This window comes from Corvus moneduloides, chromosome 5, assembly GCF_009650955.1.
Source record: "Corvus moneduloides isolate bCorMon1 chromosome 5, bCorMon1.pri, whole genome shotgun sequence".
Lineage (NCBI taxonomy): Eukaryota > Metazoa > Chordata > Aves > Passeriformes > Corvidae > Corvus > Corvus moneduloides.
In genome coordinates, this window is record NC_045480.1 from 13224045 (window position 1) to 13368223 (window position 144179).

The 144179-nt window shown below is 39.5% G+C and overlaps 2 protein-coding genes across 3 annotated transcripts; one reads left to right on the forward strand and one right to left on the reverse strand.

The window, feature by feature from the left end:
* Nucleotides 1-693: 693 nt before the first annotated feature.
* On the forward strand, nt 694-2773 carry DRD5 (dopamine receptor D5). Its single transcript, XM_032109932.1, has one exon. It carries the CDS (start codon nt 709-711, stop codon nt 2164-2166), a length of 1458 nt encoding a protein of 485 aa, XP_031965823.1. The 5' UTR covers nt 694-708; the 3' UTR covers nt 2167-2773.
* Nucleotides 2774-36163: 33390 nt separating this feature from the next.
* SLC2A9 (solute carrier family 2 member 9) lies at nt 36164-121209 on the reverse strand. 2 transcript variants are annotated; one of them, XM_032109689.1, is made up of 12 exons: nt 121132-121209; nt 115838-115936; nt 110749-110909; nt 106884-107008; nt 105645-105790; nt 90399-90531; nt 82211-82398; nt 77000-77110; nt 68744-68845; nt 66674-66749; nt 50103-50230; nt 36164-39848 (listed from the first exon to the last, which is right to left on the reverse strand). In XM_032109689.1, the coding sequence occupies exons 1-12, from the start codon at nt 121192-121194 to the stop codon at nt 39591-39593; spliced, it is 1590 nt and encodes a 529-aa protein (XP_031965580.1). In that variant the 5' UTR covers nt 121195-121209; the 3' UTR covers nt 36164-39590. The 2 variants fall into 2 exon arrangements, with proteins under 2 accessions (XP_031965580.1, XP_031965579.1); XM_032109688.1 differs by lacking the exon at nt 121132-121209 and adding an exon at nt 119617-119745.
* Between the last annotated feature and the right edge of the window lie 22970 nt (nt 121210-144179).

The following is a 144179-nucleotide window of genomic DNA, read 5'->3' on the forward strand; positions in this document are numbered from 1 at the left end:
GACGGCGGAGCATGCTCACAGGGCGGCGGGGGCGGGCGGGCCGGCCCGGGCAGCGGGGAACGGGCGGGCAGCGCCGGCTGGAGCGCAGCTCCGCCGCGCTGGGAGCCCGGGCGGGCACGGGGCGAGCGGAGCCGCCAGCCCGGGCGGGAGCCAGCGGGAGTCGCGGGGGCGCGGAGCGTGTGCCCCGGGCAGGACACGCGCTGAGCCGCGGAGCGGGGAGCCTGAGGAAGAGAGGAGCGCGCTGAGCTGCGGATCGGGGAGCGCAAGCGAAAGGACGCGAGGCGGGTACTCAAACCGGGTCCGCGGGACAGAGACCCCGACCAGGGGGACGCGCCGAACTGCGGAGCGGGAACCCCTGGAAGGAGCTGCGGGGCGGAGACCTCGAGCGGGGGATCCGCACTGAGCCTCGGGGCGGGGATCCCGAGCAGGGGTACTTGCACTGAGCGGCGGGGCGGAGACTCCAGGCGGGGCCCCGGAACGCGGGACAGGGACCCCGGCAGGGCTGGCGCGGCGGTAGTGGCGAGGCGCGGAGCCCGGAGCGCGCTGAGCAGCGGAGCGGGGCCGCCGGGGCGGCGGCGCGGGGCCATCCGGCAGGGGGGGCGGCGGGGCGGGGGGGCAGCGGCCCCATGGGGCCGGGCGGCGGGGCGGCGCTGGCAGCTCGGCGCATCCCGGCCGGAGCCGCCCCGCCGCCGGCGGGAGCCGCCAGCGATGCTGCGGGGCGGCCGGAGCCCACTGCCGCCGGTGACGGGGCCCCCCGACGAGCCGCGGGGGCCGGCGGGCTCCCCCGGCGCGGCGCAGGTGGCGGCGGGCAGCCTGCTAGCGCTGCTCATCCTCTGGACGCTCTTTGGGAACGTGCTGGTGTGCGCGGCCATCGTCCGCTACCGGCACCTGCGGAGCAAGGTTACCAACATCTTCATCGTGTCCCTGGCTGTCTCGGACCTGCTGGTTGCCCTGCTGGTCATGCCCTGGAAAGCGGTGGCAGAGGTAGCTGGGTACTGGCCCTTTGGGGCTTTCTGCAACGTCTGGGTAGCCTTTGATATCATGTGCTCCACGGCCTCCATCCTCAACCTGTGCGTGATCAGTGTGGACAGGTATTGGGCAATCTCCAGCCCTTTCCGCTACGAGAGGAAGATGACCCAGCGGCTGGCTCTGGTGATGATCAGCGTGGCATGGGCGCTGTCTGTGCTTATCTCCTTCATCCCTGTCCAGCTCAACTGGCACAAAGGTGGGGATGTTGTTGCTGCTGCTGATATTGGAGATGGATTTGGCAGTGACTGGGCAGCAGCAGGTGCTGTCACCACCTGGGCAGAAGATATGAGTACCACATGGGTGGCATTATCAGCAGTGAGACCCTCTGATGGGACCTCTGGCAGCAATGATACCCTCACTGGACCATCAGAGAGCTGTGACTCCAGCCTCAACAGGACTTATGCTATTTCCTCCTCCTTGATCAGTTTTTATATCCCGGTGGCTATCATGATAGTTACCTACACTCGAATCTACCGCATTGCTCAGGTGCAGATTCGTCGTATTTCTTCCTTGGAGAGGGCAGCCGAGCATGCACAGAGCTGCCGGAGCAGCCACATTGACTGCCACCATCACACAAGCCTCAAGTCCTCCATCAGGAAAGAAACTAAGGTGTTGAAGACTCTTTCTGTCATCATGGGTGTCTTTGTCTGCTGCTGGTTGCCGTTCTTCATCCTGAACTGCATGGTTCCCTTCTGCGAGAGCCCACCCAGTGACCCCCACGCTGGCCTCCCCTGCGTCAGTGAGACCACCTTTAATATCTTTGTCTGGTTTGGTTGGGCCAACTCTTCTCTTAACCCCATCATCTATGCCTTCAATGCTGACTTTAGAAAGGTTTTCTCCAGCCTCCTGGGATGCGGTCACTTTTGCTCTGGTACTCCAGTGGAGACTGTTAATATAAGCAATGAGCTTATCTCTTACAACCAGGACACCCTTTACCATAAGGAGATAGTGACTGCTTATGTTAACATGATCCCAAATGTGGTTGACTGTGAGGAAAATCGCGAGGACCCTTTTGATAGGATGTCCCAGATCTCCCCTGACCATGAAGTTGCCACTGACTCTGCCTGTGAGCTGGACTGTGAGGGGGAGATTTCGCTAGGCAAGATAACACCTTTCACTCCAAATGGTTTACATTAATTTGCATCCTGGTCTAGTCAGTTCTTCTTGGATTATAAAAGAAAATATTATCACTGAGTGGAGAAACGTGCTTGATGGTGTGCTGTAGTTTGGTCAGTCAGTTTATGCTAAATTCACTTCTGTGGGTAGTACTTTGCAGGGTGTAGACACTGTCATACAGGGGGCTGGCAGCACAAACTTAAATCAGCACTTCCCCAGGCTGAGGGCAGACCAGGCAGTCATGTTGATTAGCTGTGGTGAGGTATTGTGGTATAATTGCAGTCAGTTCATGTTTATAACGTGTTTGCAAATGAAAGGTGCCATTTTCACTGCTAAGTATTATGACTTCTAAAGTCAGGGACAGATGTGGCTGGCACAGACACTAAATAAAAAAAATCTGGGCTGTTTGTTCGTTCAGATCTTATGTTTTTCTCTATTTTTTGTTTGTTTGTTTTGTTTGGATTTTTTGTTAAGATAGAGATAGTGAGGTGGTGATTTGGATGATTATTTAAATGCGTGTTTCTGCCAAAACAGTTTATGTGAAATCCTTGTTCTCCTAGGCGGCGTTGTTGCCTATGATATCCTCTGTTCCCAGATGAATAAATAAAGGTTATCTTGATCAAGGGTTTATTATCTTTATTTGTCACCCTGAAAGGTTTACAACAAGTATTCAAATTAACATTTCTATATGAATGGTTAGAATGACTAACAGCTGAACCCTATTATTTTAAAAGTAAATAGTCTGTATAGAAAATACAGTTTTTGAATAAAAGTGAGGCTCATAGGAATTCTTGACTTAGATGAACTTGTTTATGTGGCTCTTACAGCTAGAATTATACCTGTTTTTCTTTAATATTATGGTTCTATCCCTTTCTGCAGCCAAGAATATCAAGGATACATATGGATAAGCTATTAAAATTTTCCATTTAATTCTGTGCTTGAACTTACTTTTTAGAAATGTTAGTAAAGAGTTTGGTGATAGAATTAGGAGCTGGGTGTGTCTAAAAACAATAATTGTATTTGAAAATGATATTAATAATCATCATGTCCAAGAGTAGACACTAGAGAACTCATTCACACTGAGAGCAGAAAAGAATTCTGTTAATGTATTTTTTTAGTTACTTATTAACTGGAATTTAAGGGTGCTGTAAGTACTTCAACTATATACGAAATATTTTAAAGTAATCTTTAGAACTGAAAAGAGTATTTTTGGTTCTGTTTCTATTGAATCATTTACATCAATATTAGAAACAGTTGTAAGCTTTCATCTCAGGAATCAAAAGTGATGCCGTTTCCAAAATAAATGATCAAAGGTAGTAAAAGCAATACCAATATTTATTTCAAGTTTTGGCTCACAAGGTGAACAACACTTGAATTAATTTACCCTTGAGAAATACCTGTGCCATCAGCTGAGCAGATTTAAATTGAATTGTAGGTGTGGATTCTGCAGCCCTCCGTCCTAATGGCCGTGACCTGGGGCCTCCCCATCCTGCCTAACTGGGAGAGGAAGGCTCCTGTAAAAGGGGGAAAGTGGGATCTGCAGTAGACAGCATGGTTCAGGGAAAATAATTTAACCAGATGCTGGAATTTGCAAATATTATGGGCTTAGTATTGAGCCTGCTTGGAAGTCAAATCCTTAATACTGGTTTGGGGGTTGTCTGCCTTCCCCTTGGGATATGGGGTGGGAGAAGTGCAGGAGGCATGTGATTGAAATCTCTCTGTGGTGGCCTCTGCTGCAATCTGGTCTGCAAGCAATGTTTTATGTATTTAGTCTTTGACACTAATTAGTTATATCATCTTGGATTACCTTTTCAACTGCTTGTCACTGAAGATTGACATCTACCTGAGCATTTTCTTTGCTGTTGGTATGAAATCTCAGTGGAATATCCCTTTACAGCTGTCTTTAGGAAAGGGTATTGTGTCTGTGGCTAAGGGAAGCTTGAAAAACAAATCTCATGCCCATAACCATCACCAGGTTCAACCTACTAATGACTTGACATCAAGGGTGATATATGTTACTGTTCCTATGCTAAAGCACTCATATGTTGTTAGAGTTAAAGACAGTTCTAGCCCTGCTGGTTAGATAAACTTGCCCAGAATAAAATAATTTTCTCAAATAAAAACGAAGGAAACTGTTTCTGATGGTGCAGAAATGAATTATCCCAACCTGAACTTAGACTTCTTGCACTTTCTAGTTACAACTCTAATGTTGAGGCTAGTACAGCAGGTTAAGCTGGATTTGTGCAAAAAGCCAGATGCAAGAGGTGCAGGCATCTGGTGCTGGTTCCAGCTCCCAGGGCAATGCCTGTATTTTATCCCGTTTTGCCTGCATTAAATCAGAAGCAGCCTGGGGAGATGGGGAAGGGAAATCATGATCTCTTCCTGAGCACCTGCCTGCCAGCAGGCTGTGCAGTGTGGTGCTGCATGGTTATCCTGCTCCAGCAGCAGTACAGAGCAGCAGAACAGAAGGTGTCCCCCCCACCTCCCCGTGTGGCCTTTCTGCTTCACAGTGATCGCTGTGCTGGGGTGTGACAGCTCCCTTGGATCCAGCTCACTGCAGGTGTGGCAGAGGGGTAGATGTGTACAAGATGTTAGTGCATCACCTTGGTCAGTGTTCTCCTCATTGAGGCTTTACCTGCCTGGGTTTATGGGATAAGTGAGTGGGCTGGCTCTGGGATGCAAGAAACCATCTCCGTTGGTGGGTTTATAGAACAGCTATTAGAAACAGTCTTTTTCTTAGATCTGAAGGAAGGTGTTTTTTAGCCAGCCTTTAGATTTTGTGAGCATGATTAGGGCAGTACAGAAAACTTGCCAAATTTTCACTTTCCATTAGTAGTTTTCATTTCATGACTTCATTTGGTAAATGATTTCTGATGGTGGCTCTATGATGTAATCTCTCATCTTGAAATATGTGTCTGTCAGGGGGCTTCCTCTTTCAGAGCCTAGGAGCATCAGAAAGGGAACATTTCTGCTTCAAAAGACAGACAGAAGGTATTTTTTTTTTTGCTGGAAGCAGAGCTTGACCTTATGGATCTGAAAGAAAATCTTTTCTTAACTCATAGGGACAATTTGTTGCATTTTAATATGTCTTAATTACTTACCACTGACAAAGCTAGAGTATTTGGAATTAGTAAAATAAACTTTAAAAAGAAATGTGTATCTTGCCTTGAACTATAAAAAGGGGAAGCCTGTTTTAATGAAAACATCCCCAAAAGGATTGTTCTAACTTGTTTCTCTTGGGTGAAACTGCTGCCCTACTTTTTAAATGGTTTCCCTCTTAAGGACTAATGCATCTGCCTTTACATAGAGCAGAGTTCACTGGAAGTGCAAGTGGGTTTTTATAATCCTCATATCCTCATGGTGTCTCTCTTGAACTCATCTGTGCCCGTGGTTCTGTGCCTCTCATCTGCATTTTTCTTTTTGTACCTAAATGGTTTGAATGTATGATACAGTTTGACTTTAACTTAATCTAGTCCTGAGTGATGGCTGATCTTCAAGGTCCCAGACTGTTTTCAGTTTCTGTTTTGTATTAATTTTAGAAATCCTACCTTGCAATTTGTTTCACTTTTAAATTACCTCTTAGCCAGCTGGATCTGTTAGTCCTGGATAGCACCATACCTAAGGAGGGTTGGTGTATTTGTAATCTTAGTATCTTTGTGTGTAATTACAGATAAGTAATTTTAAGTCTTCTGTGGAAGAACAGAACATGTGAAGGTATCATAATTTTTAAGAAGCTGGGACACCATAAAGGAGAACACCATAAAGACTCTTTCACTCTTCAAACCCTTAAAAAGATTTTAGCAGCTCTGCTTTAACAATGGATCTTGGTTTTTGTTTTTGGTTTGGTTTTTTTGTTTGTTTGTTTTTTTCCCTAAGCTAAAGAAATGTAGGTGTCTTTCTGAGAGGTGAACACAAGTAAAACACTTTCCAAATGGAGAAAAATTACTGCAGTAATTTTTGGTGAGTCTGATACTTTATTGCTTTGCTTTCATTGTATTTTTCACTTTTGCCAGCCACATCTGATGTGTGTCTGCAGGGAGGCTCCCTACCGAGAACTCCTGCATTTTTGTAACATGTAACAAAAAAGGCTTTAAAATTAGAAGGGCTTATTGTAGCAATGTCACTAAGCACAATCTTACACCATTTAGGAGTCAATCATGTATAAACTCAACATTCAAGACTGACAGGACTGGAGGCAGTGTTCAGAACATGTATCATACTGGAGGTTTGAGAGGTCACAAGTTCCTCAGCTGTTTCTATGTGCTGAAATTGCCACTCTTAATAAGGAGGGCATTTTTATCACTGTCACACAGAAGGCAGGGTACACACCTATGTCGGTGTTAATAATTATGCAGAGATTTTTCTTTTCTCTGAGGCCATCTTCACTACTGTTTAATTGAATTCATAAGTTCTTTAAAATATTCAGTAGTTCAGCAGAAGATCTCAGGGTTGAATGTGTGCTTGTGTTACAGAGGAACGAATTTATTTCTTCTGGCTTCTTACGAATATTGCCATTGGTATTCTCCGATAGTGGAGATAGCCATGTTAAGTTGGCACACTGAACAAAATATTTCACCTGCTGCACTGCAGAAGTATTTTTTTTTACTCAGATGTATTTGTTTTCAAACTTTGTAAGACTTTTCAAACTTCTCAGAAGCTTCATGAAGTCCACACAGAGAATCTCCACTTTGATCATAGATCAGCAACCACTACTGCATTTAGAGTGCCTTGTTAACTACATAGTGCACTATGTGTTTATTGACAGAATTTTACCCCTCCAAGTTTAAACTGTTTTCAAAGGTAAGGGTATACTTATGGTTTAAAAGCAATGATGTACACAAAATAAACTATAAATGAGGATATTCCTGTTAATGGGGCATCAAAGATGTGTCTCTTCAGCCTTTTGTTTATTGTTGCAGTGGTATTGTTGCAGTTGATGGTAGTGAACAGTTAATACATTAGATGTGTCAAGAGTGGAAATACAAATAATATCATCTGAAGCAGATAATGAATGGTTTTTCTCAGAGGACCTGCTATCTCTCCCTAACTAACTAAGGATAGTTTAGCTTAATAGAAAATTTGCAAGATGATTTTGTATTGTTTTGTGTCTAATCAGTTCTTGTAAGTGGAGATAACAGTCAGTAATATTTATAGTGGACAGATAGTTATTTAAGGAGGATAAATACTTTTATGGACTTAATCTTTATATCATAGCCATCACAGTCACATTTATGAGATTTGCCAAATACTATGCAGTAATCATAAAAAATTAATAAAAATTTCCAGTCTGTGAAAAAAATTTCTTCCTGTGAATTATTCCCTGCAGTTAACAGCAGATACTTGTTTGTATTGAGTACTGCACTCTCATTGCTAGCAAAAGAAGCTGGAAAGCTCTGAACCTTCTACTATTAATCTGCTGATTCACAGTATGAGGGAGGTCTGAAACAAGGAAAGAAGTGGCAAAAGCACATACAGATGGGTTCAGTTTGCATGAAATCGGTCTGGTGTCAGCCAGCTGGTGCAGGGGACTGCAGGGCAGGGGGCCACTCCTGACACACAAGAACCTCACCCTCCACAAATGCCTGCTCTTCGGTAGACCCCTTGCTCCCAAGATAGATGCTGCAAATCTGAATGTGATGCATAGGAAATCTGAACTTTTTAAACAGCGGATGTTTTTAGGTTGCTACATAAAAGGGAAACCACATTTTCTTTTCTGGGGTTATGCTCTGAAAAAAGTGGTTTCAAATGAGATCTGCTTGGCTTGGCCTCTCCAGGGTAGCTGGGGCCTGGCTGTGGCTTGAACGGATGTGGCTGCGAGAGCTGCTCGGGGCTTTGGTGTCTGAGCTGCACGTAGGTCATAGTTTAGGGGCCCAATATTGAATTGAAGAGATCCAATCCTAATCTCGTATGGTTTTTCCAGAGGCCCTGGTAATCGCATAGCTGAGATGAGCCTTGACTACAGCCTGAGCTTGGTTTCTTCTGAGGAATTGGGGAAGTCTGGTCTGCAGCTCACCTGATGCAGTTTTGAAAATGTCCCATGAATAAAATATTAACCAGGAAGTTCAGTGTGCTTGCTTTTAACCTCTGACCTAATTTTTCCAATCTGAAAGATCTTCAGTAAAATTAAAAAACTAAGTTTCTATCCTTTGGCCTTGACATTTTGCTTTCTCTGTTGACCTGATATAATTAGTCTCCTTTGATGAACAGAAGCTCCTGGCATGGAGTTTGCTCCTTGGTACCTTGTTACCAAATCTGGAACTACCTCAAGCTACACTTAAACTACATTATTTCTCTGCCCAAAGGGAATCTTATCAGTCTTTTTGTTGCTGTTGTTAGTTGTGGTTTTCTTCCTGAGCAACATTTCCATTCTCAAAACAAGATTATTCACCAAACCCATAATTTAGAGGGAAATAGTAAATAGATTTTTTTAAAAGCTCTTGGGGATTTTGCTTGCGAATACAAAGTGAGAATGGGTCAGTATTAGACATAGAGGTAATGGAATTTTTTCTACAAGAGGTTTAATTTTTTGGCTTTTATAGAAATAAAGGCTGAATATTTTCATTGTGAAAAGTATATACATTTGATTTTTATATGCTTGCATATATAGGTTCTTTTATTTATATTAAAAAAGCTATTCAATCATATTTATAGGGTAATTAAATATAATTTTCTCTCTATAAATGCAAAATGTACAAATTCGCCCAGAAGAAACAAATTGGGTCTTAAAATTTTATTATCTTTCATTAATAAATAAGAATAAAATACTAGTACATAGTGTTCCCAGATGAAACTTACCAGTGCAAATTTCTTTCAACTATTTTATATTCAAAGCAGCTTTATAATGATTTGCTAATCAATCTTTATCTATAAGCATTCTGAGACAGCAAGAAAAGGAGGTTATTTATAAGTATTTCTGAAAGTCTCTCAACAATGTATATTAACACTTTTGTCTTTCTGGTTCAGTAAAACAAAGATGCAAACTTCTTCACAGTCTGCAAAGAATTTCTGCTTCATCAGAAGATAAAATGTTTTGCGTAATCTCCAAACATTCAACTGAGGTAAGATGGTATCTGAATGTTAAATGGTTTCTTAGGTAGAAGTATTTTCTGTATTAAACAATTTGATAATTCAAATAATCTCTCTCTCTTAAAAAATAATATTTCTAGATAGTCAGGGTTTCATAGGTCAAATGAGATATAAAAGTGCAAATTTCAGGACCAGCTCAGCAGCACTGGATGAAGTGGCAGGACTGAAAATCCTGGCAATAGCACAGCTCTGTCTGAGCATGGGAAAGAAAACAGGTGGGTAGAAGGGAGGGAGAGAATTTAAGAAGGAATTAGAAACCAGCTGAGAGTCCATCAATCCACAAATGTGGTGGTAATTGAAGAGAGCAAGGGACCAGGAAGAACTGATAGGGTGCCCAGTGGCTGAGGCAGGGATGAAAATAGAGGTGAGTAGGTTTTGGAGCAAGTAGCTGAAAGGGGACTGTAAGGGGTCAGGATGGGGCCAGGGCAGGGACTATTCCTAAGGGCTTGTGGGCCTCAGGGAGGCTGTACAGAGATGAGGAAGCCGATGGAGAAGGGCTGAGAGTCCTGTCCACCTCCCAGGATCCACAGACTCTCCTGCTCTGTGCAATCCCCTCCTGCCACTTCTGAATAACTTCAGTAGTGCTACTGCATTTTATCATTAAACAGGTGCAACTCAAGTGTCTGTCTACTGTGTGCAGCAGATGAAGAGCTGTCACATTTATTCCATTGTGGTACAATGGAAAATAACTTCCTCAGCAACACCCTACATTATCCTGCAAGGAATACTTTCTCAAGGAGAGGAGAGCAGAGAGGGCTGTGCTGCACTGTATGGTGCTGTTTTCTCTGTATGATGGTAGAGCATTTTAGAGGTTTATTCTGCTGGATTGCTGGAAGCAAGTCTGTCTTCCAGAAAATTTCTGAAGGTGCCTATTTGAAATCTCAGGTAGAATGGCCCTCAGTATGTCAGTACTGTGATTTCTTTAATCTGTGCAATTAAAGTGTATAAGGAACATAGTCAAAATCTGGTGTTGTGTATTAAATGCATATATTTATTGTGAAAAGCTGATCTGTGATGACTTGTAACATGATGATATGGAGGTGATGCTTAGTGATTCAAGCCTAAATCTGCCAACGTGTAAGTACAAAGCATGTGGGGGCTCTGCTTTCTGCTAAATGGAAGTATTAGCAATATTATTTTTCAAATATAGAGATACCAAGTTCTACTATTTTTTGCTTGTTGAATAAAGATAGTTTTGTACAGTGATGGAAATGGGCCTAAGAGATAGAAAGCTTAACTTCATACATAAATATGTATATATCATTTACATGATATATTTAAATCATGTAAATACGTATATATCACCTAATAGGAAAATTTTAGTGTATAATTTAGTAATGCTCATGATGTTTTACATCTTTGCAGAATGTGTCTTTTTTTTGAGTCTTCTAGTAGCTTCTTTCAGAATATCCAGGTGATGGTAAGAACTGCAGAGGTCTGCAGAGCAGACTCCAAAGTTTAAATGTTTTGCTTATATGCTGTTTGAAAGTGAGGTGATGATACCTCTGCTTGAATATATTCTTGTGCTATCGTGAAGACCTGCACTAGGTAAAGCTCAATAACTCAAACCTGCACTCCTGGATCGGTGCACACCCCAGTAGTGCCCCAGGTTTGAGAAGGGGAGACAGTGCCCCTGCTCACCCTGCTGCTCAGCAGCTCTCCTTGGAGGTTGCAGCAGCTTGATCTGTTTTCAGCAGAATCTCTTAACCACTAGAGTGTGATACACATTGCAAAAAAACTGTCCTAACTGGATGTTTCTGAGTCAAGCTACATGTCAGGTTCTGAGTGTGCTCAGTAAATCAAGGGGGAGCAGTGCAGGAACACCTGGTCTGCAGGTGCCAGAGCTGGTGGGAAGATGTCTCAACAAAAATGAAGACCAATGGGGCGTATGTGATGGCCCAGCTTAATGCATATGGAGACAATATTGCCTTAAAAATCATCTGGGTGTGGAAGTGAGATTTTTTCAAGACTGTTGTCCTGATCTTAGGCACCTAAATTCCATGTAAATTGAAATGCAAGCACTTTAATACCTTCTAGGTTATAGATGTATTTACCCAAGCACACTTGTAGATGTTGCAGATGAATCTGGATCCCAGCTGGATGAGATTTTAAGTGCAGCCTAAGTGTGTATGTACAAAGTGGAAGACTTTGTAAATTCAGATGGGGCAGGACCATTCCTTCTCACTTGTGAGCATCACCTGGTTCAGCATCTGCTTTATCTTCTCCCACAGTAAGCTGAAGCAAACCACTGCCTCCCACATACTGCTGCAATGATTCATGTTATTAAAACACCCTGGAGTAGGATTTTGCAGCACTGGGACAAATGGATGTAAAAAGAGGACCATCCTATGTGATGTGCTCCCCAGCCTGAGCTGGCCAAAGAACAGATTGTGTTACATCAATGCCTCTTTGCACAGCATTCAGGCAGCCTTGGGGAACCTAAAAGATGCCCTTAACTTCACATTTCTGGGCTGAGAGGTTTATTTTGTGACTCAAAGAGGCACAGCTGACTTTCAGTTGCTTTTTTAAAAGATAGTATGCTTCAGTGCCTTGTGTATAAAAGCAAATGGAATGAACACAGTGATGGCAGCAATACAAACTTTATAACTTTAATCTACTAGGACAGATCATTCAGTGGTGAAGCTGATTTAAAAGGAATGACTGCCATTCTAAAATTGTCTCTCCTCTTCCTCTCCCTTTCCCTCTCACTCCTCCTCTCCTTTCTTTCTAAGCATATTAGCTGGAGCACTAGAGACATTTGTTTGGTACAGGAGGAAATGTTTTTTTCCTACTTCATTAGATAGGGTAAACTTTCCTGAAAGTGACAAATAATCTCCTTAGGGAGTTGCTAATCAGTAGCTGGAAGAAACATACTTTCCAGATTTTTCCTCTAGCCAAGACCTCAGCTTTCTTCTCTCTGGGATCCCTTCGTCTTTCCAAGATGACTTCATTTTGGGAACCCTACTTTTCTGCATCACCTCTGCTTTCCAGGACCCCAAACACCATGGTTTATGTGCAGAAGCACATTACATGATCAGCCAATTGGTGACTGGTTTGCACTTCTTTATTACTGGAGGATTTGGGATGTGGCACTTTAGTTCAGTCCAGGTGTTATCAAAATTTCTCTGTCTGCATTGGTTGCAGTGGCAGACTTCTGTTTGAGAGTCAAAAGTTCAGATTCAGACACTGGTTCTCCATACCAGTTTTCTGTAGCCTGTCAGTGTTCAAATTGAATTTTCTTCTTTCACCTACAACAGCTAGAAAGGATTCTCTGCTGGGAATTTTCCTTCACAAATTACTTTTCCCTGGGGTGGAACTCCAGATTCAGAGGAGACTTATTTCTGCATGTCTCATTCTGTGTTCAAATCAATAGCTTCCAGGTCATATGAAAACCCCTCTTTGTGCATTCTTTCTAGTTGGCACGCAGTGATGATCTCAGGCCAGACTGGAATTGGTTTTCTGGCTTACCTGCAACTGACCTGTGACTGATGTGAGGATGGAACATTCAAGGTCCATCAGGGTTGTTCTGTCCAGTACTGGAGCCAGACTATATCCCTTTAAGAATCTGTTCTGTGAGAAAAGAGGAGCACACTTTCCTGAGCCCTTGGAGATCTCATGTGTTGCTGGTGTCAGGTTATGAAGTTCCTGCTGCTCTCATCTATTCAGTGAAGTCTCTGACTCTGTTGGAGGTGATGGGACCTGCAATACCTGCCTGCACTGTGGACTCAAATTGTATCTACGAAGGCTCTGAACAGTGGAAATGTCTTCTCATGTGACCCCTTTTTGCCTTCTCTACAGGATGAGCAACATATTATGGCCAGTCTCCATCTTTGTAAGTTAGAATATACATACACAAAAAGATAATACAGGAAAGAAGGATGAAATATAAGACAAAGTGTATAGCTACACAAAGACTTAACAATTTGTGGTCCCAGCACCCTATGCAAGACTGGCTTTTCTTGAACTGGCTACAGCTGTGTATCTCCTTCCTCCAAGGACAGGCTTGGGGGCAGTTCATACCCAGACTAACTTTGGCAGCAATTCTCACTCCAGCTCTCCTCCACCAGTGGGCAGAGCTCAGAGGGTCCTGGTGAGCTTTGAAAAGCTTAGCCCAGACACGGTTCCCACCTGCTCAAAGGCCCAGTCCAGATCTAAAGTCCTTGATATAAATAGTTGTCTGGTATTCCCATGCCATAACTTCCACTCATTTTTGGTTTTCCAAAACTGACGCCTAAATGGAAATTGTAATGCTTTTGTACCCTTGACTACTTTGCTGTGCAGCCCATGTTGTGCACACCACTGGCCTAATTTCCTTCCAACTGTTAAACCTCTGAATTTGATTAGAAGGAAAGATGAGATGTCCAGGCTGACAAACCTACACTTAAAAAATTAAAGGGAAAAAGAAAAGCCCAACAAAAAATATTCTAGGCTTAGCAAGCAGTAATTGGATTGCTTTCTGGCTTCATTTCAGCCTCAGCTGCTTCCTCCCACTCCCACCTCTCAGCCAATATTTCATACAGTAACACAAAATACCTAAGAAGGTGGATTATACAAAATATCTCTGTGTTTGGTCTCTGGTTGAAATCCAGACATGGTTAGTGATTAGAGGATCAATGAAGTCCATTGAGTGACCTGTGTAAGATAAATCATTGTACTCCCACAGCGTGAAGTTCTTCCTACAGGGAGAAGTGGAGGAAAAGCACCAAAAAGTGACTTAAATGTCACTTGTCAAACTTTTAATAAGCCCTAACGTGGGTGTGGTGAAGTGTTAAGTTTTTTCCAGAGTTAGGGAAGTTTATGTCCTGTCTGCCAGTCTGGTATTGAAGATATTTTGGAAATGAACTGATAATTCTTTCCTGGACTGGGGAGGGAGATTGCTGATGTCTTCAGGAAGATTTTGCACTGAAATCCCAGACAAAAGGAATTGTTACCCTTGGTAAGTTGTGTGCACAATTTTTCTAACCCTTTCAAATATTGTAGCTCAAAATGAAGGCATTTCCTTTTCTATAGCTACTCCTTGTTAAATTCTGTTTAAAATACTGGTGTCTGAGGCATGATGTTTTGTACTCCATCCCTGATTTTTGTTGTCACTGGGTATTATAAATCCCCAAAAAGCTACTATATGTTCCATCTAACTGATACAATAACAGTCAAACTTCTGGGAATAAAAACCCTACTTCAAGTCTGAAGTATTTTGCCTCTGTATCCAGTGAAGCAATGTGTGAACGCTTGAAAGTCTCTGTCACTGAGGATAAAAGATATCACCACCTGCTACAAATAGTGCTGTGCTGGTAGCCCTGGTGAGCAGTGATTCCTCTACAGCTGTAACTAACTTTAGATATCGCTGCAGATTTTGTAAATATACGACTTGGTCTTAGAATTTCACTACAATTTCCCTTTCAAATATGAGGATGCCAAACTGTTTGAAGAATTAGTTCCTGTCATCAGCTTTTGCTTTACTGCCTTTCTGTTTCACCTTATGCTTCCCTATTTCCTATGTCACACCACGAAGAGACCAAAACCTCTCAGTCTAGTGTATTTGTGAGCTCCTGTGCTTTTAAAGGAAATGGTTCCAAATTTTCAGTTACACTTTACCGTGGAGTTGTTTATGGCTGTCATAGTTCTTGTGCAGAACCTGTGCTCTACCACAGTTCTGCCTCCCTAGTTTATGTAAAGTATCTTGGGCCCACTGCAGGCCTGATTCAGAGGTGAATTATGGCACTTTTACACCATCTTAATGTACTGTCTCAGTAAAAGCACAGGTGTAAATTGCAATAGATTATTAGGAATCATTAGTTGATAACAAAGCAGCAGGAAGAGACAGAAAACAAAAAAAAAAACCCAAAGTGAAGCAGGGAACGTAGTTCAGACAGTTTGACTCACTGATTCAACTCAGAGAGGTTGAACAGAGCATTGTCTTCTTTTTCCAGGTATTTTCAATCTTATGGAAAAGTTTTGAGAGTAACTACATTGTCCTACGCAGATCTGGGAAAACATTGAAGTTATTTTTTAAATTATACATCTAGGGGGTGAAAGGCTGGTTAAAAGAGAATGGCAAGTTTTATTTAATGCCCCCATACATCATTAACTATTTGAGCCAGTGCTGTGCAAATAACATGCCATTAAAAAATCTTCTTCAGCCAGCGTTCTTTCCTTGCCTGGAGGTTTATAGCTGCAGGGTTTAGCAGGGAAAAAAGGAAGTATTAGGCTGACGAAGCAAATCGATGCTGTTAAATGGCAGGACGTGCTGCGGACGGCGCTGCATGGGAACACCGTCCGGCTCCGGTGGGTGTGTGAGGGGCAGCAGCCCCGGCCGGCTCCGGTGGGTGTGTGAGGGGCAGGAATCCCGTCCGGCTCCGGTGGGTGTGTGAGGGGCAGCAGCCCCGTCCGGCTCCGGTGGGTGTGTGAGGGGCAGCAGCCCCGTCCGGCTCCGGTGGGTGTGTGAGGGGCAGGAATCCCGTCCGGCTCCGGTGGGTGTGTGAGGGGCAGCAGCCCCGTCCGGCTCCGGTGGGTGTGTGAGGGGCAGGAGCCCCGTCCGGCTCCGGTGGGTGTGTGAGGGGCAGCAGCCCCGTCCGGCTCCGGTGGGTGTGTGAGGGGCAGCAGCCCCGTCCAGCAGCCGTATGTGTGCGGCAGCAGCGAGGAGTGCGGCTCCTCGCAAAGGGCAACTTTTGTTTGCCTTCCCACAATTAAAGTGTGGAAGACTATTTATTTCAGTGTTGAAATTTGGAGGTAACTACAACAACGAAAGAGTAACTGCAGCATCCTGCTCTAGTAGGAGTAACTCACTAGTTTTGTAACTGAGTGGGGTTTTAATTTCCATACCCTTCTTAGGACAAATCCGTGGTGATGTATGACAAAAGTGAACTTGTCATGTATCCACAGATTTGGGGGTGCAGCTGACAGCTGAGATCTGATGAGTCTAGAAGCTCTCCTCTCCTCTCCTCTCCTCTCCTCTCCTCTCCTCTCCTCTCCTCTCCTCTCCTCTCCTCTCCTCTCCTCTCCTCTCCTCTCCTCTCCTCTCCTCTCCTCTCCTCTCCTCTCCTCTCCTCTCCTCTCCTCTCCTCTCCTCTCCTCTCCTCTCCTCTCCTCTCCTCTCCTCTCCTCTCCTCTCCTCTCCTCTCCTCTCCTCTCCTCTCCTCTCCTCATAACCCAAATCATAATTACTCGGACTCCAAACAAGACATTGAAATGTGTGGATTCAAGTATAAATATTTCACTCAGATACAACTAAAGTAATTTGTATTTTTGCAGTCAATTGCCAAATAGTTAGGAAATTCCATCAGCAGCATATTATTTCCCCTAGCTCTTTTCCTTCCCCACAAAAAAAGTAGGTGCAATTGCAGCTTGCGATGGTCCCAAGCCCAGGGAGCTGTATGACATCAGCTTGCATCCCCATCCCCCCATCCTCAGGCACAGGCAGCTGTGACTGGGGTGGGCAGGGCACAGCGTCTCTCACCATGAGCTTCTGGGACCTGCTCCCTGCCGGTTCTTTGTGGACAATAATGGCCCTGCCACTTTCCTGCTTGTACCACAGTGTATCTAATCTTAGCTCAGTGGCTTGCCAGAACTGGAAACTTGCCTTAAAAAGAAAAAGAAACTGAGAAAGGGAAGAGCTGATGACTAGTGTCTTTTGTAGGTGGAAATAGCAAGATGAAGGTAGGCTGATTTGAAAAATTTGCTGTTTGCATGGATGTTCTGATGAAATTCAAGTTTTTGAATATGCCCCAAATTTATGGGTCATTATTATGTCTTTAGTGATGTCATTTGTCTGAGTATTGCCTTCAATCATGCATTGAGAGATACATAATGGCAGTGGAATTATCATTGTAACAAAAAGAAATCTCTATTTCTTTCAGCGATTTGATTCACCACTCTATTAAGCTACATTTGTTCTTACTTAGAAGCTATTTTTTCAGATATCCATTTCAAACCCAAGTGAAAAATAATTTTCAAAATTTTCTTTCATATTCAGGTAAAAATGACACAGGATGAATACAATTGTTTTCCCCTTACCTGTTGGTCACTCTGTAGCTGTCACTGTGGGTGAGTTTACTGAACAGTAGAGGAGGTAAATCACGTGTTTTAGTGCAGTACCAGGGGCAGAGGAGACCAGGTGAGAGCAGGGTCAGACATCCTATGCAATCATGCAGCTTCACAGTGAAGTGCAAACAAGGAGTGGACTACACACCTCACATATATATATATCTGGTAAATCCCACACTGGTTCTAAAAAAAAAAAAGAAGCAGCAGCCAGGATAGAAAAACTCATAAATCTTTAATTCATGTCTATTTTTTCAGGTTTCTACTGAAAAAAAAAAAAAAAAAAAGCCATGTTCCATGGCAGGAAGTTCTGAAAAATGGAAGCAATTGCAGGATGTTACCCTAAAGGTGAGGCTTGCAAACATTCCCAAACCTTGGTCATTTTACATGAGTGCCATCACCCTGACCTTGGTCCTGTGGCTGCAGGCATGGCTGCTGTTTGGGACAACACAGGACTGGCTGTGGCTTTGAGATCAGTGTGATTCTTTTTCCTAAAGTATCTTCAGTGTAAAATAAGGATATGCCCTTGGCCAGCGAGGAGGTGAAGGAGGTTGGAGGAAGGAGGGAGGAATGGGAGAGAGGGGAGCCTGGCCCTCAGTCAAAGGACTCGCTGTTGGATTGGCATTGCCAGGGGGCTCACTTGCAGGCAAGGAAGAGTGTGGAGGAAGACAGGGGGATATTGGAGAGGATGTTCATGCACAGGAGGTAAGAAACTAAGAAGGAAACTTATCAAGTGAGTAATTGAAAATTACTATAATTTTCTTTTTACAAGAATAAAAGTAAACTCACCCTTCTGGGCAATTAGCAAGGAAATATGTTAGCAGTTATCACAGCTATGTGGGAAAGGGAGGTGAAATAGAAAGGTAGAGAGACTAGTGATGAAATTTGATTTTTTTTTTCACCATCCCAGCTTCCCCTAGACTAGAAGGTGATTTTTCTCTCTCATGATTGTCAGGTTTGAGTAATGATCTCAACTACAGAGCTGGCAACACACCAATTCCTAGTTAGGACTAGAAAGACACATTTTTTCCTTTAATTTGGAGAGGTAGAGATCAAAAAGACACCTGGGGTATGTCCCCAGAAGCCTTAGCAATGTTGAAGAAAGGCTTAGCAACTTTGTCTAAATTTGTTCTGGGAAGTTGAAATTTAAACATCCCATCTCACACAAAAGTAAAGCAATAAATCCAGGTCTGCTTTATGTGCTTTAACCAGGTTTCTCTATGACAGGTGAGCGGGAGAGAAGGGAATGAACTTGGAGGAGCTCTTTGCCACATTCCCAGCAGACTCAGTCTCTGGACCCCAAAGCTTGAAAGCACATCACCCATCTTACAGTCCAGAGTTGAGGTCTGTGCTTCAATACAAGAACATGTGCTTGGCACCAGCTCTGGACAGCTCTCTTCCATGTGCTGGGGGCTTTTTGTGTATCCCTTTTGGGGAGTCCTCCCAGAGCATGGAAGCCAGACACCTGTTTCTTGGTATTTCAGCCTGGAGGCCAGGCTGTGTTCCCTCACATGGGGGCCCTGAAGTTCATCAGTGGCCTTAGACCACAGCAGCTCAGGTGTGGCTTTCCTGCTTGGATGCTGGCTTCTGGCTGGCCTGAATGTTTTATATTCAGCTGCTGGCCATTAGTAAATCCTTATATGATTCAAATTTTTGCAGCTGTGGTTGGAATTTTTGATCTTCAGAATGTTTCAAGCCATGGCTAAGCGGTATGGAATTGTTTCTGAATTTATTCCTAATATCTAGTCCAAACCTACTCTCTTTTAGTTTAAAGCTGTTAAGCTGACCCTGCTGTAGATGCTGCTCTGCCAAGGATGGAGAAAACATAAGTTCATGACTTACCTTCCCAGATAGGTCTGCTCCATAGCAGGCAATTGACAGAAGACATACACCTCGTAAAAAGGTTTTCTTTCTCCACCCTGTTTTACAAAATACCACTTGGCTGTGTACAACTGCATGAATTTTCAGCCTGGGATTGTGGAGAGGCTAAAAGAAGAGCTCACTAGATTCCTGTTTGTGCACATTTTGCTGTCCTTCCCCATATCACAGGGTTTCATGATATTTGGGAAAAAAATACATCTGTGTATCTAGTTGTCATCATGTCATTCACTCACTTGCTCTGGAGCTGTTCTCATCCATGCAAAACTTTCCTTAACAAAGCTTTCTGCAAATTCTTTGTCCTTGGTCCCTTGTTCACTGCTATGCCTGCAACAAGCAGGGCCATCCCTCAGCTTGACTTCTCTAGCTTGGGCAGCTGTCCTTAACCTGCAGTGAGCCTTCATGGGATGGTTCCTCTAATTTAAGATAAAATAAAATTGTGCTAGCTCACAGTTCCTCCACCTCATCACCATGAGGCATCAACTACTGCAACAGCTGTGCATTACTAATGAACTTTGGGAAAGATGTTTTTTTTAAGCTACTCATTTTGAAAGACACAATGGTTCTTTGAAAGCTGCTGACATTTCGAAATGTTAACGATGGTCGCATTGGAAGATAGATTAGTAAGTGAAGACAAAAATGCCCAGAGGGCCAGTAAACTATATTTATTACATAATTCTACTTACAGCTTTTTACCTGTTAGATTGTTTTAGGATATTTCAGATAACTTCCTATGTTCTTCCACATCTCATCCTTTTGGGCGTCTTGTGGAACCAAAAGTGCATGCCCACTGTACACAGCCAAACTGATTGATGCTGGGTTGCATTCCTGCTTTAAAGCTGTGCTTGTTTCTGCCCAAAATGTGTATGCTTTATTTTGCTACACCTGAGCACTAATGTAACATCCCTCTAGGAGTGTAAACTCACCTTTCTAGAAAAGTTGTTTTTTCTTTACCAGGGTGTTGAAATCAAACACGGAAATGTTCTTGGAAAGGTGATCCTTCCACATCATGGCTTTCAGAAATATAGGAATGTAATAATTTGATTAAGGGCTTGAGAGGATACCACATCTTACAAGCTGTAGAAAACTTCACTGTAGCCAGACAGTACCTTTAACTGGTGATAGGTTACTTAGAAGTCTGTTTCCTCAGAATACCTTCTCCAGGAATGTAACTGGTTACTCTGTGTTGCTGTCAGCAAGACAGATGCCCATCTGAGAGATGAATCATCTCATTTTGCTTTCAGGATTTTGATTTATGCACCATTGGAGATACTCTGGAGAATGACAGCAGCTTTGCTCCTAAGGAGCAGACTGAATGGTGTACTACCCCTCTTTTATTCCTGTTGAAAAGAAAATGCTCATCTGGTTTTTTAGATTTATGTCAGAATGATTCCTCTCCTTTTCTTCTGTGAAGGCAAATGCCTTGTCAGTTCTCTGTTTTGCTCTCCATTGCGTATTTCACTGGCCTGACCTGTGCTTTGCTGCTCCTGAGCTAAGCAGAGCTGCAGTTCAAAGTCTGGTGAAGAGCTATTCCACTGATGCTTGTCAAATTGAAAGTAATTTTTGGAATGCTGAACTTGGGAACTTTGGCATTTTTCTTTCTTGTTTTTTTTGCTAGTTCAAAATGAGTCATCTCCTGCCATTTAACGATCACGAAGAATTAAGGCAGTTGTCTTTTAGGGAACTTGAGTACAGTACGAAAAATGTGTGAACTGAAGGGTGGCTCTCCTCACACTCAAACTGTGGTACTGTGCTTGGACAACTGGCTTTATCCTGTCTCTGGTCACTGGGGCATCAGCTGTTATTTCAGAAGGTGCATGGAAGTGTCTAAGAAAAGCAGTTTTACTGTCAACAAGCTTTGTGTCCTATAGGAATCTGTACTCAGTGGAAAATTTTTAAGGACAAGAGAATAGGAAAATATTGATGATTGTGAACCTGGAATTTTTTTCTATTTTCCTAATCCATGTTAAAAAAACCCGAAAAAAACCAAACAAAAAACTGCATAAAGTTGTTGCAGTGGAGATTTCTGCAACATGTATAGGACAGCACCCAGAACCCCAACAGAAAGTTTTGCATAACATTTTGCTGAGATACGATGATGTAACACAGAAACATTTTCTCCAAAAAGTGGGGAAATTTGACCTATTACCTAGATGCACGAACTCATCACATTGCTCTTCTGTAGGAAATTACAGACAAATGAGAAACCATTCATCAGGAATGGTCCTTGGCTGTTCCCAACTCCCAGACTCTGCCTGGGAAGTTTTTGGGAGGATACTGGTCAGCATGGGCCAAAACTGAGCCAGGACCTCTGTAGTGATTCAGTGCTAGACAACTGTAAGGTTAGAATGTCTGGGCATGTTCCCTTTTGATTTATAGGCTCAACTGCTGGAGAACATAAGGAATATTATTATTTTTTGGACTGTCTCACTGACATGGGTGCCATTCCTCTGTGCACCCCTGTTGCCACCTGATCCACTGGGATTTGCAGGAAGATGTGTGCTTGGAAGCTGTGCAGCCAGGAGGATTCCCTGCTGTGGACCAGGAGCAGAGGCAGCAGTGGCAGAGGGTCCCACCAGCAGCTTTGCTGGAAGACTGTGTGGAGGAGCAGTCAGTGTGCACTGATGTACGGCAGGAGGCTTCCACTAGAGACTAGGCAGCTGCTATGAATATCACCTGTTAGAATTAGAATTTCTGTTGAAACACAAATCCTGTCTCTGCAAGAAAAGGGAAAATTAAGAGTTATACAGTACTTGTGTGCAGACCTTCATTTAATGTCAGGCTTTGGACAACACCTGATAAATACTGACTAGTTTAAGAACAAATTTAGTGGCTAATATCTTTACCAACAAGAGGGCAAATGTGATGGTGTCCTCTAGAGCTCAAATATAACCTGCTGCTCTGCTGGAGTGAAGAGAGAGATATACATTAAGGGAGACATTTATCTCCTTTTCTGGCACAACAGAATGTCCTCTCTGAAGTGATCTGAAAAGTAGTTTCCAATGCACAATAAATTTTGCCTTTGTTTATTATTTTAGGAATGGATTTGGGCCAAGCTGCAGCATTTACCATCTTTTACACAGTTTTTGTTTTGAAGCATATGAGGAATTTACTAACATTGAATTTAATCCTAAAGGACAGGAGAATAATTCCAGAAATTACTTGTGTCATATTGTGTAGTAACAGGGTGTGCTTTGGGAGTTAAATTCAAGACTTTGTAGGTAATAAATTGTAGACCATAGTGCGCATTGATTACATTCTATAAGATGGTGTATGAAATGATAGAAAAATATGGGTTTTTTTCTGGCAGCTGTAATTCTACAATGAAATCAGTTCCAGATACCTGGCTGTTACATCTGAAGTAGCTTGGAAATGCTGGGATGTCAGTTTATTCCAGGTGTTTCAAGGCCTGTGTGTACATTAATCCAATGCATACCCTAATTTTTAAACAGTCTCTAGCTCTCAAATATTTGAATGTTGGTTTTCCAGGAACATGGGACCAGGATATAGGACCAGAGTCCCAGAGTTTGGAATAGTGCTGTGTGGATGTAAATAGGTGTCAGATTTAGGTTGACTTACTCCCAGGAACACTTTAAAATAGATTAAAGATACAGTGATAGGACAAGGGGAAATGATTTTAAGCTGAAAGAGGGCATGTTTACATTAGATATTAGGAAGAAATTCATGTGAGGGCGGTGAGGCACTGGGACAGGTTGCCCAGAAAAGCTGTGGATGCCTCATCCCTGGAAGAGTTCAAGGCCAGGCTGCATGGGGCTTTGAGTAAACCTGGACTAGTGAAAGGTGTCCCTGCACATGGCAGGTGGTTGGAACAAGATGATCTTGAAGGTCCTGTCCAACCCAAACCATTCTATGATTCTATGATTTTTTTCAACTTTAAAAAGATCGGAAAAAATTTACATGTCCTGTGATGTTAGAAGAGGGAAGGAAAAGGGACCAAGCAAACACAGGTTCATAGGGCCTGATCCCAAAAATTTCAACTCTGTTAACAGGGCATGTCCACATATTCTAACATACCTCACTCAAATATTCACTTATTTCATCCTTGCTTATTTATTGATGTTCACCGAAAATCACATTATAGTAGAAAAGGGATTTTGATAGTTGTGGAAAAAATACTAATTATTCCTTTGCCAAATTGTTTTAAAATCACATTTAGATAAATTCCATAAGTAGATGGAGATGGTTTTTCCTGAAAACCAGAAAACTTGTGCACTGAATAGTTTGATCATCTTGCAATAATAACCATTACACTTTAGTGTCTGCTTTTGACAGAATCAACAGAGCTTGATTAAGATTAAGAATCAACTAAAAGATCCAGGAAGAAAAAAAATGACATCCGGATAAAGTCTGTATTAATTCGAAGAACACAGTACATGGGAAAAACAGAATCATAGAAAGGCTTGAATTGGAAGGAACCTCAAAGATCATCTAGTTCCAACCCCACTCCTGTGGGCAGGGCTTCCACTAGACCAGGTTGCTCAGGAGCATGGGAGGAGATGCTGGAGTTGGGATTCTCTCTCCCAGCTCATCTCACTGTGGCTGGGCTGAAGTGTCAGGCCATGAATAAAGCTCCTGCTCAAATCGGGATGGGACAGGGTTTCCTACAGGTCTGTTCAAACATGGGCATGGCTGCTACCCATGCAAGACTGAGTGCTCATTAATCAGCTGGTCCGTGTAGGTTTGATCTTTTGACACCAATTTCAGTAGAAGTTGCTGAGGAGAGGCTGTACCTCTTTGCTTTGTGGTGGACTACACTTACCACACAATGTGTATCCCTTTGTGAGGCAGTTTTAATAAAAAAAAGGGCTCACTTTTACCTGGTGGAGCTCATGTTCTTGGCTGCTCTATAGCCGAGGGAGGGAAAGACTTCCTAGGACACAATCTGAGTAGCAGGCAGGAGGCAGGCTGCCCCAGCAATAAGGGCAGCCTTTGTGGATGTCTCTCAGTGCCTTGGAAAGCCTGTAAGTCTTTTCCCCCTATAAAAACCCTCTGTTATCAGGAGAGTTTCAGTTTTTTACATCTCACCTTAGCATAAAATTTACATTTCTTCTTGGGGATGTAAAAGACCAGGACTTTATCACCATTATAGTGATATCATCCAGGGCCAATATATGCAAACTTACATAGGCACAAGAGCAGTTAGAGTCTCAGAAGAATTTAGAGGATTGTTTTTACTTCAGGAAAATACTATTTTTTTCTTCTTTTCTTTTTGTTTTTTAAATTATTGATCTAAAATTTAATTATGTGACTGGAAACAAAGGCCTGCATGCAGCCCTGGTTGCAGCTGGGGCAATATTTTGGTGGGAAGAAATGTAATACAATCATTCACTTATCACCATGGCATCCAGGTAGTACTTATTTTTCGCAATCTTTCTGCAAGCTCCACACACTTATCAGCTATCCAGCCTGATATTCCTGGCACAAAGTGATTAAATGTGTTACTCCAGCAACCCTGGTATCTCTGAAATGCCAGGCAATGTCAAGATAGACAGGGAAAGAATAATTTAGATAATTCTCAGGTTCATTTCTCTCCCTGTCTGTCATATCTTCCTATTTTAAAGTAATTTGTGTAACCTGTAAAATTGGAAGGTGATTATTAGATTACTGAGCAGTTGGACAGAAATTTGAATGAGGCAGATTTGATAGCTGCCAGAACTTTGCTGCAAAAAGCTGGCACTTGTGTTTACTTCCTTAAAGATCAACTCAAACCATAAAATCAAAAAACTATTTTGAGTAATTTAGAAGAGACAGATTTCAAACTCTTCATGCTTGCAGACCTTTTCCCAGTGCTCAGGTGCTGACAGAGTAACCCTTTTTAAAGATGTTCATGGCCCAACTTGCCATACTCATTTCGTGTCAAAATCTAGCCACTTCTGTTATTGCTCACGTGCATTTCAAGGTGTCTTGAAAATTCTGTCCTTTATCACTAGTATTTTATAAAAGAAAAAGTCCAACTAATTAAACATTGCCAGTCACTAGTGTCGTTCTGTGAGGAGTGGATGAAGTGAGCACAAGAAGTGTGAGTCCAATGGTGGAATTTGGGCTCTGGATGGGAGGGAACAATTTTAAAACTAGCCCTTATTTTTCTTATACTGGTAGATAAGTGCTTTTAGATTTCATGAGCAGTAAAACTCAGGCCACTGCCCTGATTTTAGGTGTCCTCTGTTTTCTTTATACAGTCAAAGTTGTTTCAGTTGGTTTTTTGTTTTTTTTCTGTAGTTCTTCAGTCGTTCAGAGGTTTTAGATAAGTTGTAACTGCCCAGGATGAGACACGGGCCATAAAGTGTGGATTTACCACTGTAGCACTTCAAAATGCCTTTTATAGCTGTAATAGTGGAAAGACATGGCAGTACAGAGATAGAAGGCCCCTTCTCCCCCAAGGGTCACTGGCACTGAGGGGGGTTCTGGCTTTGAATGTCATCTACAATTGAGCATGTAATAATATGCCTGCATGAGTGACTTATAGAGCCTGAGAGAGCATTATGGTGAAATTTACATGGAAAAAAGTAAGTTGGTGACGTTAGAGGTCTCCTCTCTCCCTGCTTGTGTGTCCTGGTGGGGTGCTGTGCTCCTGGTTAAGAGTGGGACCAGAGCCATGCGGAGTCCTTTCTACCTCAAGCTGCTGCTGCCACTGCAGTCTGTGCTGCATTTGGTTTTATTCTGCTCCTCAGAAGCACTGTGGCTGTGATAGGCATGGCCAGTTTTTTCCTGCCTCCTGTCAGCCTCATCTGTCCATCTCTGTAAGGGGAAGACCCGTCAGATCTCCCAATGACTCCAAATGCCCTCTCTGATGGGACAAAACGACCTTGAGCAGACAATGAGTGGAGATGAAGCAGCTCCTCGGGAGTCCCATAGCTCTGCTCTCAGAGGAGAACGAGCAGCATCTGCAAGATGGGTCCCTGAGTTTTCCCAACCTCCCTGCAGGCATGTTTCACCCTTTACTGTTGCAGTAGATCTTGCAGCACTACAAGTCCATTGCTTGCTGTGTGAGGTTAGCCACTGCCACAGTGACACCTGAGGTGCTGAGAGAGGTCACAGAGCACAGCTCACCCCGAGACAGACATTATAACCATGACCACGATGACGTCAGTTGATGCTGTTGAAAGGTGATCTTTAAAATGTACTGCACAGGGTGTCTCTCTTCCAAGAGAGCTATTTAAGGTAAAATATTATGTAAGTACTGGAAGTAGATAGTCAGCTATTCAAAGGTGATTTCTCTGCTTATGAAAAGACTACTACTCAGCAACTGAGCAGTCTACATTTATTGTGGAGCAGGTGTTGGGAGTTGGAGTATATACTGAAGAGACTCCATTTTCTGTTTACTTTCAACATGGTATTGTGTGAGTGTATATTCTTGTGACTCATTTGGGAAGATTAACTTGTGCCTAATAAGTTCCAGTGCCCAGTAAGGCGCCTGGAAAATTCTCGATGGGTTATGGTAGAGCTTATTCCTTCATTTAACCATGCTGCCTTGATGAGAAGCATATTTACACCACCCACTGGTTCCGTCCAGACTACACAAACTGGAATCTCCTGCTCCAGAATATCAACACAAATCACTGCTTCCACTGAAGTTGAGCCAAGAGAATGAAATTGTTTAGCAGCAACTTTATTTTTTTTTTGCCACATGACTTTAAAACACAGTGTAACTGAGTGTTGTGGCATTTCTATATTGTGATGCTCAGGTGTAATTACTAGAGACTTTCCAGATGGATACATGTAGCATTTTGAATTTTAGATGCTAATTAAAACTTTTTCTGATGTCTATTGATTTCCTTTTTTGGACTTTTTCCATCAGCCAGGGGGAGCACAGTTAAATCCTGGCTCTGTGGATAATGTGGATAATGGATATGGACAAGAGAAGGTAGACACATTTTGCAGCGCTATTATCTAGAAGTGATACACTCAGTATGGCTATGGCTTTTTCTCTGCTGCACTGTAAAACAATTTCAGGGTAAAGTAAGTTCTGAGCAAATAAAAAGCCTCTCATCTATACAGCATCCTTCTGCTGGAGACAGAAATATATGGATTAACAGGAGATAGGCTTTTCTGGGTGAAGTCACTCAAAGATTCAACAATTATCTCTTGTATTCTGTCAGTTAATAAAATTGCACTGAAAGGCTTTGATTATAGTGTGGAAAAAGAGAAAAGTATGAAGGGAGCTGAGGCACAGATTATTCCATGTGGAGTTAGAAACACCTGTGTGTGCATTGTTATTATGTTAGTGCTCACTATGTTGTTTCTGGCTGTTCATAGTCTTGTTGTGATAAAGGTTTTATCCTGTGCTGTATCACATCGCCAATGATTTAGTCCAGAAGCTGGAACCTGGGAGCACCAAAATACTATTGCAAAAGGCCATGGGAGGACCATGGAAGTAGCCTAGTGCCTTGTTAGAGAGGGATTAATTGCATTTAAGCCACCATTCTATAATTTATTCCTTAGCACAACCAGAGAAAAACCTGCCCCAGCTCCCACAGACAGCTTCTCTATGGTCATTCTGACCTTACTGGTATAAAAATAAAAAGAATTGCTATTGAACCCCACTAGTTCTTGTTGAATCCAGCAAGAACACAGTTTATGTCTTCCATTTCTGCAGAAATCTCTTATATATGTGGCTTTTCTCTGTATGGTGGATTTCTTTATGCTGAGCCCTGGTTCTTTCAGCCTTCAGAGGCTGATTCCTGCCAGCACCAAAAAACTTTCTTCCTCAAAACCTGTGAGATGAGACTCAGCTGCTTCCCTGGGCAGCCTGTTCCAAAGGGTTGTCAGGGAAGCGGTAGAGTCATCATCCTTGGAGGTATTTAATGTAATCACCTTGGAGGTAATGTAAATGTGCCAAGTTTAGTGTTGGACCTTGCAGTGCTGGGTTAAGGGTGGCACTTTGTGGTCTTAGAGGTGTTTTCCAACATAAAAGATTCCATAATTGTTGGGTTCTGTGGATTGGTTTCATTTTGCATCAGTGCAGCTTTGGTTTGGGACCTGCAGGTCTGAACTGCACCTCCCTATGAACCCTGAGCAGTGGCTCAAACACACACCTATGGTGGGCTTGAAGACTGAGTGAAAATCACCATTTTCATCAAAAGCCTGCAGGACCACAGATCTGAAAAACGCTGTTTGCACCAGTGATGTATAAGCCTATAAAAGAAAACAATGGAACTGATGTGTAGTATGAGGAGTGGGCTGGAACTATGGGGGGAGCGAAGGTGCCATGAGAATTGTGCTTAAAAGAAGACTAAGAGAAAGTATGTTCTCAATGGCTTGGTGTCATTTTGAGGTGGAGTCAATTTGTAGGCCGAATAATGTGGTTTTTCCCCTCCATACCTTTAGCAGTTCCCCTGAAAACACTCATCAGGAGCCAGGATTTTGACCTGGTCAGGCAGGCTGAGAGCACCTACTGAGCAGCTGTAAAGCTGACTGGCAAATTCAAACTAGGAGAAAAGTTCCAGTTTGTTCAAAAACAGTGGGTTTTGCTTTGAAGACTAAATTTAAAAATGTTTTACTGTACCTGAGCCCTCTTGTCATGTATAAAACCAGGCTTTAGCTGCCAAGCCCCAAAGACTCTGAATCTATGTTATCACACAAGTTATTTTCTATGCACATTTTGCTAGAGCACATAAAAAGTTACAGGCATCAATAGATTAATATAAGTCCCCATTCTACTGCCAATATAAACTAAGCAATATAGAAAGGACTCCACTACTTCAGTATTAACAAGATCATAAAAATTCATGAGGCATTCAAAGCTGCTAGTTAAGCTGTGTGAGAATAATTGAACATGCTCTGTGTAGGACTTGACTGAAAATAACTCACAAAGACTTAGTTTCAGTGGCTTTTTAAGCCGCTCTAAGTTCTGCAAGAGCTATTATTTGTCCATTGTTATTTGTTATTGTTTTTTAGCCCTGGATTTGCACAGACAGCTCACACAGAAGTACACAGATATTACAAACTTTGCATCAATAACTGGGAGTGAATGTAGAAAAAGCCAAACCAGCAGGGACTTGGAATCCCTCTTCACTAATTGTACACAGTTGCATTTTTATTTGAAGGACTAGAATTATTCCAGTGATGATTTATATAACTTCTCCTTTCTAACTAAGGAAAGCAAATCACTAAACTCTTGACAGATACATAAATAATTTATAAATCTGTGAACTGGTTTGGAGAAGTGCTTTAGTTTGTGCAATTTTAAAAAGACATACATGATCCACATGTGCAGGAGATACAGCTTACTGAATTACTGCTATCAGAAATAGAAAAAATTTTAGTGTTGTACAGCACATAAAGTTGTATTATATACATGTCTGTGTATATATACATATATATATATATAAAAGCATCTAAGTTTAAAGAACTCTGCATGCAAATATGTGTATAATTATTCCTCTATGCTGCATATGATTTCCATTATTCTGGGAATGGATTTAGTACCTGAATACAATTATTAAAATGAAAGGACATTTTTGTATATATTCCCCCTTTTGAATAAAAAGATCTCAGCACATGTAATTTTGGGAATGAATCACATAGCTGCACTATTGACCCCTAGGCAAGATTTTCCTTGGGTCTGAGGTGCTTTTTTCTCTGCACATAACTATTACTTGAATTTATTGCAGAAGAAACATTTGGAAAGAGCAATTATCTGAAAATCATTATTTCAAAAAATCAACTACCATCATAACAGCAGAAGATACTTAAAGTCTGTGAGCAGTCTTCATACTCTTGAATGTATACAAGGAATAGCTGACTAATATCTAGCTATCTACTATATGTTTTTCCTTCTGTTTTGCACCAGGATACGTCTGATGCAGTCATTAGTCACCACAGTGACAGAACTCTACTTGCTCCACCAAATAACAGTGAGGTCTAACCAAAGTGGCATATAATTGCAGTGTCATTGTCAGTGGGCTGTCATACCTGAAGAAAACCCAACTTTTGAGCATTTCCCATATTTTTTTCCAAGTAGTGATTTTTCTTTGGGCTGGAAATGTTTGTAGGCGTCTGTGCTGTGTGTTAAATCTAATGTGCTAAGGATGCACCTTAGGTTGAAGGGTCAGCTGGCAGAGCCTGGGCAGAGCCTGGCATTTAGCTGCTATTTCTTCTTCTCACATCCCCTTCACAGTTTGCTTTTTTTCTGAGAAGCTGTTGGAAACATAAACAGAATACCGAGAGGAAGAGTGGTGCTGTTCCTTCTCCTGCTGTTGTAGGAGCCTTGCAGCCCCCAGAGATGTCCAGCAGGAGAGCTGGATCCTTCCAGGACAGTGGCAGCTGGACGAAAAGGAACTCTTCCAGCTTCAACACCTTTGTGAACTTTTATGACATTTGTTCTTGTGCTGATTCATCTTTTTTGTCTGATAACCCCCTAGCTATTGTCCTGCTGACAAAAGCATAGACTTTGAAGGGAGTTGTGAAAATATTATTTGATGATTATTAAATAAATACCATGCAGATTATTTTTTTGTTTTATAATGCAAGGTTTCTAAAGCTCGGGAAGTAGCAAGGGCTGGAGTTCTTTTGCTGTGAAGGACACATATACAAATGAAGAGAACACCAAAAATTACAGAATAAAGCAACTATTAAGTTCCATAAATATGAAGCACAAAATGTCATAGAGCAGATTAGGCATTTGTCATGTATCATCTCAATAAATTGTAAGAATTTTGTCCTTTAAATAACTGTGAAAGGACTAAATCAAGCACTTCTGCCAGGCTGAAGGAGAGGGAATGGATCTGTGACCTGCTGCCAGCAGTGACACTGTGTAGGAGCTCGGTCCAACCCAATCAGCTCTAAGGAGGGCAGATCACAGGCTTGTTGAGTTGTGCATGTAGGTCAGATAAAATATTGCAGATAAACACCCAGGGCAAATTTGGTCATTGTACTAATTCCTGCTGAGCAGATTCTCAAATCAGAAAGCAACTTGTAGAGATGGTTTTAATTTCACTTTTCTTGGGTGTCAGCAGTAGTATCCTGCTCTACGATAGTATTATTAGCTCCATGATAAATCTATAGGACCACACACTGGGGAGATTGGTAGTATCTGCTATTTCCTGAACAAGCACCCAGTCCTGCTAATTTTTAATCTTATCACTAGCTTTCATTTGTGTTGCTTACCAATAATTTTCTCACCACTGAAAGCATTTAAGTGAATATTCAGTGCTGTGTAAAGGTTTTTGAGTGAAATCCTGGCCTGTGATGGAAGGGTAAAATGCCAAGCATTACCTACCTCAGATCCCACCTGCAATATTTAATGGTAAAACCTCTCCAGGAACTATGGTCTGGAGCTCCAGAACTGAATGGCTTTAATATTTGACTATTTTGGCATTTTTCTTTTGATTCTGAAATATGAGCAATTTAAGACATCACATTGTCAAGTGGAGCTGGAAAGAGCTTTTTACTGTTTGCCTGGTGAAGCTGTTCATGGTATAACTGAACAAAGGTGGCCATAAAACAGGTGTCCATGATCTAATATTATATACAGAAGAAAAGATTGTCAATGTTTTTCATTTCAAATATAAAAGAAATGTCTTTGCCTTCAAAATCTGATTTTTAAGTAGTATTGAGTAACTTAATGTCAGTGAAAGCATGTATGATGTGTTACAATTTTCTGTCATTTCTAAATTTAAACCAAAAATTGCCTTAGAGCTGGGAACAATTTTGAATTCCAGAGTGATCATCTCTTCAACACCACCTACATTCCCAGTGCTGACGTCACCTACTCCGTTTGGACTCCAGCTCTTCAAGTCAGTACTTTGGAGTACAAAGCTGACCCCATTCAGTGAATAGTCTGAGAATATTTAGAAAACCTACTGATTACGTTTTTAGGATTTTAAATAATCAGAGCCAGCTGTCCTGGTTCATAGCAAGCACATAAGCTTGCCAGAATGCTCCTACTATTGTTGAATTGTTACAGGTTTTTTTCTGTTTTACTAACATTCATTTCTCATTCTTATTAACCAAGGCTGTGAACAATGAGAAGAGGCTGAAACTTCTACCAAGTAACAGCTGTGAAAAACTGAGTTAATAAAATGTAGCAAAGCTTTTAAAAGAACTAAAACATTCAGCACACAATTTCCTAATGGTTATTGCTAGGCACAATGTTTCAAATTTAATCTGAAAACTCCCTTGTATGGAAACAATTTAGAGTTTGGGGTTTGGGGTTTTTTTTTTTTGAAACAATGTGAGACTGCTCTGCTAATTTGCTTAAATTTATTTTGAGGCATCAAAGGAGAACATCAAAACTCTTTTCATCCAACTAGAGAACAATTTGTTTTGAAGACCCCCAAGAAGCAGATGTATTAGCATAGTGCTCAGGCTGGGCCAAGCTAAATATACTCTGCCAGGATCTAGTGATGCATTTTGTACACCAGAATCTCTCAGCCTTTCAGTGGGGAGGTCTCATTGCCATCCCTCCTGTCTTTTCCCTCCTGTGTCCCCGCCTTCCTCAAGTCTTATTTATTTATGTATTTATTTATGTATTTATTTATTGGATAGTGCTGGAGTTTCCCCACTTCTATTTGACTCTGGGTCAGGACATAGCGCTCACTGCAACTTGTAAGAATTGTGAGAGCACGTCTGAGCAATGATCCAGAAAAACATCAGCTTGTGTCCACAATTTATCTGTACATCTCAAAAGAAGGTGAAAGTGTGATCTAATGGCCAGCTCCTTAGAGAAATTTCTTAGCTCTTATTAGCTATAGCTTTTATTTCTGGTGCCTAACTTAAATATGAAAGTTATCACAAATTTAAATATCTATTCCTATAAAAATTAATTAATTTTAATTTGTGCTAATGAAATATACAGCTTTGGTTATACATTTCTGAACTTTTCTATTACCTTTAAATTAATTTTTAATTGCTGATTGAATAGGTGTCATGTACTGAAAAATAAGCCATCTGTCTTGCATCCTGTTTTTCTTGGCCATGTTTAAGTTTTCTAATGGAATATCAGTTAAGAATAATTTGTAATATTAGATTTTTTTTGTGATGTCCACTGTTATCTCTTTGGCCTTTTGTTTTCTTTGATTATTATTGCAAAATGGGCAGTGCTTTTACTGTTGTCTCAGAGTGACACCTCAGATGCCTGCCTATGTTTTAGACTAATTAAATCAACAGCAGCAATGTCTAAACGACTCGGATGATTTCTCAGACACAGATTTCATCTGTCAGCAGCTGCTCAGTCACAAACTCTGAGTTTCTTCCACCTTCCTTGTGGTTTCATTGCTCATGGCCTCTCTAAAGCCTATAAAAGAAGTTTAAAAGTGCAGCTGTACCAGTCTGCACGAGAGCCGTGGTTGGATAGTGCCACACTTTCATCCCACTGAGAGGTGACCCCCCCCTCCTTTCTGCCTCTTGAGACTCTTTCACTTCTCAGTCGATGAAAATGCTGTTTCTAAAGATGTGCTGGCACACCTCATCCTGGAGCATGCCAGCACAAGAGGCAAAGCACAGTCCATGTCAGGGGAAGGTGGGGATAGACAAGGGAAGAGAAGACAATGAGGCCTCCCCACTGAAAGGCTGAGAGATTCTGGTGTACAAAATGCACCACTAGATCCTGGCAGAGTATATTTAGCTTGGCCCAGCCTGAGCACTATGCTAATACATCCTGCTTCTTGGGGGTCTTCAAAACAAATTGTTCTCTAGTTGGATGAAAAGAGTTTTGATGTTCTCCTTTGATGCCTCAAAATAAATTTAAGCAAATTAGCAGAGCAGTCTCTACCTAGCGGTTTAGAAAAGTGGAAAATGAAAAATCTAAGGCCAAAGGAGACAGCCTTGCAAGACAACTTTTCCAAACCTAAAATGATGCAAACTTTAGCTAAGTTTGTTAATGCAGGTGTTTGAATCCCAGTGTGTCTGACCTGTCCAATTCACAACTTGATATAATACCCAAATGGTCCAATTTATTTTATGTATAAGAATTAAAGGTGCTGAACTTTTTCCATGGGATAGCATAAAAGTCACTTTATATATACACATATGCATATACGTAGACAGTAGAGTTTAATTCAAAGAGATGAAATTATATGAAATTTGGGTTTAAGGGATTAACTCTTGAATTCATCTTTGAAAATGTCAGTCTGTAGAGAAAATTGTATTTATCACTTATGTAATCTTTGGCATGTTTGCTTTTCCTAAGTGACTATTGCTTTCTGATTTTCAAATGTGAACTGTAAAAACTTTTATGTAATTGGGTAGAACAAATCAGAAAAAAAGATGGAACAAATGTAGAGGTGAGCATTGTATTTAGCTTTACTGACTTTTTTAACTGAGAGGACCAAGAGAAAATGAAACAAAAATCAATGTCTCTGAATGGAGCTTACACAGCAGCAGACAAATTATCTCCTATATTTGCAAGATCATGCTCCTAATGGATTGTGTTTCAAGGGTCTGACAGAGTTGTATTTGGGTTTTTACATTTGGGAAAAATCTTAACACAACCAACAACTCCAGCAGTCTCATTCTTGGTACTCTGCTTTGGTGTATGAGCCAGACTACTAATGTTCTCTTAAAAAAAACTCCGACAAATCTTCAGCCAACCAACCAGCCCACGCCCTGCTCCCAAACTCAGAAGAAAAGCATCAGATCAGTGCTTTTGCAGCATCTGAATAATACCATTATTTTCCTAGACTGATAAAATAAGCCACTGGTTTACTATCTAAAGAAGATAAAAATGTGCTGGGTTTCCCGAGCTTAGAATTCCTGTGTGCATACCATGTCTTCTTGGGTACATTTACACCACTGGAGAAGATTCGTGTTGAATTCACTACTCCTGTGTAAATGTCTCCTGAAAGCTCTTCTTCTGTACCTTTTTTTTTTTAAACTCGAAATGTAAACTTAAAAGAGTTTAACTGTAGTGAAGCTTTAGGAGGAACATCTCAAGAAACAGCTCGATTATCCACTGCCTGTGTTTCTCTTAGGTCATGGAAAAAGCAGAGTTAATGCAGCTTAGCCTGCAAGGAAGAGGGCTCTAGTGACTCAGGTTATGCATGATTGCTTACTGAGCTGTGATAACTTGATTAGGAGTCCAAGTACCAAGTGTTTGCCATGAAATTCACCTTTCCACAGAGCTCACTTTCAATTAAAATCACTTGCAAAGAGAATTAAGTATGGACTCAAACCTGAATGTTTCAACTGCTTGAATATTTACATTAACAAACCTGCTGCAGTTTGGGTCTATGTATTTCAGGCTTTTAGATCTGAACTCTGTTTACTTAAGTTAGACTGAAAGAAAATGTCCACAGGCGTTTCCTAAGAATGCTTTTCTTGGATTTGTTCTTCCTGCTGTGTGAGGTGATCTGAGCTCCAATAGTTTATATGGTGATGTCTGTAAGGAAAAGCACATAAAAATAGTCAAATGAAAGAAAGCAAATTTCAGCATTGGTATTGGAGTGGATATTCTTTACTTTTTAAAAACAACTTTACTCTGAAGATGAAAATTATCCCATATGGATTATTACTCATATCTTCCCCCACTAGAAAGCAGATACTCGTGGAGTGAAAATTGGCTTCAAAACCTGAAGTAGGAAATTCAACATTTTTGCATATCCTTGTAGCAGAAATAATCACTTGACTGAATTTCTCATCAGAAAGTAGAACTGTAGCAACTCAAACTCATCCTTTTCAAATGACAATTTTCTGCAAAAAACCTCACCAGTTTCAACAATTCTCATTAACAGTTATTACTACCACTATCCAGTTTTAATAATTTTCCTCACACCGTTAGCTGTGTTTTTATTTCTAAAGCCCAGTATAAACATATAAAAGCATGAAGTGTGGAATCTAATTTGAGAATCAAAATATAAATAATGCTTAAAAATGTATACAATTTCAGGCACCATTTTCTTCCCATAACTCCCTACCACCCAACTGCGGAGTTCACAATGACTTGGGCCATCCAGATGTAGGATTGAACAGTCTTGTGCTGGGATATACAAAACCCCAGGGAACTGAAACATGCAGGTGTGGAGGTTCAGATTTACCCAAAACAAAACCCACATCATTTAAATTTTATTCCAAAGGTTTATTCTGCAATCACTGTGCACAGACATAGTTGATCACACAGACTTGTGGTACCTGTACAAACACCACCTCACAGTACCTCACCCCCATGTCAGACGGGAAAAGGGAATGTGGCACCACACAACACTTGCTGACAAACACACAAGCTATAGACAATTTGATACATTCAAAAAGAAAAACAAAATGACAAATTTGGGATATCTTCCATTTTGTCCTCTCATGGCTGGAGAAACTATAGCAGCGTAACAATGGAAAAAACTTTATGGAACAACTTCAAGAACAACACAAAACTCTCATTAGGGTCAGAGATGACAAAGTTAATGAAGTACTGGCACGTCTGAAACTCCCACAGCCCAAGGCAGAGGACACTTCCCTGGCCAGTGAACAAAGCACTAGCTTGGCCTGGAATTGCTTTTAACATGGATGGCAACAAAAATCTGGTGAGATGTGGAACCCCTGTCCCACAACATACCCAGTCTGTAGCAGCTCTTGGCAGCCACACAGAAAGTGTGTGCCCATCTCAGGTAGGACAAGAGGTGGGAAATGAGATTGCAGAAGTGAAAACATGGCCCCTTGCTGTTAATGCTGTACAAGCCCCCTGAGCTGTGATAGGAAATTCTATCAAGACACCTTTACCTATGCATTCAGAGCCCGGCTCCAAATGCAACTGTAGGCAGCTGTAAGATGATTTTATTTTGTTGCAGAAGTCCTAACTTCTGATACAAATGCTTTATTAGGTCAGCATGATGTTTAATCGAAGTTATTCAATGGTAACATTTTCAACACTGTCAATAATGTACATTAATGAAAAGCACTAAATGCTGAATTCTTCTCATTCTAATAATATTGGTTTCCAATCTTGTCACCTTGGCTCAAAGCAGATCTCATCATACCATGTTAGTAGCCCTGAATACAAAGTAAGGTAATTCCCAGTCTGAATGAAGGGGTCTGAATTTGCCAGTCTTGCCCCACAGGCAAAAAAGAAGAAATTTTTCTTAAAATTGTCTGGAGGGCTGGCATTCACACTCGTGGTTTACATAGCCAATCACTCAGCAAGCCTCATGTAACACATGGAGTAGGGAACTAAAGGCACTGAAAGGTAATATTTTCATTTACTACATATATAATTTTACAAGTAATCACTTATTAAAATAGCATTTTTCTTTAGTTTTCTCCACAGTATTTGATTAGCTTCCATTTATGACTGGCAGTTGGTGCAATCCTGCTTCACTCTCTTTCTTAATAGTAGCACCAAACCCATAAATTTTAATTTTTCATTCTTAATTCTCTTTCTCATATATATTTCATTTTCCTACTGCTGTACTCTATCTCAGTAAAAAAAGCATAAATTCTAGCATAAAAGCACCCATCAATTTTTTGTCTATTACCTAGTAGTGAAATTGCTCTATTAGGTCAGCTTACAATAGCTGCAGTAAATATGCCACATACAAATAAATCACAGTATAAAACCATATACATAAATTAGTAGTAACAGCTGAATATTAGGATCTCTGATTTTAATTTACAGTGTAATTTACAGTGTAGAACAAAACAAAAACCAGCTTATCACTTGGAGAAATACAAACACCCCCCCCACCCAGATACTGGAAAATAATTATCCATTGTGTGTGTTTATATATGAATACAAATCACAGAATTAAGGATAGCCTGGATTGGAAGGCACCTTAAAGTTCATCTTATTCCAATCCCCTACCATAGGCAAGGACACCTTCCAGTAGACCAGGTTGCTCAAAGTCCTATACAATCTGGACTTGAACAATTCCAGGGATGGGGCAGCCACAGCTTCTCTGGGCAACCTGTTTCTGTGCCTCAGCACCCTCACAGTAAAAAATTTCTTCCTAATATCCAATCTCTATCTACCCTCTTTCACCTTAAAGCCACTAATATTAAGCCATTGAATATTAATATATATCTATCCTTGGAATAGATATATTCACATATGCATACATATATGAATATGTATGTAAATTTTCTCACAAGAAATGCTCCAAATGCATGAATTTCTAGATCAGTAAACATAACTTGTGGAAGCAGTTGACTCTACCTACATGCTGCACTTTCTTCTTGTGTCTTTCTCCTAACTGAGAGCAGCTCTAAGCTTACTGATTTTCTTATAAAACAGATATTTAACTTAAAAGTTCTTATTACCCCTCAGCATCCAGGTACCTAGAGGGATCAAGAAAAACTGTTATCAAAATTACAAACTGTAAAGATGATGTTCATTAAGAAAAAAAATCCCATGAATTGTTCGCTGAACCACTGAGAGCCTGCTGAGTCTTCCTCTCAAGAAATCAAACAGTTTTATAAAGCTTTGGACAGCTTAGAAACTTATTAATGTGAACTAGGCCTGGTGCTTCAGAATCTAATGCCAAAATAAAAATTAATGTTTAAGCAAGAAATAGGCACCCAAATTCCTATGCAGAGATCTGAGAGTTAAGAACTAACAGTTATCAGGTCTCGGGGAAATTTGGGCTCTTAAGACTTGTTTTAAAAGGAATTTGAAAAGAAAAGCAATAAACAAACAAACAAACAAATTTAAAAAATCCCAGCCCTTGGAACACTTAATTGTTTGAATTTTTATTTTAATAGTATACCCTACATATACCATCAGAGTTCTCTCATTTCAACATGAGGTTTAGTTTTCTTTTCATATGAAAGCTTCTAAGTTCATTCTTAAAAAATAAAATTATATTAATATATATCTCCAGAGAAACGCAGTGCCAGCAAACCCAGAAGCTAGAGACAGCTCTATTACTAGTGAGTCAGGATTTGCAAGTGAGACAAGGAAACTCATCAGGACCCAGAGCTGCCCGTTTGTGGGAAGATGGGAGATATCCAAACAGTGCAACTGAAAGCCAGAATAGCTGGAAAGGGAATCGGAGGTCAGGGGAGAGTCATCTCAGTTCTCATGGGCAGCTTAAAGGACATCTTGGGAAATGTGGAGAAATACATTCTGGTGCCATTTGAGGTTTGCTTCTCAGCACACCCCCACTGTGATCTCTTCCCTTTTCCCTGCCTCCTCCTCCTCATGGAGAGAGGATGGACACCTCCCTGTGAGCACATAGGGGTGCTTAGCCAGCTGCTACTCACAACCACGGCTCCTCACTGCCACTTCACTTCTCTAAGTCTATATTCCCCACCCCATTCACCACAGCACATGCTTCACAGGTGCCAAGGAAACTCCATCTCATCTATTTTAGCAGTTGCCACTCCTCCCGCCCCTCATTGTCTCAACCATTACCCCAGTTGCTCATGAGTTCACCCATACTCACTTAGAACATTTTCAAGAGGGAAGCAGTTCATGATGTCATAAAATATACATGTTGTGAGCTGCTATAAATGAAAAGAGCACGTTTTCCCCCATCCCCTGAAAGAGCATCCTGGGTTTACACAAACCCTTTTTTGGTTTCCCCATTGTCGACTGAAGAGGATAAGTTTGAGTCTTGCTCTTCACTTGATTTCTTCTCCCCCGGGTAGTGCTTCATCTCTTGCATTTCTAAAGTTACTTTATTCCTTTTGGCAAATGCTTGGCTGATCTCATGAAATGTCTTATTTTTTGTTTCAGGCAGGACAAAAAACAGGTAGGTTGCTCCTGCAAAGCAGATGCCAGCAAACACTAGGAAGCAGTAGGTCTGTAAACCAGCCTGTGAATAGAAAACAGAGGAGATGGTCATTTATAAAAGAGAAAAAAATCAGAAGAAAGGCAGGAATTGTTTGAAAGAAAAAACAGAGTGTATGGAGCAATTTTTAACCAAGTACAGTACATGCTGGCACTCATTGCTAGTCAGAGTGATGAGAAGTTCATAAAAATGCATGAATTTTGGTTCTTCCAACACTGCCTGTGGCCTGTCGACAGCAAAGCAGGTTCCTGGCAAAGGTGCAGAGCTGCAGTCTGGGCAGTGCTGGAGACACCAGACTGAGCTGAGGCAGCTCGGGGAGAGCAGGGGGCAGCAGGGCTCCTGCACTGTGCTGACTGAGCCTGGCACTGCCCGGGGTTTCTGGAAACCAGGCAGATGTTTCACTGGGCTGTTCTACCCACCAGCTCCCAGCTCCAAGGTACAGAAACTGAGGCATGGTTTAGCAGTGCTGTACACCTCTACACAACCCATGGAAAAACTGCCATAGCCAGGGGTGCCTTCATCACAGCAGTTAGAGTCTTTGAGATTTGCAAAATAAATGAGGAAAAAACCCAAATGGCACACATTTGTTATCACTCATATGGTTATGGGAGTTCACAGCAGGAGAAAAAAATCCATAATATGCATTTCTTTTCATGCTAGAAAATGTAAGAGTTAGTTAAGGGAATGCAAAGTACAGACCATACTTGAATGTTATGGATTTTACTTCACTGCAAATATAAAGAGAGTATATTTAAAGAAGTTTGTTTATAAATTGATTAAAAAGGCTCCAGCCAGCCAGCAGGAGCTGTACTTCACTGAAACGTAAGTATTTCTTGCCTGGTGATTGTTAGATAATTTTACAGCTATTGGTTACCTTTCAACAGTACAGTTGTGAAAAACCATTTGATAATTACAATATTGCCATCTGTGCTTTTATAGAACTTTGAAGAGCTTTGACATTATGGCTCCAGGCAAGCCACTTGGAACCTTTGAGGAAACCTCCCTTCTTCCTCTATTGATTTACACTCTCAAACATCCAATGAACCCAAATTTTTGGACTTTCTTTTATTAAAAAGGCTAAATTAAACCAGAAAGTGTATTTCCAACTCCAAAAATAAGGCGACCTTTCTGTGGTGCCTTGTGTGAAGTCATGAACAGCAAACCCAAGGAGAGCCAGACTCCTCACACACCACCTTAGGTGCTGCAAGGCTGAGGTTACCCCTGGGAAAACCACTCAGGGCACAGGAAGCAGACCTGCCTTCCTAAACATACATCTTTATAGATGCCATTAAGGGTATGTAACTGAAGTAAGACAGAACCAGACAATGCTGCAACCCTGATTTTGCACATTTTTGTAGTACACTCTCATCATTGCTAGTCACACCAGTCCTACACTGCAGGCTGGTTTAAGTCCCTGCTTTGAGTGCTCAAGGTGTATGCAATTCCTAGAACTATTTTTATGTTTCACTTGGTCATTATACATCATGCATGGTGTACAAGAAGAACATCAATTCCTGTGTGGAACAAGAAAGAAAAAATGGAAAAAACTTTTTCCTGCAGCTGCTTTTTAATACCATGGCTGACTGCCAGCCTGCCTATTTACAATGTTCTCTGTTTCTGAGGATAATTCATTACCTAGTTCAGTGCTTCAAATCCTGCCTGTAATAGGAAAAGCTGGCAAGTGCATTCTCTAATATTGTTGATGGACTCCAGAGATCACCAATGTTTTTTCATTAAATCCTAGAAGCATGAAGTCCTGAGCAACCTGACAATCATAAGTCAAACAGCATGGGTGATGCGGGGGGGAAATATTCCGGTGTGGAACAGATAGAACTTCCAAGCTTATACAGAGGCAGAAACCAGCAGATATAGTAGACAGGAGAATATAATGTTGCAATGCCTCATAAATCATCCTGTCATGCTAAGAATTTAAATTTTACATCTGGATCTTCTGCATTTGTAATTGTTGTTCAGCTGAATGGCAGAGTTTCAATCCAGAATAATGTTTTTAATTTTTTTTTTAAATTTTACTGAATTAAATACTCTCCAGGATGAAAAAGAACCATTAATGCTTCATATGAATAAACCTGGCAACCAAATGTAGTATGTTACCTGCATTTCTTGGTGGTGCAGCCACAACTTTGTCCCACCTTTCTTATTCCTCTTTATTTCTTTGCTATCCATGAGCTAAATAAATTAGTGCTTATTATCTTTGACTCTGTAAACCTGTTCTAATTGAACTAAACACTCATGAGTGCATGTTTTATTTGCAATTATTTTACATAATGTTTTTTATATTTATTGTTAATAATCGTACTCTTCTTAATTTCTGCAATCCCTTAAGAAGTAGCCCTCAAGGACCTTCAACTGAAGTTTCAGAGAGAATAAACTAAAAATTAAATTTTTTTATAAATCCTACAAGTGGGTTTTGTAGGGCTTATACAAGGCTGCACTTGTGTCCTGCAGGATTTGTCCCACAGGCCCATAATTCCCCGATAGGAACACTTCAGGGTGACCACAAAAAGCCCTTTTGTCTCCAGCCATTCTTCAGTCATAATATTTCCTTAAAGCTGTTTATTATTTTACACTCACGGGGAAGAAAACCACTCATTCATAAACCTTTTGTAACTCATCCAGAGCTCAATTCATATCACCCAAACTTGCATTCGGCACTGAAGAACATCACGTTAATTAAATTACTCATTATAAGCATGAAACCTTCTACCTGCACTGTACACTGATAAAGGATGTAGGACAGAAATACAGGATAAAGGGGGAGGAAAATGTTAAGTCACAAATCCCAACTCAATAAAAACCTTTAGTGGGACATGGGTGGGGTACAGTTCAGCCTAGATGTTTAAATAATTTTTATCTGTTTCTGATGTCTTTTGAGTTGCCTGGTGCTGGAGGAAAGATCTGAGAGGTGGAACAAGCAATAGATTGGCCAAAATGTATCTAACGTGCCCATCAGGGGATCTAGAAGGTGAGATAATGTGATGGAAAACCAGGAAAGGCTGAGCTATTGAACAATGGCTGCTACAGAAAAGGTACTGACAGATCTGTCAGGAAACTGGATCTGTCTTTTTTCCACAAGATTATTGTACTTTCTTTTCTTTATATTGGGTAGTTTTTATATTATGTCCATGAAACTTGTATCCCTCACTTACTATCTGTAACCACCATAGTCTCCTAGCTAATCCCTAGCTAATTGTTCTTTGCTGTTTTATTCTTTCCAACTTGCTAGAGATGAGCCTGCTGCTGCTAACTCTAGAAGTAAAACCCCAGAGTATTGCTTCTCTTAGGCTGGGGTGGGAGTAAAAACCTGAGGAATAACTTCAAATAAAGTCTTTGCTGACAGAGCACAGATTCTCTGCAACTCTGGGTATTTGGGCCAACAGACATGGATGGCCTCAAGATTGTTCAGGGTTATGTGCATTGTCAATGATACAAGAATAATAACAACATATATTATAAAATTGAAAAGGCAAATATTTTTTATATTCTTTGTGAGCTACTACATGGGAAAGAAGCCCGTGTTCAAAAACTTGAATACTTGTATCCACTGGAAGAGTAGCTTGACTCCTTATCAAAATACACCACCTCTGAACAGCTAGAAGGGGCAGCTAAAAGAGGAAGGGAACATCAGGAGAAGAAGTAAAAGCAAGTCAATTCTGAATGGAATTTCTAAGTAAATAGAGAAAAAATTCAAGGAGAGTATGTGGTTTCTGTAGTTCTTTGTTTTCTCACGTAAGGACAGGTTACTGACTCACACTCTGCTTCAAGCAGCAGCAGCAGCAGCAGCAATCCTGGCCATGCAGGAAGCACCAAGCCAGCCCCATCCACATCCCACTGACACATCCACTGATGCTGGCCTCTTCACACTGCCTGCACATACTGCTCAGGTTCAGAACACACTGCCACCTTCACAAAGCTGCTTCCCCACCCCCAACACCAGTCAGGCTTGCCAGAGCTAGGAAAAGGTTCCCTTAGCAATACCTGAAGCCAGGCTTTTACGTGCACAGTTAGAAACCCAAAGGTCAGCAGGAAGTCAGAACAAAGCACTACAACAGCCTGTGCTTCGCAGATGTTTTCCCTTAGCATTTCCTTAAGCATAGCCTCCTGCAGGAACATCCAAGGTTCAAAGCTGAGCAGAGTTTTGGGTGGTTTCCTAAATAATAACAGTGCTGCCTCTTGATAGATATCCATTCAGAGCCAAGGGCAGAGACACAGGTGAGGATCCTTGAAGGGCCAGACCTTCTGGGGGTTACTGAAGGTCACCTGCCCTCGTTAGTGTACAGGGGAGGGTAAAAGAACGGCAGACACACTTATTGATGCAATCTCCTGAGGGAAGCACCTGCTTAGTCAGCAGACTAATAAAACCTCTTCAAGCAGGATTTACTTTGGATTTTTCAGGGCTGGTGAGGACTATTTTTATACAGGATATTTAATAGTTAAGCATAAACCTTTAAGTGCATCACCTTCTATTTTCATACCACTTTCTAATGAGGCTATTTGAAAAACAACATTTCTGCAAATTCTGGCCAGCTGAATCCTGAATTACTCATTTTTGTCTTCTCTTTTCTGCAGATGATCAAGGGTTTGTATTTGTGGGAAAAAAAATGGAAAACCAAGAGGTGATTTACCTAAGACGCGCATGCAATTCTCTCAAAAAAGAATCAAAGTTGAAGTACTCAGGCAATTCCCCCCAAACAGATCCCAGGCATGGCAAGCAATTAGGCCTGACTTTGAGCATGAGATAGAGCTGCATAAGTGAGCTGTATGAATAAGTAGGTGCAGCTTTGTCACATTTTCTTAAGCAAAGAGGTGAACAAACATATCCCCAGCTTTAGTGAGGGGCAGGTATACACATTAGAGAGAATGTACAGGCATTTCCTCCCCCGTCCCCACCTTTAAATAAAATACTAAAGAATACTTAATTTTTAGCACTATGAACTTTGTGTGCCCAAAATGAATGAGCAAAAGAGCTCATTTCTTTGAAGCTAAAAAGTAAACTGAAAAAAATAAAAAACCTACCATTGTAATTATCAGAATTCTGTTTTAAATTAAAAAACCTGTACAATTTGCCACTTTTGAAGTAGTCTAGCTGAGAACAGTCTTCCTGTTAATAGCTTACATGCTGTGAACACCATAGTCTGGACGAATCTAAAAGTAGTTGAGAGGAACATCATCATTACATGTTATTTAATGATGGTTGCTTACTTACTTAAAACGCTCTGTTGCAAAGGTTAAACTCTAAGCAGGACTGTGATACTGGAAACAGGAAACTAGATATTCTAGGGCAGATACAGCAAGATGAATGAGCAAATGAACAAATTCTGAATCAATTTAACAAACTTAACACATTAATGTTTGTAAAATAGAACTTCTGGCTCTTTCCAGCAAATGCCAAATGTGATTCTAAATTCTCAACTTGCAGAGTCACAGCCCTTGACACTAGCAGTGGGTTCTTGCATTTGGAAATTGACATGAAGATTAGCATCATGAGATGTGGGTCAAACTGGCTTTTTGAGTGGTGAGGTCAAATGATAATGGTTCTATGTCTTACAAAATTGATCAGCAGAAAAACTGTTATTCATGTAGACATTTGACTTCACTTTGCTTCAAACTGATATAACCCAGTGAAACGAATGGATAAGAGCTTGTGTCCTTTACCCTTTACCCTTCTGTTCCAGACATAATTTAAAGTTCTGCTGAAAGTGCAGGACAATGAAGAAGGACAGAGCACTAAAGTATAATGTATGAAACAGAATTCCTAAGTAAAAAATGGAGACATTTTTAGACATGAGCTGCAATTTCAGCCATGACCCTCACACACTCACTATTTCCTCATAAAAATTTAACAGATCCTTATATTGTATCCCTGAAGTGGGTTGCTTCTAATTAAGATAAGCACATCTAACCCTCAGATAGCCCACATTTCATTTCTCATCTTTGAGGGGAACTTTAGCCATTTCCCTTAATACAGCGACACTGTCATTACATGAAACATCCAATTTATTTCAAGAAGCTTAAAATAGTTTGGCTGAGGGAAAGTATGAATAACTTTCTGTGCACACCTATGTCATTGAAATCCTTGTGCTGAGTAATAGAAAAAGTCAAGGGATACTATTACACAGTAAGGAAATAATGAGGACAACCAAGACAATCTTGCTGAGAAATGAATCTTGAGGCATGAGAAAGAAAATCTCTAGTGTAAATATAAGGAAGAAATAGAGTAGAAGTAAAACAGACCCTCCAGAAGCAATTATAATGACCCAGAAGTATTACTTCACAGGCACAAATACATTAGTTTCTAAAGGGAGAAAAATAAACACACATACAAGTCTTGGCATTGTACTAGTAAGCAATCTAAACTAAAGCTTCAAGGCTTGTAGCACCTTTATCCCATATGATACGGAGCTTCATCTGGATCACAGATCCAACCAGATTATTGTGGTCAAACCCCAGTTAAGAGTAAAATCAGTTTTTCCTTTGAAATCCCTGCCTGTTGGAAACATTTGCATAAGGAGGAAAGTCTGAAGATGAGCTGCTCTTGAAAATTAAAAATATAAAATACATAGCAATTTAAATATTTCTTGAATATATACTGAATATACAATGTGACTTTGACATCAAAAAAAGACTTTGCACAGTCTTCTAGAAAGAGAAATTGTTATGACAGAAAACTTCTGGAGAAATCTGTTATGTTGTCCTACAGTATAATGCTAATTTACCATATAGACTTTAAGTGCCTCATAGCAATCTAATAGAACAACTTGAAACATGACATAAAAATGCATCAGGATATAATGAAAATAGCATGTTGTGAAATTATTTGCTAATTATTAATGTTTAATAATTATTTTTATTTACACAATGCATTACAAAAAGTAAACAGAAACTTTTCCTAGATAACATGTAATTTAAGGTCCTGCTACACCAGTTGATTACTGAAGTCTATCCGTGCAAACTTACTGCTAATGAAGAGTATTATGTTAACACAAGCCTATTCTAAAGCACCAGAAGTTTTCTAGCCTTTTAGACTATACTTTTATTATTATTTTATACATTATTTAGATTATACTTTAGATAATATACTTTTTTTTAGATAATATACTTTTCTGCTGGTTTATTGTTCCCTGTGCCTGCTTCAGCTCATTGCACCCATTTCCACATATATATACATTCTAATTTCTGATTTACTGGGTCACTGTTCACATTTCATCACCTCAAATAGGTATGAGTAATGAGGTGGAAGAGAAGCCACATTCAATTTTTTTTTTTTAATTTGTCAAGAATTGATTTTTATACTAGCTTTTCAATCTCATCCATACATTTTAATGTATGACTCATGCCACTCTTTGATTATATTTATCTACAGATGGTTGAAGGGCAAAAATCTAGTCATTCAAGTTAGTTAATTAGTGACATTTGGAAAACTGGTTGATATTTTTACTAACTCTAAAGTTACCAGATTTATTTCCCAAATGTTTGGGATAATTTTGTAGAAGCACACCAAGGCTAAAAAGTGGCTGCTGTTTCTCAAGCAATCAGGTTAGTATTTAAATACACAGACAGGATGATGCATTCATCCTGTGAAGATATTTTAAAGATATTTTTTCCTAGTTTAGGTTTATAAAATGAGCTAAGAAGAGGATATTGTCTTTCTGTGAAGAAAGAGGTGACTCATAAACTGAATTTTGAGAATAAGGTTGACCGAAATAGGAAAAAAGTTAAAGCTTGGGAAAGAGGAGATGTTCTAGTTTGATCTTGTGAAAAAGCTTTAAAAATCAAAGTCTGAGTAACACTGCTTTCATCTTTAGATGCAAATTCTAAGCTTTTTCTCTTTTTTATTTCTCTTTTCTTTGAAAGAAGAAAAAACCCAATAACCCCATTAAGATGGAAATATAACTTATCTTCATTAAAACGAAACTGGATAATTTTGTAATCACACAACAGGATACTTTTATGACATGTAATGATAAATTCTCCAAGGCTACAGCAAATTTATATGGACGCATACTAAATCACTTAAAAAGCTTTAATATGCACATGGAAAATTAGAGAATGTAGCTTGACTTTTGATTTGAATTTACTGAGGGTCCTTTTAAACAGTTTTCAGCAGGTGATCTCTCAGGTAGGATTAGGAAAACAAGTAGGGAGTGTCCTGGGTTGCGTGAATTCAGATCTGACAGCTGACCAGAGCTCAGGGTAATCCCCAGTTTTGTGCAGGAGGTAGAAACTGCAATTTTGGAGAAATGGGATTATTCTCTAAATGTCTCTGGATAATTAAAAAAAACCAAACCACAACAAATAAAAATATTCTGATTAAATGCCCCTAGGTTTGAGATCTTTTTTTCTGTCCCTGCCCAGCTGCCATGGAGGCAGGAGGTGGAACCAGAAGTGCCTGGCCAGCTGGGCTGGAAGGGAGGATCTAATGCAACTTAAACAGTCACTTCCCATCTTCTGGAAGAAAAAGCTATTAAACCACACAGAAGTATCCATTTGCTGGATGAGTTGGGGCTGCCTCCTGGACCAGGTTTGGTTTTCAAAAGGGAATTGTCCAATTCCTTCTATCATTCAGTAAATGTTCTAACAACCTCAGTGGAAAAGGAATTATGTCCCTACATCCTTTTAAAAATCTCACCTGAGAGTGTCTAAGCTGTAAAGGCCTTCACCATGAAACTGGTGGAAAATACTCATCAATTTCAGTAAGCATGAAAAGAAGACCAAGTAGTGTAATTGCAGTTAATGTTAGTAAATGTACAGAGTTTGGAAAGATCAGACTTTATAATCATCCTGACTTTTGAAGCTGATCCAAGTAATCAAAATGACTAAAGATTTGTCCCTGTTAGAAGAAATTTTAAATTAAGTATCAAACTTAGATCATGGGTCAGACTTTATAAGGCTTTCAAGTTCTCCCATAAACTGCCTCATATAGATAATTTAAAAGAGTACTATATAGTAAAAGCAGTTATACTTGTCAAATGAAAAAGAAATGTATAAAGTCTTAGAGTATGATAATTTTACTGTATCTCCAAATGCTGTTAGGCATGTGGTATTGCAGAATCAAATAATTTTCTGTTGCAAGAAGGCACAAACAGCAGCAGGGATTGTTACTCAAATGTCTTCCTCAGCAATGATTTGAAGACCAATCCAAAATCTCTCTCCTGGGTGTGAGGACCTCCAAGTGGCCTAGAGGTTTTACTCTCCCTGTACCTTTCCTCTGCCCCTATTATTTTTCTCTGTGTGTTTAAAAAATGAAAACCTAAGACTTCTCTATTTTGCCTTGTAGTTGTGAGCTTCAGTCTTAAACTATTTTCTGTGGAGCAGGATGGCTCTTTTAAGAGGCTGGACATGGCCAGTCAGGGGACTGATCAGCTGTGTTTCAACTCCTGAGATGAAGAATCAGCTTCAGTGTGAGCTCCAGAGAGTGCAGACCATCCCTGGGGGAGGTTCATGATCAAGAAAAGAACCTCAGCTTGTTTTTTAATTAGAAGATGCTTGAAGCCTTTTTGCCATACAACAACACATAAATAGTGTTGAAGTTGTCTTAGGAATCAGAGCAGGAGAGTGTTGTTCTATGTTGAACTTTTAATTTTCTTTTTACAATTTTTTTTTTGAAAATAAACTTATCTTGTTTAAGTATAAACCCCAGTTTTCAGACAGCTCTTGATCAAACTGTCCTCCATGTGACTAGTGCAGCCAAGCAATCCATAAAAACAAAGCTTATGGGAGTCTGGGGAAGCTGGGACAGGAACAGATTAATCCATGTAGTAATTAAGCTGCAGCAAGAAGGAACCAGCTAAAGAAGACAAAAACCTGACAGAAGTTGAAAGAAAAAGAGCCATTAAGCCAAGCTTATGGAGGGAGGTGCATCTATTCCCCCATGAGATTAATATGGATTTTCAAAGCATAGGGTAAACCAGATGATGGGTATCCTAACGCCTGAAGAAAGAGGCAGGGACAATCTCCATCAGTGACTGTGAACCCAGACAAAACCATCAGCCTGCATAGCTGAAACACTCCTGGGGGGAACTTGCCATTGAGGGTTGTCCATGGTTACAGTACTTTTTCTATTGCAGGCCAGTTTTTTCCAACACATTCCAGCCAGGAGACAGGTGGGTTTCACAACTGATCTGTATCACAAACATGGTAGGAATGTCACTGGCTTCAATAATAGGACGTTTATTATTACCTGAAATTTCTTCTCAAATGTCATATGTCCTTCTATACCAACAATATCACAGCATATCAATTATCAAGGGTGTTGAGTACCTGGATGAAAGGGAAGAGCAGTCCCACTGCGAAGTTGGAGAGCCAGTTGACTGTCCCAGCTATCATGAATGCGGCTGGCCTCTGTGATTGCTGGAAGAGCTCTCCAGTGAGGACAAAGGGAATCCCACCTGAAACGGGGTCCAACAAGGCAGTGGTTTTAGTTAAGTCCCTCTCCCATCAGCAGAGATGAGCGAGCCACACACCTCCATGACTAGCACTGCTCTGCAGCTCTCTGCAGGGCCTCCTGAGACAGATTTGTCAAAATCGTATTTTAGAGAAGCTACACTTCTTTCTTTCATGCCATCACATCTCCTGTTTTACATTCTTTTTCAGGGTGGCAAGCAGGTAACAGAGCAGGAAATCCACATGACAGCTTGCAGAGTACCATGTGACAGGCTGTTTATTAAAAATAAGAATGATTGTTTCTACTAAAATGCTTGACATTCTGAAAATTCAGATATACTCCAAAATACATTTACACCTTAATAGTTGAATGATGGCTCCAAAGAGACGAACACCTATTTTTTTTATAATTATTACCCACTTTATTTCAGCAATAAAAAATACAAAAAATTTGCTTCCCTAAGAGTATACTTGCCATTGATGCTTATTTAATACATTCTCTTACCAGATATTGCCAACACTTCTGGCAAGGTCTGTTTCTCCCATCAGCCAAGGACTCTGACCTCCATAAGAACAAGCTCAGTTGAATACCACATTTGTCACTCAGGTTTCCTTCCACCTAGGCAGTAGACTATTTTGTACAGCACTGGCATATTGCTGGCCTGACAGTAACCCCCCGGGAAGTAGCTGTCTAGTAGTTGAAAGTCTCAGTTTATGATCTTTGGCTTCCTTCATTCTCATTGGATATTTCAATAGAAATACTTTAATTTCTAGAGAATAAAATATGGATTTTATTTGCTGCTCAGCTACTAATTCAGTTAATGTTACACATTAGACATGTATCTAATTGCAGAATTATTTCATTACAGTTTGAAGAACTGTAAAATCATCAACATCAGTATTTTGCTCCTACCAGTTTCTAGGTCCTCATGTGTGCTGGTGTTACCTGTCTCACCATTTAGATTTGTAGTCAAGACTCATATACGCACATACTGTATGTAAGTCTGTCCTCTGTTTTAAGCATTTTAACAAGCTAGTGTAAACAACCAAAATCATATTTATACATATATTTACTTTCAAAAACCTCTATATCAAAACTGACTTCTAAAATATATATAAATTAATAAGAAAACACCACCAAAGGCTTGTCCATCCACTGGGTCGTCTCCTTGCACATCTTTCCTTGATCTATGTGCTAATCTTTCACACTACCTTTACCCCTGGACACTTATGAATATATCTCTAAGTGCATTATAGGGATGCATCCTTATGTAGCCCCTCATGCTCAATGGCCCTGAGCTGAAACACACACACACCAGGAGCTCCTGTGAGCAGCGTGAGGTAGGGACTTGCAAACACATAACATGACGTGCAGATGACGTGTGTTGTCAGGCACTCTTCCAGATGCAAGAAACCATGAATATGTGCATAAAAGAAAGACAGTGTGATGCAGCAAACAGCTACTTTCCATCATGAGCTAGCGTGACTTTTTGTGAGAACATATCTAAAGTGGTAGCAAAGCCTTCAACTGAACTTTCTGTGCCAAAGACTGCCAGTATAAATTACACCAAAAAAGCAGAGAGCAAATAAATTTATTTACTCCTAATTTATACATAGTAAACTGACATATGGAGAGTTTAAGCCGTCAAAACTGCAGCTTTGTATCTCTCTACAAGACATATGTAGTAGAATTCTGTGACTAAAAAAAGTAACCTCTCCCAGCAGCAGTTTGAACATGAAGAAGTATCCAAACATGCATAACTTTACAAAATTCAAGCAATATGGGGTCTATCAATGCTTGATGGCTTTCAGTGGCCATTCTATCATACCCTTGAGATTTGGGTTCAAATGGCAGCAATAACACCTGTTCTGTCAGCACCTGGTTTGGGTCTCAAATGCCATACGAGGCAGTAGTTTGTCGGGACACTTACCCCTTGGAGAGAGGAACTGAAGGACTGGAAATAAAAAAATCATGTAAGATGACTTATTTATGATCATTTATTCTGTCATGCCTTTGCTGTAGGACAATCTACAGAGGTGTTGCTGTTCTCATCAGTATAATAAAACATGCTGCTGGAAACAGCATTTGGAAAAACACACATTGTACAAGAGAGGAAAAAAGCCAGAGGAAAAAAAAGTACAAAAGGACAGAAACCTATCAGAAAGCATAAGTGTTATGGAAATAAAAATGTGTGGGCACTATCTTGGAAAAGGTTGCTTGAAATTCCAATGTAATTTCTAAGAACATATTGATTATCACTAACTTTCAAGAATTCTGTGGAGGAACGGGAAGGGTGGCACTGACAGACTTCCCAGCTTTCTCATGATGTACAGAAGCATATCCACAGCATCACAAAACAGAGAAAGTCAGCTTCCATAGAGGGATGACTTAAAAGATTCAGGGAGGAACCAAGGGGCCTGAAAAGTGGTACGTGAGTTATGTGAAAGACAGGTCAAGCACAAGAAGTGCAATGAAGTCAGGTCACTGCTGTCTATTGCCACATGCTTGGAAGAGCACAGACTTGACCTTACGAGGATGAAGAGGAGGACATGTGAATGCCTGCCAAGGGCCACACCACTGTGAAGGACACACTCTACAACTGAGTGAAGTGAAAAAGAATTCTGGGAGAGCTGAAGGAAAACTGTAAAGCCTTAAATTCACAGCGAGTGAAGGCACCTGAGATCAGCTGAGCCTATAGCCCCAGGATTCCATCCTCAGCCACTTCAAGGTGTCAGAGATGTGCTCAAGGACTCCCTTTCTCCTGGAACTCACTGTTCTTTGAGATACAAATCTGAGTGCCTGGGGCTGAAGGAAGCTGTATTATGCTTTGGCTACTCTAAGTTGGATCTGAGCAGAGATCACAACACTGTGGCATTTTACCAACCACTTCTCAGAGTCAGTCTCTGCAGGGTACCCTCTATAATCACTAGGCCAGATGGGTGTGTACTAGCCTGTGTTCAAACATGGAAGCTTGGAAACCACTGCGAAAAGCAATCCAACAAAACCACTGTATTTTTGGAATAGTCTTTAAATACTTTGTTTTGCAACTTTAACACATATCTGAATGTGGGTGAAATAATTCACAAGAAACCTTCCTGATGATCTTTCTGATGGAGGATGAACCTGGCATTGTCTTTTTCCCTGGAAGGCTTTCCAAACAATTTTCAGTGAAACAGCTTTATTTTAGTTCTGATCATAAAACAAAAAAATGTATATTAGGATTTCCTGTAGGAGTTTTTCAGCAAGGTATCTTCCAGACATGAATTTTAATAGGTAATGCATTGACCACATAATTACAGTGTTATGGAAATTTCTAATTTCCATAATATTTCTAATTTCTAATACTTTTTTCTTTTCACCATTGCAGTGAACATAATGGAAGAACTCTTAACATACTGCAGTCCTAGTAAAGACAGATTGTTATAGGTGTTAGGATCCTACATCTGTTGGAAACTACATACGTCTTACTGCAGGACTTGTATATCAATAAACTGTTTAATGAAACTAGACTAAACCCACATGACACAATTAGACATGCATAAATACTTCTGTATCTGTGTTCTTTATTCATTTATCTCTGTAATTAGTCAAGTTATACATAGAATCAATGTCATGTGCTGGTAAAAATCCAGACTCTCAACCCAGTACTCTTTTATGCATGAAATTGGAACATTAGAACAGAAAAAATATTCTTGGTATCCGTGCTATAGATTTTCAAATATATATTTAAATTTGCACAAGTATCAATGCATTTTCTTAGGAAAAATTAAGTGCACATATTTGCTGCTTTGTTCAGTGAGCAGTTATGAATAAATACTGCTTAGCAGAAATTACAGGAGTCAGTGCAAAAATCTGAATACAGAAAACATGAGAAAGAAAGGAAAATGCTGAACTTCACATTCTGCTTTTATCGAGTACCTAACTGGGAATTCATGTTATGGCTACATATATAATTTATGAAATAAGACTGTTACCAGAATAAATGCTTAATACAAATCAGGAGATTTATTACAGTGGTAAATCACCTCTAAAGGTGACAGAAATTTTGTGCCCTAAGAACCACTAAAAGAAAGGAACTCTCTCCCTGAGCTAGAAGCTCATCTTTCAATACCCACCCAAGCCAAACCCTTGTGTGTTCAGGCAGTGGCCCCATGGCAACCAGAGGGTTTCCAGCCCCACCAGGAGGACCATCCATGGCCACCCAGCCTCCTGCATGACTCAGCACTCCAAATTCTGGGGGAGTCTGGGAATTCTGAGAGCGTGATTAGGGCAAGAGCTCCCAGACTTTCCAACTCCATGCTTTGAGACAATGAATCTTCAAAGGGAGGTGTTCTGAGAAAACAGAAAACTACCTTGTAACAATATTCTTTTTTTTGGGGAAAAAGGAGTCTGTGCAGCTCTAGAGATGATCAATGAAAATGGCTTTTATCTGCAAGGCAAGGCATGCGGGAACTGCAGGGAAGACTGATATATTCTAATAGGGTTGGGGGACAAAATACTGCCTCAATGAAAGGTTTTGCTATTTGCAATTCAAGGGCTCGAGAGAGAGAGTAACTGTGGGACAGAAGCAATGGACGTGAGGTAAAAATCCTGGAAGGTAAGTGCTGGAAAAAAACCCTAAAATTCTTCAGTGAGAGAGCAAAAGGCTGTTAGTTTCTACACAGACCTTAGTTGTTAAAAAACACCGAATAAACAAAGAAATAAACAAAAAAACCCAACCTAACCAATGAGCAAAACCCCCTCAAAATGTGCAACAAAACCCATGCGAAAGTATATTTCAGGAATACTGCTAGTGAGCGATGCAATGCAGCTACTGAGTTTCTTCCATTTCTGTAGGCCTACAGATAGAATAAGAATTTTGCAAAATACATAGCTCAATTTTTATAGAGGTGTTCTGTCACCTGTTAGATTATTTTAACTTGTACTTTGTATTTGATTGAATAATACCCCACCAAATATGACATTACAGTCAGATATGACAGCTATATTCCCAGCTAATCCTGATGAGAGAACTGGGAACAGAAAGTGTGACAGAGGTGTTCTGAGTCACAGTTTCATGCTACAGACTTTTCTAGCTGTCTGCAGCTCTTCTCCACAGGATAACTAAGTAAAACAGGTTCTTTGTTTGTAGAAGAGGGTATAGTTCATTAACCACATTAATTTGCACCATTTGAATCTTTTCTGCCTTAGATTAAACACCACTTGAGTAAAAAAACATTTAAAGCTATCAGTCTATGGCAAAGCAAAAGTGCAAACTATAAAACCAAACTAAAACACACAAATAATACAAAACCTTGCAAACTCCAGTATTATAAAATTAGTATTTATAATTATTAAAGGACTAGTTTTTAATGCAATATTGTGTGAAAGACTTTTTGCATTGATTAACTGGTCTTTGATTTAACATCTATATAAAACCTGCTATTCCAAAAGCATTTAGAAAGCCAGTTCTGGAGGTATTCTGAACTTTGTTGGTGCAAGGCAACCCATATCATTCAGGGTAAATAAAACAAACTAAGAACCAGTGCAGAACAAAAATATTGATTCACTCGGTTCTAACACCAGTTGTTGAAATGTTATTTCTTGGTTCTCAGGTAATTTACACGAAAATGATTGACATACAACAACAAGGCTATTACATAAAATATAATAGATCACACAAAATGCTTTCTAGTTCTACTTAGGTAACTAGTTCTACAGCAGATATTCCCTGCAAAAAAGACACAAGAGTATCCTTATTTGAACTATCTGATAATTTCCTCTTCAGTGAAATTCTCCCCCTCTTAAATATTAGTTAGTGCATTTTCCTATAATTTTTACTTCCATAAGTCAGTGCACACAAGCAGAATTTTATGAGCAATCTGTTACTGACTGAATAATTTTTTCTCTGAAGATTTGTTCGATGAAGGTAAAATACTTACCATGTAACTGATTAATCCAAATAAATTCAATACTTTTAAGATATTTTTCTTTAGATGAGTTATAACTATTCCCTTTGAAATACAACTGTTGGCTGTAAACTGAGCAATATATTTAACTTTTAATTTATTTTAATTTATTACTTTAATTTAATTTTTTTTTTGCTTTTTTTAACATACAACAAACCAGCAGTATGTAGGCCATTCTGACAAATTCTGAGCAAAATGAATATGTTTGTTTTTTGGATTTTGGTGATGATTTCTGTCTATTGGGAAATTTGGTGAGGGTTTATTTTTTATTTCTGTTTATCTATTTCTGTTTATTTTAATTCTATTTATTTCTGTTATTGTTGCTGTTTGATTTTTTTTTTTGGTGTTGGCTTTTGTTTGTAAAATCTGAACCTCAGTATTAAGTTTCTACTCTGGTTCTTGGCAACGTTTCTTTTTGCTTCACAGTTGCAATGCTGCGTATCTACCAAAGAACAAAATGCAATTAAAAAATACACTCAACTTATGTAAATGGTCTTCAGATCCACTTTATAACATCACAACCTTAATTATAGCCCAACTTTCTGTTCTATTTGAATGTAAAGAAAATTTTCTTTTAATGAGCTATGAGTCTATATGATAGAATTAAATTTATAATTATTCTCTGTAACAATGATGATTAGGCACTTCTGTTCATATTACATTGCTAAAACTAATTATCTCAATGATGAGAACAATGATGAGAGAGTTTTTACTTTAATAAAAGCACATAAGCATCCCTTACATATTCATCCACTACACAGATGGCAGTAGTATGGAAACACTCGAATTAAAGACTCATGACTCTGCTCAGTCCTAGGTAAGAGAAATATTCTTACAGTCCCAGCATTGTATGAGGACTGAAAAGAAGAAAAAACCCCAACCCCTATCTATTCTAGGCTTACTGCTTCTACAATAATCTTCTGAAAGAAATATAAAGCCATCAACCACGATTTCCTGTCAGGAATTCAGGCTGACAGACCATTAGCACAAAGTGCTGCTGGTTCTGAACCTGCAAGCTAAAACAGTCTTGAAAACTTGGTGTGGCATGTCAGGCTTTCCTCCTGAAATATTTTAACAAATAAATTATTCATACTAGCAATGCAAAATTATGTCATTGTATAGGTGCATTCATCCTGAAGGACCCCAACAGTAAAAACAATGGGCCAAATTTCCAGAGAAGCTGGGACTGAAGAGTTCTCTCTGTCCTTCTCCTGTTTAAGATGGGTAACAGACCATGTCTTCACTGTTTATGATTTCTGGAAACTGTTGAAGTTTTTAGGACACATGGCCTCAAATGCCAGTAATTAAAGAAATTGGTTGCTACCACAGAGTGGTAGACAAGGCATGAGGAGCAGTAGTTGTAGAACTAATGAATGTAAGAAAATAAAAAAAATGTTTTTTCCTTACTGTGGCCAATAACAAAAACAAATATAACAAATTACAATATCTGATTGCTGACAAACAGAAAGGAAAAGGAAGAGTGAGTCAGAAGATGCACTTTGACTAGAAGTACCAGCTGAAGACAGTAACAGTCTTGCTCTGATGAACAATAAAAGCCTTCTTTCTGATGAAACTCAGAAAGAGGTCACCAGAGCCACACCTCAGTGTTTCCAAAAACGTGAAGTTTCTGGAGTAGGACAGATAATATCTGGAGATTTAAAAGAAGGAACTGCTTTGACTCTTTGCTTGGTCAAACTGACACTGACTACCCTTGTTCATGCAGTTCTCCTTTTGACCTATCCTTTTCCTCTGAGAGTCTGTTACTGGTGTTTATTCATCTTTCTATGCATTGCATTGGCAACCAAGAAACACTATCTGGACCCTAGAGCAGTGTTCATTGCAACATCAAACTAATAATCTTCTGCATCTAGATCTTAGCCATGGAGCTTAGTCAGAAACAGATGAGGTGAACAGAAAACTTTGCTGTGCATTGTGCCTGAGCATAAGGAAAATAAAATATTTTTATTGCCTTATATTCATTAATTCTACATCTACTGTTCTATATATTTATTAGCTTGCACTTTTGCATGTATAAGTATTTTATAAAAAATTCACAGAAAAAATCCAGTGTATTTTTTTACTAGGCTTTTCATATCCAATCCCTATTATTCTGAATAATGTACCTAGGTCACTTACACAGCTTTTGAATAAATTTTTTTTCATGGTTACATGAACCTCTAAAACACATGGGTGCATTTTTGCAGCAGTAAATTTCTTCAGGGTTGGAGTTGTGAGCCATCAACAGGTAATTAATGATCATTCAGGAAAAGCTGCTAGTTCAGGTAGGAGGAGTGCTGTCAAGTGTCAAAGCATTCACATTTTGAAAGCTTCAATTAAGACAATTTGTAAAATCTATTGTTAGCGGGATAAAGTTCATAAGTTTTCTTGCTGGTGAGAACTCCAGGTGTCACCTCCAGCAATTCCTTTATTCAACAGATAAAATTACCTTTCAAATACTAGGGGTTCATTTGTCTTTAGAACTGCCAGTAATTATAAAGAATTGAAATCGCTTCTGCTACAGAACTGTTAAAAGCTACACATTTTCTCTATGCTGCTCTTTAAGAGAGAAGAATTCAAATCAAACATAAAAAAGTATTAACCCCAAAATATATGTTCAATGACATTGTATTTAATATATTCAAGGGGCATGCTATCGTCCCCCCCCAAAAATTCAGTGAATATTGAAAGCAATTGTTATTTCTTAACAGCCTAAAAAATTAGTTTATTCACTCAAAGGTAATATAAAGATCAATGCTCAACTACTTGACTTGGTAGAAGAAGATGAAAATACTCCTGCCCCCAGGAGCATTTTACTGTTGCTAGAGAAAACCAGAAAAGGAAAGGTAAATGAGCCCTCCCACAGCTGTGCTTCAGCCCACACAAATTAAAGCAATGGCATTGACAAGGCAGGCCGTGATGGCTGCAGCTGGGAGGACAAAACACCAATTCTAACTAAGGAGACTTGCTTTGGATGGATGGCAGTCCACAGCCAGGAAGTTTACAACAAGGCAGGGGATGGAGCCAGGGGTCTCAGAAAATCTTCAACTGAGACTGGTATGTACTGTCTCCAGGTTATTACAAGTTTCTGAACTGAACCATAACTCACATTTGGAATATTTAATCATTTAATTTATGCAGCATATTTTAATTCTGCTGTTGTGCCCACAAAAGCCTTACAACTATCAACAAACCAAGCCTTTTCTTAAATACCTGGGAAAACTAAAGGTTATTTCTGCACAAATACTCTCCATATCCAATGCAGGAACTACTTGGCATTATCAAAGAATGCTTATCTGCTGTAAAGGCTTCTAGTTTATAGAATAAAAAAAAATTTGAAAATTAACCTAACCTTTCAAATCTACTACTTTTTAACTAAATTTAGAAGAACATGAGTTTGTTTCTTCTTATCATCAGAGAGTACAGAAAATGTTTTTTTTCTGCTCAAGCAAGCTCAAACTTTCTCTCAAAGTGGACTGGCATAATGCCTCTGTGGGAAGCCATGAGTGTTAGAAGTTTTTACATCCCACTCAAGGTGGAGAAGCTAAAACATCACACAAAGCTTCTGTAAATGCCTCTTTCAGGCAATAATATTGATGCTGCCTTTCATTACACTAACTTTATGTCTATGTAAGTGCTATCACACCTTCGGTTGTGTTTCACATCCAAGAGCTGATTTTTATTTTCTTCACTCATGACATTTCAGACTGCACAAACCTCATGACTTTCAAAGTGACCCTTTTATGACAACAGCTCTACTGTCAATACAACTGCACACTGGCATTCAGGGTAAGAGCATGGACTGATTTAAACTTTAAATACCAAAGTATCTTTGATACACCTCAGGGCATAGCAATGATTTCCTCTGAGTTTTCTTTTGTTTCCTTTAAAATGTCAATTTAAAATTGTATTCAGTTGTATTCATTGTATTAAGCTGTGCTAGGAGAGACTTCACTCACATTCCATAAACCATGACAAATATTATAAAACTCTCCAAAAAAGAGACAAGCATAAGTGAAATATTTTTCTGGAATGGTCTGGTTTGTTGATATTTCTCAGCTGCATCTGAAAATGCAGTTGTTATACAAAATTTAACAATCAAAAAATGAAGATCTTGCTGCTATAAAATTACTGGGTTTTTTCAAATTCATCTGAGTTTGAATTTTACTGATTTCTCTTTCCAGTGATCAAACAAACCACTGATCTGATTTTGTCATCCTTACACATACTAAATAGAAACCTATTTTAAAAGTAGGAATTTAAGTAAAATCACACAGGCTTATGTTTGATCACACTAAATTCAGCCTTATCCATACTCCACTGAACTCAGCAGGACTCCTGTAGGGAAATGCTACTTGTCCACAGAAATACTTACAGTGTTAAAGACCAGAATAACTACTTCTAAGATGTTACGTGGCGTAAGGCAGTAAAGTCAGAATGCCTGAAGCCACTGTGTAAGACTCAGCCAGAGACTCCTGCTTTCTTCCCTCTAGTGCCCCTGATTTAAAAATAGCAGTTATTGACAGAAATTAAGTCATGGGCTGCATTTTTTTGCAGTGAGCAGCTAGAAAATCCCTCTGGCCACATGTGCATCTTTGCAGAAACTGGGGGCTATTAGACAGGTGGAAATAAGGTAAGACTTTATACAGAGGATCAAGCATCTCACTTAGAGATAAATGAAGAACACAAGACTTGAAGATAAAGGAATCCAGGATTGTATTAGATCATCTGGTTCAAATACAATCCTTAGTTGTTTCAGGCAGCATTTAATTTATAGAATATTTTGTTCCATTTCTCCATTTGCTGTTTCTATTGAGAAGCTGATACAGATCTTGGCTCCTGAAGTAGTTTGGAATTTTTTCCCAAATTGTATTCTAAATTTATTCATGGCTAGATAGCACCTAAGTTTAGTGTCTTTGTTGCTATTTTCTGCAGCAACACTTGCCTTCAGATTATTCTTCCTTCTCAGTGTTATTTTCCCTTTGGCCTGTGTTCTCAGCCTTTTCTGTTAGACACTATGAAATTATTCTGTATATTTCCATATAAAAATCTATTTTTTTCATCTTCATGGTAGCCCTTCTTTGCAGCCCTTCTGTTCTACTGCTAGATGAGCAGTTTTGTGCTTCAACATTCAGCTCTAAGTCATCTCAAAAATGATGACAAGACGCCTGACAACACAATGAGCATTTTTCACATTACAATTCAGAGACACAATGCGTGACAATATGATGTATTAGGTCTTTAAGAAAACGTGTAAAAGAATGTGCATACAGAGTGTTTATATAAAGCAATCTTTCAAATTACTTAGATAAAATATTATCAGCTATGTGGAAGTCTTTCACGTGGTACTTAGAGATATTATTGTTATATTCTTCCTTAGCTAACTGGCATTTTTCAGATATCCTTAAATCCTCATGCTGTTCTGAGTTTCAAAGCCCGTTTTTCTCTCTAAGTCATGCAGGCATATATGTCCCATTCTTAGAAAGGGGCAAAAGATTTCAACAAAATCACTAATCTCAAACTTGAAGTGCCACCAAAACAGCATGGATTTCCAGCACAAAGATGGCTTGAGTTATCATGAGCAGGCAATGGATATAAAATCAACTCAGATTTCTGGAACTTCCATGAGTATTACTTCTTGTTGTAATAAAAGGCAACTTTTCTTTCCAAAGGACTCCAAAGAACTCTTTGGAAGAAGGAACCTTACCACATGCCTTCCTGTGCCCACACTTGCCTGATCTCCCTCCCAGAGGCAGTGGTCAAAGGGTGGGCAACACATTTGTACTACACAAGCAGTTTTTACAGATCTTACTGCGCAACAGGGTCTGGGGTTATTTCTAATAATTTCCAGTGGTAAAATAAGCCCAGTGCTCCAGTGCACCATGTTTCCAGAGCCAGCAAATTTGCAGAGATTTGAAAGCAACAATACTTGCTCAATTTCTTAAAGAAGGTGGTAAAAGAAGATTGCTTCAAAGCTAGATATTTTATCAAAACAATCTACCTCCTCCCATCCTTCCATTTAAAGACAGGCATCACACCTAACCTCCCCCACCATGGTTTCCTGTCCTTTCTCTGCAGCAGTGCTTTCTCCGCTTATTAGAACTGGATAGAAAGGTGTTACATTTAAACAGAATGTGCTTCTAAGGAAGAAATACCAATAAATAGCTTCGTACAAAGATAATGCATGGAAATGGTTTATGCCAGGTTTCCAAGTCCTCCAGGTCTTGACTGTCTCTTTATTACACTTATTTTCATTAGGAAAATTATCTGGAACTTCATGCCAACGTTGCTGTAATCCCCAATTAATCAGTTAATCAGTTTTTTTCTCTATACGTTCTACTATCTGACACATGTTGACAGGTGGCAGAAAAGCCATTCTCTGGTTGGGAGGATGAAGATTTAATTGTTTTATGTAAATCAGAAAAACTTCGAAACCTGCAAGCCCCTCATCCCAAAATGCATGACAGACCCACTGACAAGTGGGGTCAACATCCCTGCAGGCAAATCAGGAAACTGAATGGAACACATTCTAGGTCAGTTTCCGGGTGTTTGTTTGTTTGTTTGTTTTTTAAACTATTTGGCTGGTGGGTAAAAGGGGATGATCTCCAGCAGGTTTTCTAAAACTACAATGCATATTTTTCAATTCTCCCTCTAAAATCAAAAGTCACTTGCTGGCACAGAAACTGTTGTGAAGGCACAATGGGTGAATGGGGAATTCAAAAAAATAGCTAAAAATAAGCAGAACCTTCTCTTTTTTTTTCTCTTTAAGTAATATTTTAGACTATCTTTCTTTAAAGAGATTGATTCTGCAGGGACAGTTGAACATGAGTATTCAGTCCATGAAGAGGCAGCCACACAGGTTTAACTGAGGAAGTGGGAATAAATCTTAGTTTTTCCTTTTTTCTTAAATATTAACTAAGGCAAAATTAAGGAAGGAAGACATTTCACATGTACCTAAGCCTGTCTATCACTATCCAAATTTCCAAGAATCTGCACATTATTTACCCATTCTGTAAAGGCATTGCAAATCAATGCGTTTGCTCATGATGCATAACTTGAACAGCACAAATGCTCTCTGGAGATTCTGAAAATGTTTAATTTTTTTCTCTGATTTGTTTTCTCAGCTGATTTTTGGCTTTTTGCTTTTTTGTCTCCTTAGGAGTCAGAAAAAATCCCCTCAGTTTTTTCTATCCACTCTTTGCTGGATGACAATTCTTCATTTTAAATGCATCATATATTTATTCCAGGTCCAGCAAATATCTTAACTGGCCTATAATTAACCAAATAGGCACAATGAAGCACCTGTCTGGACCAGCAGTCTATAGAATCTGGCTCCCTAATTTATAGAACAATAAGCAATTTTTGAAGGGTAATTTTCTTTCAGATCACAGATTGACTAAACCTTTACTTTTTAGAAAGTGAAAGCTTTCTGCTGTTTGTCTTTTGACAAAAATGATGAGGTACCGAACAGCACACATGCCTGAACATACCTGTTGTTAGCATTACTGTTTCAGTCCTCAAAAATATCTGCACGCTGAAAAGCTGTGTTTGGAAAAATGTAACAAAAAACCTCCCTCCTCAGTTTACAGTAACAGCTCACCCTTGCTGTAAAGGAGCAGATGGGACTCATGCATATGCTATCAGAAAATGGTTTACATGCCATCTAAGCTATCAAGAAGGTAATAGGTGTTCTAACAAGAGAGAAAATGTGGTTTTAAAGGCAATTTTATGCTCTAGAAAGTTAAAGCAGTTATTTTTATAAGCTCAGATCCTCATGCTATTTGTTATCTTCAGATGGGATGACTTTTCCAAGTACCAATATCTCAATGAACATAAACTAAATTCATCCTAGCTTAAGGCTTGTACCTATGGAATCATTACAAACCATGTGTTTGTAGTGTAACTACAGGAGGAATTAAGATACTGAGGATTGACAGTAGTCCCTGTTAAGCAACACAAATGAACGGCAATACTTCTATAAAAGGCTAAAAGTATAAAAAATATGCAGCTTTACAATAAAGAATATATTTTAATTTTCTCGGGGAAAACCTCTTTTCCTACCAGAAAGGTGGGAAAGTTTTTCCTGAACTTGTCTTGTCTCATTAAACCATCAGAGTGCTACAAAAGAACACTAAAGTGTGAAATTTTCCTGCTAAAGGGGTGTCATAAAATATAGCTGAGAAGGTGGCAATAAGAAATACCTCTTCATTCCAGAAAAATCTGCATTGATAAGGTAAAAGTTTACAAGATCACAAAAAAGTTGAAAAGGAGGAAGAGGATCAATTGCTTTGTTTCTGTGAGACTTAGAGGGTATCGCACAAAGAATGACAAAGGATGTGTGCGTGAAAGATGGTAGACATAGTTTTCTTTGCCAAAGAATGCTAAAATTTTGTTGTTTCAGACAGAGAATTAGCAAATCCATGGAAGACTAAGAAAGAGTGAGAAGCTATGCCTCAGAAAGACCCTAAGCTGAAAAGAATGTACACTGGTTCTCAAAAAATGTCTCACCTACTTGCCCTGTTTGTATTTTCTCTGGACACTTCCCTACAGCCACTGTAATGGAGAAAAACAGAAGTAAAAACTATCCAGTTTTGATCTTTGTGTAATAATTAAGGACTCAATATCCTTGGTAGCCTGCTTGACTGCCTAGAAGCAAAAAGCTTTTCCTTACAGTCTCTCTGCGTCTTTCTTGTTTTAACACCTGCATTCTGTCTCTCAAGCACCTCGCCGTGCAGTAACAGGAGACTGGCTCTGCCATTGCAACACCCTGCTCATAGGTAGTGGCACTACTCTTAGGTCCCCAAAGCTGTCTCCTCTCAGGCTGAAATAGTCCAGTTCACCCAGTCCCTTCTCACAGGTCTCCTGACACTGACATGGTGACTCTCCAGTGGACTTGTCACAGGCTATTGATGTCTTTCCTGTACAAGGAAGGGCAAACAAAACCTGACAGGGTAATTGCACTCAACTATTGAGTTGTGCCTTGTGATACAAAAAGCAGTGGGTGCAAAGTTGATGTCGCACTTCTTGTTCAGAACACAAAGCATGTGTTCTCTTCTCATTTAATCATATTAAAGCATTACTAATAATGGAAGTTGCCCAGCTAAAAGGTAGGAAAGTAGTTCAAATCTCTTAAGCCCCTCAAAATGGAATAGAGAAGTTTCACTGAAGATAAATCTGCCTCCATTAAAGACAACTAAAATATTGCTATTGATTTGCAGAGATATCAGAATATGATTCTTCACAGCTTCTTCTCAACAGCTGAAGAGTCAATTACCAAGATTTTCATTAAAAGCAATTCAGTACTATGTACTACCGAGATATTCCCACTATTCTCACATATGACAAATGTTTGAACACACAGAGGAAAGGTGGAGAGGCCAACTAGGTAGCTACTGGTACATTATGAATGTTCTTTGTCTTTAACAGCACTGAGCACAGTGAAAAACACAACAGAAGCTTTGATTTTAATGAACTTCTGTAAAAAGCAAGCTAGAAATATAAAAAAAAGCTTTTTGTCCACAATGTATCTGCAGATACTTTGCTCAAAATAGATTGCAAAGTACAACACAAATTCTGAATAACATCAATAAAGAGAAAGAAGCTAAATGAAGAACAGCAGAATCCATTTTGAAGAATGGTGAGGTGAAGGAGAAAAGCAGAGGGTTAATCTTCACATGTTGAAAACATGACATGTAAGAACATATTGATTTACAAGTTCTAAAAATAGATGGAACATATCTATAACAGGGAAAAAACTTCAGTTTGTTTCAACTGAGATTTTAAAAGATGTTGCAAGTATCTGCACTTAAACTCTCTGAGTTTAACACCAGAAGGAAATTTTTAAAGAAGTTTCAAGTCAACATTTGACATTCCTAAGGTATTTAAAATTCAAGAACAGTTCTATTCCACAGAATTCTTTAACATCCCTCCGGTCCCCCATCTCACTCTAACAAACATATGTCAGCAGTACAGTGAACTTAGCGGAACCTGAAATTTGTCCTTACAGAAGGACAAAGAGATTGCTATTTTTTTTTCAGTATTTTCACTGTATGTTGCACAGAAATTAGTGACAATCTCTTTTCCCAGAAATAAGGGGAAAAGAAGTATCTTGGTCTTCTCCCCATTTTTCTCTAAAGCAGCATATTTTTTCCTCAGCTTTTCAAAAGAGGATCCACAGAATTACAGCAGTATTTCATTAGAGTCACATCAAACATCAGCAAGTCTTTATTTCCCCAAATAAACCACGATCAATCAATTAGACCACTTCAGTGGTGGAGATGTATAAACAGCTGATTAATGTTTAATGTGAAACTCCTTACAAAGAAAAAAGAGGCAATAAATGGTGCTTAAAAAAACCTCCAAAAACTCAAGGGAACAAGTCTTACTTTCTGGTTTACAGCCAAAGTGAAGTTTTGTACAAGTGATTTGCTAACATAGTGCCAGTGCAAAAACACCTGTCCTTTGATACACAAAGAAACATGAAAAAATATATATAGACATACCTGGTCCAATGCAGAACGATGCAATGATTGCAAGGATGCAAAATATACTGAGGTAAGGAAGCCAGTGCACACTGTTCTGGGTAGACAAAAGACATTAATTTTAAGCATATTGTATGTATTACAAATATTTTTAAAAACTCAAAGACAATAGATAGTGTTTTCCATGATTCTTAATCTATTTCAAAATTTAGTCTGAGGTTACTTTAGAAAATCACTGTATTTCTGTAGGACCTTATTAGATTGTATTTAAAGGCCTTGGTGTCTGTGAAATCTTTGTAGAGAAACACTAGACAAGCTCGTGTACCACAGAGTCCGAACTCTAAAAATTCACAGCTTCTTGTGCTAAAGGTCAAGCCAGCCTGGAACGCATTCAGCACCTCCATCCTCCTCAGGTATTTCAATCATGTTTAAAAAGAGCATCTAGGATGGCCCACAGAGCTTCAGAGTTCACCAGTCAAAGGCTTGGTTGAAGACAGGACAGGCTGACATTTGGTAGGAGGACCAGGCACCTGAACCTTGGCAAAGCATGGGATTTTCAGCCATAATCTGATTTTGCAGACAAGGAAGGCCATGTGTGCTATCTTTCTTCTACTTCTAAGTAGATTTTTCTCTACTGATACCTCTAAATATCAGGAACTTGAAATTCAAAGAGCAATTCCTGTGGAGTTTGCAGGACACTGTTTCTTGATCACGTATGTGAATGCTTGATTCTAATACTAATAGATGAGAAAAAAAATTGGATACTCATTTCTTTCTCTCTCCAACAGGTGGGGTTTCCCCTCAGCAAAGTGTGAATGATATTTTTATTAGAATTTTACTATTTTTGAAAATTTTCTAAGATGTATGTAAGTGTACTATAACCACCTTGAGTGGCACTGTAAAAATACTCTTGCTGAAGAAAGAAATTATTTTTTTCAGTGTTAAGGAAAAGCCCCCATTTTCTGATGCTCTTTCTCTTCTAGGCTGGGTTATTCCCTTAATTATGTGGAAACTGTGGTCTCCGGGGCATTAAGATTAACCAAAAGGGTTGTAAATATTTCAAAATTATACAATCTGGGGTTCTTGTCTGGAAGCAAATCCAAGGTCTCTGGGAAAGAGAAGGTGCAAATAGATATAAATTCCTCTGAGACTAAGCCTATTTGTACCCTGGTCCTTTGTTCAAAGCAAATCTCTAATACTTAACACATTGAGACCCTTTTGAAAGGAGGTAAAACTGAAAGGCATGCAGACTTCAGGGACTTAAAACAACTGAAGGTCCTCACACACCCAGCTTGGCTTTAAAAGATCTGGAAGGGAATTTTTCACTGGGCATACTAAATATGCAATAACACCTCTCTTCTGGAGGAGAGCTGTCTTACAGCTGTCCTGGCAGGTGTGTGAAGTAAACCTTTATTGTGCTGTACATAGAGGTAAATCAAATAAAACTGCAATGGTGTAGCACAGACCTGCCAGTCAGCCTGACTTACTGACTCTCTTCAAGCAAGAAACGAGATTTGAAAGTCAGATTAATGGCACCACACATGAATGAAAACCAACAGGAAAACACCTTGATGAAACACCACCCAAATCCATGCCATTGCAAATGTCAGTTTTACTTCTTAAAATTCCTTAGGAACACAAACAAACTGTATCTTACATAGATGGAATCTAAAAAGTAAAATTATGCAAACATGGAAATATTTCACTACTGGGGAAAAAGAAAAATCCAAACCTAAAACAGTGATGACATATAAAATATGAAAGAAATCTCAGAGTGTATTACAAAGATAAACCCACAGAATATGGGTAAACTATTTACTCATGGGTAAAATTGTCTTCATAATAGTTCATGATATGCATAAATCTTTGATTTTAGGAGTCTGAATGTGAGAATGTGAGAAAGTCTCTGTAGTTTTTTAATGCAAAAGCTTTGAAGCAAACAGATTCATAAATTAGTATGCGACCTTTCAATCCTTAGGCCAAACTGATTAAAAGGATTGGCTTACGTAGCAATGTTGAGACAAACCAGTATCTAGCAGGTTTAAGATTGGTAAAAGAGAGAGTAAAAATATATAGTGACCCTAGTGTTACCTGTAAAGTCAGGGAGACGGTGAGTACTGAGAAGAAGACAATCATCAGCCCAAAGCCTCCAATGAGAAGAGGTCTGCGTCCAAGCCGCTCAATAACTAAGCCCTGGAAAACAAAAAGTGGCATTTAACTTTCTTGATAAAGCACTGAAGAACTTGGACCATGAAATATGTTCTCCTAGTAAATAAGAACATCAAAACTAAAACCATGAAGTTTGATTTTACGCTATTGATAAACTATGACATGTTCATAATTGAGCTCACATTTATGTTTACAAAATTCAACCTCCTTGAAAAAACAAGTCAGCATGGTATCCTTATCTGAGACCACCAAAAAAATTGTACATTGATTTAATGGCTTAAAAATATGCATTAATTTCTATGACAATGTTCTTACAATTTGTTTTTTCAAATTTCAGTATGTTGAAGAGAATTATAGTCTCTTGCTTGTGCATTTTGACTATTTCCTAATTTCAACATCTCTCTGAATTTAAGCTTAAAACATTTAAAAATTGAGATTTAAATCTTTTTAGCATAGATTATATCTCAATTAAACTAAATTTTATTTTAAATTTCTTTTTTTTTCAAACATAGAATAAGCATTTAGGCGTGATTTTGGATAGTTAGTGTAATTAGAATATCCAAACAAAATAAATCCATGCAGCAGAAAACGTTGCTCAGACAGGTGAGTTTAATGCTGATACTTGTGCAGTTACACCCATTTTGAATTTATATTTAACACCTGAATATAAATCACAAAATTGGAATACTTATCTGCTAGAGAAAAACACAATGAAGAATTTCTTAAAAAGCTGTAACATGAAACCCTTTGCTAGTCTGACTCATTAAAATAGGCTGATACGTATTTTGTCATAACAGCTAATGTACTTTTCATGTTGATAACTACTAAAATTACTATTTACAGTTGGCTTTCTTATGAGAAAAATAAAATAATTTTATGAAGATTTAAATGTACCACTTCAAATAAGTTAAAGTAGGAATCACAAAACGGTTTGCCATATCATTATTTACTGAAGACTGAAAGCCATCTTCTACAAGTCCTTTGAGGAAAAGATAAATTGGGCAACTAAAATGAAAACTGGAATAATACCCTTAATTCTGGGAAACAACACACACCACTCCACTGTGAGCATCTAGAAGAAATGTGTTAAAGAAAAGTACAGAGACACCCAGGGACGAAATGCCTTGAGAGGCAAGTGCTTCTTCCTCTGTGTGGGGTTCACCAGTACATTTTAGGACAGGCTTGTCTGTCCTAAACACGTTGATGTTGCACCCTGAGCTGAACTTCCCCACCAGATATGCACTGTGATGCTGCAGATCACTGAAAGCAGCTCTGTGGCAAGATTTTGCATTCTTTATTTCTTTAAATGGTGAAATATACAAATTTGGACAATTTCCACAGCTTCCATAGTAGAATTATGGAATTTTAAAAAGACCTGCACTCATGTTAGTAAGATTTTATGAGGTTCAAATGTTTCAAAACTGCAACTGCTTCACTGTCAAAACCTCTACAAGATGGCAGGTATTTTCCATTATGATTAATGAATTCATCCTGCAAACACGTGACCACACATACACTGAACCAAGAGACAACTTTTATGGCTTTGAGGGCTGAAAATTTATTTGATAGGTCTGTCTAAGACCCCTCTTTTGCAACTTCTGCAAGAGACTTCTGCAACAGATGTTTCATATGTAATTTGGCATGAATTACATGTTCAGCAACAAATGCTGCACATCTAATTTGACATACTGTGCTATTTCTCTTATTTTTTTCAATGCTGGATTAATGGTCATGATCAAACAATCTTGTTGTTACACAGCTGAGGGGTTTTACATTAAAACGGGGTAAGGGATGATGTTTCTCTTAGAAGGAAAAAGTTCATAGATGCCTCTCATACAAAACATGGGAAAAATGTGGTATATAGTTTTCACTTGCAAAACAAATTCCAGGCAGGAAGGACAGTTTGGATTAGGTCTTCCATAATAGCAAGTTTCCCTGGTGAAAACAATGCTGGTTTTTGCAGTTATAAACAGACAATAACTTAATTTTTTAGTTATGATTATACAAATCCAAAGCTTGTTAAATTGCAAAACCCACTAAGATGCTTATGACTCATAAGAAGTGGAAGATGATTCACCAGTTTCCAAGTATTTATAGATCTGAACGCTCCACTGCTATGCACTGGTAACTGTTACCTATTGAAGATCTACAGCAAGTCAAAATATAGTGTACAGTAGAATAACTGAAATAACAAGAAATCCAGTATATGCTCAAGTATATACAAAAGAAGAATATTACAGCTGTTTCCTGTGATAACACCTGAGTTATGTGCCAAGCTGTGCAGGCTGATACTTGTTTATGTGTGATCATAAACATGTGTTTGTAGAAACCTATACCCAGTCATGATGATTAACACAGCTGAAATTACTGAAAATGTGTAAAGAATATTGCAACCAAAATTCTCTTGACACAAACATTTGGTGATAAAAAGACAACTGATATACAAACTACATCAACGGTTCACACAGCTTGCTTTTGTCTGTCAGGAAACACTTGTGAATAAAGTTAAAGAAGCAAATGTCAACCTTTTCACTTGAGTCAGCTGCAGATACCAGGGCTGACATAATGAAAGCAGAGTGCATTAAAATAGATCAGACAAGCTTCTCTGGATAAAATAAATGTGCGAGTCCTACAGTCCAAACAGGAGGTCACTGAATACTATTCCCTACTTCTATCCTGGCCCTAAATTATACTAAGCAAACCCTATCAGGTTTTCTTGATGTCTCAGCTCTGTGAAGAAGTTAGCTCTACAAGTTAATGTCAAGGATAGCCACACCTTTTTTCTCATGTATTTTGGATAAAGGCCTGAGTAAGACTATGACTAGATTCAGACTTAACATAGCAAGCTAACACTGTGTTATTTCCATTTTAAATATCAGGAATAACATGGATAACCTCATTTATATCACTTTATCACACAATGTGTAGTATCTTGTACCCAGGAAAAGGAGAGGAACAGCAGACTGAGAATTCTAAACTGGGGTTTTTGATTCATATTTTGATGTAAATCCATTAGTCTACTGTATGAATTATTCATTTTAAAATAAAAAAGGAGTTATTGTATTTAAGTATCTAAACCGAAATTTAGAGGTCTAGCATCAACTTTGGCCACGTAAGCACAAGTCTTAAAAAAATCTCTGCCTACAAGGCTCTCACATCAATTTGCCTGTATCTGTATTAAAGCCATGACTGGATAAGATCTTACACATCTTCTGCAGGTACCTGTCTAAAGATTACTCTCAGTAAAGCATGGAATTAATTGCCAAATTTCTAAGCTCAGTCTGAAGTATTTTGCAGTGAGGCATCCTTAATCAGCTTCACTTGGCAGTGAAATTTTCTATTCACTAATGATGCTCTCCATACTCGATGTCTGCCAGAGCAGCATGGCCAAGATGCAGCCCATGCAAGGACTCATCTCAGCCAGCCCCATTTGCCTCAGCAGTGCTTGGCAACAGCCCCTAGGGTGGCACAAAACCACCCATTTCCTTATTCCTATTCTGTCCCTCCAATAAACTGTAAATATTTCTGAAGCAAAGCTCCTTCTGTTGATGATTTAGTTGTTAAAAGCATTAAGCTGTCATGTTTATGCTATAAAAGCCAGACTAGATCTCAGCCTTGATCTGTGACAGCTTATTGTGGCTGATGTTTTATTTTCAAATGATGGTATTTGATTGCCCCTATGCAGATCATCCTGAATAGATTGATAGAAGAATTACTCAAACCCAATGCTTTTAATCTTCAACAGCAGGAGATACATCTTTAAAACTTTCAATTTCTGAATATATCCTACACAAGAATTTGTGCTACATAAATGCAGCTTTAACTATGTGCACCTTGGGTCTTAGGAGGGGTGTTGTAAGGCAAACCTTCATGATGAGACTTACTCTCCTGGAAGGCACTACATGGTTACTTCAACACATGCAGTCCTTGTCTATACAAAAGCCCATGTGTATTAAAACAATTAAAAGGAATAATGTCTTTACCTAAAAGCAATCCTGTGGATCAGTTGTGGATTAAGACAGTGTGCATTAACACAGTCTCACTCTGAGTCCACCCTGCAGTGAAAATATGCCCAGATGCCTCCGGCCATTGACACACGCCATGATCTGAGATGCTGCTTGCCCAGTCTCTTTTCTACAGCTGGCTCTATCTGGGCTATTACAGACCAAAATATTACCTTCAAATTCTGGTAATCCTTGAGCAACTGCTTATCAGGGTGAGGGGAGAAAGAGGGGGAAATGCCATGTTTGCCCCATTCTTGCTGTCTCTACTTATGTCCTACTGGGAATTATGGGTGGGTGAAGGCTGAGTCTGACTCAGTGTGAGCAATGTCACATGGGACTGCATTAAAAGTCTACTAAAAGTCAGATTCTAACATAACTTCCTAGGAACCCTTGAGATTCTACTATTTTTCACCCCATTGTTTTCACTAGCTAAGACTGGCTGTTACTGGAATATAATTCTTTCTCTTCTTACCACACTGGACCCAGAGTTTTAGTGGAGATATCTTTCATCATCCTTTGGAAACCCTGGAGGAAATGTGTTGGAGATGAGATCACCTATGGAAGCATCTGGAATACCCTTGATTTAAGATTTGCCATGCCCTGAGCAGGGAATCTCTCCTTCTGTGTTGAGATCTATTGACAGTAAAACAAATGCAGAACAAGTCTAAGAGCCCTTTCTCCTGGCATCCTGAAGCTGACTAAATTAATCTCACTAAATAATGCTGGCTTGCCTGACTTCTGTGTGATAATGAAAAGAATTTCCTACATTCTTTTATGGCCTAGTACTGCAATGTGTTTTAACTCATTCCAGGCTTCACACAGCTTGTCTCTGTCACAGGCTTTTAGTAACACCTTCATGCATCACCCTATGGGAAATACTTAGGGCACAGTCTTCTCAGTATAGTCACATCTAGTCTTCCTGTGAACATTATAAGAAACCCAAATGTGGTGCCACAGATGGCAAAATTGGATGTGGGATGCTTAATTTGAATAACATTCCCTTTTATTCTATGCTGGCTTCATGGAGGAGGGAAGGAATCCTTTCAGACATTTACTTCTGTCTCCCTTTCCATTCACCCTACTCTTGTGCTAAAGAAAGGCACTGGAAAATTGTTCTCTTTGCCCACTAAGAGTAAGACAACAACTAAAATTAACTTGAATCATTAAAAATTAGAAAATAGTAACAGTAATTAATCTTACTGAAGAATAGCTAAACTTGTGGTAGGCACTTACTTCAGAAGTTGTAGAACAGACTCCTAATAAACACTGAGAATTATTTAAATGTATTCCATCCTGCTTCAAAGAATTGCATCAGATTAGGTAACTTACTGCTGTAACATGTTGATGAGTAGTAAATCTATTCAATATTTCATTCCAGAGGATACAAAACTTCAGAAGCAAACTGAAATTAATGGACACCCTCACAAACTAATTAATGGACACCCTCACCCTCACTAGACAACAAGTAATTGTCTAGCCAGTCTTCTAAATCAAATCTGTGTTCAGTACAGTGGGTGGAATTCTCTATCATTAACCAAAAAATGTACAGAAAGTTTATATTGTCTCCCTAGAGAGAAGCCAGGGCATCAGGTACACAATGCTAGAACACACATATTTCATGAAGTAAATTAGGAAACATTTGTGTAAACGGGAGTTGCAGCCAAATTATGTGAATGAAAGGAAAATGATGATGCACAAGAGTCATCTTTCAATGTCTTGTTTATATGGCTTTTGCTGGAGAGCAAGAGGGATGGAGCTGTAGGCAAAGCATGCTACAAGAGGGCATATCAAGATCTGAGGCAACACAGTCTGAGGCTATAAAAAGGATGGGATATTAATTGCCTTTCCTCATGGACCACATCAATATTATTACTATTGTGCTGCTGCTCCCAAGAGACGCATTAAAGCAAGGCTTTCAAAATTTTTCAGTTTCAGTATTTTATCTCCTAAATATTACTTTGTTTCTCTGTGAAATACATCTATTTCACTGTTTGCCTTTGGCATTCATATGGGTCTCATCAATGGAGGTCATCAGTACCCAAGTACTCTTACTGAGGCTCAATCTCATGATCACCTAATTTATGCATAATGATCACAGATGGTACATGATTTCTAGGGGACCTCTCCAATTGCTATTTCATTTATGAGGAAAGAAACTATACCTCTATAACTGATTACCTCTACTGAAATCCTGGAGTTTACTGTCAGTAAAAACTGGTTTCTGCTAACAAACACAACATAATAAAAAACACCAGGAAAATTAAGCTCTCTTCTTGCTTTCTTCCGTTTCTTCCCTGAATAGGACAGAAGGCATGCACCTGGTTTAACATTTAAGACTGTGAAACAGATTTTTTTAAAATGGCAAAAGGAGATACTGGGAGAGGCTGGGAGTGGGAGGAATCCCCTGTCCACAGTGCTAGGCATGAAAAACTTGAGAGGAAGTCACTCGAATAAATAAGCTGCAAAACCTTCAAGTGGAAAGCTAAATTCATGCTGTTGTTCCTTTAAACAACTGCAACAAAACATTTATGAAGATTAAGGAAATAAAATTAAGTCTAAAAAGCAGCATGTCTTGAACTGAGAAATTGGAAGGAAGCAGAGATATCAATATGTCAGCATTTCCAGAGGCACAGCAGGTAGCATTAACAGAAAAAGTATTAAAAACCCTCTTATTGAGTACGAAACATTACCACACATAGCAGGAGTCAAAGCACACACATCCACCTCATTTGTATGAAGAGAGTGCTCTGAATAAGCCCCATAAACTGACAGCACAGAAGGAATTGAAAAGATAACAGACCGTATTTATAGAAAGGCTTTAATATCATGGAATCATCTCCATGTAATTATCATCTGTTTTCTAATAAAAGAGGCGTATTCTTCACTTAAAACAGTGGCAGAATTATCATTATTATTTTTCCATATATCTTAGACAAAGAAGCGTGTGTGCAGTATCACAAAGAAGAAACTGTAAGAGGTAGGGACTTTCATATTTCTCTATTTCTACCTATTAAAAAGAGTCATAAAATTAAAGTCTCTTTAATTGAAAAAAAAAAAAAAGAAAAAAAGATGATTTAGCCAAAGACAGATTTGTGGAAATTCACAAACATCAGAAGAAGATATTTGTGACCCTGTAGAGTCCTTATGTCCTAGACTATAAGAAAACATACTTGATAGCTGGATTTAGTTTAACATTTTGTAGGTCACAAGTAGTTGCCCTACCACTGAAAAGGATTTTTTATTCATTCTTTTGACATTTAAAAACGCTTGCTGTGGTGTTCAGTATTGTGCAAATACAGTTGGTATAGAATACATGAAGAAAAAATTCTAACAAAGGAAGAAAAGAGTGCTTGCTCCTTTGCAACTTTCCATTCCTAAGAGTTCTCCCATTGTTTCTTATTTATTGCAGTGCAAACATAAATGTATTTCCTTTAGCAATTAATTGCGTAATCACCTATTAAAACTTGGAGATTTAGTTTGCTCATTTTTTTTCATAGTCAACTTTTCCATTTTGAAATAGGAAAGAAAAAATTGTGCATGGATAAGTTTTTCTATTAACATCTTTTTCTACATTCAGAGCAGAGCAAAGGACCTGCCCTGGAGCTCACGTATTAGGAAAGGATTTGTCCTAAGGCAGCAGAATTTCACACCACATGGGACTCCTTGTTCTAGCAGGCTGGTATTACTCTTCCACCTCCCTGAGTGGCTGTTTCTGCCAGCCACACTGAACACATGTAGCTGTACTGTGCCTGAGCCTTCTCCAAACAACACTGCCTGCTTCCCAGCAGGCACACGAGAAAACTCTGAGATGTGAATAAACTGCTACCAGGTAAGGTTGTTCTACCAGGTGAAATGATTTATGAGTTACCACTTAATAAACTTTGGCCCTTGCTATTTCTGCCTTCTTCCTCTTCATCCATATAAAGCACTGCAGGACATACCAAATTTTCTGTTCCTTTTATGGAACTAAAATTAAAAAGCATCTTAAAAAAAGCATCCCAAGACAAAAATTTGGTTTAGGATTAAAATTAGAAATAATATTTTGAATTGCTTAATCAACCATTACACTTAATAAATATATTATTCTTTTTATATTTTAACCTATACAAGAAAATAAAATCTAATAAAATTTAAATATCAAGCATGCTAATGGATTTTTTATAACCATACTTACAGAAAAAACAGCAGCCAGAGTCTCAACAGCACCAGTACTTAGTGTAACATAGGGGATTGTTTCATGATTGATCCCAGATTCACTAAAGATGTTGTTTGTGTAGTACCAGATCTGTATCAGAGAGAATAAAATGAGTTATTAATCATTATATTTTGAACTAAAATATATTGGTATTCAGTTCAGCCATCTAATGTACTCAAGGCAAAACTTGCTAAAACTCTGAGCATTCCCAAATGACCGAGGGCCGCAGAGGACAACAAATGAAGGGAAGGTGCAAATTCCAGGTGGATGAGACACAGCGTTGCTGTAACTCCACTTGGAGACCCAGGAAGAATTACAAACAGCTTTAACTCAATTTAGCTTGATTCACTTTAGGAGTAAATCAAAGAAACTCACTTTAAGCTTGAACATGAGGATAAAAATAGGTTTTGTGTGGCTTAGCAAGCAGGTTTGTGTAGCTTTATGGAATACTTCAATAGCATGTAACAACACAGGAGAGAACAGGAAAGAGATGTTGAGAGGCACTGAAAAGGATGCTTGTTTTTGGACAGAAGGTGTGAGGTGTATTTCTGCTTTAACCTCACTGGAGTGTGGACATCGGCAATCAAGACATCCCCCTAATCTCTCTTTATCATCCACAGAAAGAAAAGATACTTTTAAGATTAAAATTGCTTGGGGAAAAGTAAAACACTGTTTTTAGGAGGAAATTAACCATAGGCTAGAAGTATCTGTCTCTAATGGACAGAAACACAGGTTGTATAGCCTAGAGGAAGTCAATCATGTTTGGTCAGTAAAACTATATCCAGCAGTGACAATATCCAGGCAGAGAATATATAGTGGCAACATTCTAAAATAGCAAGTTTGGTAAGCATCAGAGTCCCATTCATATCAACTGTGTTTGAAAACCATGTAATATTCATATTTGACTCACGGTGACAGAAAAGAACTAGCCAAAGATTTTGGCTGCCAAAGGGAGCAAGAAGGGGAGACAAAAAGATAATTGATCTAGTAGAAAAAATGAAAAATGATTGAAATAACTGATTATCAAAAGAAAAAAATTCTAAACCACAGGTAATTTATCTGTGAGAACAAAACTCAAAGCCCTGGATAATGATGGCACTAAACATTAAGGTAGCAGTGATATTTCTTCCCATGTGCTCTCCATGGTACAAGCCCTAACAGGGCACACACTGCTAAATAAAGGGCTTGTCAGATGGATGGAAGTGTTATGATTGCAAGAGGAAAACCCTGCTGCCTGCTGGCATATTATGAACATGCTACATCTGTTTATTGAGAAACTAACTCAGCAGTTTCGTAAAAAAAAAAATTCTAAATTCCCAACTAGCCCTTCAGCAAAGCTGCTTGCCCCAGGTCAAAGAGGAAAATCCAACTCTTATTACATAAACCCCAATGACACACTGAGGAGTAAAAAGTCACCTTATCACCTTACAGATAAAGAGAAACTGACTGAAGACTTATGCCTACTGCTGGCACATCAGCTTTCACCAGAACAGATGCAGTGACAAGAAATGATAGCAACAAACTTCTCTATATGAAGTAACCTGCCTTTGTGTAGCACATGCTGGTGTTAATTGTTCATTACCATGCTGACACACAGCACAGACAAACAAAACCAAGTATCAGCTCCCTGTTCCCTCTGAAATGTTTATGCCCACTGATAATTTTTTGGGGACCCAGTACTCTGACAATGTATTGACTTCCCATATACCTACACAGTATATAAGGAGAACAAAGTAGCACAAAAACTGTGATAAAAATCATTTTATTCTTCATATTACAAGTTACAAGATTGATTTAGTGCAGTAAAGTTAGAAAAATATAATCTAGGCATTTCATCCTTGATATCAGTTTTGTATAGCATCTAGATCTAAAAATGACAGAGATATTGCAAGTATGCACAACTTAAAAAAGAAGAAAGGGGCCAAAGAGCCACTAAAGCTGTTAACTCATGAATAAAATTTGTCAAAACACAACAACAAGAGCATAAGATGTTTTGCAAGTGCATGACTGACCACTGATGGTAAGATTAAAAAACTGGCAGAGCAAAACCAGGATGAAATTCACAGATTTATTACTCTCTGTAGCAGCACAAAAATAAATTAGGGTAAAAATTAACAAAATGTACATTTTTCAAAACAGTGAATGTTTTTCAGCCTGTGTACCGTTAAAGAGAGAAAGAACATCGGCAAATTTATTAGGCATACTTTCTAGGCTAGTGATCACTTTTCTAATTTCACTAAAGTTATTTTTCTAACATGCTTTTTGTTAGCTAGTGATTTCATCAGCTAAGAAAATTAGCTAATGATCAGGCTAAAGGTTTTTGAATGAAAGAGCTGTGGAAAATGGTGCAGAAGGCTCAAAACTAAATGGGCAACAGCAGAGACACAGACTGCGTGGCACACTGCGTACTCACTCCTTCCTACACTACCTGGTGCTCTCCACACCAGCAGTGAAGTGCACACCCTTTGCATATTGAAAACATGCATTGTTCCACAGATCCATTCCCAGCATAATTTCTTTGCACCCAAAATACAGCCTTAAGAACAGGCCTTACAGAAGCCTAGGCATCCCACTTTGGAAATGACTCCCTTACAGTAATATGTCTTACTGTGCATTCCTTGACATGAAAAAGTATAAACATCACCAGTGAAAACTTCACTGTAGTTTTGTGACTTCTTTAGAACTGAGATAAAATGGCGGAAGAGAAATAAATTTATTATGGCTTATATGTATCAGATAAATGTTAGCAGAGTAAAAGAGACTAATAGAAAATAATTTATTTATGTCAATTTAGGTCAGACTGTCTGGTATTTTGTTGTAATTAAAAACATGAACATGAGCAGAGCTTCGCCATGATTTCTGTTCCATGTGGAAACAAACAAATGTACAGTTTTTAAGCAAAAGAAATTTTCATGTGAAGTAAAATCATTAAAAAGAAGCAAGTGTTCTCAGATACCAGCAGGATGATTACAGAAATCTGCCAGTTGGCAATTTCCCTGGAGAACGACCTGAGACTCTCGCCTGAAGGAATCCCAACTTTCCCATATGCCCTGTCCAGATGGTAGTTGTGGAAAAGACCAGACTGACTAACAGGGCAGTACAGACAAAGCAAATGAGTTAGAAGGAGGTTCCCTGCTGGTTAAACCTTACTGATGCTGGCTCACACCCAGCACGTTGGTTCAGATGCACTCAGGCTAAACAAGACCCAGGTTCACCAGCATCTGTCACACCCCAACACCTCTCATCTTGGAGCTTCAGGTGACTTGAGCAGCACCAGCCAGGAAAGGCAAGCAAAAGACACAAGTTTTCAAAGCCTGGTCTCTTAATCAAGTGGCCCAGTTATTTCTCTTGACCTCTCTTTTAATTTTCTTGGTTGAATTATTAACTATTACTAACAACTGTTTAACTAATGCATTTTAGAACGCAATTTTTGTGTGAATAATTTTTTTTCATGTTTGGAGATGTTGCATGGGAGGAGAAACAAAGGAATAATAAAAAAGGAAGAGGCTTGAAACAGCCAACTCAACACACAGGTTTCCTGACAGAGACAGTTTTTCTGAGGCATATTTTCAGAAAGTGGCCATCCAATGACACTTTTAAGTAACTGGCATCCATTTTCGACTGGAAATGTCTGACTATCTCCCCACACCCTCACTCAAGCCATGAGAGTGTGGCTTTGTTTTGTCACAGAATACTGGAGAATTTTTATCAACCATTAAGAGTCCTCAAAGTCACAAAACTCTTCCATTTCCCCTGAAAATTTATCTGTGACCTTTTTTTTTAGGCAATGTGTTCCATTATTTGAACAGTCTGTATATTACTATAAGTGTCTTTTTATTTCCCTTATGTGCTGACAAATCTTAAAAAGACTGGATGACAAGGTAATTCTGGCTTTTTTCTCAAAAGTGTATCCACAATGAGGAATAAAATAACCTGTCATTAATGCAGAAATCCTACCATTAGGAGAAAACACTACCTATACATATGTTATTATAGTTTACCCCACAGGATGAAAAAACTCTTCTAATTCCCTCCTAGTATTTTGTAAAAAGCTTTTAGATTCCAGAATTCCAATTGCATTAATATTTTAAGTGATCTTGGACAAATTACCTTCTATTTGGAGTTTTAAAGCTATAGAGATACCTGAGATAAGCCAGAGCTAGTGTTCATAGATACAAAAGCACATAGACCTGGGGAGAAAATCTAGCTGGCCTGTGCTGCAGAGCCACAGTGAGAATTCCTTGCAGCAGCAAGAACGTTGCTTTTCATATCTATAAGCCAGTAATACCTTTGAACTATGAAAAAACCCCTTTCCCTTTCAGGTGCTTAATGAGAATACTTCTTTTGTGCAGCATAAAGCATCTAAGCCAGATGTCACAAGCTGCAGCCAGGATAGCTCTAGCTGGATGTAAAGAAAACACTTTTTGCAATGTAAGTGGTGTAAACACCTGGCAGAGGTTGCCCAGGAAGGTTCTACCCTCTCCACCCTTGAATATGTTTAAAAGTCAATTGCACAAACCCCTCAGTAGCCTGAGCCAACCCTGAAGTCATTCCTGCTCTGGGCAAGGGCTTGGACCAGGTGGAGGGATCTTCCAACCTAAACTGTCCTGTGATCCTCTCATAGTTGAAGCAATAGGCTCAGACAGATGGAAAAGGAGACTTCTGATATCCATTAGCTTCAGACACAATAATGGTCAATCCAAATTGCTACTGACTCTTTTATGTCTTTTTCCTCTTTTCTTCACTTTCCAAGACAGGAATATTGAGGCAATAACAAATCAATCATGAGGTGTGACCTCTTGAAATCACTTACAGGAACTTTTGCTGACTTCTATAAGTACAGAATAGAACCAATCCAAGCTGAAATGTCTACTGAAAAAACTCTGAATAAGCATGGGGCATATCCAGAAACGAAGAATCTGAGTAATCAGAAGTGAAAGCTGCATGCTCTTTCTTTGCTAATCTCTTCTACCTTTTCATGTATTCCTTCAAAATTAACACAACATGGCTTCCCTTCCAATTTTTTTGTTTAAAAACCCCAAACGATACAGATCTCTGCGGATTTTCCCACACGCTGCTCTCACAAAGTCATTACCAATAAGAAACAACCAAAAAAGGAAAGTCATAGAGGCTAGTGAATGGTATAGCCCAAACCCTGTGAGATGCCATGACCTGAAGAAGGACACTTACAGCATTTAGCCCACAGAGCTGGTAGCAGCCCATGGTGACGACCACGGTCACAATCTGCCATCGCACAGCGCGGGTTCTCAGGAGCTGAAGAATCGACACCATCTTGGTGTTTCTTTGGACTCGAGACTCTGCCAAAACTTCTTCTATTTCATGAGACACGTCATCTTTGCCAAGGAATCTCTGAAATGCTACCAAGAGAGGACACATACGTTAGGCCAGACACCTGACACTGTATGCATTTATAAATATCTTGCTTCTTTAAAACAGAAATGTTTGGCACAAACAGGAGACATACATGGGCTACAACTTAATTATTCTTCTGCCAAGAATATCATTCTGCTCTGGATGTGATCAGGTTCATCTCTGCTATTGGGTTCAGAAACTGCAACAAAAATATAAACTATTTGTCTCCCTACAAGGTCTCTCATATTATTTCATATATAATATAGCCTAAGGTCCAGTGCAGAGTGAAAACCCTGTGTAACTTGAAAACATTTAATACCAAAGCATCTCTGAAAATCATTATTTGACTTGGCTACTTTTGCAGCCTCACAATATAGCTGACCTCATTGCTGGAGATAGATTGGATAGAGAAGTAACAAGATGTAAAAATGCATATAAGTCTGTTAAACCAAGAAAAGACAGACATTTGAAAGGAATGGCTATTATTCTTCATATTACCTCTTGTTTTTACTAGCACATAGACAAGAATTCTCTTTTTCAAGGTGGTTAACATTAGCAGTAATTACCCAGAGCTGTTCAAGATTTTATATCTGCCAATGCTGGAGACATGGGAACAAATTTGCATGACCAAAGTAAGCAAGCAACCAACCAATCTCACATCCCCAAAAAGACACCATTTAATATTGCACATTGATAGCTTACTGAAATATCCTTCCACTGTGAATAATACAGGCTTTCCAGCTCACACCTCGTCTAAGATACAAACAGATACCTCCTACTGGACGTGATGTGTCTCCACCAACATTGTTTTACAGATATTGTCTATGCAGATGATACCTCTGTCTCAATCTAATGAACATACCCCAGGGGCTGGCATTTTAAGAGATGTTTAAAATGCTCATCATCTCAGAATGACTGCAGAGAAACAATGACATTACACACACCCCCGCAACAAGGCTTTGTGACCCAGTAGGATGCTAATACTCAAAACAATCCTTTACACAGCAGGACACTTAAAATTGTTATTTTTATTAAATGAATAAGTTCATTTAGTTCACCTAAGAGCCAAATCAATTTTTCTTATCCACAGCTTTGTATAACACTGCCTATAAATAAACGACCACATATTTCAGTATGTTTACACACCTTTGGATCATAAAAAGCACTTGGATAGTCAAAGAAACTAGAGGTACTGACTAGTCATGGTTATTACAGCCAGACTCTATTTAGATTTTGAAGTTACAAAATTTTATCTTTACCCAGGAAGTGAAAAGGCCAGTTAGCAGCATTTCAATGTTGTGAGGGATAGGTCACACAAATGGACTGGTGGCCTCCCCAGAGCATCCCTCTCTGTCACTTTGGTGAATGCACAAGACTGCACATTCTGCCTGGCTCCCAGTCTGGTGGTGCAGGGAACTATTTTGAGCTCTGGGCCAAGATTTTCTGAGGCACTTCGCACTTCTAATGCATTTTAATGTGCCCCACATGGTTCTGCTTAACAAGAAGGATGCTTTTTTTAAGGGATGAACCACCTCTGGCTGTTGAGTTAATTCATAACATTCATATATTCTGATAACCAGTTTCTCTCTTGTGAGAGGAGAGGTCAGAATTTTTAAATCTCTCAGAAACAGCACAAGATTTATCTTTTCACACAGGCTGTACAATCACAAATGAAAAAACAAATTCAGACCTCAGAACCCAAACTTTAAGCTGCTCAGTTTTGCCCTTCGCCATTGCCCATTTTTAAATAAATAACACGCTAAACACTCATTTTAATGAGTATGATGTATTTAAAGATAGTGATAAGAAATGTTAAATTAGAACAATATTCAAGTTGATGTCTCGTGCTGAAATTACACTTTCCTCAGTACTATTAGAACATTGATCAAGAAAAATTCAGGTAAAGATGAGAACAACCAGACATATATCACCAGAGTCTTCCGTGAAAGGATTCTCTCAAATTTTTAAGCATCTGGTTTATCAGTGCATATTAGGTCAGTGCACAATTTTCTTTATTTTTCCTGTCCTTAGAATCCTCAGCATTTAGGGCACACAAGTCAAAAATATAGGTGCAGTCAAGTAAAAAGAGAGCAATCTGTCTTTTTTGCACAAGGGAGCTTGCTGTATTTCTAGAGGGACCAGGAACTAAAAAACTGCAATTACCAAAATTGCCAAGCACAAGGCAGGAAAAAATAGACACCTGATTTCTTTTTCTCTCCTCCATGGCATTAAGTAAAGAGATGTAAATGCCACTAGGCAACTTTGATGGATACTTAAAATTACCAACAAATCAAGAAATGCTAAGAAATTACTATGCTATACATGCATCGTTTTGAATAGACATCACCCAACCTTCTTGGAAAAACATTTTCCTGCTACTCAGCATGTCTCTAATTTTATTCCATTACCAGTTTTTTGGTACCACAAGAATTTCAATTTTATATACAATTAATGTAGAAATAAATTCTGCATTAGCAAGGAGATAGAAAAACTCAAAAGTCTTTCAATATATGATGTTCAGTTTATTAATTTTACTTTCTAAACCCTGGCATTACTGGCACTGAGAAGCACAGCAGTCATTCCTCTCCTCACTGCAGTGACTCATTTCCCTCCGTGACTGGCTTTTCTTGCTATAGAGAAGCCTTATTTTCATGTAACACTTAAAACCATCTAAGGAGTTTCAGTTCTAGAAACTTTTAAACCTTCCCAGATTACTATTTAATTCCCTTGGATCAGAAGGTTATAGAAGCTCAGCCTTCAAAAGTTGGAATACTGCCTTTATAAATAGGAAAAGAACTGGATGGTTCCAGTCAAGAAGAAAGAAGTCAAGAAACCCTTCCATTTACACCACCAGTTTTTATTCATCTCAGCTAAGTGAAGTTGAACCTCTGAAAGAGCTTCAAAGATCTGAAAAAAAATCAGTTGTTACCATCTTTAAAACAAATCAGGCCTTTAAATTAACTGAAGATGGTCACTCAAGACCTCAGCTACATGGGGAATTACTAATTCTTTTTCCATGGTAGCACTTCCAGGACCATGCAAAGAAAGCAGTTATTATCGACAGAATTAGCATGTGAACTTTGAGAAGAAATTTTAAAGGATCAAAATGCTTTTGTGTGGTTTCCAGAATAAAGGCAGCACCAGGCAAGAGGGGGCAGAAAAAGAGACAAGTGCTCACAGGTTGGTTGGGCTTACCCTTTAAAAGAAACAACAAAAAAATTAAAATAAGTTGCAGGAGTATTATTGTCATCTGTTTCCCATGGACACATTCACTTCCCTGATGATTAATTATATTAAATCCATTATCACACTGACACACACACCTTTGTCTAAATTCTGCTAAAACAACATCTTTTTTTGCCACTGTTGAAAACAGTAGACATTTCCCTGTAATAACTCCATGTCAACACAAAAATAATTTACAAAATAAACAAATAGTTATTTTCATATAAACTAATTTTATTAAAGTATCAAATATCCAGAAAGAATAATTCAGGTGTATCTTGTTAAAAGAGATTTAAATGTAATAATGCTTTTTAAATCTAGCAAAATATTGGTTACCTACTAGCATGAAGCGTAGCAAAATTTAAGAAAAAATCTCAGTGAGATATAACTGCAAGCAAATGACTTTAGGCTTTTCCCATGTGTCACCTCCCTCGTCTTCTCAGTAAAGAACACACAGACCTTTTTTGTGTTTTTATCCAGTTAAGGATTACATCTTTACCTGTTTGTATGTCTGGTTTCACAGACCATCAAAAGGCCTGCTCAGGTTCACCTGAAACTAGCCAAGATGTACAGGCAAAAAGACCATATGCATGCCACCCTAAAATAACACAAGAACTGGTAAACGGAGTTGTATTAAAGGTCCAATGAACCCAATATCCTTTGTAAATACAGGAGGCTTAAGAAAAGTTTAAAAACAAATCAGTCACACCACAATCACTCCAGCTTTTGGCAGACAAACATCTGAGATGAAGCCTTTACCATAAGCTGGCAAGTGTAGTAGTCATGCCTGTCTCTTCCTTTCCAATAAGAATAGTTTATAATGATTACAGACACACAAAACTCACAGAGAAACAAAAATTAATCATATAGATCCTTGTTGTCAGTCATAACAACTTCATTTTAATGACTGGATTTGCAGTAACTTGCTCCTGCTGTAACTTTGGGTTTCGTACATCTCCTGCCCACATGGACCCCTGAAGGGCTTTGTAAAAAATTGGCTACCTGCTTTTTTAAATCAGGAGTGGCCTTGCTCTTTTGTCACATGAAAAGGTATCAACTCTAATCCACCTTCCTAAAAATTTAAGTCTAAGCTTCTCAGTATAGCTTTTGTAATGTTTCTTTCATAACCATGGGACTTTTAATGCATGACTGAATATACTAGATGAACAGATTTTGTATGTCACCAACAGATGTTGCTGTGACATTTTATCCAAGTTGTTTGACCCTTAAGACATAACAATATTCTTGTTCTCTGGCAAGCTGGGATACCAGCTGACTTCCATTATTGATTTACATGGCCTGCTACTGTAGCTGCATAGAAAATGCAAGGTTCCACCTTGTAACAGGGCACTTCAAAAAGACACCTCAACTCTCCAACTGAAAGTGTTTATAACCTATGTTGTTAGTCATAACAAATGTTCCATTTTATCACTACTACTGATTTTATTTATATTACATCATTGTGATACTCACAGATCAGCGGTGCACTTGGCCTGCAACTAATAGACAGCTAATGCAAGATCCATGTCTTACTGTTCTAGAACTTGGATGGCAAACGGTCTGATGTAATTATAGCAGCAGATTTTTCTTTTTCTTCCTGTTTCTATCCCTGTCTTCATTCCCACAATCTCCTTCCAAAGTCCTTCTCTTAACCACTTAAATACCCATATCTCCTCTGCTGTCTGGCCATGCTTATGAAGGATCACACCACTTAAATGCTGGGCATTTTCTTCCCTTCTATTCTTATCAAATGAGAGGAATATTAGTTGTGGGACCCGGGAGAGGAGCTGGGATGGTTCTGCCCTTGCTTCACTACCAGTCTTAGTTTCTTGGGCAAAGCAGGTTTACAGATGATGCTGTTATTCCAGTGGACTGTTCTCTCATCAGAACACATGGATCAGTTCATCCACATTCAGCAGTGAGACAGGAATACGAGACATAGTTCATTTCCTTTGGGTCCCAGAGGTCGGATACAGGTTGGTGACCTCCAGGAAGATGAGCTGAGCTCATCTGTCAGTGCTGCTTTTGGCAGCAGACAACAGCAATCAGACAGGGTGTCCGGATATCTGATCGGGCAGACATCAGCTCAGCCACCCACAGTGTGCACCACCTGCACTGCAGGGAAGGGGAAAGCTGGGGACGGGGTAAAACCCTGCAAATGGGGCACAGGAGACCTCACACATTTGAGGCATCACTGCCCCTGTGCCCCAAAGAATAGCTTCTCTCATGGTGGTGTGGTTTAGGCTTGCACATTATGCCCCTCTACTCTAACCCTCTACCCTCATTCCTTCTTTTCTTCATTGTTTACACAACTCATTTTGGTCCTTCCCCTTCTCTCAGTCTCTTATTTGCCCCTTAAAGACATCAGCCAGAAAAGAGATTGACACCACTTGTGTTTTGGTAGTTACAGTCTGGTTATCTCCTGAGACAGAGAAGAAAAGAAGAGCATGAAAGCAGGGGCAAAACTTGTGGAAACTCAGTGACCTACATTATCTCACTGGATATTATCGCTCTAAAACTATTAGGAAGATTAATGTTGTCAGCTCCATTTTAGGGACTTTGACATACATGCACACTTTAGAGTATTTCATAAAGACTGATGTAGTCATCTGCTTTAAATACAGCAGACCTTTTGCAAATAATAGCTTTGTATTTCTCTGACAAGGTATAATCCACAGTAAAATATATATTTGCGTGAATAGCCTTGATCCATTAAAGGAAAGAAAAGGGATTTAGTCAGTAGAAAGAGTTGCAAATTTCCAATACTATTATGCAGATTTAAGCTAAGAGGCAAATAATTCAAAAACGTTTCTGTAGTCATCATTAAAATGAAGAATTCTGCTTTGTCATGATATGACTTACAAGCAGAAGGGCATTTTAATAAATCACATCTCCTCCAGTCTCCTTAATACTTAGACTTTTCCTCCCCCATTTCTGCTGACAATGGGAATATCCAGGTGATATGTCTTAATTGTTGATTCACCCTCCTATTTTGTGAATTCCACTGTAGGCTACACTCAAAATGAGTTACACTGTGTACTACAATTATTTCAGAATTTAGTATTTTCTTTTAGAATTAATAAAATCAACAAGTGTATATTGACAAGCAGTTACTTTGAAAAGCTTTTTATATCAGTTGTCTCTTTTTTCTCAGAGTATCTAGATTTATAGTCCTTAGGGTGGCTCATGAAAGCCATTTTCTTGTAATCAGCAAACGAACTGCTAAAGGTCATTTCCCCTGGAAACTGCTTTCCTGATGCCTTCTACTCCAAAACCTACCTCCAATGTCTCTGGATTAGATTTCAAATTATTTTCAGAACATGTATGCTGAAAACATCCCCGACTGCAGTTGGCACATCACCAGTAAATGGTGTGAATTTAAAGGCAGGTGGCATTAATTTACTGCCATGTTTTCTAACTTTTAAACTCTACCTATGAGAGGTCCAGTTTCACTGTCAGTGCTGAGGTTTCCAGGTACTGTAGCAGGATTTTCAATAGTTCCTCATAGCAAGTGTGACATTATGCAATAGCATTGCAGATGCAGACTCTTTGCCAGCCATAGCTCTGGAAATATATCTACAGTTTTATCAGGCAGAAAGGAGCCAGTTTAAACTTGGCACCCAAAGGCATTTCTTCCCTGCCCAGCCATGATGCTGCAGAAGTTTCCACCCAACAGTGAACCCAAGCTGGGTCCTGCATCCCTGCTGGGTGCTCTGACCACAGATGACAGGGCAGCCCTTTCCTTCACAGTCCTTGGAAAAGCTGTTCTCTGCCTCCTCAAAACTCTGCTGACTCTCTTCATTCAACACCAAACTGAGACAACATGGGAGTCTCTTCAGTAGTGTGTTATTTCTCTTTCAGAGGGCTCTTCAGAACAAAAAAGCCCTATTTTTGGTTTCATAATAGAAGAAACAGGATAGAGTTGCATTAATTCCATGTTAAAAGATTACTAAATTTGTATTTCAGGTGTTGATACACACTTTACAAGTTATTTTGCAAGCAACTAGTTCATGACTGAAAATGTTAAGGGTTGTATTCAAACAAAGTTTTTAAGAATAGTTTTAAAGCAGTTATGTTTGATATTTCGGTATTATAATCAGACTCTTTCTTTGTACACTCCTGTTTTTAATGTGTCCTTATAATAAGCAAAACCAAATTTTCAACATTCTCTCAGCTGTATTGGGATATAGTAAATTCACTGGGGTGGAGAATGCAGCAACTGTGATCATGCAAGCGAATAGTTTTATACTTAGAATCTAAAGTAAAAACAAAGTATTCTGCGTCTGTGAAGCTGAAGCAATATGGAAGCACTGTAAATTTTCAGTTAAACAGATGTGTGGGGTTTTTATTAGATCTACAAAATTATTGAGTTACAGAAGCACAGGGTCAAACCCAGCGACTACTGGGAAAAAAAACAAAATTGCTGTTTTTATTATAGCAGAGACTGTAGATAAGGGAGAGTCACAATGACTGAAACCACCTTTCATTTCCAAATGAACCCTGCAAAGTGTAGCTGGCACACAACAGCAGGATGATTTGGCTAGGTCTGTATCACCATGTGTAATACTATATAACTTACCTTGCTGGAAAATTTAATTTAAAAAAACTTGGAAGCTACTGTTATATTTACACATACAGAGACAAACAAAAATGTGAGAAAAATTATTGCCAAGGAATCTCTCCAACTGGAATAATCTGCTTTTAGTGTGGTATCAGAATTAGGTATCTGCAGCCTGCATCTGTACAATGAACCCCCTTTGCTGCAAGTAACATATCATACCTTTTTCTGCCTTGCTTGTGTTATGCTTCTCAAGTAGGAGGTACCGAGGACTTTCAGGAAGAAAAGGCAGAATCGCAGCTTGTATTAATGATGGAACAATGATTGCTCCAAACAAGAAAGGCCACCGAGATTCCTGCAAATGGATGCAAACAGGAGTCAGTAATATTCTCCCACCTGGAAGAAAAATAGTTTTGATGGGAAACACTGTGATTTTTCAACATTCCAAGTATTGAATCTGTCACCAGAGTGATGTGTTCCTCCTGAGCTTAGTAAGCACTTTGAACACTTCCCCTCAGATCATCTTACTCAAGGGCCAAGCCCCCAAACTTTTTTCTGTTGACAGTTTTTATTTTCCATTCTCCCACTTCAGCAAGGCCTAAAGCACCATGTGCTGCATGGTCTGGTATGTAATCCACACCTCAAACATGAAATGGGCCCCAAGATAACTAAATAACTCCAGAAATAATGGGTGGGGTATCTCCTAGCCAAATTTTTCCCTTGCCCTTTTAGGTGAGAGAGGTGTTTTTAAAAACTTCTGCTGGGATGGGAAAACAGCATGAGAAAGTGTTTTTGCAAACAATTTAAAACTTGAGGTAATCGGTCATCCTAAGAGCCTGTATTACCATGAAGTCTTCAAGACCCTACTTCTTCATTCCTTTTTTATTTTTTTTTCCAACTGAGTGGAAAACTTTACTTAATGCAGGTGAATCAAAAGTATTTAATACTGTTTATAGACAGATAAGCCCAAATCTTATTTTAAAAACTAGAAAACTAAGGTTAAGACTTTAAAACCAGTCAATAATCACATAATCAAAGCAGGTACTGATTTGTAAAGAATAACAGGAGAACAGGCAGTGTAACTTGTCACCTTCATTCCATATCTGCCTGGAATGATTTCCTGTAATATAAACCTGTTTGCTATGTACCATATAAAAAATCTATGGGGTGTTAGAATTTTTGAAAATATTTCCAAATAAAAATCTTACTCTTGATCAGCACAGCATATTTTCTGTAGGTTTTTTTTCACAATGTCAAGGAGACTTCTTAACAGAAAAAATATTCTTAGTAAACTGTTATTATCAGCAATCTCCCCACCTGTGGAGACTTCCATGGAATAAGCTTACACTCCTTTTAAAGTCTCCTATAGTGTATGGTTTATCAGTTGGTCCCATTTATCACAAATAACTCTTATGAAAGTGTTATTTTGAAAAAGTTGTGAACAAGACTCTGAACTCACCCTTCACAATAAATAGCAAGCCCTGCTACTATAATGAAAAGCCCTCTATTTTTGTCACATAAGACACTGAGTGTCCTTTATTTCCTCTATTAAAGATTTCTATTTTACTTTTCATCATGCTACCTTTTAAAGCCTTAAGGTAAACACTCATAAATATGCTCCCACTTGCCATTTTGGCATGAATCAGTAAGTCACTGAAGCCAATGGAAACTTCTCCATCCATTTCAAAAGATTTCATGTCTATTCAACATTATGAGCATGTGTTCTACTTGCTTTCCTCTTAATTTATATTATAGAATTTTAACTCCTTCCTCCCACTACAGAAAAGGAATAGTAGGGCTAATGTAAGTTTAAAGGATTCATTAAAATGGCTGGAAATCAGGCTGAACTAGACCCTACAAAGAGAACTAAGAGAAGCAGGGAAAAGAAGGGTTTAATAACCTCTTTCGGAAGGAATACAGAAGGACATATACTGGGACAGTGCTCAAAAGCAGTAATAAGCTAAAGGCAAAAGACAGTGTAGGTGACTTAGAAGATACTTAAAACACTTTGCCTCAATTGTCAGCAGTAAAGAGAAGCACACAGGCACTACTGGGAGATAAGAAAAAAACCTACATCCCATTTTATTTCAGGAAGAACTTATAAGAGCATTAAATATTTTAATTACAGGGGACCTGATTTTATTACCTGCTCAGAATTGGTACAAAAAACATGTCAAGACGGTAAAATTTTAATTTTAAACTGTCACATTATGGATATTTGCTTAGGCTAGAGCCTGAAACACCTGGCTTTGATGTATTTACAGAAGACAGTTAAATAGTAGAGCAAGTTTGACAACCACAGACTCATTCAAAGGTTGATGTAATAAAGTGCAAAGCTGTAGAGGCAGAAGATCAGGCAGAAGGGAGGGGGATAAAGCATGGCATGGATTTATCAGCTGTGAATGAGACAAGATTAAGGTGCATTGGAATACAGTAAAGAAAATGTTGCCATGTCAGAAAATCATCAGCTAAAATGCAGAAAATGGAACTTACTGTAACTATCAAAAAGTGGAAAAGAAAGTGACATGGGGAAATGTCAACAGGCGCTGCTGACAGATGAACTATCCATACCAAACTCAATTATCTATTTAAGCACCAGTTACATTTTATCTTTTCAGCAATTAGGAAGATTTTGATAAAATGTGAAGACACTCTCAACACCAAACAGGTTAACAATATCCGCATAGATAAATTTTAACGGGGGAACTGAATTGTTTGCAGGGTCATGCAACAGAGGAGGGAAGAAGTCCTGAAGTGCCCTGGACATGGGCACTCACTTTTTGAAACATCTGTTGCAGCCAGTTAAATATCCCAGTATGAGATGGATAACAGGATCAAAAAGACTGAGTAGGGAAAGATGCGACTGTGGCAGGCTTCACTCTCTCTGTTTCTCTCTAAATAATTTCACAGACACAGAGAAACATAGAATGGTTTGGGTTGGCAGAGACCTCAAAGATCACCTTGTTCCAATCCCCTGCTATGGGCAGGGACACCTTCCACTATCCCAGGCTGCTCAGAGCCCCATTCACCCTGGCCTTGAACACTTCTGGGGCTGGTGCATCCACAGCTTCTCTGGGCAGTCTGGTCCAGAGTCTCACCACTCTCACAGTGAAGAATTTCTTCCTAACATCTGTGCTAAACCTCTCCTCCTTCAGTTTAATAAATAGATTATATTTATTTATTTATGTATTTATTTTAAAAGTATAATCTGGACATAGATCCCACTCCTCATTCCCAACTGAGTCTCAGCCACTATTGCACAGTCAGGCTCCTTGTTTGCTCTCTCCCCAGGGTTTGGGTTTCTGTGCTGTAGAGATCCCCATGTCCCATTGAGCACCCTGACCCTAACTGCTCCCAGGCAAGCTTCCCACATCCTGTCTCCTGTCCATTCTAGAGCCACAGGGAAATGCCCACACCCCAAACACCTTCTCCTAGGCTCTGTCTGGACATGGGGTAGCACAGGACACTGCCCAGAGGATCCCAGCCCTGCTCTGCTTCCTTGTGTAACCACCATGCTGCCTCACAGAACTGTCAAGGGCTTGGTTACCTCTACTGCTTGAAATGTGAGGGAGGTGATATCAAAATAAATGCTCATTCCCCCTTTTTAACATTCAGGGCACAGGATGAACTGTGATCCCCCAGTGAGCAGGTCTATTTACCAGTCACTATTAAATAGTTACCATTTAAGTATTCTTTCTGGAGCTAATTCCTTGAGGAAGGGGTTCTGATGAGTTTACTACAGTGCTGAACAACTTATAAACAGAAATTACCTTTTTGTTAAATTTCTCATGTAAAATGGCATATTTTACCCATTTTGTATGTGGGGAACAAAGAGACAAAAGCCTCTTGCATCCAGTGCAAGATACTCAAATCATCCAGGAAATAGTGATTTGGTACTCTTCTTTTTATGTTTCTATAAGAAGCAGGAACACTTTAAAAATTTTAGTTTGGCAAAATATAATTACACACACAGACAGAAAGAATTACATCTAGTCTAATTTTTAGATGTCCTGAAGCATCTAGCCTCACCTTCCTGCTGCAGCTACAGAAGGATGCAGGTCTCTGTGATATTGTGTCACATCTGCCAGTTCCACAGGGACACATAAGGTACCATAGGGCATCAAGATGATACTATGTGCTTATATTCAAGCATTTGAATTTTGTCCTTTCTTGTAGAGACTTGGCACAAAAAATGCATATCAGAAATACTGCATTTGCCACACAAAAAAAATTGTATCCCTTCTCAGAACAGACTGGGTAAACTTATTTATGCATGTAAAGCCGAGAATACTGCACAAGTTCAGCATTTCTCTGTTAATCTGCTACCATACCACATAAAACACTCCTAAAAGTAAAGGACAGCCACTTTGGCCTGGGGCTAAGGACTGAAAAAGCACTGAGATGGAACTAATTTCTTAGCATTAGACCTGTCTTTTCTTCCTTTAGTCAAGGGTACGGCACAGTGGTGATGATCATGAGGCAGCTGAGAAAAGAGAACTTCTACATCTCAGGCGTCAGAGCAGCTACTCAAGCAAGGTGCAGAACAACTGCCTTCCTCTTACCTTCTTTGTATCCCTCAGACACTGCTCTACAACCTCCTCTGGATGCAGAGTATGCTGATCTCACATCCTTACTGGACACAATTTTCTCTTTGCATGATCATTTCTGTAGCCCAGTTTGTCAAAATACATTTCAATAACAGAGTTATAAATTGCTGACCTTCCTGTTTAAAACAGAGGCAAGCCAGATAATATGTGTATTTCACATCTGTTCTGCACCCAGATGTGTATTTTTACAGGTCACTAATACAGGTGTACCTCTGACAAGAAGTTTACTCAAGTATCAGTATCTTCCCAGGTAATTACCAGTACAGAAGGCTACCAGACTCAAGGCTGTACAAGTCTGATGTAAAATTCACAGAAGTCAGCAGGAAGTTTTTATTACTGAGTACATGGCCTTTGAATCAGTACTTAAAACAGCCTTGAAAGTGTCTGGTGTCTTCATCCCATGATTTTTTCTTCACTAAATGGCATGTTAGATCATGTACTCACTGAGAGGGAGAATTAAAATGTTCATTACAAGTTCCCCAGATGGTTTTTTGCCCAGCTTTTTATTGGAGTAACAACTAGCTTTTTACTGCACACTTACATGGCATAATTTGTCTTCATTGCTCATTCATCTCCAAGAGAAGTAAAAATTTCAGAGAAAAGCAATGGGAAATGGTGAGCTTTCAAATGGGATTGTTATCAGCAGCCAGCATATATCCTTGAGCTTCTTCAGGAAGAAATATTAGAGCTATGCTGGAGCTAGGCAAAATTTCTGACAGAACTTCCTTTCAGCAATGCATTTAGACTCAGGTTAACTTCAATAAATAACAAAATACAAAATAATAAATGAAAATAATTGAGGAGGATGAGATTCAGTTTTTCAAACATGAGCACATACTATCATTCTGATGCCCTTGGGTACCTCAGATGTCTCTGTGGGACTAGCAGATGCAACACATATAACTCCAGAGACCTGCGTGCTTTTGGGACTGCAATGGGAGATGAAGAGAAGTGCTCTAGGGTGTCTAGAAACTGCATTAGACACAAATCTTTTTTTATGTGGTTATATTTTGCCAAACTGAATTTACAGAAGTTAGACTAAGTTATATCAAGTTAAAGAGAAAAATAAGTGTAAAAATACACAAAGCATGTTTGTTGTTTTAAAAACAACTAAAATGGTTGAATATTTAATCTTAACATTTTTTAATGACAACAAATCTGGTTTAGATTAAAAAAAAAAACAAAACAAACTCATTTTTATTTGACATTTACTTCCAGTTTAAAAAATCCCTCAAAATATTAATCAAGAATATACCTCCCAGTTTTTTTCCTTTTGCCATCAGTTTCAAAAGCAAAGACACTCGAGTCTAGAAAACACACCCTCCTACTCAATATGATGACTGCATGCTATCTCACAATGCTTGACGAACTTACCACACCATTAATAGCTAATTTGTAAAGGACAAATTTGCATATTAGGACATGAATTTGCAATAATGGATGGTTCGACAATGTATAATGGAAAGTAAAATGGAAATGTTAATCATCTAGGACCTTCAAAAAGGTTTAAGTGGTGCTTATCTCCCCAGCGTGTGAAACACTCTTCGAAGGAAGTCACAGGTCAAATTGTTTTAGATTTATTGCTTAATAACATATTTGTAAATATTATCAAATACTCAAGCATTAAGGAAACAGGGAAATCTGAAATGTTCACTTGCTTGTAAACATCTGAAGCAGAGTCCAACATACAGAGGGTAAAGTGAGTTTTATAGACAGACGCTGCTTGTTATTAGGTCAGCTACAATAATTGAAAAACTCACCTTTTTAAGTCTGATAAAGTAACAGAAAGTCATACTTTAAATGTTAGTAAAAACACATGCTCTAAGTTCAGTTACATGTGTTAACTATGTTTCAGTAGATAAGGAGAACATTTTCTGGCAAATTTTAAGCAACTGCTATCAGCCTCCATGGTGTTTGGTGTCTTTTTTTCCTTCACATCCGTTGAAGGACATCTTTCCAGGAAAGCTTGTCTACTACTTTTCCAACTGACCTAATTAAGCACAGAACAGCTACATAGAAATCTTCTCAAGAGTCAGGTGAGGACTGGTTCACTGTCTATGAATAGCAATCCTCACTGATGATAAACTTGCATCCCAACATTAGATGCTCTGCCATTAAGTCTTTTGTTCAATGCTGAGTCTAAATTATGTATCTATCTCCATAGTGATCTTGCTTCTATAACCACAATTCCGTTTTCAGACAACTCCTCTCCTGTAGGATGTTCTCCTTCCCAAATGCAAAACAGCAACATTTCAATACTACATATGGCCAATCAACCATGTGTTGTTAAACTTCAGGAACTGAAGCCTCACAGCAAAACTTTAATGGACTGAAACTCATTTGCAAATATGAAGACACACAGCTGTTTTCCCATGCATTACTTAATGAGTTCTGTACAGAAAAGGGATGAATAAATACTGTTGTGTCTGTCTCAGGGAAGCAATAAAAAGTTGATTTATAATTTCCAGTAAATACATAATCGCAGCCAATCCACAATAGATATAAACAAAATACCTCACTTAATGTCTCCATTAGAAATATATCAACACACACCACATTCCCCCAGCAGGGCTGGTATAACAGACTAGACCTCTTTCCATGGGTGCTATTGAGCTATGAATATGCAACAACCCAGAGGGTCCTGGCAGCATTTCTATACTTTTATCAGCACCACCAAAGCTGTGTGTGGTGCCTGCACAGCATCTTCCCTCAGTTGGATCAACCAACCCTTGGGTGAGGTGACCTTCAAGTCCCTGATATGCAGCTCGCAGCTTATATTGAAATGTGTCTTGATGGAAGGCTTGGAAATTGGAATAGCAGTAAGAAACTTTGTGCCTTATGTGTTACTGTGCAAAGAGGATGGAAATGTCTCATTGCTAGAAAGGAAAAGAACTGAAAATATTTGAAAAAGGATTGCCATCTTCAAAATCACTGCCTTGAGCAATTCTTAATTGGCATGTCTGGTAGCAGTTTGCAGGAAGTGCAGAACACCTGCTGAAATTAGTGACTGCCTGAATAAGCACTATAAGCACTGAAACTTTCTCTTTTCCTTCCTTCCTTCCTTCCTTCCGAATTCCTTCCTTCCGAATTCCGAATTCCTTCCTTCCTTCCGAATTCCTTCCTTCCGAATTCCTTCCTTCCTTCCTTCCGAATTCCTTCCGAATTCCTTCCTTCCTTCCTTCCGAATTCCTTCCTTCCGAATTCCTTCCTTCCTTCCTTCCTTCCTTCCTTCCTTCCTTCCTTCCTTCCTTCCTTCCTTCCTTCCTTCCTTCCGAATTCCTTCCTTCCTTCCGAATTCCTTCCTTCCTTCCTTCCGAATTCCTTCCTTCCGAATTCCTTCCTTCCAAATTCCTTCCTTCCTTCCTTCCTTCCTTCCTTCGTAAGGGCGTTTCTCTGAGTTCTTCTTAGCAATATCAGCCCCTTAAGGATTTGAACAGCTGCTTACAAGCACCAGTGTGTCTCCTGTATCCTTAGCAGAGGTTTTAAAACACTCTTCAGGGAAGGCTTTAGCTTTTCATTCAGAGTTTTGTATTTTACTACAAAAATATAAAGCAGCTTTTCTTCTGTGTTTTTACAAGCTCAGCAGTCCAGTGAATTAGCAGGGACTAGGGTAACTTGGAGTCACCTTTTGCAAGCCTGACTCAGTAGCAGAACAGTTTCCAGGAGTATGAGACCACTTCCTCAAACTCTTGTTATAAACTTAGACAAATCCTGATCAAGAACCCCCATAACTGAGAACCAGAGCTGATGAGACAAATTCCTATGTTATTTTTCCCAAGTCCTACACTAACTTTTGCTTTTAAGAACTCACTAAGAACTAGCAATTAATATACTAAAACAGACTCCACAAAGCAGCATGTTTCTACAGATACAAACAGCTCCATCACCGTCCAGGGCATCAATGAAGACACTGAACAGGACTGGACTCTGGGCTACACCACTAATTACTGGCTTCCAAACTAGACTTTGCTTCAGTTCATTATATTTCTAGAATATAACTAGGCAGAATGAAGATGTTGTGGGGTTTTTTATTCTACACAGCCAGATGTTTGAAATTATCACAAACAGGACACTTTAGGATTTCAAGTTATCCTGGAAAATGTTAAACTAGTGGATGCATTTGTCCTACTCTAATGGAAAATACAAACACCATTTTATATTCTGTAGACAGCATAAGGCATAAGCTGCTTTAATTTCTGAGATTCTGCATGAAGCTGCAAGAGCTCACCTGTCTCTTACTGCTGCAAGAGCTCTGTTCTATGCTCTGAAATTCTCACTTGTATTTCAAAGAATATCTTTAACTATAGTCACTATCATGGCTCAAGGAGAAGATAAACATACAGAACAAAAGAGCTCACAGAAAAATATAGAGAAACTGGTTGATTCATACTTTGTGTTACCACTCTAATGTGTCAGATTCATTTCCAGAGCATCTCCAACACACCATTTTGCCATTGATGTGGACCTGCAGGCTGCAGGTCCCTAGAGCAATTCAGAATTGTTTTCTCTACTCATCTATAATTTACTGACAGTTTTTAAGGAATCATTGGATCTGAGTCAAGTGTCTTAGGAAGAAGGATCAGTTAAAAAAAAGAAAAACAAGGGAAAAATCACTCTGAAAATGAAGCTTTGACAAGTAAAATCAAAGCTTATTTTCAGAACAGCCTTCAACTGCACAGGCTGTACAACCTATTCCATCACTGTCTATTTTCATGCAAGTGAAGGAATGCTTTAAAAGATCTTGGTAAAGCAAAATGAAAAATTCCTGTATAAACTTTCCTAAATACACAGTTATCTATCACATCAAATACATAATTTTTAAGAGGTCTAGTAAAGAAAATTAGAGTTTAACACAGCATCTACAGAAGTTTTTAGTTTTATCACAGCTGTTCCTCAGCAAGGTTCACTTGTGTAAAAAACTAACTTGAATGGGACTCATCACAGAGATGTTACCTTACTATACATATAGTACAGTGTCTATGGAGTTCATTGGTCCTTTTCCAAATTTAGCTCAATTTGCTGCAGAAATTGATATTGATATTTATATCAGTAGCAAAATTTCTTTGCTAAAATAATGAATTGTGGAAGGACAGTTTGCCCAGTGTCACCATGTCTCACAAACCTATTTTCAGCTAAATCCCATTTTAAAAACAGATAGTCTCTAGCCAAATATGCATTTAAGCTGCTAAAAAGCCTCAAAAAAGTGTAATTAGACTAATTCATGCTTCTTCTATGACAAAGACAACATTGAATTAATAATGTTTGTGTGGGATACGCCCAGCCACTGCCCTGGAGGGATGTCTGCTGAGATAAGGAGATTGAGCAATCTCCCAGCAGGACTCCCTGGAAAGGCAACCACTTTTGGGTCATGGCGAGGAAAGGTAGACCCACAATCCTTTGGGATACCCTATGCAGATCATTCTGTAACCCACTGGTCTGTCTCAGACCCTCTGTAATCCATTGGTCCTCTTGTTGATCCCCTGTATCCCTATAAAAGAAGACCAATTCGCCCCTGTGGGAGGGAGCTTGTCCGTGGCTCTCCCCTTCGCCGGAGGGGACCCACAATAAAGCTGCCTTCATGCGGAACCAGCCACACGGGCCTTCTCGTCTCTCTCTCCAGTCTGGTTTGGCCTAGGGGCTGCCTTGCAGAGCTGAGCTGAAACCACGAGCTGATATCACTAAAGAGCTGACAGCCTCTGCAAGGGCTCCTCTGCCAGCAGCTGAGAGGAAGACACCGGGCCTCGGGAAGGCGATTCCTTTCGGGACCATCTCCCCGGACCGGTCACCTCTTCCTGGGTCACAGCCTCGGACCCCACCACCAGCTATAATATGTTTGTACCTGTAACCACATACACAACAGTTTTGCAACAAATTCCAAATGTTTTTAAAGAAAGATTGAGAAGAGTCTAGAAAAGACAGCATGCCACTTCAAGATAAATTCTGAATCTTCTCTGGTGTACTTCATTTTATATTGCTTTGAGTGTTTCCCCAGCATGGGGTTACCGGTAAGAGCTGTTTAACCCTGACTTTTCTCCTCAAGAAGCCACTTCCCAAATCTGATCATTGCTTCTCGCTCCTGTACCTTGTATTGCTTGATTACACTCTAAAACAGAATGACCAAATCTACTTGCAACACTCAAGAGATGGAGACATCAGGAATTTCACTTTTTTCTGTTTAGTCTACTTTTCCCCCCCCCCTCTTTTCTCTGAAACACTTGCACAGTAATAGTATTTATTCAGAAAGTGTTGCTCTGGTAAGTCTTAGGCTGCAAGCACAGCAAAGTTTTTAGGGTAACATACTATCCACTGTGAAACAGCGTACCCATGTAGTTAGACAAGCTCCTGGGTGCATGACCTAGAAACACTTGAAGTGTATAAAATAGGGTTGCTGAAGTAAACAAAAAAACCTTTCTGTTTTCCCATTGGTGTACCTATGGCAAACAGCTGTTCAGTCAGAGAAGCAGCCAGACCTGGCTAGCCACCTGGGCCAACTCAGGGAGAACAACAGCAGCTTGGCAAAGCCTTACACACCACGCACAGGAAAAGGGGCTGGAAGCAGAAGCCTGAGGAAAGCATGGCAACAGGCAACTGTTTCAGCTTTACCTGTTCTGAATACATATACATTCTGTGAAACATTTTTTTCCTCTCCTTTCCCGTATTGACACACAGATAAAGGAGATAATGAAGCTCAACATATATTGAAAATAAGAACATCATGACTACTGCAAATGTATTCAGGAACTAAATCCTCTATAGTTTAAGGAAAGATTAAAACCCACCTTCATTAAACAAAATGAAGCAATAGAATAGACAGTCTGATAGTTTACAAGCTTTAAAAGATGTTACCATGCAAAGGAAAACCTGTGGAGCAGGACATTTCACGCAGGAGGAGCTAGATGAGTTAGCTAGAGAGATGTCTAAAGTTACACAGAATATCAGAATCAGGCCAGACAATATTCACCCAAGACAGTAAGTGTAAATTTTTACTCTCAAAACTGAAGCTGACAGTGCACTGGCCTTTGCTCTGTCAGGAAAAATGGGCTGGGTGATTCAATAGCAGAATCACAGGAACAGAGAGAAAGGAAACAGCTGAAGGGCAGTGTTTGAAGAAGTGACAGGTCTAAGATGGTTTGTCCTTATCTTATTATCTGTTTTTTCCTTCAGTCAGATATATGGAAAGCTGCACATGCTATACAACTAAAAATGGCCTGAATTAAATAATCATGTCTCCAGTAGCAATAATTCAGTGCCTGCATTACAGCAGACAATATCATTGCACACCTGTGGGTCTGCACCAAGGTGTCATCTACAGATGCCATGGCTTCCTGAAGAATTAAGGACTCTGGCTTATAGAACACAAGACGCCAGCACGTGAAAATAAGCTCACAGCTCTCAGCAGTTGGGCTGGTGAGGAGAAGCAGGTCACCAGCACACAAAGTCATTGAGCTCTGCACTCTGATCACCAGCCCGCTTTACCATTGTAGAATTTCCTAAACCTCAGCGGAGACTTAGCAGATATGGTTTCTCATAGGTTGAGACCTATAAGAATCAGAATTTTGGATAAAAAGCATTGCTTGGATTTGTTGGATGGGAGGGAATTAGGACTGTGGAAAGCAAGTAAAATTATCAAGTCACTGCAGCAGAAGACTGTTGTCACAACTGCAGATTTTCTCCTTCAAATAATCACTCTTGATAAGCACTGCATACTAAAAAAACACATTCTAAAATTGGTACCTTTGGAGACAACTATGATAAAATTCTATATATTCAGAATCAGAAAAATTGCCTGTAATTAGGTGTTACAATCTTTATTAGATTGGAATTTTTTTGTTGCATTTGCTCTTTTATACTATAATTTAAAAATTGGACATAGTCATATTTGTCTAGTTCATGTCAATACAGCAGGACACAGAAAATAATTAAATGCATTTCTGCAATACTTCAGTCAAAACATTTCCAGGAAAACCAGGAAATATTTAATATAAGTATATTTTTAAAAGTATAATTTCATCTGGGTTAGCTGTATAATCTTGTTCTCCTAGGTTCAAATTTAAACCAAGAACTTTTCCTGAGAAGGGCTTACAGGGTGAGAAAGAGATTAAAGATCTTGTGTTCCTAGAGGAGGTGAAGTTTAACCTGAAACACAAAGATCACAAGGGATGGGGGGAGGAGAAAGGAAGTGCACTGTAGTAAGTGGTGGAAATAAAAAAGAAACAGAGAGGTACTAAGGAATAAATAACAGTTGATCAAAAGAATAATGCGAATAAATTGACAGAACTGGCATTAAAAGGTATTAGAAGGAAATGAGAGGATTGACAACCCTCAGCACTTCCAGTAGAAAGCTTGGGAAAGCTGAAGGAATAGGAAACAGCCCACCAGCCTTAAGCAACCCAGCCAGAGCTGACCACTGCCCCTCAGCACTGCACCTGGGGCTGCCCACATGCCTCCTGCTGCACCTTGACCAATCTTGACAAATAAAAGGTCGCTAAAAAATCACTTTAGAGCTGCTTAACCTACTTGATACAAGAAGCAGTAAGGACTTTTGAATTGCCTCAAGTAATACTCATTGCTTCAGAGCTATTTTTATCACAGTTCTGCATTTAAAGCGACACTTTTGAATTTGACAACAGTTGAAATCATCACTTAGGTTGTTAATAAATGCTTGTTAGCACTATGCCCCACAGTCAACATAAACACTTTCCTTTTCTGTGGAGAGATTTCTACAGAAGCACTGAAGGCAACAACCTCATATAATCCACATAAATGCATCAAGCTCCAATTTAAAATTTAAATTCTGCTCAAGTTACTTCAACCGGAAGTCTGTTCCTAACATCACTCTGATGAATTTCAGCATGCAATTATTCACGCAATATTCATAAAAAGTCATTCTTGTAGCCATACTGTCCTTGAGATTAAGCCACTCTGTTCCTTCTGCAGGTCTCTTTCTTGTGTTGACACCATGCAGTCAGTTCCTCTCCCTTCCCTCTATTTACTTGACCACACAAACAACAGTGCTGTTACCTCCTCTAACAAGACAAGACCTCATCCATGCCAACAGCCCTTCTCATCTCCATTCCTGGTTCAAAGAGTCTCTTCCAGAAAGATGTCCAGCTCTGTTTTTGTTCCTCCTTTCTTCAAATCCATCAATGCTTAGACACTATGGTTAATAACCTCTTTAGAGGTTAGACATTTGCTCAATGACAGAGCTTAGCAGAAAACTCATGAAACCATGACAGAAGACAAGTATTTGTCACTGGTATTATTTACAACAAATTTTGATAAGAAATAAACAACTACGGAGCAACATAATAAAAACTACCTCCCACTGAAGGAGTTTCAATGGGAACCCCACACAGCTAGGCAAGAAAATCCTGGCTTGAGTAAAACCAAGAGAAATTAAAACAAAAAACCCACCCACATACCCAACTAGAATATTCAAGCTGCCTCCAATAAATTGGCTGGAAATATTGTAATTCACATCAGCCAAAGTTTTGCTCCTTTTACATGCTCATGTTACCCATCTTGAAAATTACTAATTCTTCAGATAAAGCATATTTCTTCTTCCATAAATTAATGTTGATCTTTAATGGCACGATATTAATTAACTTCACACTAAAGCAGATTGTAGAGGCAGAAACATTACCTCCATAATTTGGTAGCAGCAGTAATGGGGATGAAAGGAAAGCAAGAAAAGAAATAAAATCAGCAAGAACAAGCTGAAATCAAGGAATAAGAATTTGCATCTAAGCAATTGAATAGGCCTCTTGACATTTCATACACTCCTTTGTAACAGACTGGCTTCCAAGGCAAGAGAAGGCACATCTGTAGAAGCCACACAATAAAAGCCATTTTAAGTTTTTTTCCTAAAATCTGTTGCTTTGAATGGGCAGGGGAGAAATTTATCCTTCAATAAAGGGTGAATTGAATCAAATCGTTTGCCTTCAGGAGAGCTCAACAGAATAAGAAAACTGGTCAGACAAAAATAAAAGTGGCAGGGAGGACAGTATCATTACAAAGGAGTTGCATTTGGATGGACAAAGGACAAGCTCCTCTCACTTTTCAACTGTTTACTACTTTTTCTGGCTGTCAGAAGGGATTCTGAGTTCAAATTTCATTGTGAGAGGATTTCTGCAGACATTTCCTCCACACTGCCTTGAAGACTCATCTCTGAATGGAAAGTACCTGGTTGGATCAGATGACTACTGTGGTTCCTTCCAACCTTACCTGTGATGTGATTCTGTATTTCCAAGTGCCAGCCTGAACAAAACTCGAGTTCATTTATTCAGAGTAATGATGACATCCAGTGGCCACCAAGTTAATCTCAGCCTATGATAGCAAGACAGCCTCTTATCTGAATAGATAATCTTTCCATAAAGCTGTGTGCTAACTCTGTGCTTCTATCAGTCTAAAAGCAGGTCTGCATTACAAGGAACATTATAATCACTAAGCAAGAGTTTTCCTATTCAGGTTCTCATACTCTAACCAGGGCTTTTTCAGTTCTATTTCACATTGAAAACTTAGAAATTGTTAATATAAAAACTCTTAAGCATTTCCATGGTGCTCAAAGAAACCAGAAACTAGCAAAAATAGATGTACATCAAGAAAGGGGGAGAAGGGGACCTGCATACGGACACACATAAGACACTCAAGCTGGTGAAACTGCTGGGCACATCTACAAACTTAGTCACACTTTTAGCACATGCTTTTAGAAGACATGGAGGAAAATGATTTTTCAAAGGGCTTCAAAACAAAAAAAAAGTCTCTGTTTTCCACTTTTCTAAATAATCCAGTCAAAACATGAAAATATGACACTTAGAGCATGCTTGTGTTCTTTGACAGAAAAGGTCGGTTAAATACTTACTTGTCCAAATATTTCTGGCAGCCCCAAAACTTGACCAGTGAAAACACCAATGCAAATGAAAATTGCTGTGACCTGACCCAACGAACCACGGATTTCCTTAGGAGATATTTCACTCAAATACATGGGAAGGGCACTTAAGGAAATGCCTACAAAGGAAGAACAAAACCCATATATTAAGTCAATACTTTTCATTATTCCAGGTATGCAACGAATTTCTATCGAAAGGAGTCTGAGTGGTAATCTGCTCACAAGGGTGGCATAAAAACACACAAGGAACAGAATTACATCTATCCACAGATAACATGAATTATTTTCCCTCCATGTCTAATTACTCTCACACCATTGAATAACTATGGGATTGATTATCTGTTACAGATCTGCAGCGATGTGCGTTGGCTGGTTTTTGAAGTGGAGCACCAAAGATTACTCAGAGATGAGAATCTCCAGGAGATTTTGCTCATCCCAAAGCAAGCAAAATCATACTAGCACTGGTGTGGGGAAGGAAAAAAAACCCCTGTGCATCAGTCAGAGCAGACATTGTCAGATGAAGTGTTTTTACTGTAAACAGTATTAGCAGATGTTCCTCTCAATACAGGCTTACAGCTGCAATGAACTCTTCACAATAGACATAAAATGAGCTGGAATGCTGCTTAAAGCCAGGAAAAAAAAAAAAAAAAAGCGTGACCCTGGTCAGTACAATGACAATGTTTGCACAGCTCCAGAAGTTTGGTTGTTTGGTGATAATCTGAGATAAAAATTAGCAGAGACCTTTCCTTCTAGCTGCAGGATTATTCTGGTGCCGCAGTGCCTCCATGGTTTACTTTCAAACTGCTAGGAGCAATTGATGAGGTACCAGACCTTCCTTAGTCCTGCAGGTATTAGCATGGGATCCAACAACTTCTAAACACACAGCAACAAGCACTGTTAAATTAGCAGAATAGAATCTCCTAGCCAAGGGATTTCCATGGAATGGAAACAAATACACTCTGCCAGAGCTGGAATAGGAAAGGTGGGGGAACAACCAGCATTGCTAGCAGCAGTGAGCATCCATTCCAGTGTCTCCTCCAAACGTCAGATCCTCCAGCCCTCAGTGTGCCATTTTGCCCCAGTGAAATCAGAGTGGCTACCGCTAGTCCCTGGAATGCCTCTTTAATGCAAAGCAAGTTCTAACTGGGGAAGAGGAGAAAGTTTGTGCACGGCACAAGCGCGTCAGACATGTGGAGTGTGACCAAAGCTTACCTGCATCAACACCCATGATAATGCGGCCCAGTATGAGCATTTCAAAGGACCCTGCCAGCAAGGACAGGGACATCAACAGTGCAGCTGCCACTGCAAACACGTTATTGAGCAGCAATGTGCATTTCCTAAAAGGCAAAGATGGTTTAGGTAGAAACCAGCATCATGGCAGTTAAATCGAGTTATATTAGAAGCACACTAAGCTATTATTCTTAAATATCTATAAATAAAAAGTGCCTTACAAACTAAACTCTTAGATGTTGTGTAGAGTTCTGAGAAACAGCACTGTACCCGAGTGGATACAGTTTCAAACCTATACCACAATTTAGAAGAAAACATAACATAGGTAACTAAAGAGCTGTACTTCAAAAGTACAGCAAGGAGCTGTCCTATGCATCCTAAAAACCCAAGTGCCAGGCCTGAGGCTCTGTACATGAATATAAATAAGCATACTCTGGATAGATGTCTGTATGGAGAAAATAAAGAGTATACCTCAAATAGCAATAAGCTGTTATAACTACAGGCACTTTAATGCTACATACGGTTTTTGCCACTTTGAGAACTTCTCAACTGTGACATTATCAATGTCATTGTAATTCATCCTTAAATCCTTGATATTAAAAACATGCATTGAGGAAAATTATTTCCTACTTGTAGAGTTAGAAAAAATATTTGACCTCATTCAAGTAATAAAAATCAACCCTTTTCTAAAAATTGTTGGAATTAACCAAAGTATAGATTTATGTATTTCTTCCCCACTTTTAAAATTATTTCATTCTCTAACAGTTAAACATTAATTTTTTTTTCAAATAAAATAAATATTCTTTATGGCAAATTATTACTTAGTTTAAAATACAAACAAAATAATGAAAATATATTTTAAAATTTTCAAAACATCTAAATTTCTCATTTGCCAACAGCTTAACTCCTTTCAGTTTTCATCTCTCAGAACATTCTGCTCAAGTTTGAGGGACCCATTAATTTAAAAGAAGAGGAATGACCGGGAAGGCTGTCTACCTCTTTTCTTTCTAGAGTAGGTGACAAACTGACCCCCAGTTCTCATTCTTTTCAACATGCAAGTATCAACTGGAAATCTCACACCCATTGGATAAGTCACCCAACATCTCACAACAGATGCATGCATTTTTGAAATGAAATATTTTTAATACTTGTGTTTTTAATTACTCCTTCTGCTTTCTAGTGAGTTTTGAACACTGAATGAATAGCATGGCTTGAAGATTGAAAAAGGAGGTACAATTCATTTAAAGTCTGTACAACATAACTGTCAAGAGTGATGATTGTACTATCTGAGACAGATTTTTCAAATGGATATACACTCAGAGATGGCTGAAGTGATATAAATAATGTCAAAAACGGAAACAAAATGTTCATTCAGGTCAAACAAGTCTTATACACTCATCTGAAGATGCTACTTTTTTCTCCCTTAATTTAAATAAAAACTACAAAATACATATTTTCTTGAGAAAAGATTGGCCAGCAAACCCCTATACTATGCAGCTGAGAAGAGAAAAGCACAGCCTAACTAAGCACGATAAAAACAAAGGCTTTGGCAGGCTAAAAAGGAAATGAAAACAAGAAGACATGCTGTTTAGGATGTTACTATATAAAGTGGTGTCTGTGGCAAGGTTTTGGAAGTGAAGAGGCTGCAAGGGTGGCTTCTGTGGGGAGATAGAGAGAGGGTATAACCAGGCCAGTGGAGGAGAGGGGGATCCAGACCTGAGCAGGGACGTCCCCAGAGGGACTGTGGTCCACGGGGACCCATGCTGGAGCACAGGAGGAGTGAGGAGCAAGGAATGGCACAGAGAAGTTGCTGCACACTGACTCCAACCCCTTGAACTGTCCTTTCTCTCTCTGAAGGAACTGAGAGTGACCACTGGCTGTGGTACCAAGAGGAAGGAGAGGACCCTGTTGTGATGTGACCTAAACAATCCCTTGAGCATATTGTTTTGGGTACTCAGGATAAACAACAGCAGACTCCCTTCATTAGAAGAGGAGAATTTAAATTGTGATGTGTCAAAGTCACATCTGAACATGGGAATTATGTTTATGCGGATGAAGGTTCCCTTTCAAAAAATTACTCTACATGTCTCTTGAAGAAAATAGGGCCTAGGAATCCAGTAATTTGGAATTTATGTTTTTACCCTTACAGCAATATGATTCAAAAGTGTTCTTTTTAAGTCATACATTATTTCTGACTAATGCTTTTAATCCCCCTTAGCTCATTTTTCTGTGTCAGTGTAAATGGAGCTCAGCTTCATCATACACACAACCCTCCAACCTACACTTGAGCAATTTAACAGCAAAGTGTTTTATTGTTCTGCCAACATTTCACAATGTGCTCCTCAATTACCATAATGATGTGGCAGTCTGGTTCCTAGACCAGACAAACACACTGCAGTGTGAACAGCAAACTCAATGACCACTCTTTGGTGAGCAGCCTTTATTCACACAGCCCCTTCCCATCTCTGCTCCAGCACCCATCCACTGTATCTATGACAGAGCTGTTTTCATGGCTTAATGGAAAGAAGCATAATAAACAGGGGCAGAGTCTGCAAGTGTAAAGGTTTGCCCTGGAAATCTGACCAGCTCCAATAAAAGTGGTGTGTCTACGACAGAGATCAGCCACCACTTTAACAAACCTGTTCACAAAGCTGTTCTACTTGTCACTGAAAATTCAAGCCTTCTGTGAACCCATTTTTATTTCACTTTATTTTAATAATGATTCAGAAATATTCTGGGAATTAATCAGTCTGAGTCAGGCACAGTTTATTTCTAACAAATGTGTTAAAGCCAAATGTATGGTTTTTCAGAAGAAATTGAAAACATTAAAAAAAAATAATGTGACTACGTAAAATATTTAAGATTTGAAGATCAAGTGCTGAAGTGACAAAATAAATTCATGAAGAATGGGTAACATCTAGGAATACTGACTTACCATAAGCATGAAATGGAAGAACCTGAAAATACACTCTTGGAGATGAAAAATGAGATATGGACAAGTTGGGAGAATGAAAAATAGACCTAGGAAAGTACAATCTAATGAAAATAGTGAAAATGTGAAACAGAAAAATAAGAACACTTGAGGTTTATTCTTATACTTAAGCCTCCATGATGATGTTCTCCTGTGATTTAACTGACCAAAAAACATCAAATAATATTGAATTCGCAATTAAGGAAAATCTAAATGAGCAGTTAGTATGAATGCTACAATGATGGGCTTTTTTTCATGCCCTTCTAAATACAGATAAATTATAAATTACCCTTAAAATTCTCTTTGAAAAACTCTATGGCACAAAAATTTACAGAAATACCTAGTTAGTACCTGCAGCAAAAATGTAAACACACATCAGCGTAAACATTCCTAAAATACTCATATTCTCTTTGGTCAAGACTTGGTCAAATACTGCACTGTACAGAATGTGGATGGCATCCCCCGCTTCTTGGGGAAGACCATATGTGAATTTCATCCTAGACCAGTTCTTCAAACTGTACTTTAAGTTGACAAAAGGATGGAAAAAAGAGTATATTTTTATTACCATATGATAACAAATGCTGTTAAGAAGCAAATGAGATACATCAACAGGTTGGTTTGTTTACAGGAAGGTATTCAGTAGACTCATGAAACAAGAATCTGCCAGTCCTTTGTGAAATCTTTTCTATTTTATGGTATTTTCCTTTGGCATCTCAACCCACTGCCCATTCAGAGCAAATGGTTTCTGTGACTCAAATGATGCACAGTAAGTTTCCAGAATTTAAAGATTGATTTGTTTTTAAATAAAAGTAAAACCTTCTAGAGAGACTAAGTGAGAAACTACTTTAGAAAATGCAACTTTTCCAAAACTCTTACCTTCCAAAGTACTTCACAATTGGTGTAACAATAATGGCACCCACAAGGCCACCAATGGCAAAAATAGAAACAGTTATGGACCAGAGGAGCGTCAGTGTGCCTTCATCCACAGAGAAGCCATATCTCCTCTCCCAAGTTTCATTGTAAAACTTCTTGATATACTGAAAGAAAATACATAATAAAAATAAGTGTAAAAAAAAAAAATCACATTCTAAGAATACAACTCAGAGAAACAGAATTAAAGACCAAAAAAAAACCCAGTAGCTTGCTTGCAGGAATCACCCTTGCTCTTCTGTCTCCCTCCTCCAAAAAATAGGGCTTCATTTATAGATACAACTTCAATAAAACTAACTGAATCAGTCCAAGCATATAAACATTTAACTACAAGGTGGTCACAAACAAGGTGGGGAAAAAGCCCCACAGGTAGACATGAATGTCTGGGACCAGATCATTCTTTAGCCTTTAATCTGCCAAAGTTTACACTCTTCTGCTTTCCTCACATGAGCACAGTTACAGGTTTTTGAAGGATGCCTACTAACAGCTTCCCTTCCCTGATGTTTAGTTACACCAAGTTCTTCATCTTTTTAAAGGGTAAAGATAGTTCCAAGACAGCATCTTAACATACTCTCTGTATTTCCTGCAGAGACATCACCTATTTACTTTCTATTTAGTCAAGCTTCTTTGTTTTTATGCTGCTCCCATTTCGAAACCAAGGAAATGCCACCGTCGTGCCTGATGCTCTCGTGAGGATATAGTACCAGGCAGTTGCAGTCGCCACAGGAGAAGGGCACAACACACTTGGGAAAAGCTCTCAAGCTCTACAGTATCAAAAGTTTAATCTTGGCCCTTTTTTCCAGAGTCTTCTCCAATTTCCTTCAGAATGTAACAGCTCCTAAATTATCCTGGGACAGTACTCAGCATTATAAGCCACTACATTTTCCCTGTTCAAACTAGGAATTTCAAACTTTACCTAATGTCTGGCCTTGGACACATGAAATACTCAATTTGAGGGCTTTTAGTTTGAATCATCACCTCTCCATCTGCAAAGTAACTAAGAAAGCCAAAGGTAGAATATACAATTTCCTGTCTTCCATCTATCAAGTTTCTAGTAAACTTCTTGTGCCCTGAATTAAAAGGAGAACAGGGTTATTTCTCCCATCCTATCTTAAATGTTCCTAAACAGACAGGAAAAGAAAAACCCTTAAAAAACAAACAAACAAAAAAACCCAACAACTTTTAAAAAAAAGGAAGAAGAAAAGTCAATTTGGTGCTTGAATGGCTTAGATGTCTCACAGTAAGGTTCCAAATGAATCTGCCATTAAACCAAATAGTAACATCTTAGTTTTTTAACACCAATACTTAGATATATTTAGATTCAGACATCTTCTTGTCTATTTGAAATTAATTTCTGACAGTAATGGATATTAAGAGAAAGCACTTTTGGAACACCATTAGCATTTCTTGTTAATGATATTGGCTAAAAATAGTATGTAAATTACTCTTCCCTTGTGTTATGACTAATTTCTTCAGCATAGCTTAGTTATTTACAAGGAGTCATCAAATAACTGCAGATATTCAAGAAAAGAAAGTACAAACTACAATGCTCACTAGTAATAGGTAGATGGATGTTCTGACACGTACCAGCACCTCTCTCTGGATTCCCCTTGCCAGTAAATAGGAAGCTAATAAAACACAGACATTTTCAGGAGATGCACATGAAACAAAACAAACCTGGTAGAACAAATCCACTGGATTTGAATCCATTGAATTCTGTGGAAAGGCTCCTTTGGGATTTAGACCAGGTATCTCAATAGCACTAAAGGCATAAACTTGTATACAAAAATTTTAGCCCATAAAGACTACAAAAAAATGGTAGCTGATTGATATCAGTATATTATTTTCTCAGCTGCCTGAGTTCATTATGATAGTAATGCTAGGGTGAGAAAGATAAGAGGAATATAAGGAAAATATATAGGTTTTTATATATATTAATCTAATGGATACATTTTAAATACAAGGGGAATACTTTCCTTGTCTTACCCGTAGTTACAGAGGTCGTTCACACACAGTGATAGCTACTGAACCAGCTGTCACAGCAGGCTGTATGTTTGTGCCATAGGAACTCAGAGCTGCAGCCTCCTGCAGGAAGAGGGCAAGGGCTGCAAAGCAGAAAGTAGCAGGGCCTTTGCTTCCCGCACAGAGCACAAAGCACATCATTGTTCCACAGGCATTGCCCACAACTGGTCCATTAAATGAACTGTAGAAATTCAGCTCAGAATAAGACAGCTTCAACTTGTATTCAATTAAATCTTTTGTCTTCCTACTGCCAAACGCTCCCATATGTTTTTAATAAATTCTGGTAACTCTTTGAACAAGCCCTTGGAGACTTGTAATTCTGAGTTTCTCAGAGAATAATACCTGTGATGGGCCATGCTCTTTCCCACAGAACTACAGGGAACTGAGTGGGAAGCAATCTCAGCTCTGAACAGAGGATGTGCAGCTTATTTCCCCCTTGAAACAATCAGGAATTTAGACTAACTCTGCCTCACGAGATGACCTGAACTAAAGCTCATCCGTGACAACTATAGGAGAATCCCCCTGTGGTTTGATGAGCTGACACAATTTGTATCAAAAAGAAGGAAAATGGACACAAGAATTTACAACAATGGACACAAGTCTTAAATTAACTTCCCTCGCTCCATCAGCTAAGTCATCCTACTGACATGCTTGTTCCAGGATCCTGGAAACATCCTGTGTTTTATTCAACAGTCATTATCAAGCCTTTTTCCACTACTTCTCAAAGGATCATACAGTCCTCTAAGTTTGGAGGACTTCAGCATCAAGAGGAATTGTAGTGAAGTAAACAGGGGCAGAAGATACCCAGCATCCCACAGTGAGAAGGACATCTGGCAGTGTCAGCTGTAAGCTACATGTCACCACAAGAAGTTATTCATCCTACCAAGTTTGTAAGTGAAACTCAGCTTACAACTTGTAGGAATTTCTGCACTCCCAGTATAACCTCTTACAAGGCTGCTGTTACCTACAGCTACAAGATGCTCTGCTTTGGCATTTCTCAGTCATCTCACATCAGTATTCCCAAAGGGTCATGTTGCAGCAGACTGATTTAGTAACATACAGGAGAAAACAGACGGAGCAAAGGTTCCTTTTCTTGTGCTGCAAGAAGCACAGCTTTGGTAAGGCTCACTGCTCCCCACCATGGCCATGACCTCAGCCTATGCTCTTCCCTTCAACCTAGTCACTGGGACCAGCTCCAGGGACAGGGACAGGAAAGTGGTCTGTTGTAGGCAAATGGATGACACACACTAATCCTGGAGCTGGAGAGAGGGCCAGAGGACAGAGTGGTATTTTATTCTTGAGCTACACAACTTCCTTTCCAGTAGGATTACTCCTTATCCCTAGCTAATGTATGGCTTAACATGAATAAGAAAGATACAAAGTTCTCAATCAAACACTGAAACACCAAGGGACACTTCATGCATACCTGTAATAGTATGGCCAAAGCCATTCACATAGTGCCCAGTTTCAGTCCAAAAGCCGCACTAAAGATTTCAAGCAAAACCAGACAATCCTGGAAGTATTATTAAGCACAACACCTGGAATTTAGCATCTGTCACTGGATTGCATTTTCAACCTACCCACGCACACTCTGATCACCACTGTAATCTATCACATGGTTCAAAGAGAACTGTCTGAGTGTTGTCAAGGAGCACATCCTATCATCCTTTCTTTCCCTCACTCCTGCAGAAAGTGACAGGAGAGCTCTCACTACCAGGACAGTCCATTTTTAAAATGGTACTTAAAAGTTTAGAAATCAGCTTATTCTCACTGCTCTGTTGAGAGCCCCAAGGCAGTGCAGGAAGGATTTTTACCATCAGGCCAATCGATACCATTGCACACAAAATTACAGCTTCTTGCTGATTTTTTTCCAAGCCATGTTTATCCTCTGATGACTGCAAGGTGAAGTGATGCCTGGACATGTCATGCTACATTAACATCCAATTTATCCAAGCTTAAATTATCAGTATATAAAACACCAGGAACTTGGATAAAACTCCCAGAAGTTATGAAGCAAGTAATTAAAAATTTCTATTGGCTGAGTCTCTTCCTAGTCCTTTGGGTCAACAGTTTATCAAATAAAATTCACATATGAAACATAAATTAAAAAAAATATGCCTCTTTCATTATTTGCGTAAATATTGCATCCATCTTTAACACAAAAAACCTGCCTAGGTGGCAATCTAGCCCACAAAAATTTCATGAAAGAAGGAGCTAGCTTTGGAGAAGAACTATTTTGAAATGGAATTTCCACAGTTAATTCCAAATATTTACTAGCTACTTTTCAAAATAGTGCTGCTTGCAACTCCACTGAATTGCTTACTGCTGTCCTTGACTGAATTGAGGGTCTCTAGACAGCCAGTGTAAAAACAAAATGTTCATATTTCCATTTGTAATAACTGATATTTTAATGAAATCCCCACAAATTTTTTATACTGATTTCACAGTGCTCTGTTCATCAAATCTATCCCACAAGTTTCAGGCAATAGATGGTCAACCCAGAAATTCAGAGTTCAGAACCAAACAAGGCATCACAACAAAACACAGAAGAAGAGGCCCATTATTTAGGAGGAAACCAGAAGCATTAGTTATAATATCACTACAGTGGGAATGAAATGCTGGGCAACCATCTAGAATTGAATGACATGAACAGAAGTTGCTACATGTGCATGCAGCTACCGAATACTCACCAGTCAGATATTAAAAATACTTTTTCACATAAAAATGTGCAAGAAGATTTAGGATTAACCTGGGCCTGGGAGACTGAGAAGCAAACCACATGCACCCTTTCACCTCAACAGCAGCGTTTAGCTCTCTGACAGCTACTGAATTTATGTGAAAACCTAATGGGGAGCAGAAAGGAGGTTATGGGCAAAGGAAAGTTAGTATATGAGATTTAATCCCCTTCTGCTATGTAATCAGGAGGGCTATTAAGGCAGGATGCTGAGGAGCACAATAGTCGGACAAGGCTGCCCTCTGCTGATATTAAATTCCACTTTAGTCAGTCACTTACCCCGGCAGGAGCGTTCACCACCGACAGATTGTAACCATAGAGAAAAGACGACCCAAAAGCACCAGTTAAAGAGGCTACAATAAGACTCCCAGACCAATTCTGAAAAACAAAGAAAAGATGCAGCCGTTGTTAGTACACTCAAAATTAATGTACCTCAGCTTTTAAACACTCCTTAGCTATCTTCCGTAGCTTCTGCAGGCAGATGTCCTTGCTGCAGAATAACAGCCTGAAGCACTTCCCTTTGCTCAATCTGAGAAACATTAAATTTGAAGTGACAGCACCTCAGTTAACATCTACAGAGACATAAGTGAACATCTGAACTTCTTTCAACATCACAGAGTTCTGCTGCAAGCATTCTGTCTGCCCCCACACCAAAAAGTAAAATGCTGGGGGGGGGAAGCATAATCTCAGCCAAGGAAATTGTTGTCAGTATATCACTAACACAGCGAAGTAAGAAGTAGCATATATGTGATACAATAGGTCTGTGGATAGATCTGACTTGGATAAAAACTCATGAGATGGTGTGCTCCCCACTGCCAAAAGGATTAATGAAATTGTGACAAAAAAATTAAAATGATGCCCACAAACTAGGTTTTGTAACCCAAATGCAAGTTTCCAACAGTAACTTGTTGCCACACACACTCTCCAGTGTCTCCAGACACTTTTGCACTTTTTCCCACTGACACACCTGTACCTCTCCCTCCTCAGGTCTCCTCCCCTCATCCTCCTCATACTCTTTTTTAGCCCACCTCTGCAAGCAATTTCTTCTTCCACATCAGCTGTTGAATGAAAGGTAGAACTGCTTTGATTTGAGAGATTTTGCATTTCAGGGTCTTTCCACCTTCTCCAGTATTACCTTCTGTGACTCGGTTCTCCTGCTGGGTTACAGATTGTGGCAGAAGAGACCACTGCCAGCCATTCCCAAGAGACATTGACGTTAGTGTTTTGATGGCTGGTCAATTGCAAACATCACTTTGTAGATAATGAAAGACAACTCAGAATGGGTAAAAATTGATGTCTTTTTAATGTTTTCAATGTAAAATACAACTATAAGAATTTAGAATTTCAAGCACAGCTCACTGCCATTTATGCTCAGCCTCCTCTTTCACTGAAGCCTCAGTCCTTTCAAAAGGAGGAAGACCTGCTTAAGCAGGCCTAAGAAATTCAGCTTCAGTTATATCACTCCAGACCACAACAGGTTAATGAGTCAACGCTTTCTGTCAACTGCACGAAATTGTGTGTTCGCTTTGGAAAGTAAAGGTCTGGAGCATGAGGGAGGTTTGTGTAGCCGGCACATGGAATAGCAGCAGTGACAGTAGACTGAAACGAGCTCCACCAGCCCTGCAGGCTCAGCAGGGCAGGAGAACACACCGTGGCTACTGGCATGTGCCAGAGCTCCTGTGCCACACTGTTGACATAGACTCACTGTGACCCATGGAGAAGGGATAAGATACCCAGGTGCCAGGGTGGGGATCACTCTGTACAACCCAGCACACGTGGGGTCTGCCATGCTCGTAGCTGCCAACCCTGAACATTCAAAATGCAGCCTGTGGGATGGCTGAGTGTTTTTAACTTCTTCCACATGATGTGGGAACCTTTTAAGAGATTACACAGTTCATTAACCAGCCTGTTTTTGGTCAAGCCAGGAGAAAGTGTGCAGCAGGCGAAAAGCCTTGTGTAAGAAATATATCCCATTGAGATCATTACATAAGCCAAACACAATTTATTATTATTAGCCAGCTTCTTAAAATCAGCCTACCACACACACACAGTTTGCACCATTACTTTGTTAGCAAAACGTAGAAACTTGACATAAAGCTTTATTTAACTTCCGATTATAATACTTCGTGTTAGGTGCTTATTATTTCTCTGCTATGCACAAGCATTCCTGCACTTAGAAGAAATTCCTACTACTCTGAATGAATGATGCTAGGGGGAATATTGCTGGTGGTCTACCAGGCTGCTCCCAAAGGGCTCACAAACAATACGCGTGAGTTCCTAAGTGTTATGCAGTAATCTTGATGCAATATTTCTAAAGACTTCTACTCTAACAACATTAGACCCATCAGAAAAATTCTGCAAGCAAAATTATTTGGAACATATAGCCCAATCGTTATTAAAAATATTAATGAATGCATAAACCTTTCAGCACAGGCATTATATGTGCATGAGGCTAAGTGGAAGACAGTGCAGGGCAAATCACAGAAGTGCTTAGGAAACCTCACACTGTAATAGCTGGGTTTAGAAACTTATTCAATACCATGAAGTTTTTAAGTATATGGGCTGCTGCAAAAAACCTCAGGCTCACTCAATTCAGAGGTTTTGGAACTTGGAACATAAACTTCAACTTCTCCATGACCTGTCTCCTCATTCACTATTTTAAATATTTGCTCAGGCATCAGCAACACCAGATAAAGATGAAAGCACAATGAAGAAAGAATGTGAAAAAAAAATTCAAACTGTTGCTCAAAAAAATATTAACACTGTGGCAACATTAGTAAAAGGAAGGAAAGAGAAGCACAACCCCACAGTGTCTTTTACAATTGCCAGGAAACAAGAAGGCAACCATGCCTCCTTCATAGGTGCTCCTTGGCTTCACGGCCATGCGAGTGCTCATGTGTCACTGCTGCCAGCCCAAGGGCAGGAATTTGTGACCATCACCACAGCAATAAGTGTTCAGTCAGGAAAGCTGCATGTCAGTTCACAAAAAAGATCTGCAGATACCCGAGGACTGCTTACTTGTCAAAGCCCACATTTTTGGTCTAATCAGAGATCCCAGGGCACTGTGCTTTGCAGATGCTTTTCTCAACTCCAGTCCTTGTTCAGTATACAATGTAATATTTATGCTGGCTACCATGAGTCTCAAATTGTCTAAATTGTGTTTTTTTATTTTTTTTTTATTTAATGCATGACAGTTCTCTTTTCAGTTTGCACTTCAGTTTTCAAAACACAGTTTAGAGTACTGTACTTTGGGTAGTTATAGCCCCCTCCTCAGACTAAAATGAAACACAATTGTTAGTGGTAAATATTGCATGCATGCATAAGGAAGTTTAATCTTTTAAAATAGATATTGCTAAGACTTTCTATTGACACAGGAAAGGTGGACTCCGGAGCACCTTACCGGGGATATCCTCAATGGGACCCAGGTCCCGCCCAACCCGGGCGCTCCCGGCAGGTGCCCGCGCACCCGGCGCCCTCCGGCTGCTCTGCCCTCGGGGCTGCGGGAGATGAAGGGAAGCCTCCGTCCCTCTCTCCCCGGCTCTGCCCTTCCCCAGAGAGCTCGCCAGGTGGTCCTGGGGAGCAGCGAGGAAGCAGCAGCAGCGCCCTCTCCTTGCTCTGCTCCCGCCGGCCGGCGCTTCACCCGCGGCGGCGGCTGCGCTCCCCGGCCGGGCACACCGGCCCCGCGCTGCCCCCCGCCCATCCTCCGGGTCCCGGCTCGGCGGCTGCCGTATTTTTAGCTCTGCCCACCACCGGCCTCCCCGGCATCTGCACCAACAACTTTCCGAGCGGGGAAGGGCTGTGCAACCTGAGATCCGCCTGGCTCCCGGAGGAGCCCCGGGCTGTTACTCCGGCTCCCGCAGCCTTCGTGCACCAGCCCCGCGTCCCTCCCTCCCCACTACGCCAGAGAGGATCCGAATCACCCCCTCTCCCGTTAATCCTCCCCGAGGCGCGGGCAGCGCAGGCCAAGCTTCCCCGCCCGCACTGCCGGGCTCGCTCCCGCTCCGCGGAAAGGGCTGCGGGCATTCCCGCAGCGCGGAAAGATGCCCCGCGCTACTTACGCCCCGGCGGGCGCGGCCGCCGCTCCCCGCTCCCCGCTTGACCAGCGTGTCCGCCTCGGGCTCGGCCGCTCCGTCCATGCCGCCGCCGCCGCACGCGCGCAGCAGCCGCGCATCTCCGGGGCAGCGCGGGGCTCCGCGGGGGCGCGGCCGGGGGGCGGCGGGGCCGTGCCGGGCGCTCGGGGGTGGCCGGGGGCGCGGCCGCCCTGCCGCTGCCCCTGCCCCGGCCGCGGGAGGACGCGGCTCCCGGGAGGGGACGGAGCCTGTGCCCGGGGCTGCGGGCAGGGCTCGGGTGGTGGGGGAACACGAGCTCGCTTCTGTGCGTGCTCGCACATAACTTAGGAGAATGTGCCCGCCCGCCGCCGTGCCTGGGGCTGCCCGACAGGCCCCGTCCCTCCTCAGGGGTTTACCCAGCAGCGTAGGTAGGGCAGGGGAATGTCACGACTCGGTGTCCATCGTGACCCTCCCGCCGAATGGCACTGGGGCTGGGGGACCACGGCTTGCGGGAGGGCACTGCCGCGGTCCCGACTGGAGACCTGGGCATCCTTTCTATGAGCAAGACTCTAGACTGAGGTGGGGAAGACTTTTCCTGTGATGCCGAGGCTGGAAAGTGAAGTTGCCACAAGACTTGTAGCCAATTAAGATGTTAAGGATGTTTCCACAGCCTTAGGAGGTTTAGATCTGACATGCCGCACTACTGCTGTGTAAGGGATGGGGATTAGACATGCCACCTGGGGAAGATAAAAGCTTTCAGCTATTATGTTTGAAGGTACCTACTTACAAGCAGGGAATTTTGAAATACTAAGAGTTAAATGACACCTTCTAATTGGCAATGAAGAGTATTAAGTGCATCTGGGAATTGTTCCCAGGTGACTGTAGCTAATACTGGTGTAAATCTGAGCTGTTTTCACTTCTGATATGCTACATACCTCAGAACTAGCTTAGAGCTCCCAAAGACATAGTAAATGCCATTGAGCAATGCAGGCTGGAAAGCAGTTTATGATGCAGCAACTTTGAAGTGTTGTTGGCTCAGATCAAGATGACCGGTGTTTGAATAGAAAGCCAGATGCTACTCATTAACGTGTAAAATTATTGTGGATGTTGATCGATGATCTGGACAACATTTATAATCTATTTGAATTGTCATAAGAAGTAAAAGAGTCAAGTCAGGAGAATCAAGCCCTGGAATACCCAGACTGTATTTGAGATGAATCAGATACCTGTGTTTTCTTTTGTTTCATTTCATGTTAAATAAGTGTGAGTAGTTCAGTTCATACTCAAATACAAGTAAGATGTGATAATATGGCTAGATGTGATTAAGATGTACATGATTTCTCACCTTAACCCACTCACCATTTTTGACCCTTTACAATCACTCTTGGTAACTTACAGAAACTAAACATATGCTACTCAAAATAAAAGGTAAGTATTCATATAGGTTCCAAATAATTATTTTCTACCTCCAGTCCCCAAATAGCAAACAAATGTCTTGACAGAAGATTTGATTAATTCACTCACCAATTTCTTCTTCACTGCATTATTTGCTTTCATCACGCCATTGCTTTGCTGTTTGTTCTCCATTCTGTTACCTTGTTAACTAATAGCTGGAAGAAAAGAAGAGAAAAGTTGTGCTACTGTTCAGGAGGGTATAAATATACAGGCTCTTTGGTAGGCATGCTGTCACTATTAGAGCAGGAACAACAGACCCACTGCAACTACAAAAGAAGTTTAGTCAGTCAGGTGGAACTACATTACTATGGCTGGGTTCCAGGCAGGGCATTTGGATTAATTGTTGGTGTGATTCTAATGAATATTAGACCTTATACTAGCTAGGTCATTGCACATTTGCAAAGGAGTCGTCCAGTTATTTACTGTTGTGTCAAGAAAAATTCTTGCCTATACATCACAATATGTACTTTAATAATTTTAAAGGGCATTTTAATTTATTAAGAAACTAAACTGTATTCTGGTGTTTCAGAGAGGATCTGATATTTACATGGTGTTTCATTGTATGTTCTTGGGCAGTCTGCCCATTTGTTCAGTAAATTTGGAACATGGATTACTGTGTTCTTCTGCTTTGACATCTTGAGATGACAGCACATTTCAAGATTTTTTGCTTACATGGCCATTATGGTAATGATAGATCCAGTCCTGAATACAAGCTGTCTTCCAGGCAAGGGTATACAACACAGTGAGCCATAAGACATGGGGGGTAACAGGCAGTTTGGTGAAACAGCACACTGGAGTGTTGAGTCCATCACACACACAAGAGGTTTTTAAGATTAAATCAGTTCTATGAGACTTTGGCAGTACTGGGGCCATTATATCAGGTGGTTCCAAGTAATCAGTCTGAGCTTTCAAGTGAGAGAAACTAGAGATGTAACAGCGTCCTAGAAGTACCAGAAAAGTTACCTTCTTCCCTCTCTACTTACCAGTGCAGTCAATACTAACAACCTGCAAACAACATCTTTTTCCTCCACTTCAAAGGGCCTTAGTCAATGCCTGCTAAATTATTCTTCAAAAAGAGCTTTCATGGAAATGTATTTCACTTTATAGGAGAGAGGGTTAGTCTTATCAAGCAGTTCTCCTGTCCCATCCACATTTAACAAGTATATGAAAAATAATGTCATGACCTGTTCACTGAAGCTCCCACATCCCATACAGATTTCATACATGGGTAATGTGGATAATTAAATTAATGAAGGTTCTGACAGAGCACAAACAAAGCATCATCAAACTGGAATTTAAGAGCTGACAAGATAAAGAGTATATGGGTCATAGCACTGAAAGAGAAACAACACAGTCAGAAACAATCTGCTAAGCATCTAAGGAGACATAACCTCACAGCTAACCATCGGCAGGGATAACTTGTGTCTGCCTTCCCTCACTGCTCTTATTTTTATGTGGCTGAGCTTTTTTCAGAACATCTTTAAAACATTTTAAGATATGTCTGTTGTGTCTGGAAAGTTTAATTGCTAGCAGTGCACCATCAGTGGAAGTGTTCAGACTGATCTATCCTTCCTATAGTTCAGGTCACTATTTTACTCTTTTACTTTTTTAATACATTGACTTGACTGTAGCAAAAGGAATGTTACCATATCTGGAACAGACATTCTAGTTGATTCAAAAAATAAGAAATCCAGACTGGGAATGGAAGAGAAGTGACTGAAATCCTGCATGGATTTTTCAGTGTTATTTTTGCATCTTATTGACTTGTGTGCAGGGAAGAGAGACATGATTACAGCAAGCAGAAACCTGATCTTCGGATTGCAGTGTTAGACAAAATCTAAGGAAGTGATGATCCACTTAGGGGAATGAAAGGCTCTCATTTGCTCTGATGCAGTTGTTTACCATTCACTGAAAAATTTTAATAGATAGTGTGAAAAAGTGTATTCCTTCCCTCTGAAGGAAGTACTAGGTAAAGTTACTCAAGCTGTCGATCCAAAGATATTAATTCATTATTTTTTCTTTGTCACAGCGGATTAGATTTTTCTGCTCCATAGCTTGTACAGTTAGTCAGGAGGCAACTCACAAACCAGGAAAGGCTCATTTATGTCAGGCCAGGGGGCATCTTCCATTTCAGCTACAATTTGCTTATCTACTTATCCAACAGTTTATTTAGCAATGTATGGGTTGAGTTCATTGGTAGGACATGCAGTCCAGCTGAGTCCTATGAATTGTTAGCCTTGGCAAGGAAGGCTCAGCAGCTCACAAAAAAAGGAACATTTTGACTGACGTAGCAAACTGACTTGGGAGAGGTATGAATAAACCTACTGTAATCCAGGTTTAGTTCTGAACTTCTATTGAACATTCAGCTTTTATTTACCGACTGCGAGTCAGAAAAAAGAAAAGCTGTTGGAAAGCTGTCATGTTCAGAAAAAGCAAATATGCAAAGTTCAGGTGAACTAAGATTTTAAACAGCCATATTTGCTAATATGATGATGCTATTGAGCAATGCAGGCTGGAAAGCAGTTTATGATGCAGCAACTTTGAAGTGTTGCACCACCAAGGAGATAACCACCTCAGAAAAGCTGAGTTAAAGGACAAAGATGTTAAAAAAAAAAAGCAACAAGACCAAGCCAGACTAACAAGTGTATAAAACCTGGACTAGATTCATTATTGCTGTCCAGTCTGAGCATAAGGTTCAGTGGCCAGTGAGGGCCCATTTGCCATCTTGATCAGGTGAGTGTGGACTTACATCAAAGCCCTGGTCACTCCACCCAAAGCAAAACACAAACAAGCTTGAAGCAGTTTATCTGTGATATAAAAGATTCTGCTGTCACAAATTCCTCATGATGGGCATGCACAGCTTCCCTGTCTCCCAACTACAAAATCATATTATCTCCATAGAAAAGTAATATCTGTGTCAACATTGCACTACTATGGAGAGGGAAAATGTGGAAGAGCAGCCTCCAGGTGACAAAATTTACTTGTAATTATAACTAGTACGACCTCTCAGGGATGGAAAGGACTTTTGACCCCTCAGGGCACACCTCTTTCAACTGTAGCACAGAATAGTTTGCCTTCTTTTAAAAGCAGGAAGAAGAAGTACCAAGAGGGACAACATCACGGTAAGGTGTGAATGACAAAGCTTTGGAAAACACATCTATGTAAAAATAACCCAGACAGACCCAGTAAGTCTTATCGTCCATGATAGACTGACATCTAATCATTTTTGCCTTTAGGAAGCAAAAGTGCCCAATCTAACTACCTTGGTTTGCTAGGCTTTGTGCTGGAAATAAGTCCGTGTTTCAAAAGACATTTTTTTTTCTTTTTTTTTTTTTTTTTTGATTCAGCAATAAAACTCTGGTAAAAGAGCATGGAGGAGAAAAGTTTTGCATCTCACTTCTAACCCATAGGCTGTGTGCTGCTATCTTTTTTCTACTCAACTATAGCAGAAGTTTTCTATGGCTGCTTGCTTGTGCCTTTCAAAAATGGGGCTGAAATGACTGAAGCTGAGGACTTCCCTGTGTTTCAAGCCAAATGCTTCTGTGACTAGTTTATGGTGTGTACTGCAATGAATGTGCTCCTCTCCCTGGTACTGTAAAGCACACATACACACTCACATAGAAGAAATCCACCACTGATTAATTAAAAGATCTATTAATTAGAGCATCCAAAGTGAAGAACTTATTTTGAGTTTCTGTGTCCCCAAAACAGTAACAGTTTATGTGTTAGATCCTGATAAGTGACATAACTATATGGTTAAAATAGGTACACTGGAACTCCATTAAACACTGGAGGGATTCTTTTCTTCTCAAGTAGTTTTGTTAAACTAGATTTCTTCTGATTCAAATGAGACTGTACAAGTCAATGTTTCCTATACTGTTTATGAAAAGTGTCTAGCAGCCCCAATATTAAAATACCTTTGATGGAATCAGGTGGGGTGTGACACTAGTTTGACACAGAGCATTCCTATGGTACTGAACTATTTAGAAAAAGTTATTCCCAAATACTGTAGACACCCCAGCTTCCATAAATACCTGTCTAGTAAGTAATCAGTTAACATAGTGGTAAAAAATATATATGTCTATTTTTTTCCTGTACCTGTAGTATCCATCCTAAAGTGCCTTTACAAAATGATGAGTTATTGTGTCTGCATTTCAATATTTCATACAAGTCACAATCTGGTCTCTTATACTGAGAAGCGGAAAGATAGAGTTTCTATCTTAAAGTGAAGTGTTCTGTTGTGGGTTATTCTTGAGTTTTGGTGGATTTCCTTCTATGAATTCTGATGAAAATTAAAGCTATTTTCCATAGAAATGTGTTACTCTAGGAGAGGAAGACAGATTTCAGATTTAATGACTACTTACATAGAAGCTGAGTACTTGGCTAGCACAAGAAATTATTTGTTTATAAATTTCACAACATTGGTTTATACCGAGATAAATCTATTCTTCCCTCTCCAAGTCAACCCCTTGAGAACATTGCCAAATTTGCTGCAAAGTGTCAAGTCCAACTTCTAGATGCTACTCACCGCTTATCTGAAGTATTCTTTGCTTGCAGTGAAGTTCAGTGCAGTTCAGAAGCAGCCCTCTTCAGAATTGGTACTGCTGCTTTCTTCTCTATAACAGGGACAAGTAAGCCATTGAATTAAATGTAAAGGCAGATTTAACTCTTTTATACATTTTCAGAAGTAATAAATAATTAACAGTAAAAACAAAGAATAGTATGACGCTTCAGCTGGAATTTGTCCAATGTCTCTTTTTACCCAATAGAAAACAAACTGCCTTGTATGGCTGTGATACCCTACAAGAGGTCTTTGTTTCAGATGCCACAAACCATGAAAAAGCTTTGCTTCCCGTATTTGAACCATTAGACATTTGAAATGCAAGTGCCTAAGGCTAGGACTTGCATTCTTATACTTTTACCTGATTACAAGTGACCATACTGAGGAACACCCACAGCATTCCATGTGCTGTAAATAGCTTTTAACAGCGATGTCTTGGGCCAATACCTGAGATGTAAATAGCTTTTAACAGTGATGTCTTGGGCCAATACCTGAGCGAGACGATGTGTGGTACTTGCAAGGAGTCACCCCTTTGCAAGATTATAGAAGGCTGGGACAGTACTGCACAGAACATACTGTACAGTATTTGACCTCTCAGTAGTTAATAAAAAAGATTTACCTTGTCTGCTCTTCTGGCTTTGTGCCATAGAGAGGAGATCCATATCAGTGTTAGTTTAAAAATTGAACAAAATATGGGACAGGACAAGGGTGTAGCAGTTCTGACTTTGTTATAAGTTTCTTATATCCCAAAGCTAAGAGAGATAAGAACACTCCATTATGAAAAGGTGCTATCAGCTATGGCTTTTCCCTGCTCGTACAGGTATTGCTTTCTTTGAAAATTCAAGGTATGTTAAATCAGTCTCATCTGTATTTTCCTAAGGACCTTGATAGGTAATTTAATTGGACTATTCCTAAACTTGCAGATGCTGAGGTATCCAAGATGTGTTAGGTAGAGAAGGAGCTGTACGGATGTGAGTTGGCTGAAAATGTAAACTCTGGCTGGGATTTGAAGTAACCTTGTTCTTTTGGGGAAAGTGGGATTATTGAGCATGTGGTGCTTGGTTTGTGTTTCAGGTTGTGATTGTTCTGGCAGCTCCTACGGATCACCTCTGGCCCTGTTACATAAACCTTGCTGAGGTTCTCAAAAGATATTAGCATCAGATTTACTTCATCTTAACGTAGACATTCTTCTCCAGTTACAAGATGCTAATCCATGAAAACACCACTTCTGAACAACAAGAAAGATGTTCTCCTTAAGATGTCTCCCCTACCACATTTTATGTAAAAGTGTCTTTAGACTTGGAATCCAATATCTTACAGTTAACAGGAAATACAGTCTTGTACTTTAGCCCTCTGTAACATGGTGACTAAAAGAAAATAGGAGATTCATTCTCTGGAGTGAGAATGAGGGAGCAGACAGGTGAATTTCAAACAAATCTTGTATCTCAGGTACAAGTGAGACATGATACCTTCCAGACCTATATACACTAAATTTGCATTTCAAATAATCTACATTTTAACTGAAATCTTTATCACTTTTTAATTAATCCCAGGCGATTAGGTTATGAAAACTAAAACCAAGATGCGCTACTTCCTTGTAGCATCTGTCATTTGCGGAAAGGACTTGTTACTCAGCATGTTCCATGATTAACATAAGGACAGGAAAATAGCAAGAAGGGCTATAAGGTTGGCACTGCTACATTATAAATCAAATTTTATGTAGTTATGTATGCTTTGGACACGTGCATCTTCAAAGAGCATTAATTCAATGATCATTGAAGAGCAACTCATTCTACGATAAAACTAATCCTTTCAGACTAGACAATGCTACCTCTTTGATCCAAATTTTCCCAAGATTTAGATTCAGGTTTATTAGTTTGGCCTGTTTCATCCTGAGCCAGAATACAAAAAAAACATCTCAAGGGCAACTTACACAGACATGACCAAGAAATAGCACAAACAAAATATTAATTTCTTTGTTAGGTACCACACAAGACAGAATTCATAACCAGAACAGAAAAAATAGAATATTTACAAGCAAGCCTATGTTAAAAGCTTACAAAGCAACTGTTCAGACAGAAGTTTGTGAAATTTTAATTTAATGTTTGCCACGATTTTTTTAATTTTAGGCAGCTGGAAACACAAATGCTACAGAAAACGTGATAACCGGAGAATGTTCTGTAGCTGTATGTGTGAATGCTCATGCACACATAAAGATGTAGTTGGTTTGTATGCAGATAAGCCCCTTTGGAAATGCAGGCTCAAACTGATGCTAAGATTTTGGTCTATAAAAATGTTCTGATCTGCAAAAGCAGTTTTAAAGCTAATTCCGTAGGAAAATGGACCATGTGCATAAATATTTTGCTAGTGAAAGTGAGAACATCTAGCTTCTCATTTAGTCAAATCACCAAAACTGGAATTTGGTGTCTTTTTATGGCTGCATGTCCTCTATGAAAATGCACTGCTTCCTGCACTGCTAAAACCACGGTTCTGAGAGAAAAGACAGGACACTGACCATTTTTATTTAGCAGTCCTTTCATCCTAAAAACCTCAGAGCTCCAAATACTTAGGTATCAGTACAAGGAGATCAAACAGATTTGGGGGGAACAGAACAAGAATATTGAATAAATAAAAACAGGTTTTGTTGATTTTATATAACAGTTCATTGGATCAGCTACAGCAAAGTATTTTCCAGGTATTTTGCAAGAAAAAGTGGTTAATAATTACCCTTTGCTGTGCTGGCCATTAGTGTTGTTTTAACCATTTTTTCCTATGTACACATGCAAGTCTGGTACGTCATCATTGAGGAAAAGTCTTATGAGCCATGAGTTTAATGTTTTTATTATGTTAGGGTTATTTCCAACATTACCCTCCATGTAGAGTAAAGCTAGTTAAATCTTTGCAAAGTTATTTCCAGTGAAATCATCCTAGCATCTATGTACCATTTAGTAAACGTTGAATTAAATATTGACAAGTGGAGACTTTTATGTTGTAAGGTCATGCCCTGAGGTAAGACCAGAGCCACTGCTTTGTACAGGTTCACGCCAGGTGGAAAGGAAATATTTTTAAAGTAATTTGTGTTATAAAGAAGGGTGATGCCACAAAATGAAGCCCTCCTTGGCCGGGAAATTTGGACTCAATCCTGAAGGCAGAGTACCCAGCATCTGAGCTCCTTTTGGTTGAACACTTAAGAATATTTCAAAATTTCCAAGGCAAATATATTTGAGCAGTGTTATTACACGCAGGAATTGTTTACTACTTCTCTTGAAATCTTCAGAGGAGAACTGGTGATCTTTTTGAAAGACCATTTGAATTGCCAACCCTACAGACAAAGCTGTGTTCCAACTCAAAGATCATCCTCATTTGTATAATGACTTCTTCTAACCTTAGACATCACTCTCGATCTCTGTGGAGAGGAAAGAATCAAAATGCCTTTGCATACATTGCAATCTCAGCCAGTCACTAGCTTGCTCAAAACTTGAGTTGCAAGGCTCCAGTCCCCTGAGAGCAGCAAGCACTGCTTGAGCCTGGAGTACACACATTCCTTGCAAGGCTGAATGTGCCTAAAAAGGATGCAGAGCAAGCCCAGGGTAGAAATATACACTCATGTTACTTTCTTGTGAAAGTCAGTCCTGGAAATCAAGCTAGGAAAATAAACTTTGCCAGACTTTGCCCTATCCAACCTGTCCAGCTATTTTAAACAACCCCAATTCCAGCTTTGCTTCAGGGTACAAAACCCTTTTAGTTTGTCTAGCTGTCATTTTAGGTTTGATATTTCATTTTTCTTCATTTAGGGACTAAAAATAATCAGAGATATTTGTGTAAAAATTTATTGTCCCATTCTCAGATTCATGAAACCTGGCAAGCAGTGGTTTGCCATTTATTCTCTTGAAGGTTAGGAGATTTTATCAAAATATTCCCCTCTAAAAGTAGGGGTAGGTAATGTAATACAAAAATTGGCTTTCATGTAGCACTACCTTAGTTTGTGTAATTAAATCTTGATATGTAAATATAGTAATATTCTGCATGTTTTGGACATATGTGTTTTTCTCCCACTTTGAGGAACTGGGGAATGAAGGAAAAAGCTAGCAAGGTAGGTCCTCCCTCCTCTCTCAGCTTTAGCTGTGGTTTCCAGGGGCATTTAAATGTCTTTTTTTTGTAGTTTAAGAAATGGTACAAAAATGCTTTGTCACACTCAGTAAGTTTCAATTACATGAACGTAAATATACGAAACTCCCTTACGTTGCCAAGGCTTGTGAAACCCTGGAAAGGCTGGTGGCTGAAGTGCCTGCTTTGCATTTCAAAAGATATTGGGATCAAAGTCTGTTAGATATTACCATTATCAGCAGCTCACGGCAGCCAGCAGGGAGGAGAGCCTCTGGGAACAGCGGGGACTCCCCTCCACCTTCCCTCCACGCTAAGGGTTGTTCTCAGCTGCTGTCCTCAGTCCAGATAAAACTGATCCAGACCTTTACCCTGACTATGGGTCTGACTTTGCGGTTCAGACTCAGACCTGCCTTGTCACTGTGGACTTGCCTGTTGATGACAGGGCTGTATCTGCCCCTGACTTGGTGACTTCAGTTCACACCTGAACCCCAGACCTGCCTCATCACCAGGGAAGGTTGGGCTTCTGGCTGAGCCTGATCACAGCTACCAGGTGACTGCCAGTCAAACAAAGAAATTGTCAAAGAAATAATATCAAACATGCATAAAAGATACCATTATATAGTAAATTCAGAAGCTGTGGAGTTGCAGGCAAAAAAACCCCAAAGGACTTTGAGGTGCAGGTGATTGTCATAACCTACCCCCCACCAGGGTGAAACCGTCAGCCTTGGTAGGAGCAGGGGATGGACAAATGCAATGCTAGGGAGAGGAGGAGGATCTGAGCAGTGTACAGGTAACACTGCTGACTGTGTTGTTGTTCTCTCTTTCTCTGTAATAAGTACATCTGGACTAATAGTGAGAGTCTTAAAATCTCAGTTATAGAAACAGGCTCACAGTTAACAGTAAATTCTTAGTGGATCTAAGGTGTGTTTCCTCTTTGTCAATAAACAATACTTTGAGCAATGTTTCTGTTCCATGTTTTTCTTCTCTGAAAACTGGAGTCATTTGAGCTGGGATGTCTAGAAAGGGAGGTAGAAGATACTGCAAACATTTAGTACAGTATCTTTACTTGTCAAAAGCAGTGCTCTCTCAGCTGGTTAGCACTAGTGACAGCAAAAGGAATTCTCCATAAAAGAAGATCATCTTTGTTTCAGTTGTGGTCAAATTGTAAAACAATTTTTCTGCAGTAAACGTCACTGTTTATGTATGCAGAACAGCATATCCTAGGAAGATATTAGAAATTAAATTAAAGTCACTGTAATTTTGAGTGAATAAAATATCCTTTTTCTCATTTTATGAAATAAAAGGACATTGACTGAAAACCATAATTTTGGGTCCAGATATTCCTATGGAGAGAAAGAATAGGGCTAGAGCAGGGATCATCTCCCTGTACTCAGCACTGGTGAGGCCACATCTGGAATCCTATGTTCAGTTCCAGGACTCTCAGTTCAGGAAGGACATTGAGGTGCTGGAGCAAAATCAGAGGAGGGCAACAGAGCTGATGAAGAGGCAGGAGCTCCTCTCACGAGGAGTGGCTGAGGGAACAGAGGTTGTTTATCCTGGAGAAAAGGAGGCTTAGGAGGGACCTTATGACTCTTAGGTCTTTTCCAACCTAAATGATTCTATGATACTGTGATAGTCTACTCTGGAACCGCACAAGTGTCCAGACAGATGTGTGCACAGCTTCTTGGGCAACACAAACCTTCCAAGCCATAAATTTGTATAACATCTTATATAGCCCAATATCCTTTGTTTGGGTTGCTACTGACAGCTACTGCATTCCAGCTTTTCTGCTTCCCGTGTACTCAAGCATTTCCCATTGTAGGAACCTTTTGGTCTCTTCAGTCTTAAATACTGTCTTAAAAGTTCTGTCACAGTTGACCTCTGCCCACTCTTGCTGTTAAAGGTTTGAAAACTGAACAAGCAACTGTAATTTCATGGTGTAAACTAGTACGTGAAAGCAAGAACACTGGCATAAGGTTAGTCACTAACAGTGAGATTGTTCCTAGTTTTATTTCCAAGTATATGAAATGGGTGTGATAGTGACTGAATTATGTCCAAGTGCATGACTCATGCCATGTATGGCTAAAAAGTCCTGTAATGACACTATGTTATTGCATTCCACTTTGCTGTTGGTTGAAGGGGCATTACTTTCATGTTAAGACTTATGTTGTCAATTAATAAAACATTGACCTGAGAACAGAAGCAGGAATCTATAGGTAGCACATACTAAGCCATTGAGAAGAATATTCAAAGTCATCATCTTATTCCACAAGATATTATTAAAATAATTGGTAACTTCAGAGCAGAGTTTTGGTTATAGATCCCCTTACCTCCCATTTATGGTTGTAATGAAAATCAGTGGTTAATTACTTCCTGTGACTTTGTTACTTGAAAGGTAATTCACTGTTCCAGACCAGTATAGGATACGAGTAAATGCTATCTAAGCACAAAAACAAGTTATGTAAGTGCTAAAGCACCATGCTAAACAGGATCTTGATCATACAGCTGAATTGAGCTACTTCTGTGTCAAATTAATTCCATTAAATGAAAGAGCCATGACAATATGGCTATCTGAGAATTGTATTTCTCAACCTATTATTGAGTTATTTTGAAAAGGAGGGCAAATGCAAGCAGAAGGTTTGCATTACAGCATACTAGGGACACTCAAATCTGAAGCTGATTGCAAAGAGCTGTAGAAGGTCACTTTGTGCATTAATTGACAGAAAAAATGAATTCCTTATACATGCATATTAAAGTAGAAAAACCCTTAATAAATGCACAGTAATGGACTAACATGTAGGGGTTTTTTTGAAAGATCCTGAAACCATTGTGAATAGTCTTAGAAAGCTGGCAGTTGAGTTCTCTGAGGCAGACAAAACAAGAAAAACATTAAAATGAATCTTGATAAAGGAGTCCTCATGCTGATACTGTTTCAGACTGTGACCAGCAGTAGATCCTCTAATGGACATTTACTCTCACAGCAGATGCAGAGAAGGACAGAAATTATGGATGTTGGACTAAGTATGCTAACTTAGAAAAGACATATGTCCTTTTCCTCAAGTTGTCCTTTCCTTGCAGAACCTTTGCAAGGGGTAGACAATTACACAAACAGTCTCACTTCCATAAAACTTGCCAGCACTCACTTGGGTCCAGCCCCAGAGCCACATCTTATAATGGCTAGTGCTGACTAGTCAAGCAATGAGAAACAGAGAAAGTTTATGCATCCAGATTCTACTAACAGGTTTTTTAACAACTTCCTAGTTTAGAGTATGTATTTGGGTCCACTTTCCATTCTCCTGTGTCACTTCTCCATTTATTTATACTTTTTGTTCCAGCTTCCTGTGGTGATGAGTTTGACAGGGTCCATACGTCAGGTTGTCAATTTTAACTTATTTTCTGATTATTCACCTGGAATTTCCCTAATTCTTTCATTGTGAGACTTATCAACCATACCCTTCCCAAGTGAAATTGTGCTGGTTTACATGTACATTCCTACATTTTCGGCTTGGTTCCCTGGGCACACTCCTACTGTGCTACATTAAGCAATTATACCTCACAGGTTGTATCTATATTAGTCACTAAAACAGTTCTTGTTTTCCTAAACTTTACAAGAAGTCCAGTTCACATGCTCCAAAACTACTCTACTTTACAAGCCAGAACACAATCCCAGTTTACTAAAATTCAAACAAAAACACCAGTGTGGTTGAGTGCCATAATCTCCCCAAAGTGCTCAAGGAATCTCCCCTCATCTAATGCTGTAACAGGCAACCTCAGCCTTAGGTTTGTCCTCCATCAAGAGTGTTGTGGTGTGTTTATTTTAGAAAGGAATTGTTCCGGACAGGAAATGTCTGTTTCGGTAAAATTCTTCACTTTTTTTCCCTGAGCTGCTGCAGTAGTGCCAGGAACTGGTGCAAGAGATCACTCAGAGCAGAGACAAACCCGAGCTGGAGCCAGATGCTCCAGGACAGGGAGAAGCAGGGCATCAGAGCCAGCAAAGGGGAATTATCAACATAATGGAGCACTACAGCCTACAAAGGCAGCCTCTTGCTGGTAGAGTCCTCAATGTAAATATCCTCTTAGAGCAAGAAGCTGAGAATAGGAAGTGAAGAGCAGAGGCAGCCAAGCACATCTTGAAGAAGACTGGACTTTTATCAGACTACTTTGAGTTATTAGTTTGCCTTTGGGACAATATTTAATTAATTTCTTTTTTCTGCATATTTTTCATCCCCTCAAGATTCCTGAAATGAAATTCCTTGCTCAGTTGTTTATTTCCACTTCATAAAACATTTGATTAAAATTCTCTCCCCTTCACTCCCATCTTATTTGATGATTGCTTATGCTGTTTCTACTTCAGTTGTGATACAACAGGTTTGTAGAGTCTTTGGAGGAGAGGGCCACAAGTTTCTGACCATCTATGCCTAAAGTCCTGGAAAAATAAATATTGTAAATGAGCAAAAATATAGAGATTTTGTACTTGCCTGGTCTTTGTGGTTGAGGAATACAATCCCTCAGGGTGTTACATATCACCAGTGTCTGGCATGCCTGCTCCCTTTTTCCCCCTGCCCAACCTCTCTCCAAGAGGAGAGTGTGCACATCAGGCTTTGAGAGTGGTTTTTGTTCACTGATATTGCACAGCAAAGGTTTGTGCACGTCATAAATGTTGAGTGTGTGCTGGACCCCCACGATCTGCTGTAACGCCATTATTCACAAATCTCACTATGAAGGGGCGCAAGGAAAAGAGGCAAACTGATTAACCTTTTCCCTCTCATTTATTTTATAAAATAGAGTGGATTCTTGATTAGTGGGAACTAGGTCTGGTCAAAAACGAGAGGTCAGCCAGGCAGATAACTGTAGCAGCAGAAACAGATGTGTCTTATAGGAACTGAGAGCTTTTAGCAATAGGTATAGTAAAATCCTCCTCTGGTCTTATGTACATTTTCTCTTCTTCTTCTCCCCACCCTCATGACAGCTAAACTGTGAACATAAAACTCTCCAGTATGAAATGCAACAATGAAGTCTGCTCCATAGATAGTTAATTCTAAAAGAGTTTATTGATGTTCCATAAAACGTCATATATCAATTAGCGAGATGAAGACAACATAATTAATCCTGTCCCTGATAGAATCTTCTGTGCGGCACTTAAGCTTCAGATTAAACAGTTTAATAGGTGTAATATGGTGTTCTGCAGAAATACGTAGAGCAAATATCCACCCTGTGGTTTAATAACTGATTATCAACAAATGGTATGACATTTAAATAGAACCATTACTGTTTTATCAGCTGCATGAGAGCAAACTGATAATCTGCAAGCAAACATGATAATAATGCCACCGCATTCAGTTTTTCCAACTTTGTACTCAAGATTTTAACAGATGTTGAGAGAAGAATCACCACAGAAGATGGAAACACCATGAATTTGTCTAAACTGAAACTCATGACGGTGTTTTCCTAGTTAGTACAGACTCTGTTTGATATTTCCACTTCTTCCCTAAAAGGGAAAAAATCAATTCACATGCAGTTAATTAACAGCTGGAAACTTACCTGATTGTTTCATTAGACTGCAAAAGCATAACGCAGGGAAGCAGGAACAGTAAAAAACTGACTTGTGTAATCACTGTTGCAAAAGAGGCTTACAGCTCCTCTCCAGCCTGTAAGAAACAGCTGGTGTGCCAGAATAAGATAGGCAAATACTTAATGTAGCCTCTCTTACTCCTGTATGAATTCTTACTCTCTCAAAGGAAGAAAAATGATGACATACCATAGTAACTTTTCTCTCCACAGTACCTGCCATCAAAGCTGCACTGGGTGGACACATAAGCTCGTACACTACAAACATATATGCTATTTTCATGGAATACCCTCAATATATCTAACTGCTTGAAATGGTTAAATGCTGGTGTCAGCTCTAGTTTGATATGCTCTCAACAGTCCTCAAGGCAGCAAAGTAGGGTAAATGCTACTTTCTGCAGATATAAGAGATTTTGCTGTTCTCTTGAAGCAGAAATTTGGAAAATTTTTGTGATCTTCTTCATTCATTCTCCTGTTCTTCTTTTTCTATAACTTCCCCTCAAATGATTTAGTTAAAGCATGAAATTCATTCATGACCTCCTTAAGCTGCTGTCCCCATCTTGCCTTTCCTCCTATTTGTGCAAGACCATAACAAGTTATCTGAGACTCAGTTCTGCCTCATGGCCCCCCCAACCTCATGGCTGGATTTGTCTCTTGATCATTTTGATTAATATTTGTTTCCCTCCAGGTGCAAAGCACTGCTGCAATATCCTGCTGTTTGCAATTATCCCAGCTTCAATTTTGTTTGAAACCCTAGTTTTAACTCTTCAACTCCTTTCTCTGTGTGTAAGTAATTTAATTCCTTGAAATTAATACAGACTATGCTGTTGCTCGTCTCTTTATGGGGACATTACCTTATGCTCATTCTTCACCCCAAAATCTACAACAGATACAACAGCCAAAGACTGTGTACCATACCAGGCTCTACGGCATTCAGACCTCATTAAGTGACCTCTGTCCTGACCTACATCAGCTGATTAAGATCTAATATCCTTTGTGGGATAGGATATACCAAGGACAAGGTAATCTCTCAAATCAGAGGTTAGATTGCACCACATTTACGTGTACACCTTTGCTCTGACTCATAGTTACCTAGGCAGATTGTTACACAGAAGCCACAGCCCTCTCTGGCCAAATCGAGACTTGTTTGTGTTTTGTTTGTCAATCTCTGACTGACCACAGATTTTAGAGACAGCAGATTACATGTGATATTACTTCTTGGATCTTACTCCTTGGATCTACACTTCTGTTGTGGTAAGCTGTACATGAAAGCAAACATGGAGGAGAAGACTTCTACTGCATTTGGACAGTGACCATCTAAACCTATCCTAATTCTCTGTTGTCTCTAAGCTGAAGTGATCTGAACTACTGATACTGATTGTTCTACCCAAATTCCCAAGGAAATACTTGGAGTTCACAGTGAGGGATCTTGTAGATATGAAAGCAATGAAAGGGATACCATGAGAACTGCAAGGAGACTGAGAAGATCTCACAGCTTTTGATCACACGTGGCTTAACTTTTTTTTCAAAAATTCAAGGAGAGAGGAATCCAGCTGTGACTTTCTTTCAAGTTGCCCTCTTCTCTACATGTTCTTTCAAGTTTGCAGGTATTGCCTTGAAATACTGACAGCTTGGCAGACAAAACATTTTTTAACTACAGTTTCTTCTCCTCAAGGTTACTGTTAGGTGGTTTTGCATGAAATTAAATGACTTGGTTTCTGTGGCAGTGTAAAATAACTCCAAACCCCTTGTCCAAGTCTAGGAGTTGATACCACTCACTTCAAATTTTCCTGGCTCTTTGTTATGATCTTGTTTTATCTGCTTCACTTGCTCAAGAGCTCAAATAGGGGTTTTTTTAATCCTTTTAAAAACAGTTTGCAATGAAAAAGATTTGTACTGGAATAGCTTCCTATTACAGAATCTGAAGGGGTTTTTTTGAGCTGGAAATCCAGGTAGCTTCCAATATTACCTATTTGTTCCTTCTTTTAAACTTAAATTAAAATGTATCATTGTTGTATGACCACAAAAAACCTTCCCAATTTGTAAACTAAGAGGCAGTAATAAAGTAATGGAACAGTAATAAACATCTTCTCTGAACTCTGTGGCGCACCTCAAAATCCTTTCTCAATTAGAGAAAACTGATTTGACAACTCCCTTTCTAAACAAATCTCTACTTTTTTTCCTTCTACCTATTGTCTATGATGTTTGTTCATGAAATTTCTTCCTAGTAAAAGTCTAATAAGAGCCAAAAGCCTCATTGCCCCCTCCACTATAACACACAGTTTAAGAATGAGGAACAACTTCTGTCTGCTAAGACAAAGCTCTGAGAGAGCCATATCCCTTGGTAGGATTCCTCTGTTTCAGTGCACTGGGGAAAAGAAGGAAAACCCCTTGTTCCATTACTTGTCCATTTTCTTCTTTCTCATTCATGGACTAGTTTTGTCTGACTGGAAATCCAGAAATAGAGACTGACTGTCTTTAAGCAGTTTGGATTATAGCCTGCAGCAGAGATAGGAAGTTAATTCCTATTTCTTATCAGCCACTTTTTTAATATGAAGAAGGACTGAAGATTAGTCTTCAGTGATTTGCTGTACCTATACATATACAGAAATTATAGAACCTCTAATCTGACTTTTTGTTACTATGACATGATGCTCACTGGGAAGCATACATCCCTGCAGTACCCAGAGATAACCAGGTGTTTAGGATGTGGCAATGGATAGACGGGTCTGCTCCATGTTTCAGCATAGTGCTATTTAGAAAGTTTTGTTTTGGAAAACAAAACAGAAAAAACCAAAACTCACTACACCACCACACATACCCCAGATTATGAAAACTGAGAAATAGATTTTTCCCCATTGTTTGTTTTCTCCATACAGCCATCTGCTTCCTCCTCTTTTACCCCTACCCTCTCAGCACTGTGACTGAGCAACACAGAGCAAGTCTCACCTTCAGGCAGAGGAACAGAACCCTTTATCTGTGTAGGAATAAAGGAAGGGAAGAATGAGAAATATGAGGTTAGTGAGAGAAGAACAGGGGCTTATAGGGAGAGAATCAATCCAGTCTGGACTAGGAGCCTGGGAAGTATCAGGTTGCTTCAGGAGCAAACAGGGCTGCATGCAGACCCTGACATCAGCTGGCTCTCCAGTTCCCTGACAGTGAGACTGAGCAAGTCAGACCAGCCATCACAGTATTTGAGACTAAAGGATTTGGATTTTATACACATTTTATATATATTTTGATTCATCCTCCTATAATTATCATTAAATACATTCACTAGAATAGTCTACCTGTACAAGAGGGAAGTACTCACTGTCAAACTAGGTTCTTGACCTTCCTAACTTCCATTTTTTCAGCCTTAGAGTTTTGAATTCTATGATTTAGTGGAAGGGGAATTTTTAGCTCTTCCAAATATTATGGTGATTTAGTCATAATGTAGCTCTCCAGAAGTCTGGGGACAACCAGTTAGACTGGTTAGAATGTTAGAACCATTAGAACAGAAACATAGAGACAAAATTCAAAGCAAGCAGGTAAGAAAGTCTACGGTATTGCCAGTTATTGTCTCCTACCTCTGAGGATGGATGATCCAAAAAGTGCTTGCAGGAGGAGAGTGTTTTACAGGTGTTGGGTATTGTTCTTCTCAAAAATCTTGAAGTGAAAATTTATTCCAAATAAGTTAACTCTGAAGGTTATTAAAAACGGATGTGTTTGTTCTTCTGATGTTCTTGACAGACTTGAGGCAGTCTGTGATCTTTGCTTGCCTTTCACACTGTGTATCTAAGCAAAGGGTGCTTTCTGTGAATGGCTTTTTTCTACCTTTGGACTCAAAAAGATAATGGATAAAAAAAGATACAAGATTACAACCTCAACTTAAGCCTACAGTACTTTCCACTGTTTTCAAGAGATCAGCGTAATTCTTTGCCCCCGGAATTGCATCACCATAAGTAACATATGTAAAACAGAACTAGGACCCTTGGCTGAGTAAGGAATGCCTTAATTTATTTTGTTAAGAAGGATATGGTGCAAAGAAAACATCCTTCACAGTTTTCAGAATGTATTTAGACTCAGAGTAAATGCCATAAGATCAAGTGAAAAATTCCCATTAACATAAATATTTGATCATCCCTCTTATACACAAACAGGGGTACAAGAGTCCCTATCTATCTGTTACAAGTCTCCACATAAATTACTACACACTCTAAGAAACCACTATACCTTTTCTTTAGATCTTACTGTTGCAAGATTTTTCCCTTGTATATTGGTTAGAATACTTATGCCAGACCCCAAGTTTACAACACAAGGAGCTGAAATTCCCCATGAATTTTTGTTTCCTTTTTTAAATGAGATTTTTACTGTGCTTGAAGACAGAAATGGTTTTTAATAAAGTCACTTACCAAGTTAGCATATGATTAATCTACACTTACATCAATTAAAGAAAGCACTAAAGAATTTTTTTACCTCCAAGGAATGCCATAGTTACAGAACAGTTCCTCCAGAAGATAAAAGCTGCAATACACACACACACTCCTCTCAATCAGAAGATTCCCCATAGAAACAAACCTTCTGTGAATCAGTAAAGAGAGGGGCGGTTGCTGGGCATCCTCTGCTGTGCTGGCACTCAAGAGAAAGGGTGAGAAAGTGAAGAACCTCTTCCTTCCCTTCCAGTGAGCAGAAAGGGCTCTGGCCAGTCTTAGTGAAAACAGCCAACCCCTCTGTCTGCAAGTGGAATTTCAGTCAGTGCATGGCTGATGGGAGGCGTGATTGCCCTCCTAATGGGGTAGAGGCTGCTCAGGGCTCACTCTGTCCCTCCTGTGTACAGTAACCAAATGCATCATGAGACACACCTCTCTGTTCCTCAAGAAAGCTCTTCCTATGCCCTGCACATTCACTCCCTGCATTGGGGTGATAAGTACTTAGCCTTAACTTCCTCAGGAGGGAAGATGCTGAATAGTACATAAGGAACAAAGTCAGCTGAAGGTGGAAGGAATACACAGCAGATAAGCTAATCTGTTGCCTGAATATTAAGCCACTAATTGTACTAGAATAAAGTTGAAAGAAGAAAGATCAGTGAGGTTAGTCCTCAGAGAAACAAGCATTTATTTTCTTCATTTCATCAGTTTTCATGTCAGACAGTCTGTTTTACTGCAACAAAAGCCTGTAAAAGACAATAACACCTGTCTTAAGAGGGACTTTAGGCTAAGAAAAAAAAGGAACAAGTATTTTAAATTAAGTTTTAATACATTAGTACAGAATTATTATTTATTGAAATACCCAGTCCAGTACTTGCTGTTTTTCATTCGATCTTACCTTACAGAGCATTCTGAAGAACACATGAGCTGAATATTTAAAGAATTAACATGTCTAAGAAATTCTGCATTTTTCATCTTTGGTCACATGGATGATAATAAATTAAGTAAATTTGAAGCTGACTCCAGAATCTAGTTGTTTTTCTCAGAACTCTTTTCAAGCCAGTATCTTTCTCCACATGAACTTTACTGGAACTCAGCCTTGGGTCCACAATTATCACAGCAGCTTCCTCAGACACAGCACCATCCAGTCAAAGTGACCACACAGTGCTTGAATAGGCACTGACAGAGGACACACTGTTGTATTTACATTAGTGCCTCACTTAAGGGTCTAAGTCTGCTTCCTCTACCATCTGCCAGACCTCCTGGCTTGGATCCAGGAGACTGTAATAGCAGTGCCAGTAACACTTATGGGTGATACACCCTTTTTTCCCAAAGAACCATTATCATTGATATTAAATATTTACACAGTAGTGACTACAAAACCCAGGTTTGGCATTCTGCTTCACTATCCAGTAGATAAAGAGTAGGGAGTTAACTGCACACTTGGGGTGAAGAAAATAACATGAGAAAAACAAACAAAAGAAGAAAGGGTAAGTCCTAGTTAGTCAGTCATGCAATACACTTGCATCTTATTCTGCTGCAACTTTCTGACCACCAGAGTACGGAGTCATTCTAAAACATTAGTGAGGTGTTTCAGAAAGTACTGAACAGTTGTGTTAGTTTTCAAGACTGGGGCTGACCCATGAGGAGTTTTCTGAGGAGTTTTCATCTCAGTACTATGAAAATGCTTTAAAGAAAGACATATAACATGGACAGTGAGTCACAGGGTGTGTTGATGAGTTTGTCTTTTGTAACCACGACATACTTATAGCTTCAGAGATTTACAGCTCAGAAACCTGCTGTGAAGACAATACCAGCAGCCATTCTTTGTGGGAACAGACTAACACCCACTGCCTATTTGTTTTTCCCCTATGAATTTACGGTGTTAACATTTCTAGCAATGCAACTCTAATCCCCTGTAACAGCATTAGGAAGTAGGAAACTGCTTCAGTCTCTTAGGTAGCATAAGGAGAATCAGTCCCATTCCTCTAGTTTCTATAGATCAGGCTCAGACTAGTGGAGACTTGGAAAGGCACTGCCATAACCTGTCCTGAAAAATGGTACTGAGTGTGTAGCAGTGAACATGAGGTTTGCTAGGGAAAAAAGTATAGCCAAGAGAAAGCCTGAGGCTGTGGCATAAGTGCTCTCGGCACTCCAGTACAGAGCCAGGTTCAGAGCCTTGGAGTCAACCTCACCACAAAGGGTTAAAGAAAGTGTGATTTTTGCAGCTTGATACAGTCCTAATCCCTTCAGCCACTCAAGAGCAGCCGACAACCTGTGTCTTGGGGTCAGCAAGCCTTTGGAAGTCACTGGAGTGAAGAGGTCACTGAAGCCACTCCTCCAGCTCAGGCCCACGGCTGCCTCTTTTTGTCAGGTCTAGTCCTAGCTGCTGCATTGAGGCATGCAGTAAATGCACCTGCTTAGACACCTTTTCAGTGTGCTCAGAGCAGATTCCTAGTTGAGACTATTTCTATCACCTCAGCCCAAACCGAGCACTATGGTCACTGCAGAAACAGCAGACAATTACAGAGTTGCCTACAGTGTTTAGGGCTATACAGTTCACACAACTGAGTTTAAAATAAAGTTTGGCTCGACTTTATAAAGTCAGTTTTGAATCTTCCAATTCCATCCAAGTCCTGTGTTGAATTTAACCTAATATGCCTAATAAGCCCCTATATAATCTTGTTAATCTGCAGCCACCAAGTGATCGTCATTCCACCCTGGAGCCGGATTTACAGGAGATTAGAGTGGAGAGTCTCCAAGCTGGCTCAGAGACAAAAGCCAGTGCTAGGCATAGCAGCCCACAGCAGCCCAGTGTCCACAGAGCTGCATGTGGGGCAGGGCACAGGACACAACCAGACCTGAGACCTCACCCATCACACCGGGCTGGGGGTTTGTAGCAGCTCACTGTGCGGGTGCAGGAGTCTCACCACTGTGCTCCTACAGCCACTGCAGAAGTAGCTGCAGATTGGAAAAAATAGGCTGTGGACAGACTGCACTGAAATAAGTCTTAAGGAGTTTTCCTACTGACAAGACAATGTGGTGAAAATCTTGAGCTAGTAGGGTAAGGATCAAGGGCTCCTAAACCCTCATTGGTCAAGTAAACTGAGGTTAGATATATCCTGGAAGGACACAAGCCATAGCTGAAAAAACATCAGGTATTCAACCCAGTGATTAATCTCTGATCTCCAGAGACAGTGTGCTGGTGCACTTGATGACTCCTGTACCAGAATGACTTCTCTGTGGAAACGCACAAGAATTTAAACCAGAGAAAAAAACTTTGAAGAAATGAAGAAATTTCATGGGCTTCAATATTCACTCATGTATATCTGCAGTCCAGCCATGTGCTCTTATTTTCCACAGGGAATCTTTTTCTGTATATATCCAAACCTTATGCTGAACCAGAACAAGAGGTACTTAATCCTGGAGCACAGACCAAGGAGAAGAAGATAACTAGGAACCCTGGAAGATAAGTAAAAGCCCGAACTTGTTTTCAGTGTATAATGTTTATGCTTTGAACAATTGAAGACCTGGCCTTTAAAATTAACTTGTTTTCTATTTCAAGAACCATATGAACTGTGCACAAATATTTACTTGAAAATATAAAAAGCACAAGCTACATCCATTATTTCATAATGCAACATCCATTTAACAGATATTTCTGCTCCTATTAGTATTTGCACTGTGTGTTGTTCATTCTACTTCTTAGGAAACATATCTACCCCTAAACGAGAGTGTAGTCTTGCATGAGAAATTCCTTTCTAACAGTCCTCTCTGATCCTACTAAATACATGCTAATGTAAGAGGTAGCAGTACTAGACTAGACTATGCTAATAAATATGTTCCATTGTGCACCATGTGATGTACTAAGATTTTGTGAAATACAAATATGCCTCTGGGAATTTTTGGCAAATGCTAAGTTTTATTCAAGAATAAATTGTGGTTATTTATCTGTCTCAAAGGATGGCACTTCTGGGGTTCTTATGACTAATTCAAACAACCATAGTATTGGTTATTCAGCAGTGATAGTAATTAGAAAGATATCCAAAGGAAAAGAATATTTCTGGGAGTTGTGCGAGTGCTGTAGGCAGGTAAAGGAACTTAAACTTTTCATGGTTTTAAGGTATGTTATAAATAAAATAAAATGAAATAAAAATGAAAAAAGTAGTTTACCATCACTTATAAATGTTGCTTTTTTTGGCCTAGAAGATATATCCTGAGTTATCTGAACAGAATAATGGATTAATGGATCTGAAGATGGACGTACAAATGGGAGAAAGACCTGGAATCTGATGTGCACCAAGATAGTTATAGTACATATGTTAAAAAAAATACACAAATCAAATAAATTAATCCAATAAAATTAAAATATGAGACAAAAATATATATATGGAGACATCCAAGTTATTGTAAGAAGGCAGTATTAGTCAACTCATAAGGATTCTGGTCATACAAGCTTTAAACGGATCACT

Coding starts and splice junctions, on each gene's coding strand:
- DRD5 (XM_032109932.1), top strand. CDS start 709: ATGCTGCGGGGCGGCCGGAGCCCACTGCCGCCGGTGACGGGGCCCCCC.
- SLC2A9 (XM_032109688.1), bottom strand. CDS start 119,694: ATGGACGGAGCGGCCGAGCCCGAGGCGGACACGCTGGTCAAGCGGGGA. Junction 110,910..115,837: donor TGGTGAACGCTCCTGCCGGG/GTAAGTGACTGA, acceptor ATTTTCTTTCAG/TATATCAAGAAGTTTTACAA. Junction 77,111..82,210: donor AGCTCTGTGGGCTAAATGCT/GTAAGTGTCCTT, acceptor TCTCTGATACAG/ATCTGGTACTACACAAACAA.